Below are 144,179 nucleotides of genomic sequence, written 5' to 3'. Positions count from 1 at the left end.
TCATGAATTTTCCCACAAGGATCTGCATGGAAATATTCACCATGGGGTCGGTGATATATGTGATCGAGTACCCGCGCGGTTTCTTCATGAGTTTGAACTTATCCTTCATCTTTTCAGTGAGGTCATGCTTGCTCGTCTTTCTGCCAAACTCCTTGGCTAGATTCAACCCTAAGTGCGGCAACAATGTGATTCGATGGATCAACATATCAGTAATTGGGATCGACATGCTCAACCATAAGCATCTTTCATGCACTAGGTGTTAGGACTCCAATATGTACCATTTTGTTATATATTTTGATATCATTTTACTCTCAAAACCATAAGCTCCAATGTCTTTTTCATTCACTATATCCTAAGGTATATGGAAACCTTCTCTTTATTATATGGTTAATCTGTCTTACATTTAATTCCATAATACTCTTATATTTTATCAATTATTGAAGTGCATTGTTGCTAACATAAGTTGAAGATCGCAGATAAAGTTATATGCCTTGATGAGAACGAGCGGCTGTAGCTGAAACAGCTGACTGAGTTGCGGGAACAACCGACTACGTTGCTGAAACAGCTGGTCCTGTTGCTGAAACAGCTGGTCCCGTTGCTGAAACAGCTGGTCCCGTTGCTGAAACAGCTGGTCCCGATGCTGAAACAGTTAACTCAGCTGCTGAAACAGCCGACAAAGCACGCAAATTCCGTTATGCGTAATTTGCGATTCTGAAGAACTTTTTGTGGATAATAGCAGCAGGCCGAAGATACGGTTACCTGAATTATTGTAAAGATAGCATGACTGTTGTCTCGGTTGTAACAGTATCTCTTTTTAAAAAAGAACAGAATAGTCTTGTTTTGAACAGAATCGAGATATCCGCTCTTGTGTAAAATTGTAAATGATGTCTCCTCTTTAAAAAGAGGAGACATCATCATTAGAGGGGATCGAACTGTAATTTTGAGAACAGCATTGTGTGAGACAGGAGCTAGTCTCCTTTTTGTATGTACCAGTTTCTTGACAGATGAATAAAGACCTGTTTTGAGCATTCTAGTTTAATTCTTTCTCTTGGGGAATCTTGTGAGAAGGAAAGGGCCCGCCTTCCTCACAAGATCCACCCCTTTATTCCTGTAGTTGTTTATTTCCTATGTATTTGCATTGTATTTAGTTCTGTTGCTGAACACTAGTTACATGGTTTGTGATACTCTGTTTCTTAGCGCTACATGTATTGATTGCACGAGTGGATGATGAGAGCATGTGCTGAAGATCCCTGTACAGAGGGATAGGGTCTTGCTCCATTGATTGCTTTCTTTTACTTGCAGTGTGATTAGAACAGAGAGGCCAAGTGCTGAAGATTCCTGTTCCTGGGAATAGGGTCTTGACCTCTTAAGGTTACTTCTTTTGCAGTGTGATTAGTGCCAGGCAGCAGGTGCTGAAGTTCCCACCAAGGAATAGGGTCCTGTTCCTGTTATAGTTGAATGATTTCTTTTCTTATACATTTATTTCCCTTTTGCTGTAACAGAGAAATCGTGTCTGCTATAAGTTAATTGACTTCAGCTTTAATTAAGTAGACTGTGAATTGATAGATTGCTGAATTTAACAATTGTGTGTGACTTTCTTTTACTACAACATTGAACTGCTTTTGAAATTGAGCATATCCAGTGCGCTATTACCTTTGGAATAAAAAGACCTTCTCGGGTTGACAATTTATGTGGAGCTCGAATTGTGAAAACAATTAGAGCGGCCAACATTTTGGCGCCGTTGCCGGGGAAGGTAATTATAGATTTCAAAAAGCATTTATCTATTTTTTCTAATGTGCAGATTGTATGAGAGGACGAGGAAACCAGAAGAAAAATAATCGCGCAGGTGGCAAGGGCTGGGGAGGACGAAAAACGTTTATTGACGAAATCGTATCAAAGGCTGAATCATCACAAAGACTGAGTTCTCGAAAGTCAAAATTTCAGCGTTCCCCTCAGTCAGATTACAGAACAGAAGAAGTTGTGGGTCCTGAACATACAGAAGAAGTTGTGGGTCCTGAACATACAGAAGAAGTTGTGGGTCCTAAAAATACAGAAGAACCAGCAGTCAGCGCTGAAGAGTCAGAGGAAAGTAGCAGAATAGAAGAACATATCGAGGAGATAGTAGAAAGCGCTGGACGACCGGTAGGAAATATTGAAGAACCAATAGAGGATTCTGACGATCGAGAAAGTGCAGTAGGAGGACCAACAATGGAAGACAACAATGATAATCTCCTCTTTGGAGGAGGACGTACAGGTCCTGAAGAAGAAAGAAGGGATGAAAATTCTCTTTCTACCTTGGGATTTCCCATCAGTGATCTTCCTGCAGGAACAATGAAAAATATCCCATTGTCTGCCCTACCTAACTTTCATGGTTTATCTACTGAGGATCCTGACGAGTTTATTTTTGAATTTGATATTTTATGCAGAAGCTATGATTATGTTACTAATGCTCAAAAGTTGAAACTGTTTCCAGCCACCTTAAAAGGGAATGCCTTGAGATGGTTCATGAGCCTTGGGAGCCAGGTAATCACAACATGGGAGCAAATGAAACAAAAATTTTTGCTTAAATATCAGGACTACTGCCGGACAAGAGAGAAGAAGGATGAATTATTCAATATGGCACAAAAATCGGATGAAAGCTTGGAGGACTACATCGAAAGATTGCAATACAACATACGGAGATCCGATCATCCAGATATAAGTAAGGAAATTCGTAAAACAATATTACTTAGAGGGTTAAGGGATGATTGTTTAAATATGTTAAATATGCTTGCTAAGGGAGATATATCTAAAGAATCATATGATGAGATTTGTGAACTTGCTAAAAGATGTTCTAGGGGAGCTGCAAGAAACAGAATAAGAGATTCCACCTATTCAAGGGTACAGAAATCAGCCAATGGAGGAGCAACAAGAGCAGAGATAGGTAATTTGCTTGAATAATTTAAAACCGAAATGCTAAGTTCTTTTGCTTCGCAGATTGACACTTTGCAGGTTAAGAAGAAGCAGGCTGAGGCAGAAGCAACTCTGGCTGTCTACTGCCCGAAATGTAGAGATAAACATCCACTAAGGGAGTGCCCAAGAGATAAAGTACCAGTTTGCACCCTTTGTGAGAAAGATCATGAGACAGAACAATGTCCATCTCTACCGGGGATAAAAGCAGCGATGCAGCCAACAGAGGAAGAAGCTGAAGCAGTCTACCTGCTAACTCAAAGAAGACAGTGGCAACCTAAAGGGCAAGGTACGAATTCTGGTATGCCATTTAATCGTTGGAACAATTATTCTGCTTTTGGCCAAACAGGCTACCCCCCCTTCAACCAAATGCAATATCCACTTTTCAATCAAATGAGTTTCCCACCCATGCAAATGCAAAACCCTCCCTTTGTTGATCCTTCAATGTGGACTCCTTGGCCTCCACATCAACCACCTCCTTTCAATCCTTGGAACCCAAGTTGGAATAATCAATCACTTCCATACCCAAATCAGATGCCTCAATTCCAACAATCACTCTCTCTGCCATCAAATGCCCCACCAAACAACCAAATGAGACCCCAACTACCCGCGCAACCAAATCCTAACCCCAACAATAAAGCTGTGCAAGTTATTGAAATTCAGAATCAGTCTATATCCCCTACTATGCAATGTAATGATATTCATTTGAGATCTGGAAGAGTAGTAGAGCCTATTATTGATGATATAACTGATTCAGATAAAAATGAAACCGAAAAGCAAAAAGAAGCTCAACCACCTTCTAACAAAAATGCTGAATCAACAGAACCTCCATTCCCCGAGCGTTTGGTTTTAACCAAAACAACTGAAACACCTGCTTTTAATTTTATGGGGGAATTGCAAAATTTGTATATTAAGATTCCACTTTTACAAGCATTAAAAGATGTACCAATTTATGCCAAAACATTAAGGGATATTTGTGTGAAGAAACCTGGTAGGAAAACCAAGGATCCCCTTACAGTACATGTGATGGGAGACTTGTCTGCATTAATGTCCGGAAAAACCTCTCCTGTAAAATATGGTGATCCTGGCCATCCTACTGTTACAGTTCAGATTGGTAAAGCAGTAATCCCCCGGGTTTTGGTAGATTTAGGTGCAACAATTAATATAATGACTCTGGAAACTTCACAATTGTTACAGCTGAATAACACAATCAGAGATACACCCACCATTTTAGAGTTAGCGGACCGTTCCACAATTAAGCCAGAAGGGGTTGTTGAAGACCTGCTCATTTCAGTTGAATCCTGGAAATATCCAGCTGATTTTGTTGTATTGCAAACTAAAACAAAGCTGGGGGGACATCCCTTAATTCTAGGAAGGCCATGGTTGGCCACAGCTGATGCATTTATAAGTTGCAGATCTGGTTCAATGACAATTTCTAATGGTTATGAAACAAAACAGTTAACTCTTTATCCTCACGCCACGCCAGTAGTTAATAATGAAGATTCTATATGGATGGATTATGATGATAATGCTGTTCAGCCGATTCTAACTATAGGACAAGCTTTAACTCTTAAAGACAATACAGAAGATGAAATAATCAATAATTTTATTTGTGAACCTTCTTCTGTTATTGCTGAAACACACAATCAATTGACTGCAATTTTTGAAACTGATATACAAGAAAAGATTGAACCTAAAGATTCATCTCAAACTTTAAACACGATCCCATCTAAGAGCGTAACAGTTGAAATTGAACCCGGTAAGACATTAAACATAAATCCTGATTTAACAGACACTGAAACAGAGCAGCTAATGAAGTTATTACACAAATATAAGGAGGCATTTGCCTGGGATTACACGGACATGAAAGGTATTTCTTCGGAATTATGTACTCATAGAATTTACATTAAAGAAGGATGCCGACCTGTTTGTCAACCCCAAAGACGGATGAATCCTAATTTACGAGAAATTGTTAAAGAAGAACTTCAAAAATTGCTTAATGCAGGGTTTATATACCCCATATCTGACAGTGAATGGGTTTCCCCGTTAGTAATTGTTCCTAAGAAAAACGGGAAATGGAGGGTATGTGTTGACTATAGAGCTTTAAACAAAGCTACCCAAAAGGATCACTTTCCCTTACCGTTCATTGATCAGGTGTTGGACAGTCTTGCAGGGAAGAAATTCTTCTCTTTTCTAGATGGATTCAGTGGTTATAATCAGATAAAAATTGCACCCCAGGATCAAGACAAGACCACTTTCACCAGTCCTTGGGGAACTTTCGCCTATAGAGTTCTCCCATTTGGATTATGCAATGCACCAGCAACCTTTCAAAGAGCTGTTATAGGAATTTTCTCAGATATGCTGAATGACTGTATGGAAATATTTATGGATGATTTTACCCCCTATGGTGTGTCTTTTGAAGAGGGATTACAAAACCTTGAGAAAGTACTAGAAAGATGTATTCAAGCCCACCTTTCCTTAAGTACCGAAAAATGTCACATGATGATGAGTGAGGGAATAGTGCTTGGACATTTTATTTCATCTCTAGGTATTCAGGTAGATCCATCTAAAATATTAGTCATTCAGAATCTTTCTGTTCCTAAAACTCAAACTGATGTGAGAAGTTTTTTAGGACATGCTGGTTATTATAGGAGATTTATTAAAGATTTCTCTAAAATAGCTTCTCCATTGTTTGTATTGCTTATGAAAAATGCTGAATTCAAGTGGACTAGTTCTTGTCAAAAAGCTTTTGAAGAACTGAAGCATCAGCTGTCTACTGCTTCTATTTTGAGGGGGCCTGACTAGAATCTTCCATTTCACATATCCTCTGATGCTTCAGACAGTGCTATTGGAGCAGTCCTGGGACAAGAGGAAAATCATCTTCCTTATGCTATATACTTTATCAGTAAGAACATGACCTCTGCTGAGCTTAACTATACAGTTACCGAGAAAGAGTTCCTTGCAGTAATCTATGCCATTAATAAATTCAGACACTATATTACTGGTTATCCTATGTTTGTGCACACTGATCATTCAACTATTAAATACTTAATGAACAAATCTGTTACAAATGCTAGAGTTACCAGATGGCTATTACTATTGCAGGAATTTGATATTACAATTATAGATCGGCCTGGTAAAGAAAATGTGGTGGCTGATTTTCTTTCACGGTTAAAAACTGATAATGATATTCCAGTGGATGATAGTTTTCCTGACGAATATTTGTTTACAGTCTCTGCTCATTCTCCATGGTATGCAGATATTGCTAACTACTTGGTTGCAGGAAAACTACCAGCACACCTGTCATATAGGGAAAAGAGAAGAATTGTTCAACAAAGTGCCAGGTATAGCTGGATCAGCGGATGTCTCTTCTATACTGGGCTTGATCAGGAGATTCGAAGATGCATTAGAGAAGATGAAGTGTATGACATACTGAAAGCTTGTCATGATGGCCCTTGTGGAGGCCATTTTGCTGATAAAAGAACAACGCATAAAATTCTGAGGATGGGTTACTATTGGCCCTCACTATTCAAGGATGCAAAGAAGTATGTAAGGGCTTGTGATAGCTGCCAGAGAATGGGTCAACCCAATCATAGAGACCAAATGCCACTAAACCCCCAGGTAGTTTCTAAACCATTTGAAAGATGGGCCTTGGACTTCATAGGACCCATTAACCCTCCATCCAATCAAAGAACCTATATATTAGTCTGCACAGACTATATGACTAAGTGGGTGGAAGCCAAAGCACTTATTAGAGCCAATGAAGAGGCTGTTTTGTCCTTCTTGTTTGAAGATATTTTCACTAGATTTGGAATCCCCAGAGAGCTAGTTACTGATGGAGGACCTCCATTCAATTCTCATGGTTTTAAATCTACTCTTCACAAATATCATATTCAACATAGAATGACCACACCATACCACCCCCAGGCCAATGGGCAGGTGGAAAGCACAAACAAAGTTTTAGAAGCCATTCTAACTAAAACAGTGAAGGACAACCGAAAGGATTGGTCCCAAAGGCTCCCTGAGGCATTATGGGCTTACAGGACTACTTGGAGAAACACTACCGGTTTTTCTCCCTATGAATTGGTTTATGGTAAAAATGCTATTTTTCCTGTGGAATTTGAAATTAAAACTTTAAAGACTGCCTTAGCTGTTAATCTTGATTTGAATGATGTGCAGACAGCTAGATTGCAGCAACTTTTGGAGTTGGATGAAAAGAGATTGGATGCCATTCACCAAACAAACATGATTCAGCAACAAAGGATGAAATGGCATGACAAAATTATCAAACACAAGCAGTTCCAAAAAGGTAATTGGGCCTTGCTGTATGATTCTCGGTTTGAAAATTTTCAGGGAAAGCTACGTACACGTTGGCTTGGACCGTATGAAGTAGAAGATGTCTTTCCAAACGGAACGGTAAGACTTGTAACAATTGATGATGCTAAAACACCTCTACTAGTCAATGGCCATAGGCTCCGTTTATACGAGCGCCCTGTTTCTAAAGAAGATTTCAAGACTGCTTGCATGACTGATATTCATTATCTTTTTCCAGGGGAGTCTTCTGCTCCTCACAGCACTTAATTTTCTGCACTATATTTTTAGTAGTAGATTAGATTTAGCACTAATAATCCCTGTCAAGGGTTGGCATGTTACAATTGAATTTTGCAGATTCTGGAAAGGCAATAAGGAGGACAGATTCATCATGAGAAGATCTGAAGCTTTAAATCAAGAAGCTTCCGCCCATCATTTTATCCTCTTCCCTAAAGTAATATCCCTCCATTACTTCTATCATTCCCACCACTCCCGAAATATCTTCCTTCAGTCTGTGTTACCCATCCCTTACTGCTGAAATAAACCCTTATCATTCACAGACCTAAGTCAGTTATCACAATTTTCTGATTTTTCCCGTTGCTGAAACACCCGTTTCAGCAACGTAACACCAATTTTTCCCGTTGCTGAAACACCTGTTTCAGCAACGTAACACCAACTTTTTCCGTTGCTGAAATACCTGTTTCAGCAACATATCATTGATTCTACCCATTGCTGAAACACCTGTTTCAGCAATATATTATCAATTTCCTCCGATTGATGAAACACCTGCTTCAGCAATGTATCGTTCATTTGTCAATTGCTCACACATCAGTCTCAGCAACTTGTTATTATCAAAGCAGCATCTCTCTTTGACAACATATAAGCTTTCTGGTCCTTCACGATCATACTTCAGATCCTTTTGGTGAAAATTATTTGCAATATACCAGAATCAATTACACAGACCCTTCTATGATCATTCAAGGCTATTGCAACCGACACTTCGAATTATTAAAGGTAAAGTATAAGGTATATGGTTTTAATGTAATTCGGTTAAATCATATTAAAAGAGAGGATTTCATTTCATAATGATTGCATATCTCCCCACGTCCAATCATTATTATACCATACGTAGGGGGGGGAATTCCAAAAATGGAATGATTATTTCGCATGCACCAACCTGCCGCCTGTTATCATATCCATTTTTGCCGTCATTTAGACTACGCAGCCATTGTTGCAACAACTAAGTCTGATCAGGGTCTGAGAATACTGAATTGTGCCTCTGCGGAAAAACTCAGAGCTTTAGCCATGGGAAAGGCGGCCATTAGAAATGAGCCCGGCTCCATAAGTCTTCTACAGCTCTTTCCTGAAGCATATCAGATCTTCCAACAAGCAGGGTGGACAGCATATTTTGAAAGGTTGGGAGATTTTAACGCAGAAGAAGTATTAGAATTCGCACAGAACTTTGAAGGCAATTTCTCAGTGGTCCGAGGGGTTCGCATTTCAGTGACAGAGGATGACATAGTTCAGGTATCAGGGTTGCCAGCTGAGGGCATTCGCTGGTTTAGCAGGAAGACGGTCGTTCTTAACGCGCAGCAAGACTTTTTGCGCCCAGACGAGCAAGTGGAACCTAGAGGCCGCGGGGTCAGTCTGCATTCACTTCCTCAACCATGGCCATCAGTGGCAGAATTCGTCAAACACTACCTCACATGCGAAGGGCGTTATCAGGTAGTGTACAACCATGACTTTGTTCTGCTGAATCATTTGAGGAATGGAAGATTGGTTAATATCCCTTATTATCTGCTTGGTTGTATTAAAAACATGTCGTATTATTGTAAGCAAGCCAAATCTCCAATGACATCCCTTACCCATCACCGCTTATGCCAGCTGCTAATACAGAGGGGTTTTGCTCAGCAAAATCCCCCTCTGCAAGCCCCACCAGAAATTCCCCAACTACCTGAAATTCCTTTGCAGGCCCCACCTGAAGTCCCTCTGCAAGCCCCACCAGAAATTCCCCAACCACCTGAAGTCCCTTTGCAAACCCCACCCGAAACTCCTCAGCAAGAGAAAACGTCCCAATTGTCTGAAAATCCTCATAAAGAACAACAGGAGGAAACCCTGAATTCTCCCGTCAACCCAACCCCGAGCTCGCCTCAGTTAGCAGAGCTAACACCCTCTACTATTCCTGTCCCTAGTGACGATTCTCCAACACCCCCTTCTTCACCCATTAAGAAAAAAAGGAAAACCCCAGCAGTCACAAGTTCTAGACCACGGACAAGGTCCACATCCAAAATTCCTACCTCTCCGCAAAACCCTGTCCTGAAGAAAAAGCACTCCCGTTCAAGAAAAAGGAAAGGCAGCGATTTTGCTGCCTTCCTACCAAAAAGAAAAAGGACAAAGACTGTTGAGGCAGAAGCTACCTCCATTTTCCCTAACCCTGCCACTATTGCATTGAAACCCTTATCCCCATCCCGAACTCCCCAGCCGGCCTCGTCCGAAGACACTGTCACACAAAAATCAGTGCCTCGGGATAATACGACATTGGTTATGGATCAAGGAGTGACTGCTCCACAAGAACCAGTCACTCGCCCAGTGACTGTAACACAAGAACCAGTCACTGAGGAAGAAGAATACACCAAGTAGGTCGATAATGGGAAATGCCCAGTGACTGTTCCACAAGAACCAGTCACTGAGGCAGAAGAATTTACAGAGCAAGTTGTTAGTGAAGAATGCCCAGTGACTGTTCCACAAGAACCAGTCACTGAGGCAGAAGAAATTACAGAGCAGGTTGTTAGTGAAAAATGCCTAGTGACTGTCCCACAAGAACCAGTCACTGAGGCAGAAGAATTTACAGAGCAGATCAATACTGAAGAATGCCCAGTGACTGTCCCACAAGAACCAGTCACTGAGGCACAGGAACACAACAAGCAAGATGATAGTGGGAAATGCCCAGAAACTGAAATGCCAGAACTAGAGACTGAAATACCAGAACTGGAGATGGAAATACCAGAACTCGAGATTGAAATATCAGAATTGGAGATTGAAACACAGGAATCCATTCCTAACCCGGTGGATGAAACACAAGAACCACCCACTGTGGTACCAGAACTGGAGACCGAAACACAGGAATCCATCCCTAACCCAGTGGATGAAACACAAGAACCACCCACTGTGGTACCAGCATTAGTCACTGAGAAGCAAGAATTCATGACTGGTCTGATAGAGGAAATACAAGCACCACTCACCGTGGTTTCAGAACTAGTTGCTGAGGAACAAGGATTTATTCCTGATAGAGCACGAGGACTATTTACTGTGGTATCAGAACTAGTTACTGGTGAACAAGAATCCATTCCTGGCACGATGGATGAAACACAAGAGGCACCCATTGTGGTGCAACAACCAGCTACCACTGTGCATCAGCAAAATATTCCAGCAGAAACAACTAGCATACAAGGCCCACATACGATGGCATCTCTACTGCAGGAAAATGAGTTCCTGAAGTCTGAAATAGAAGCTTACAAAGCTGAGTTAGCCATGGCTCGAGAGGCTTTTGAAAAAGAACTCAATCTCCATACATTAGCACAAGTAGCCTCAATGCAAAACAGGGAGACATGCATAGAATATATGTGCAAAGAGTGTGGCATCATTTATCAGAATGCAGGCTATAAAGTAGTTGAAATTTCACTCCCTGAGACAATTATGACAGAGGGAACACAAGAGGAATGCCCCATTGCTCCACAAGAACCAGTAGGACCTCCTATGATGCAAGAAGAAGAAGAAGAAATCGAACAAGAGATATCTCATCCTTTGGGGACTGATGCAGCTATCTCGGCAGAAGAAACACTGCCAGAGCACACCACTATTGATTCAGATATTCCAGCAGAAGAAACATCGCCAGAGCATACTACTATTGATACAGCTGTTTCGGCAGAAGAGACACTGCCTCAGCACACTACTGGTGCAAGTATCCCGACAGAAGAAATAATGCCCCAATGCATTTCCTCTGAGGCAGCCATACAGACAGAGGGAATAGTGCCCAAACCTACTACTTCTGTTAAAAAGACACAAACTCGGCCATGGGACCCATTGGAACAATTCAACAGATGGAAGAAGGAACATGCTGAGAAACAGGATATAGTATTACAACAGCATAAGTTGCAATGGCAAAACTTTGTATACACTAACTGGGAGAACTTGGAGCAATTACTGCAAGAGCACAGGGAATATAAGAAGGAAGCCAGACAGTCTAAGGAACGGATAGCCCTGATGTTTTCATTGGTGCGAAAGTTGATGGTTACACGGAAACCTTCTGTAAACTACGCTCTTTTTCTTGCTGAACGACTAGCTTACTTTCAAATTAAATCAATAGCACATGGTAGACCACATGAAGTACTGACTTCAGAAAAATTTGTTGAGACCTTCAAGGAGGCCCCTGAAAGCGACCAGCATCTGCTGTGCGAACTCTACCTTCATAATGAAGCCATGCCTGAAGAAAGAAGAATTAATCTTATTCCAATTGCAGGTGATATACAAATTAGGGCATTTGCTTCATTTTTGTCTAATCAGCTCACTTGGCAGACTGCGTTCAATACAAGCAGTCATAATGAGGAGAATAAACTCCTGTGGATTAGGCCAGAGCCGGTAAGCCCAGCCATGTTTATAGCACAGTACTATGAATTCTTGCAGAAGCCAGGTATGAGCGAGCACATAGAGCAATTACAGGCTTCAATCCTTTTTAATTGTCAAGAGCATATTCGAATGAAGGGTCCTGCTGCACTGAAGGCCAATGATCTCTTTTGGCAGCAATCAGATAAGGAAAGACAGGATTATCATCCTTTTAACCCTCTCAATTTTCACGCTGCATTGTATAGAGTCCCTAAGTATATTGATTGCATTCAGCATTGTGGAGTCAACTGGATTGGGTATCATTTCCGTTTTCCAATCTTATGGCTGCCTTCAGAAAAATATCAAAATCATTACCTGTTGACTGACGAAGAGGAAGCCTCGGCATGGCAACAGTTGCAGACCAACAGCGGATTCCGAGCTCCTACAGACGCCACTTTCTCCAGCTACTGCCTGAGTAATTTGCATTGCCAGTCCCAGTACTCAGACTCTGATTCAGACGAAGGGGTTGCCTGAGGACATGCAACATTTTTAGCTGGGGGGGATGTTAGGACTCCAATATGTACCATTTTGTTATATATTTTGATATCATTTTACTCTCAAAACCATAAGCTCCAATGTCTTTTTCATTCACTATATCCTAAGGTATATGGAAACCTTCTCTTTATTATATGGTTAATCTGTCTTACATTTAATTCCATAATACTCTTATATTTTATCAATTATTGAAGTGCATTGTTGCTAACATAAGTTGAAGATCGCAGATAAAGTTATATGCCTTGATGAGAACGAGCGGCTGTAGCTGAAACAATGACTGAGTTGCGGGAACAGCCGACTACGTTGCTGAAACAGCTGGTCCTGTTGCTGAAACAGCTGGTCCCGTTGCTGAAACAGCTGGTCCCGTTGCTGAAACAGCTGGTCCCGATGCTGAAACAGTTAACTCAGCTGCTGAAACAGCCGACAAAGCACGCAAATTCCGTTATGCGTAATTTGCGATTCTGAAGAACTTTTTGTGGATAATAGCAGCAGGCCGAAGATACGGTTACCTGAATTATTGTAAAGATAGCATGACTGTTGTCTCGGTTGTAACAGTATCTCTTTTTAAAAAAGAACAGAATAGTCTTGTTTTGAACAGAATCGAGATATCCGCTCTTGTGTAAAATTGTAAATGATGTCTCCTCTTTAAAAAGAGGAGACATCATCATTAGAGGGGATCGAACTGTAATTTTGAGAACAGCATTGTGTGAGACAGGAGCTAGTCTCCTTTTTGTATGTACCAGTTTCTTGACAGATGAATAAAGACCTGTTTTGAGCATTCTAGTTTAATTCTTTCTCTTGGGGAATCTTGTGAGAAGGAAAGGGCCCGCCTTCCTCACAAGATCCACCCCTTTATTCCTGTAGTTGTTTATTTCCTATGTATTTGCATTGTATTTAGTTCTGTTGCTGAACACTAGTTACATGGTTTGTGATACTCTGTTTCTTAGCGCTACATGTATTGATTGCACGAGTGGATGATGAGAGCATGTGCTGAAGATCCCTGTACAGAGGGATAGGGTCTTGCTCCATTGATTGCTTTCTTTTACTTGCAGTGTGATTAGAACAGAGAGGCCAAGTGCTGAAGATTCCTGTTCCTGGGAATAGGGTCTTGACCTCTTAAGGTTACTTCTTTTGCAGTGTGATTAGTGCCAGGCAGCAGGTGCTGAAGTTCCCACCAAGGAATAGGGTCCTGTTCCTGTTATAGTTGAATGATTTCTTTTCTTATACATTTATTTCCCTTTTGCTGTAACAGAGAAATCGTGTCTGCTATAAGTTAATTGACTTCAGCTTTAATTAAGTAGACTGTGAATTGATAGATTGCTGAATTTAACAATTGTGTGTGACTTTCTTTTACTACAACATTGAACTGCTTTTGAAATTGAGCATATCCAGTGCGCTATTACCTTTGGAATAAAAAGACCTTCTCGGGTTGACAATTTATGTGGAGCTCGAATTGTGAAAACAATTAGAGCGGCCAACACTAGGGTCAGCAACTGTTTGATAACTATCAAGTTTATGTTGGAGCAGTGGTAGTGGGGTACCCACAATAGGTTCAACAACACTAACTGATTCACTCCAAAGGCTCCAACGCAGTGACACATGATTCTTTGTGAAAGGCCTTCTTGATATAGTTCTCTATTGCCAAGCAGGGGAACCTCTCGTGGTCTGCCAAAACCCAATCTTCTAGCTTGAGATGGGGAATCCGCGCCAAGCACGGACCTTCAAAAGTGAGGTTCTCCGGTAACAGGGGTGTATTGAGGAGGAATTGTCCTGCATTTGGGTCCTTAGGGACCTTCACGTTTCCCTTGCATGGAGGGATATAATCCAGTAGCTTAGATATAGGATCCACCCCCTTGGTGTCTATGTCCTTCGCGCCCTCTTCCACCTCTAGATCCACCACTTTCCCCTTATCCTTAGCGATCATTTTTTATTTCTTCTGGGCCTGTGTAATAGCATGCTTCCTCGGTGACTTGCGCACTGGCATGGGCTTCTTCTACTTGTCCTTGTTAGGTTTGGGGACTTCTCTCACCAGTGTTGGTTTCGGCCTAGGTGACCTCGGCACCATAGGCACAGGAGCCGGAGCCTCCATGCTCATCACCTTTTGATCAGCTCCCTTAGAGACGACAACTCCCCCTGTAATAGTAGTCTCTCTTGGTACGAACATCGTGCTGAGAATAAATCATTGGGTATCCTCGAGTAACTTATCAAATACATAAGTAGCAGCTAAATCAACGAAAAACTAAGGATTCATAAATAGTCGATAGCTCAACATAGAAATTCTAAGAATGCAAAGTGTTTTTCGCTGGATGGCCACGCATAATTTATAGGCAAATTCGAATTCAAATTCAATCGTTCCCCCCAAAATCCATCCAAAAATGCTAAATTGGCAGCAGATTTCCAAATATTTCACTCTTAAATTCAACCTTAAATGCTGTCACCCTGCTCCTCTTAACCGTCTCCTGGCAGTGAAATCATGAATAATGACTATAACAGTTACTTTTTGGCTATGCGGCGTGGTCTCTCCCTCTATAACGCAACTCCCTTCACACTTCTTCTGGTACTGTGACATCATTCCATTTCACTCAGCCCCTCTTTCACATAGCTCTACATACCGGGCAATTTATTTTATAGTCCCACACCTCCTTGTAGCTTCCTGGAGCGTTAAGACTGTGCTACCATAATGTAGTCATTGGGCTGGATCCCTGGTGTACGGTTTTAATTGGCTTCCATTTACCCTTCTCAAAAATGGGTCTCCATTCAACTTCGCGAGCTGAACTGCTCCACCATATAAATCTCTTTGATAACATATGGCCTCAGCGAGTGCATCTGAAATTTTCCTGGAAACTTATCAAACTTACTGTCATATAATAAAACCAAATCATTTACCTTGAAGGTGCGCATTTTTATGTGCCAATCGTGCCAAGATTTTTCACGTTCCTTTTGGACTTGCTGATGGAATCTAACCAAAAATCTCTTCCTCAAGCTCTGTTAGCTGCGGGAGCCTTTCTTCTAAGGCTTCGTGGTCCGCCATTCCTGTGAAAGCCATGATGCGTAGACTAGGCACGATATATTCCATAGGCATGACAACTTACACACCATAAACCAACCTAAAAGGTATATGACCAATAAGCTTTTTACAAGTAGTTCTGTAAGTCCATAACACTCCTGGTACGCGCACGTCCCAATCATTCTGCTGCACATTACAAACCTTCGTCAGCACATTCTCCAATATCTTATTAAAAGCCTCAACCGTTCCATTGGCATGAGGATGATATGGCGTACTCTTCTGATGGTAAAGCTAGAACTCCTCTGTTAGCGCGCTGATCATTTCATTGAGAAAATGCATACCATGATCACTCATCAAAACCCTTGGGCAACCAAACCTAGTCAACGCATATTCAAACAATAACTTTGTTGCTGTTTCCCCTATACAGTCCCTCACAGGCTGTGCCTCCGCCCTTCTGGTAAAATATTTGTTCACAGTAATGATATATTGCGCACCTGTCTTCTTGCCTGGAGGCTGAATCGGTCCTACAAAATCAATTGCCCATTTCTCAAACGCTTGCAATGACACATGTGGATTCAAAGGCAACTCATCCCTCCATGATGGCCTGCCCGTTCTCTGACATGCATTTCATGCCTTATAATAGGCTTTAGAATCCTTATGCAGCGTAAGCCACCACAACCTAGCATGCAAAATCTTCTGTGTTATTGCTTTCCCTGCATAATTCCTGCCTGCAGCTCCTCCATGAGCTTCAACAAGGATAATGGTTCATTCAAAATCAAGAACATAACATCAAATTATCTGATCCAATCCCATCTTATACAAATGGCCTGCAATCATAGAGAAATTTGTTGCGCGTACTACCGATTCTTTCTTCTGCTGATTGTTGTATCCTTCTGGAGCTGTTCATGTGGTCAAGAAATGGATAATATCCACAAAGTGATTATCCACTATGCACACTGCAAAGAGTTGCATGTCAGAAAACCCTTCATCCAAATTAGTAGGATCCTCTCCTGTTTCAATGCGTGACAGATGGTCCGGGCCTGCATTCAATCTTCCTGGCTTCACAATTACTTCAAAATCATATTCTTGAAACAACAACAACCATCTGCAAATCCCCCCCCCCCCAACACAAGCTTATTAACTAGATATTTTAATGTAGAATGATCTGTGCACATCTTGAAATGTCATCCTAGCAGGTAATGTCTGAACTTATGGAGAGCATACACCATGGTCAAGCCTTTGCGCTCAGTCGTCGAATAATTCTTTTCAGCCTTAGACAACTTCCTGCTCACAAATGTTATAGGATGATCCAGTTCTCCTTCGCCAACCTGTGTTTGCACTTCTCCTAGTGCAATACACGAGGCATCCACATGCACATGAAATTCCTTCTTCCAATTTGGGAAGACTAGGATCGGTGCAGTGACCATTTTTTCCTTCTTTAGTAGCTTTTCCATAGGCGTGGTAATCTGAACGTAACTTTTGATGAACTTCCGATAATACCCAGTATGGCCCAGTGTTGTGCACAACTGCTTAACACTTCTTGGTGCCTCCAAATTAATTATGAGAACAATCTTAGTAGGGTCCACCATAAGTCCTTGCCTGCATACCACATGACCCAACAAGATTTCGAAAGGGACACAAAACAATCATTTCTTCAGGTTTAGCGCAATCCGATACCTTCGCCTTGTATCCAACCTAAAGTGAAAGCTGGCTACATGGTGCTTTACTAGCACAAACACTGTCCAATCATCAAAATATACCTCCAAGAACTTGTGAATGAATTATTTGAACGCTGCGATGACTACGTGCGAGAAGATTGTCAGCGCATTCTTATGTTGAAAAGGCATCACCGTATAATGGAAACATCCTCATTCTGTAGCAAAGGTGGTCTTACTCTTGTCTTCTGGCACGATCTTAATCTGATGGTATCCAGAGAACCCATCAGTGAATGAGTACGCCTACTGCTCTCCAACATTAACCAGTATTTCATCACTCCCAAATCGCCTATGATGCCTTTTAAGTAAGAAACTTTGGTAGGAAATAAGTCTTGATATTCGCGGAGAAACACAGTGACTTTATCTACTATAGCATCATCCAAATAATCTCCAATCTTTGCAAACTTCAGCTCTGCCTCTGTCCAATGTTCACTTGTCTAGTCTTCAATGGTGCAGTGATATCTAGGTTCTCTATCTGTGGTCTCTCAACTTCGTGGTGGCTTTTAGCTTATGGGATGTTAATATTCCTTGGATCCTCATCATCTCCTTCAGTCGTCACGTTATATCACTCCAACGCATGGCGCAGCTGGGTGCTCCAATATGGTTGAATCAATTCTAAAGGATCCTGTGGTATTCTGAAGATTGCTGCCTTAACCTCCTGTAGCACTTCATCGATGCTTTCGAACCCATCCTCAAAGCTGAAGGTCATAAAAAATCCTTCCCTCAAGATGTCCCACTCCATGGTACCATGGCAGAGCTTTGTTTCCAGGTACCAATTCATAGGAATGATGTCCAAAGTGTGACAAAAAATATGCACCCACTCTGGCTACGACTTCGTTCCGTAAACCTTAGTCCATTTTACTAAATGATTGTGCGGATCATTTATCCCATCGAATTTTTTAGTTAGCCAAACTTTTGGGTGACCAAACAGCAATCTCATCATTCTTCTGTAATCACGCCATTCATCCAAATTGTCTTTATGCATACCCCATCACCGTGTAGGCGTAGTGCGCAGTGCCAAATCTAGCGCTTGGAAGCGATACTTCTCAGGCACTTCCCTTTCAAAGGCATCCAGAAATTTATCTACATTAGTTAGACCATCATAATAAGGCAAACTTCTTACCTTGGATGATACACAACGTAATGATTTAGTCATCATATCAGATACTTCATGCAACCTATTTTTCCAATGCTCCAATTCTTCATCTGAATTTGATGTATAGGAACTTTCATATTCCCACGCAATTCGTCCATCACCTGTTGGATTAACCCAATCTTGGTCTCTTGCTGTTATTTTGTAGATCTAGTCCAAATCATCATCACTTTCCTCATAGTCATGGACTGGTTCAATATAACGCGATCCTTCTCTAGGGTCTAATGGTACTACTATGCGGAGCGATTTCCTTTCAAATGACATCGTCTGCTTCTTCAAATTGATTACCTCGTCCATGTCGATAGCCCAATCAATTCCCAGGAGCGCAGGGTATGGATTGCTGTCATCAAAAATATCTATCACTTCGAAATCAGCTAACATGCTCACACCTTCTATATCTATGGTCACTCCATGCAATCTCCCCATAGGGATAATCTTCTGTTTATTTTCCATTCTCAATTGAATCGGAGACCACTGCAGCACAAGTATCCCCATTCTTTCCCATGTCTGCTTAGAAAAAACATTTTCATTTGACCCCATATCTAAAATAAATTGATCCATCTCGTACTCTCCTATTTGCGTAGTAAGCCTCATCTCACTCCCTCTTCTTATCTTGTGTTTTCCTATCTTTCTGATTGCGTGGTGTCCTTCAGGAGCACCTTCCTTACCAACACACATATTTATCAGTTCTTGAAGCCCTTTCACTACCTTGTTGTTGTGCAATAGCTTCATACAAGTCTCCAAGAAAGTGGTAAGCATGGAGGGGTCAACTTCATCAGATAGCTTGTCCTGACTTCCTGAGGTAGAGACCTCAAAAAATATTTTCTTTGCTTCCATGAAAATTTCCTTCACATGCTTTGGATCAAACCCAACCTCCTTTTCTGGAGCCTTGCGAACCCACTCACTTTATTCAGGTTGTTTTCCTTTATCATCACCAGTCATCATTCCGCTTCGCAGCACAATATTCACATTGGGATCCTCTTCGTGGGGCTCGACCTTCATAATCTGTAGATTCTGGGTAGGTTGCTGAGGCTGTGCCTTCTTCTCCTGCATCTTGGCAATTAGTATAGGGCATTCTTCTATTGCGTGGTCGAACTGAGTGCAGTATCGGAATGATGGTCGCATCTGGCTCGTACATTACTATGCGTAGTGTCCTGGAACTCCGCAATTGTAGCAAATAACCTGTCCTCGACCTCTACTAGGTCCTCCTCACCCTCGGCCTCGTCTGTGCCCCTAATATCCTCCGTGTGCTCCCCTAGTGCCTTGATCTGGAGGCCAAGTTTTTGTTTGCATTCAATATGCGGGCATTCTTTCCATCATCAATTCATAGCCACGACAGTTACACTCATCGTGGTCCACCAATTTACTGAAATTACAAAATAATTGTTGCGGTGTCTGTACAAATTTTTGCAGCAAGTGACAATTGTCTGTTACATGTTTTCCAAATACCTGACAGATAGCGCACCACATCACGGGCCCTACACTTGGTCCTGCGGCAGCCTCCTGTCTCACGGGCAATGGCCCTCCCCCTGTAATATAATTCACAAAAACACGGTAGTGATATTTATCATGCCCATGGATTTTACATTTCAGGCACCAAACTTCTTCACGCACCTCCGACCGAGCGACTTTTCCCTTCTTCAAGCTCTGAAATTCCAAGTAGAGGCTTTGCAACTCCGCATGGATCTATTGAACTCCCAGAGCAACGTCCTAGATAGGTGTCTCATGTAATCTCATCGCTGTCTCTAGTGCTTCTGCCCGAGTCCCTATCTTTTGCTGTGATAAAACAACTCTTAGGTGGGGCAGGAGGAGGCTACAAACCATTCGAGGTGCTGACTATCCATGAGATTCATGTTAGCTTTTTGGATTTGGCACTTCAGTATCTGATCTAGCTCTGAAGGCATTTCGCCAGGCCTCATCATGATTTCCTTGAATCCAACGACCAATTGCGACTTAGACTTGGGCCTACCGAATTCTTTATTCAATGCAGTTTGAGTGTCCGCTAACGATGCCAATGGCTTATTGGTGCAGTACTTAATGTACCATGTCAATGCACAATCTTGTAGAGAAGTAACCAACTACACCTTCTTTGTATGATCATCTGTAATATTCTGTGCCGTCCATACAACCTTCGCAACAAACCAAAACTGATCTGGGTCCTCACTTCCCAAGCCCTTGAAAACGGGCAACTTCATGGTATTCGACATATTGAACATTGGCGGAGGTGGTGGTGGTGTGGGTGAAGGTGTATGTTGTGGAGGTAAAGGTGGAGGTGGTGTGGGCGGATGAGGTATTCATGGGAAAACCCTACTTTATCAATTGTACAGTGCTTTGTGGTGAGCCCTGTACCGCTCCCTTGTTGTCATTCGAAGGATGCTCTATCGATGGACTATATTCAGGACCCGTTCTTTCCTAATTTCTAAAGATTCGTCCACTTCGTGTAGATCGAAACATCAAGGTAGTGGCATAACCCACTTTTCACACAAGAGCATTTTAATCCAAGTATTCAAAGATTTAAAATACTTACCTCATGGTCCCTTGTGTTATCACTCAGGTTGTTCCCTGCCTACTGAAGGGAATACAGCCAAGGTAACCACTAACCAATCTTTTAGCTGCAGGTCCTAGCCTACCTGCAACCAGAGAGGGCTCTCTCTTTGTGATTTAGCTTTGTTTTGAAGTATTTTAGGCTAGTTATGATGTGCAAGGTTTTGTTTTAAGTTTTTTGGATGGTGATTTCAAGCAAAGCTGGGATGCAAGTCCAAAACAGTCTATACTATTGGGCAAAGGGGTCAATGATGGTGTACAGCTGAAAGTGTTTCTTGGGGAATGGTAGAACTACAGAGCAAGATAGGCAATTTTGGAACAATTTTCAAATCTGGAATTTGGTGGAATGAAGTCAGGGAATGAAAGGCAGTTAAGAATTTTTCATTATGCTGGCAGAGGGAAAGTGCATGAATATTATTCAGGAGCAACAAAGAATTCCTAAACAGTATTAAAAAATGAAGGAATTAGTGCAAACATGAGCAATTAAGAATTCATATTTATGACTAATTCTGAAGAAAACATATTTGATAGCAGAAATTGAACACAGGGTGCTGTTAAACAAATCCCGGGCTATTCTTTCTTCTCTGTTACCAAGGTTATGAACATATGTGGAATTTGCAAACATAGAAAACATAAAACGAAGTTTATAATAACTTATTGTTCCATTGAATGACACAGGGATTCTGTAGTAAGTCTCAGAACATCATTTGCACATTCAGACAGTGCAGAAACCATGAACTCCAACAGCCATTTATATTAGACTATCTCAGAAATTACAGTGTAGCTTAGAGAGAAAATCACCAACCCCAAATACATATTATGGGGAGGTATTTATACAAAAGGGAGATACAAAATATCATGAAGATAAGTCTTTGAACTCATAACTTTCTTTACCAACTCTCAAGAAGTAGTAAATGAGGGAATAAATGCTGCAATAAATATGAATGTGCTAGCTATCCAATTTGTCAGAGGTATTTTGACTTTCTGGGTTGAGTGAGTCGGCTGGTCACTGCGCATTGATTCTGTGTTTGCTGCCTTGATGCTGCTATGTTGTTTGTCGTTGTCTTGGCCTTTGTCATCGGTGTTTGATTTCTTTGCATTAACGAGCTGTAATCACCATTCCATTTCTGCTTTATGCTGCTTTTTATCTTTTGACAGGTGGACCATGTCTCTGTATTCGCTGACCTGTAGCTGATAAAAAATAATCAAAAACAAAATTTACCTGAGCAATGTCTCCATCATTCCTTTCCACCAATCCTCTGTAGGCAGCTGATGTCTTTGTATCTTTATCAGTGTTTCATCAGCTTCAGTGTATCTGTAAAAGTTGGGCTGGACTTCAAATAGGTGGTTTATCTCATGTTCAATGTAGAACAGATTTTCCAGTTTGTCATAGAGACTCTGTCCAGATGGAGGCCTTGTGTCTTCTGATGTGCTTGAGGACACTGTGATTTGATTGGAGGCATAATTGTTTACCCTGTTGGCATAATGCTCATGTGATAGCAGTCTTCCAGTGCTGGTTACTAAACTGGGTAGCCCTCTGCTCTGTAATGCTGCAAACTTTATTTTGAACTCATTTACCTCTGCTTGCATTTCTTGGAATTTTCTTTCTAGAGTTTGCACAAAATTCCTTAGGGTCAACAACCTTTTTACTAGTAAGATGGTATTAGTCCTGTTCCTGATACCTATTGCTGCCAGCTGCTCCTTGGTATGAGTGTTCAGGAATTGAATCATTCTGTTGGCTTGCTTAGGCATATTTCCTAAAGATGCTCTAACCTTTTGATTTTCAAACTGAGCCAAGCCTATCAATTCCATCTGCTCATGTATAGTTTCAATGGATTGCCATTGGTCTGTAATGGATTGGCCAATCTTGGCCCACAAAATTTTCTTGACCTCAGCTAGAGTCCTATCAATAGTAAGCTCTTTCTCTAGCTCTTTTATTCCTTTTTCCAGGGTTTTCACTTCCCTTGTCTTCTCAGCTACATCCATTTTTGACTTGTCATATCTTTCTTCAATTTTGGCCAGATTTTTCTTTGGCCTCTTTTAATTCTGCCATTTGTACTTCCAGGGCTTTTATTTCTTTCATCATCCCCTCCATACTTAGGCTGGCCTCTTGCTCCGCTGTTGCTGTAGTTGTTGCTGAAACTGGTGCTGAGCTTGAGGTACCTGCTTCTGATGTTGGACCAGTGGGAGGGACTGTTGTGGTGACCGTAGGAGAAGCAGCTATAAGAATCTGAGTTGTTTGAATTGACTGAGAGGCCAACTCTCCCTGTCTTCCTTGCAATGATGCCTCCAAGGCACTCTCTATTTCTATCAACCTTTTGTGCAAGCTCATAAGCAAAGTTACCACATCCTGTTCTTCTTTTTGTTGTGCTACCTCTGTGGTTTGAGGATGTAGTGTAGCTAGCAGCCTGAGTTTTCTTTTAAGGGCTGCTATGTCTTCCTATTTCTTTTTGATAAAGGCCTGAATGCCCTTCGGATCCTGGGGATCATGTCCCAACTCTATGATAATCTCCTCCAAGGATTTCTATTATCTTTAGCCATTGAGGAGGTCTTCTCTAATTCCAGCTGGGCAGAAGTATTATGCAATGAATTTTGTAATCTATGGGCCAACAATGTTTTGTCTGCCAAGGTAGAATATACCATTTCGCTGGTCTGCTTGTGTAATTCAATCTGTTCCATCGGATGGATATCCCTGGAGAGAACTTCCAGATTGGTTCTGATATAGTCAGCAGCTGATTGTGGTTGCTGCGTTGTAGGTATGAAATGACTGAGGGTCATTTTCCCTTCTTGGATGTCATAGGCTGCCATTAGCCTTTGCTGATTGGTGGGAGCCATTCTTAGCAGTTGGTTGTAAAGCTGGAACCTCACTGGCTCATTTCTAGACTTAATATCAGTGAATGCTTTTTTAATATCAGAGCCATGTCTGCTTTGTTTCCTGGTGGATGTGACCTCCACACCTTGTTGTCTTTCTTGCTCTGGCTGGAAGGAGCTGGCTGATGTCTCCATACTTGGGGGAACTTGCTGTTCAGTTGGCCCCTCTGGCATTTCTTCTTCTGAATAAGGATTCAATCTTTGTCTCTTTTCTCCTTGTTGATCTGTAGATGTCCCGGTGGGAGTCTCTTCTTGTCTATCCCTTTTCTTGGCCCTTTCCTCATTAAGAGGAGTCTGTAACACTGGGATTTCAGTTGCCTTTGCTTGAGTAGAAGGGTATTGCCCTTGACTTTGTTCATCTGTAGAAACCGGTCGGTATGCCATTGTCTCTTGCTGCTCAGAATGATGCACTTGCTGTTCTGAATGCTGCACCTCTTTTCCTTTAGCTGTCCCTGCTGGTGGAGCACTTACTTGAGCAGGTTGCTGGGAAGCCGTAGCGGATGAGGTGCCTTCTCCAAGGTGCCGAGGAGCTATGAAAAACACCTGTCCAAAAGATTCCAAGTCAACTGATTTTTCAAGATTCTTGATTGCTTTTTCTGTTATCTCTTCTTCAGTAAGCTCTTCCACTAGTGTGCCCTCTACCCATTCTTGTTGGTTGGCATATTGTTCAATTTCAGGGATTCTGTGGTGGGGATACCCTGTGAGCTTGTTCTTGACCCTTCTAAAGCTTATGAAGTGTTCAGGGTCATATGGTGACCAATAGAAACTCAATTTGAGCTTAAGTTTCTCTCTCAGAATCTCATCGTCATCCTTCCATGCTTCTTCCCTTTTATTAAAGATAAAGGGGCCCAATTGATGCCTTATTTTAAGCTGTGCCTTTTTCTTAGCACCATAGAAGTGCTTTAAGTCTGCACTGTTGAATTTTCGATAGTACTCCAAGGCAAAGAGTCTCATGGGGACATATTTTGGTAGTCTGCATGGGGCTAATTCACAGCCATAGATCCTTATTACAGTGTGGTTTTGGTAGTAGTACCAGTCACCAATGCTGTATCCTTTTGAGAGATGTAGAATTCTCTGCATTTCAGCAGCGAGCCTAGGAGGAGGATCTACTGATAATAGGCAAGTGGCTGGATAGACAAATAGGTCAGTGAACTCACAGTATGTGTATGGGGAGAGATTAACATGATGGAACACGGATGACCAAAATATCACAGAACTTCGCTCCCCCCTAGCATCCAATTTCTTAAGGAAGACCAGAAAACTTTCAGACTGATAGTATAGCAGCAAATGATAGATATATGAGGTGTATTTGAATACCCTTTCCCTCTCTAAGTTCATGATCTGCTCATGAATCTTGTTGGCTATGAAGGTGGCATAGTCATACTTGACAGCAGGGGGCTGTCCTGGAGTAAATATAGACATCAAGGCAAAGACATTATCGTCTACAATTTCACTTGTTCTGAATCCCAGGATGTAGGAGATCATATCTATGAGCAGTTTTCCCTCCTCAGTAAACCAAACATGGTGATAGGGGATTGTGAATCTATAGTAACAGTCTGGTGGCATAAACAGCTTGGCAACCCAGTCAACTTCTGCAGAGGACAACTTTGAGGCTTGATCCAGTAATTGTTTCATGGAAAGGGAGACCAGAGGTTGAGTTGGCTTGAATTGCAACATCTCATTTATGGACTGAGGGGTACTATAAAAGAGGACTTTTCCAGCAGGGTCGATCACTGCCCTTTGAGAAGGCTCATAGTTAGCACAACACTGATGGATGAGGTCAAGGAAGACATTCACTGAGGGCAGGTAGTACATAGGCATGTTGGATTCCCATATTCCCAATAGGTCAGCTTTGTTTCTGAATTTGTTCCTTATTTCGTAGAAAGCCTGAAGGTGAGGCTTGTCTCCTTCCATATCAGCAATTTGATAATCTCTGTCTGCCAGAGGTATCCACTCTAACTCTCTATGGGGTGCATTTAATGGTGCAATATTTAAGGCTACTGGGGCCTCCATGATTTTACTGGGATTATAATTGGATTTGGTGTATACTTCAACAGGAAACAAAGTCCTGACGATGGATTTTTGACAGGGAATTTACAGTTTTAAGTTCTGTGCGAAGATGCCCCTGCTGAGTAGAGCTCAAGGGAAATAAAGAGTATGCAGGGCTCTGCAACAAGGAATCTTAAAAGGAATGAAAATAGCAGAGATTTTGCAGATTTTCTTTAGTGTTTTTACAGGCGAACAGGGGTCAGATTTCGAGTTTTAGGGGCAATTTTGCAGAGGGCTATAGGGTAAACATGTTTTCTTTGGAAGTGGTGATGAGTCATGAGTTGAAACAGGGAGGTTTAGAGGTTTCAATATATTTCAAACACATTTAACTCTTCCGAAGGTGTTTTAACAGAGAAACTTGATAAAACAGGGTTTACGGGTGACAATCGAATAAATACCTGTTTGCTCGTGACCTTGCGTGAAATGGAGTTGCAGGTAGAGCCAAGAAGGTCAGGGTGGTAGGTTGAACATGCGTGGACAGTTGACTAGGACGTAAATGGCGGACTGAATGCATGAACTTTTACAATTGGTCGAGCAAAAACAAATAAAAACATCACTTTCATTGGTTTTTAAAGAAAATTTGTGTTTTTGCGGTCTTTTGGCGCTTTTTCATGCTGAGGTCACATGGTACTGTAGCAAGGTATGGCAGGTAAGGTGGCGAATGACGTGGATGGGTGACGGGGCGACCAGGGCGGACTGTACAGTAGCGAGGGCGCCGACACAGCAGCTGACGTGGGGATGACATGCGTGGCGGGGAGGACGAGCGATAAGAGGTTTGCTATCGGACCGGCTTTGGTATGGGGGCAGTATGTGTCAGCGCGGGCCCGATGCAATCAAAACGGGCCATGCGTCCCCACATATGGCGGCAAAACCACCTTCTATTGGGAGCTAACCCTCGTATAGCGAGGTCGCTCCGATATTGGCGAGGGCCGTCCGATCTGCCGGGCGCTAATCAACGGCTGACGGGATGCATAGATGTGGGAGAAATAAGCACGGGGACCCGCCCGTATATTAAACATTATAAAAATATGGCGGGGGAAATTTTTAGGTTAATGGGTTTTGTGGGTTCGGCGCAGATGATCACGGTTATTCATTTAATCAAATATCAAATGAAACCCAAAATATATGAGCGCGGTGGGTAATGTGGTAAGGTTTATGCGTGAGGGGGGGAATGGTTATTAATTTAACCAAATGTTAAATTAATCCCAAGCATTTTTGATGTGGAAAGGCTAATACAAATCCCAAATGGACATAGTATTTCCCAAGCTAGGGTTATATGGCTATAGTGCCAAGGGGTGGGGATATTTACATTTTTGGGGTTTTTTGTAGAAATTTTGAATAATTTAACACATATTCAATAGAGATTATCCTGATCATGTACTACTGTGGAATACATACACAATACATAAGCTCCTCTACGTTGATCATCAATTTACAGAAGCAGAAACATTCACAGGCGCACATAGAAGCATCAATCAAACTCATTAACACAGTATGTATCCTGGGGAAAGAATCTCTCTAAAAACCCCAACTATCTATATATTATATTGATTGAATCATGTAACAATACATAGTACAATACTCATCCCAAGTACTCAGTACTATCTCCTCATGCTACACATAATACAACTCAGATTTGATCTCCAAATCTCCCCCGCTGCTTGCCTGCCTCCACAGCTCAATAACTGCTCAAGAATTGATGAGAATGGTTTACCAAACTCATATTTCACCTCCAAAGAATCACTCGCACTATGTTAGACGTGAGCAGAGTCTATAATACTGGGCAAATACATGAGCAAACTCATTGGCATACTCAATCCCTTGATTGTGTAAGATCTGATGCACAACTATAGTCACAACTGATAGGAATCTGATTCTCTAACACCTGTCCCTGCTGAACTGAACATGCACTGACATGCAACTGAGTTAACTGATGTATTCTATAGTTGTATTATGAGTTAATAATTAGTTTAAGAACTCATCATTAGTCTATTTGCAGTTAGACTAATTACAACTAGTTTAACCAAGTCAAACTGAACACAACTCCATCAACTCCAGAATCAACTCCACCAAACTCAACTGATTGAGTTCTAACTGAAGTCATGCATGCAGCAACTCAACTGACTCATAAGAAAAGCATACTTCCTTCTGACAGCTGCATGGGCCACATCTGTAGCTCAAACTGAAATGCTCCAAGAGAATAAGATCAAGTTTATAGTCCAAATATTATTATGAGACAATAATATTTGACTTTTCTATTTTCGACAGCCAGTCTAAAAATAGACTTTGATCACTCCTACTGTGATCACTCCTGCTGTGATCATCCCTGCTGGGATCCAAAAATAGAACTTGCGCCATAATTTGCCTGCGGGCCCACTTAGTGAAGGTAACTCTTTTCACTAAGCTCCATCATCTTGTTGCAATCTCAACACTCCCTCGTGACAAGATATGGATTATCAGCAACCCCTATCCTGCCTCGGTGGTAATCGAATTTGCTCCTGGTGAGAGCCTTCGTCAAAATATCAGCATCCTGATCCTCCATTGGAATGTATGAAAGTAACATGATCCTCCGCTACACACAATCTCTGATATGATGGTACCTGATGTCCTTGCTGCCATATACTCAGCCTCTTGAGCTCCCTGCCCAATCTGCATCCTCCTGTCTGTACCAAGATCCATATCTCGATGTGCCTCTCAAGTAGTGCAATACATGCTTGCCCGCCTTCCATAAGAGCTTGGTAGGCTTAACCATAGCTTGTGAAAGCTGATTAACTGCATAGCATATATCAGGTCGTGTATTGACCAAATACATTAGCGACCCCACCAACTATCGATAAACAGTGGCATACACTTCTTCTCCCGAAGTGGCATCCTCCTTCCTCCAACCTCCAGGAAGAGGAGTATCAACAGGCTTGTAGCCATGCATGTTGAACTTCTCGAGTATCTCCCGAGCATACTTGCCCTGAGAAACAAACAATCCACCATTGCGCTGCCATATTTCCAATCCTAGGAAATAGTGAAGGAGGCCTAAGTCCTTCATCTCAAACTCTGTAGCAAGATCCTTCTTGCATGACAGTATCAACAGCTCATCACCCGTTAGAATCAAATCATCAACATACAGTACAATGATAAGCAACTTACCCTCCACCACAATCTGGTATAGGTTAGGATCCGCCTCGCTCTTGGAGAATCCAAGTCCTGTGAAATAGCTGTCTATCCGTGTGTACCAAACACGTGGTGCTTGCTTCAACCCATAGAGCGCTCTCTTGAGCCTGCACACATGCAACTCACTGCTGAAGACCTCAAAGCCTTCGGGTTGCTCAATGTACACCTCCTCCTCAATGAATCCGTTGAGGAGCGCAATCTTCACATCCATCTGATGAATGTGCCATCCCATCTGCACTGAGAGAGAAAGAATCATCCATATGAAAGAATACCTTGCGATACGTGCAAAGGTGTCCTCATAATCAATCCCCTCTATCTGTGAAAAGCCTCGGGCAACAAATCTTGCCTTGTACTTCTCTACACTCCCGTCAGCTGCCTGCTTAACTTTGTAGATCCATCTCGAACCCACCACTGATTTCCTTTCCGGTTTAGGAACAATCTCCCATGCACTGTTTCTGACAATAAAATCATACTCTTCCACCATGGCGTCTACCCATGCGGGATCCTCCATAGCTTCCTCGAAAGAGGATGGCTCAGTCACAACACACTTGCTCATAAGAGCCATGTATCTAGTGTACCGATCAGGTGACTCTCTCTGTCTGTGTTGAGTTGTAGGTGGTCCTACAACTTTCTCTACATCTTGAGCCAGTCGCTCAGCTTCTTTCAAGCTCTTTCGCCCTTTGATGGTTGGCGCTGTATGAGTGGTCTCTTCCACTCCATGAACCTCGTCCTGTGGCTGATCCACGTCCTGAAGCTCATCCTTAGGAACTAATAGCTCCTCATCTACATGCAAGTCTAGCTCCCTCTCAAGCGAACACTTCATGGCTTTCTCCTCCTGAAATTTTATATCCCGTCACACAACAGTTTTACCACTATCTGGCAAATACACACGATAGTTGTGGGGCATATCAGTGTACCCCACAAATATCGCAACCTCTGCGGTCGGCTCCAACTTATTCCTGGCATCCTTCGTCACATGCATGTAAACGTTAGCACCAAAAATCCTCAAATGAGAAAGATTAGGCTTCTTACCAGAATAAGCCTCCTCGGGTGTACTCATGCCAAGTATCCTATGAGGACAACGATTCTGCACATAAACTGCTGTATTGCATGCTTCCGCCCACAAGTGAAGGGGTAGGCCCTGATCATGCAACATTTCCCGCGCAGCACCCACAATCATTCTGTTCTTCCGCTCAGCTACCCCATTCTGCTGTGGGTTATGGGGAGCTATGAGCTCTCTACGAATCCCTTCTGCCTTGCAGAAATCCTTGAACTCGTCCGAGATGTATTCACCACCATTATCGCTCCTATGAACCTTCACCTTCTTCCCCGACTCCTTCTCGACTAGTGCTTTGAATTCACAGAACTCTTAATATGTCTCGCTCTTCTTCTGCATGAAGAAGATCCAACACTTACGAGAGAAATCATCAACAAAAATCACATAATACCTGTGTTTTGCTGTCGAAGCAACTGAGAAAGGTCCACACACGTTTGTGTGAATTCTCTCAAGGATCGTCGTGGCGCGACTATCCTTCTCATGAAAGGTGGCTTTCACAAACTTCCCCAAAGTACACCTCTTGCACTGATCTGACTACGCAAGTGTGCCTTTAGGAAGCCCTGTAGTGATCTGCTGCAGTATCTTCAAGGCTCCATGGTGAAGGTGACCCAATCTCCTGTGCCACAACTTGCCATCATCTCAGCTCACCAATCCTTCTGCCTTGCTTGGTATTGCTGCGCATCCATCTACATGCAACTGATAAAGGTTCCTCACTTGAACCCCTATCTTCCGGGTCTCACCAGTTGTCTTGTTGCACAGGAAAGCCTTTCCCTCACTGAAAACAACATCATACCCCTTGTCTTCTAACATCGCCATTGAGATAAGATTCTTCTTCAATCCTGGAACATGCATGACTTCCTTCAATACGAAGGGTTTACCAGACTCCCTCTCAAAGGAAATGGTACCGATACCGGTCGCACTGTATCTACCATCATCGCCCATCTCGATGTGCACTGCAAGATCTTTGTCCTCCAGATCAGAGAACAAATCTCTATCTCCTGTCATGTGAAAAGACACACCACTGTCCAAGAACCACACCAATCCCATCACACTTGAAACCAAGCATGCGATCAATGAAAAATCAAGCTCAAACTACGAGGCTAGAGCCTCTCCTGCTACCGATCCAACAGCCTGCTTGTTCTTCTTCTTCTGCGGACATTTAGTGGCATAGTGTCCGTGCTAGTGACAGTGAAAACACTTCACCTTGGACATATCCTGCTTCTTGCCTTTTGCACCAGACTGAGAAGCTTTCTTGCTCTTCCCTTTCTTTGCTTTGGCAGCTAAAGCGCAATTCTCTTCATCAGATACATTTGATGAAGATCCATTCTCACCTTTATTGTTTCTGAGTTTATCATTGAGCACCAGGTCACTCTTGCCTTGGAATAACATTTGCAATCCGTTGAAAGACATTTCAACAACACTGCTGCAAATTCGATTTCCACTAGCAACCAAATCAACCACCTCGGATCTAAGATTCGTGAGAACACAATATTTCTCATACAGAGATTGACTGTATGGGCATTCACCGGATATCTCACCTTCCAAAGGAAGGATGAATCCAGAGGTTACCTGGCCCGATTACAGAATCTTCCTGAAGAAATAGAATGTAAACACTTCCTGAATAGTAGATCTGATGATCAACAGCTCTGATACCATGTAGAAACTTTTTCTACAAATCAACTAGCTCCGATACCATGTAGAACTTCTTCTACAAATCAGCTCGCTCTGATACCATGTAGAAATTTTGAATAATTTAACACATATTCAACAGAGATTATCCTGATCATGTACTATTGTGGAATGCATACACAATACATAAGCTCCTCTATGTTGATCATCAATTTACAGAAGCAGAAACATTCACAGGCGCACATAGAAGCATCAATCAAACTCATTAACAAAGTATGTATCCCGGGGAAAGCATCTCGCTAAAAACCCCAACTATCTGTATATTATATTGATTGAATCATGTAACAATACATAGTACAATACTCATCCCAAGTACTCAGTACTATCTCCTCATGCTACACACAATACAGCTCAGATTTGATCTCCAAATCTCCCCCACTGCTTGCCCGCCTCCACAACTCAATACCTGCTCAAGAATTGATGAGAATGGTTTACCAAACTCGTATTTCACCTCCAAAGAATCACTCACACTATTTTAGACGTGAGCAGAGGCTATAATACTGGGCAAATACATAAGCAAACTCATTGGCATACTCAATCCCTTGATTGTGCAAGATCTGATGCACAACTATAGTCACAATTGATAGCAATCTGATTCTCTAACACTTGTCCCTGCTGAACTGAACATGCACTGACATGCAACTGAGTTAACTGATGTATTCTATAGTTGTATTATGAATTAATAATTAGTTTAACAAATCATCATTAGTCTATTTGCAGTTAGACTAATTACAACTAGTTTAACCAAGTCAAACTGAACACAACTCCATCAACTCCACCAAACTCAACTGATTGAGTTCTAACTGAAGTCATGCATGCAACAACTCAACTGACTCATAAGAAAAGCATACTTCCTTCTGACAGCTACATGGGCCACATCTGTAGCTCAAACTGAAGTGCTCCAAGAGAATAAGATCAAGTTTATAGTCCAAATATTATTATGAGACAATAATATTTGACTTTTCTATTTTCGACAGCCAGTCTAAAAATAGACTTTGGTCACTCCTGCTGTGATCACTCCTGCTGTGATCATCCCTGCTGTGGTCACTCCTGCTATGATCATCTCTGCTGGGATCCAAAATAGAACTTGCGCCATAATATGCCTGCGGCCCCACTTAGTGAAGGCGACTCTTTTCACTAAGCTCCATCATCTTGTTGCAATCTCAACATTTTTAATATAGTTTTTTGTATTATAGGGATAGAGAAATGATTAAGGGAGCTATATAATAGAATTAGAGGTTAATATGACCTTATGAAATGAAATTGTATGGGTGAATGCTAAGTTTATAGAATGAAAACTTAGGCATAGGAAGATGAAAGGAGTATGGAATGATCATTTTACACAAGAAATGTGGCTTCTTTCCACTAAGTAAACCGAGAGTTTAACTTAGTATTTCCTATAGAATGGAGTGAAACAGGACTTTTGGGAAGATCCAAATTTCCTTGAGGGGATGTTAGCAAATGATTTCTGGGGAATGAAGGGGAATTAGACATGCTTCCATTGTTATGCAACCAAACAACTGCCATGGTGCCAATGTCATTGATGAGATAAGTGTTTCTTGACAAGACAAAAGTGAGCACCCATCTGATTCTGCAACCTCAAACTACCTACCCGCCCTAATACACCTAACATATTTTCTTCCTTTTGATTGGGTGCACTTGAACTGGCAAACCCTGATCTTCCTCTTTTCTTTTGGCTGCCCTCCTATCTAACTCTACCCTTATCTCTTCCAAGGGCCCAGATTAAGCAGTTGGGCTCCTTAATTTCTCTGCCTATCTACTCATCTGCCAAGCTTAAACTGTTTGGACAGATATTCATTCTCTATTCTACAACAAGCAATTTAAACATGGCATGGTCCAGATTGAACTGTTGGGCCATCCATCAAGTATGATAAACAATAGTATTTGCACATTGTGAATTTGAAAATAAGATGATAGTGGCATTTTGGCTGGCCACTTTCCTGGTCTTTTGGTTTGGGGTTCATTTTCTTTAATTTTGTTGACTAATTTACTCTTTTTTCCCTTTGATTTTTCTTTTAGGGCATACCCTCTTTACATTTTTTAATTTTCCCTTTTGTTTACAAAATATGGAACCATTGCAGCATGCAAGGATGAACATATTTGGCACTTCCCTGGTCAATCATGAAAAATGAAACCTATTGGTATAGGAACCTAACACCTTGAAAAAACGATGCTCTGCTTCACTGTAGCTGACTGAGGTATCGACTACGAATTCTGTCACAAATCCTCCTATGACTCGGTCAAGCCAGTGATTGACATTGCGCACGAATGAAATAATTTGGAATCTTTGCAATTGTTAATGACTATCTCTTTTAAATTCAATCCAAACCACTCTGAAAGAAATAACTCTAAGAGAAATTCATGACACACTTTGCAGTTCTACTTAATCTATTATGAAAGCAAATGAATTTGATTGCAACTAGAACGAATCACACTTGGCAATCTTAACTAGAATTGAAACTAACTCATTTAACATGAATGCGAACTATAACAATTGAACAACAAATGATAAGTGAACATAAAATAACCGTGTAAGCATCTCACGTAAAGCAATCAATTCTATCTTTGAAATCTATGATAACATTACTTAGAATGAACAATGATCTAATGCCAGAATTAACATAACTAATTCAATCAAGAGCATCACACATATCTAATGCACAACTAATTCTGAATCTTGAATAAACAGAAAATGTGAATCAGAATAGCCAATACTCTTGGTAATCAAAATGATATTAACTTAACAATAAAAAACAATAAAGAATAAATAGAAAGGACTATAACACAGGTGAAGCAGTAGATCTTCTCTTGATTGGGCCCAAAATCTCCAGAACTCCCCACTATTAGATACTCAGAAGATGATTATAAATTAAATGTAGTCTTCTTCATTAAAACAAGTAATAGAGTTACAACATCACCAAGATGAAAGTATTATATGTCAAAAAGAATAGTTACAAACTGTGAATTTCTAAACTAGCCATTCAGTTTGTCTTTCAGCCTTATATATAACAATTAGAAAAGTAAATAGATAAAAGCGAATCCTCATGATTAGGGGATCTTGAGGAGTTTTCAATACTCGATCTGATTTCAACATAAAATAGCATCGATCTGCCCGGTCTTCCGCTGCCCTGCTTTGCCTCAGACGCTGTATTTTTTCTTTGCAAGATGCTATTATTTTGTCAATTGAACAACCATCATCCAATCCACATCTTCTACACATAAAGATAGCAAAGGTCAGTTTTCCATACCTGGATTTATCTAATTTGTTATTAAATTCTTTTACCCAACTTTCGCTATTGTTTCCTCTACTTTTATCCATAAAATGAAGATAGACATGTGAAGATGAATTCAAAATAAATCTATTTACAAGGAGACAACATACCTTTTTCTCATACCAACATACTCCCTAGCTTACCTTATTGCATTTCCTCATGCAATCAAATGGTTTATATGGAGCTGAGTTAGGGAATACGAAGGATATACCTCCTCCTTATAAACTTTGAAACCATTTTTCTTTTTAAGAACATCGAAAGCCTGGTTCACTTCTTTATTTGTCAGGTTATAATCACAGTGGTACCTATCTGGGGGATACCATATGACTGAGATTCTATACCGACACCCTATCCACTTAGGCCCCATGGTTAAGACCATGTTACTGTATTTATGGAAGTGAGAGGAGGCAGCTTTAAAATTCTAGTATCCGAATGGTTCTCTGTTCCTAACAGTATTGCTGGAGACTTCCCACCTTTGTTTGGCTGCAGACAAAGCTTCTTCTTTGATCTCCTGGAAGTACTCCTTCCTAGCTTGTATAATGTCTGTGTGGAATGACCCTAATTGGCCCACAACACCAGCTCGCTTCATAAATTGCTTGTGCCTGATAGAGAGATGCAGGGGTTTTGTAGGCTCTCCCCTAACCCATAGGTCGATGCCATATTCTCATTTTCTAAAAGTATTATGGGCCTTGGCCCATTTGATATGGTTAGTAGCAAAGGAAAGAAAGGCTTGGAATTGGATATCCCCTATAAAGGGGCTAGGGTTGCTATCTTTTTCATCTTCTAAAAATAAATTATGCATGTAAAGTTCACACAAGAGGTGCTATACCTGCTCATTCTATTCTCTGAAACACTTGACGAAGTCTGGGGTGGTCTTGATTTGCACAGACTTGCCAGCTTTAACAGCTTTGATCTTCAATAGGAGGTACCTTTATAGGAGGAACAATGCATATTTGGTAGCAGGTGCTTGGCATGACAGGGTATCTGAATAAAAAGAGAAAACTGTCTCCAATTTCTCTTTAGCCTTTTTTAATTTTACCTATGATTTTTCAACCTTTTTCTACTCAACCTTGTACTGAGCAAAGGCCTCATCTTCAGTGGCTGTGAGTGCCTCGAACTTCTTCCTTAACTCTTAATGTACACGTAGGAGCACTACTTCCTCTTTGTGCCAAGTTAATTCATGTTGGACCTTAATTAGTTAATTCTGCAATTTCCTAATGACTGCTTCCCTTACTAGGGGAATTTAAGTAGGTGTCTCCTCTATTTGAGCCTCATCATTCTATGTTTCCATAGCGTCAGGCTGAACAACAACCTCAATTGCTTCTTGAACCATGAAATAATCAACTGGAATGTTTTCTTCAACATCAGTATGAATGACAACATTCACAGTGGGGAAGTCTGTTGGGGTCTCCTATGAGCAAACACAGGGGTCTTTAGTCTGCATTTCACTGTCTTCTAAAAGACATGGCTTTGTTTGAGTTTCCTTTGAATAAACCAAAAGAGTCTCAGTCTGGGTTTCAACATCTTTTCCAGAACAATGTTTTGTCTGTGTCCCTGTGGTCTCCATTTCCACTTTCAATTTCCTAACCTTGACTACTTCCTTCAACCACTATCTTAGCTGCCCAATTGTTCTCTTTTTCTTCCTATACTTTTTAATCTTTTTTCTGAGCCTGTCCTTATAGGTTTTCTTTGTTGTGAGACTTTCGATTGACGGTGGTACAACTGCATTTACCTTAGGTTCATGCTCAGGTGGAATTGTGTCGACATCAGGGAGGGGTTCAATTGGAACCGTATCTCCCAATGGATCTTCACCTTCCAGTTCTCTTTCGTCATGAATTTCTCTCTCAGGAGACCCCAATGTTATAGACATTTTTGGGCACTCCAACCCCAATCATAAATGTCCATAAACTAAGGGCTCCTAAGTCCCTAAAGGTGTTGTTCCAACCCCTGAAAGAACAAGGTCAACTAATTACATCATCTCCTAGAAGTTCTCCATGAAAAACTACTCAGAACTGGTCAAAACTGGATCATTTCACTTGCTCCATGGCCAGGGTGCGATGCATCGCACCTTGTACACATGGGAAGTGCGTTGCATTTCAAAAAGCCCTTCTATGGGGTGCAATGGGCGAGAAGTGAAAAATGGCAGTGTCATTCCGCGAGGTGGAGAGGCATGGAATCTTCCAGAAACTTCTCCTGTGACACTTGCCTCTCTGAATTCGACCAAGGATGAGTAAGAGATCATCAATCTCCAAGTGGAAGCAAGAACTATCAGAGGGAAGACACTAATCAAATCACAAGCTGACTCATCTCCCTTACAGATATCTATATATGGATCCCTCATCCTAGAGATCCAGAGGCTGGAATTTTGCATCTTGTAAGGAATTGCTGTTGGTTTCTTGAGACAACATCATAGTGTTGGGTGATCTAAGCTTTGTATGAGGTGAAGAAGGGCTTACTGGCTGAGATGATGATGCTAGGTCAGAACAACTGGTTGTAACTCCCTTGGCTCTTTCTTGTTTATCAATAAAAGCTATTCAAGTTTTCCTCCATACTCTTGTGTCATTTATGTTTTATGCATTTGTATGGTCAATTTACATCTAATCCTAGATTGTTTATGATTATAGATCTATGTTATTGTATAGTGTTATGCTACTGTGATCTTACAGGTACTTTGTGAAGCTGGGCGTACAAGGGAGAAAGTAGCGAAAGACAATCAAGAGAGAGAGGAATCGAACTAGGAGATTAGCACAAGACAGAGGTTGGTCTTCTTTGTTCTTCTCTCATCTATATTTCATAAAGGAAAAACAAAAGTAGCTTTACTCTGTTTGTTTCTAAGGTAGCTACCACACCTTAGTGGGATAAGCAGTTCTGTGTAGACACTTTTCCCTGTAACAAAATGGCGACTCCACTGGGGATGAATTAGTTTGTTTGTTTATCTTCCTTGTTGTTTATTTTATAAACTTACAGACGAAGCTTGAAGTCAAGCCAGGTAGCTTTCGAACTTCATTTTCTATGCAAATGAAAAGTAGATAAATGTCGCTTCAGTCAATCTCCGGGATTTTTTTATGACTTAAACAACTGATTCACAAACTCTCTAATTGCCCTCGTGATAGCTCTTAGAACCTCCTTAGATCTACCCTTGATTGTTGCATTACTGATTACCATTTTCTCGGCCAAAACCCATGAACTGAACTGCAAACTGTGACCCAGAACCCAAGCAAAGTCTCGTCTCTGGCCCAATGCACTCTCTGTTATGTGAATCTGAAATACAGTGCACTTCCCGAGTGTAGTAGGTGCGCTGCATTTCAAATTCACTGTGTTACAGGTGTGCTGATCAGACTAGGCATTGTTCCTGAATTTTGGTTTCCGTGTTCATTCTTTTCAGTTCTATTCATGAGTTTTGCTGCCTATGGTTAGTACACCTCTGTTTGAAGCCCCTTTCCTTGTTAATATTCCGCCTCCATTGTGCAAAGAACTGTAATTTTTTTTTGTGTATTTGTTGAGTCATTTTCAGTTCTCCTTTACAAAAAGTAACGTAATTGTACTGTCGTTTCTTGATTTGAAAGTGTCGTGAGTGTCGTTTTTAGTCATAAGAGAGAGTTTGGTTTCTCTTGATAGTCGATTACCCTGTTACTATTGTATTTGGTCTGAATTTTTAGTTTTTCTAGCATCGAAAGCAAGTATTCATTTTCGAATCGTAAAGTGTTGTGATTGTCTTCATTTTTGATTTTGAAAAGAAACTTGTTAGTAACTGTCACTTGAAAAGTAATTCAGATTTGTGCATTAGCTTTCTTTTTATCATTCACATACTAAGAAAGCCGAAAACAAATACATGCATGTGCATTTGCATTTAGACTGTTTGATTGGTTTGATTTAGGACAATGCATTTAGTGTGTGCTCTTTGCTCTTTGTGAAAGAATACTGTCTCTCTTTCCTTAGTAGCTAGGATTTTCATTGCACAAAGAAGATAAAAGACTGTTTATCATCTTAGATTGCATTTTAGGAATTGTACATCTACATCTCGCAGTGAACCTGAAAGGCAAATTTCTTAAGCGAGATCAACTATAAAATAAATTTAATGAATCTAACGACGCTTTGGAACCTAACGCGCAACATCTAGAAGTCTAGGCTAGAGACGTATTCCGACGTCGTAAAGCCTGGTAACTGTTGTTCTCACTGATGGTTGGGTGATTCCTCCACTTTGAGACAATAAGTGCCAGTACGGACTTGTGCTCCCACGTACCATTGAGTATATTTTGGGAGACCACAATAGGCTTAATCCTTTATCCATAGGAAGCCATGTCTGCCGCCCTATCGATCGCAATGCACTGAACACAGCATTCGGGAAGATTGACTGCCGTACCGTAAAAAGTATTCTGCAGTTTTGCGATTGGTTTGGTAATCCATCTGCCTAGATTTCCAGAGCAATCCATTTCATTCCTTTTCAGACTCCTTAACGGAAAAGGTCCATCTGAGCGCTTGTCACTTCAGGCTCATTAAAAATTGAAGGCGACTAGAGTCATCTTTTGTTTTTTCTCGACTCTTAAAAATTGAAAAGACAAGTTGTGTCAAAGCGTCTAAAATTTATTTTAATTGGAATAACATCACTGTTCCCTCATTGGTCTTAGAAGTTAGCCTCCCTTCATCGCAAGTTCTTGTAGAATCGCTAGGAAATCTTTTGGATAGACTAGATATGTCTGAACAACCGTCGACATCCAGGACTGTGTCATCTGATGCAGCAACGACAAAGCCTCCTGCTGCTACTCCAACGATGTTCGCTGGTATACCATCTGTCCCGGCCAGTTATCAACAACAAGCCGGAGTCCAATCAGGGACTGTTTCGACGACATGGTCAGTTCCTATTTCTTCATCCGGATTATCATTTGGTATTTCTTATGTTGAAACTCAACAAATTGATCCAATGTGTCTTCAAAGGCCAATCTACCCTTTAAGTACTAGATTGCCACCATATGGAGGGCAGTATGCTTTTCATTTTTCCCTCCCAGAGAACAACCATATGAGAGTTTACAACAAAGTTCAGGTCAAAATGGAATTACATCCAGCGGTTGGGTGCCAATACTGCCTCAGCAACCAAGGGTTGTATATTCAATGCAACCAGTCCACCCTGTGTCGAATATTCCCACTATATCTGCTATGGTGACTGCGTCGCAAGTACGAGCGCTACCTGTTGTATGTCAACCCCAAATTTCTCAGGTTGCAATACAACAGCCTCTTGTCTCGACGACTCAATCACAACCTTAAGTTAGTGCCCCCTTATCTGGAGCGACTCAGGCTCAAACAAGTACTATGACTCCTCATCTTGGTCAATCATCCAGTATTGGGCAACAACAAATGTTCCAACAACCATGGCTGATTCAATCTCAACAACCAACATTCCAGCAATCATATCAAGGACCTGAGCAACAAGTCTTTGTAAGTAATGTGCAACCACATTTCCAAAGCGGTTATCAACAACCATATTATAACGGTTATGCCCATCAACCTTGTCAAAGTTACCAGCATCAAATACATTATGCTGGTATGCAAAGACCCACTGCTCAGGCGATTCCATCTTATCCTGGGTATGCTTCGCCTAACCTGAATCGACAGTTGCCCTTTGTAGCAACTCTAGAATTATCAGATCTAAACCGGTTGACAAATGATCCAATTGGTTATGCCCCTTGGTGGCCGGCGATTCTGCATAAACTTCCGTCAGATATTCCTAAATTTAATGGAAATCCAGGTGAAGACCCGTCGAATCATGTGATGACCTTTCATCTGTGGTGTTCATCTAACACTCTAAACGATGATTCAATTAGGCTTCGCCTTTTTCAGAGGACGTTAATTGGTCCGGCAGCAAAATGGTATATTGAATTATCTAGAGCTTTGTTTGATAACTTCAGTACCCTATCCACAACCTTTTTAACCCATTTTCAGTTACCAATAAGGTACGAAACAGGAACAGAGCTTCTTACCAATTTCCAACAGAAAACGACCACTCACATGTCTGATCATATTCATGAGTGGCGACGTCGTCGTAGAATGGTGAAAACATTTGTTCCTGATCAGCTGTTAACTGAATGGTTTATTAAGTCATTGTTACCTTCTATTACAGAAGATGTGGCAAAGGGAGGAGTCGTCACTGAAGAGCAAGTTATTGCTCGTGCTCAATATCTAGACTTGATCTATACTCAGTTTGGCACGCTCTACGATAAAATACCTGATGCTCCTAGACCGGAATTTTCCGTTCCTCCCCCTCCTAAATCAAACAATGACTCTCATGCCGGCGATGGCGTGATTGGTACTACAAACACGAAATCAACAAAGGCTACATCTAAAAAGGCCTGTAAGATTTCTATTCAAAATGCAAATGAGGAACTTCTTGCCTCGGAAGTAAATGCCGTGTCGACCAACAAGGGCAAACAACTGAAGCAACCAGGGGGCAAGAAGAAAAAGAAAGGGAGGAAAAAGAAGCAGGATGTGTCATCTCCTAAAAAACCTTCTGCAAACCCTTCTAGGCAAAGGAAACCCCCTGCGGGATGTCATATATGCGATGAGGATCATTGGACGAGAGATTGTCCACATAAAGCTGAAGTTAAGAAACTCTTTAAGAGTTCAAAAACCTCAGCAGTATTGACTGATCCGTTTCCAAACCCGGGAACCAAACTGGTTGCTAATCAAAATGCTTCCCGATCCCAAGTGCTTATGTTGTCTATCTCAAAGCAGCAAAATGATGCTTTGACAAGGAATAAAGATTACGGGAATCCACAACTATCGAATAACAAGGCTAATGAACAACCTAGTAGTTCGACAACCACTTTGACCGAAGTTGTGCCACCCATCATTCCTGAACCAATGATAAAGTCACCAAAGGGAGTAGTACACAAATCGACATTTAATCCTCATGCAAAAGTAGCACAGAATTATAATATAGTAGAGGACCTGACCCAATCGCCGTCCGCTATGTCGACAATTCAGGTACCGCAAAATTGCCCCTCCCAAAAGCAAGCTTTATTATCAGCAATAGGTGGGATTGACCCAATGAATTCCAATCTTATGGCCTTTGATCATAAAGGATATGACCCTCAATTACCAGCTCAACTAGCTTTCCTTATTCAAGTGAAAGCCCTCAACAAAACTGTTCATCGAACAATTATTGATGAGGGGGCATCTACATGTATTATGTCGATGAGTTGCTGGAAAAATTTAGGCTCACCACCCTTGTCGCAATCATCAACAATGTTAAAAGCATTTGATGGACGATCATACACTCCATACGGGATTTTAAGTAACTTGCAAGTTGAACTAGAGGGAAAAACAGTAGAAATTGATGTTGAAGTAATCGACGGAAACCTCGATTACAACATCCTACTGGGAAGGCCCTGGATATATGCCATGGCCGCAGTTGTGTTGACCTACTTCAGGAAGATTGCATTTCCCTTTCAAGGAAGAATTACAATCGTCGACCAACAAACATTTCTCCCCAACAGTTCACAAGTTACGGGAAGCATTCCAATGATCCATGGAAGCAATCATTCGCTTCAAAATATTGGAGTAGGCCTCCTAAAAGACCTTGCCTTAATGGGTACTTTTGCCCTACCGCCTCCAAGCAATTTGGCGGAAGTGGCCACAGTGGAAACCTGCAATATGAAATCTTCTATATCTAATGGATTCCGAAGATTCCTAAACATTTTGTCAGCATGGATCATCGCCATTTTAGAAATATTATAGCAATCAAATTTCTTGGCTTGGGGGGCAAACCCAAATCAATGCTCATCTAGTGTTTGGATAGATAGGTCTAAGGAATATGGCACCTCTTCAGATCCTTGGTCACATGTACATTCTACAAATGAAGGAATCATTCAATCAATGATGATAGGAGAGGCACCATGGGAAGATTACCACCATTGCTCCCATCTTCCGGATTACCACAAAGATTATTCAAGCAACCTTAATCATCCATTAGTTTTTGATTTTCTATCAAATACTGTAAATACGGTGGATTTCGAGGATGGTTCTTATCTCGTGTCGACCTCGTTAAAAAATGAAACAAGGAGTCATGAGGATAGTTCTTTTACTGTGTCAACCTCATTAAAAAATGAAACAAATCCCCTTTCCAAATCTCAAAGGTAAACCTTCATTCCAACTGTTAGAGTCGGTTTAGTAGCCCTCCATCAGCGATCAAAACTCTTTGCATTTGCATAAGTAGGTGTCTCATCAATGTCAATTTTTGCATCCCATTAGGCATGCCATAACCCTGATGGAGGAGCTGGTGTCTTTGTCCCCCTCTTGGCATTGCTGGATCAAAGTCATTTCAGTCCTTAATCTCTTTCAGGCTTGCCTTGTCTTGTCTTGAGGTCAAATTCCTAGGTCTAGGGTTTTGGTCAAGTTTGTTTACAAGGTCATGTCTCTGAAGGTCAATAAGTGCTCAGCAAGCCAGAGGGATGATTTTCAAAATGTTTCTTCGCAAATTTCTATCTTGTACAGTTAATTTTCACCTTGGATTTAAAAACCCTGTTTTTAAAGCCAAGGTCATTTTTCAAATTTTTGTAAAAAGTGATGAAATTTCAAAAAGCTTCCAAGAGCAACATGTAACCCTGGCTCCCTTGCCAAGATCCCTCAAATGATATCCCTGCAAAAAGTATCGAGCAAAAGCATTAAATGAGTCAATTTCAGGACAAAGGAAACCAAAATGGTCAATTTTATAAAGTGTCAAAGAAAAACATTATAAAGTGGGTTTGGGCATGAAATTATTTCAAATCAAAGTTATAAAAGCCCAATCTCCCTCCATTTACCCTCATTGTGCATCTAACTAGAGAGATTGGGCGAGGGTTGGAGCGAAATTGTGAGCAGACCAGGCGCGCGACCCGTCAGACCAGGCGCGCGACCCGTCAGAGGCGCGCGACCCGTCAAGCGCCTTCCAGCAGTGTTATTTTCTAACGGGCGCGACCCGTCAGTGGCGCGCGACCCGTTGGGTGAGGCGTGCGACCCGTCAGCGCCCTCCTTACCAAATCACCTGCAAATTCATCCAAGGAGCCAACAAAATTGCTAAATTGCCTAAGCATATAAATCAACATTTTACAAGGTAGAAACAGCAGTACATTTTGGCCACTCTGCTCCTTAAACAATGTCAGAAACCGAAACCTATGAGCAGAGTGATGACCAGGCATCAGCTTCAGAGATTGAGGTATAGAGGAGGCCTCATAAGGGTGGAAAGGGCGGTCATCATAGGCGAGAGGAGCCCACCTCTTTGACAGATTTACAAGCTTGTCCTATGGCAGTCTCATGTTTCCAGTACATGTCTTGCTATGAGTTTTGCGAGAGGATCTCTCGGATTCAGCACCACAGAGAGTTGGTTCGCCTATTTGTTTTACACTTGCATGATGGACATGTCAACCTTGCCGGGGTGGACTTTACATTGACACCCGAGATGATTGCATAGGCCACAGGGATACCTAATGTCGGAGAGGTATGGAATAAGCGCAAGGTGTTGGACAGTGTTCATTTTGAGCCTTTCGTTAGACCAGCACTCATGAGACACTTGACAGGAGTGTTTCCCTTCAGATTTCTCAGGAGTGAGTATGCTCCCATGATGAGGCTCATCATGCTCTATTTTACCTGTGAGGGCAAATTTTCACAGGTATATTCGTACCATATTCGCCTATTGATGCACTTCACACGGGTACGGATGATGAACATCCCTGTTTTCTTCTATCAGAACATTGAGAGGATGGTGTCCATGATGCAGAGGAAGAGCCCGGCACAGCAGTATAGGAGCCTTTACCATTATGGTTTGATTCAGCTTGTGGTGTTACATCAGTTGGCTCAGCAGGGCATCTCATGGGAGGAGTTCATCTCTCGTGAGCTTTTCACAGCACCACCACCGCCACATCCTGAGGTTATTCACGAGGAGGGAGGACCATCACAGTAGCATGACATCCGCGTCACTAGACATGACAGCTCCTCACCTTTGGTTACTTATCAGAGAGGCCAGAGGGCCTTATTTGCAGCAGCTCGGCGAGTACTTTTTCCACAACATGTGGAAGGGGTCTCACCTTCTTCATCAGCTCAGCGAGTGTTATCTCCACAGCAGGTGGAAGGGGCCTCGCTTTCTTCAGCAGCACAGGCAGCACAGAGGGGCAAGCAACCCAAGATTGATGAGGGGCCATCAGGTGTTCCAGCTATCGAGCTTATTGATCTTGATGTCAGTTCTCCTAGCCTAGAGTCGAAGGACATCATTCAACACCTTAGAGCTGAAAATGATGCATTGCAGAGGACATTAGAGGGGGCACAATGGACAATCTCATATCTAGAGCAGTGCAACAAACAGTTGGAGGATGAGCAAGCTCTTGATGAGTTGTGGAGGACCCGTAGTGACCGCAACTTGAATCGAAGAAGACCCGGTGATCCATTGCCCGCTGAGCGAGAGTCCATGCTTATCCAGCTCAATGCTCACTTGGAGAGGTTGTTGTCTAAGGCCAACCAAGATAAAAAATTGTTGAGAAACATGAAGAACCATTATTGGGCGAGAATGCACGTGTGCAAGGCAAAGATGAAGATGTTCCAAAGGCGGTTGGCCAAGGCACAAAAAAGGAGAAAGAGGCCCGATCCCCTCCATATCTTGGCTGAGGCCTCACTGAAGGACCAAGGCACTAAATAGCCTAGCCACAGCACAAATCCCAAGAAATTTTGAGCATTTTTGGTAAATTTTGGTTTTTTCAGGCAATTTACAGGTTTTCTCCATTAACGGGTCTCACCCCCCGCGTGACCCTTCATCCTGGCAACTCCATTTTGCAAAAAATCAGCATTTCCAGATTTGTCATGAGAATTTATATATGCTCATCCATGGCCAAGAGATTTTATGAAGTTTTGGGCCTCTAGAAAGTCAAAAAACAAGCAAAAAATGACTTTCTGCCACATTTTTGAGACACAGAAAGCAGTCTTGGGAGATTGCAATTTTGGAGGGGAAAATGACCACCAAATTCAGAAATTCTAGTTGGGTTGGAAAGTAGACTCACAGACCTTTCCAACAAGCCTACTCTTGCTCAATTGGGACACCTGGAAGTGCCCCAAAAGTGGTCCCAAAGGCGCGCGACCCGTCAGGCCGAGGCGCGCGACCCGTCAGGCAAATTTCTCCAAATTTCAGTGTACAGCTCAGAAAAATGCAGTTTGACCCTGTTTGACTTTTTGGGGTGGATTATTATCCTCTTTGATGTAATTAATGTACTTTTAAGACAGTTTTACACTTATGTACCTCTTCTAGAAGATTCATTCATGAAATAGGTGAAAATTAAATGAATGAATTGGTTTCCTAGCTTATAGAGGCAAGTTGTTTTGACTGCCTAGTTTTCAGTGCTTAGTTTAGAAGTGGTTGAAAAAGCTCCTAGGATAGTGAGCTCGACCCATGGAGGCAGGGAAAGAGGTTAGATGATCTATATTATGTACTTTCTTTCTCATTTTCATGGTTGGACTCTTGAGGGAAAAGCTATCATTGTATTATTCACTGTATCTCTGCAATTTTTGGCTAAGGAAGACCAGGGTTTTGCAGTCCTTTTTGGGATTCTTGTGGTTACATGTATTGATGGTGTGTTTCTCTATGTACTTGTAAGTGTGTTATGTGAATCATTTCCTTACTTTTCCTTCTGCACATTAAACAAATGAAGTGTTAAAGTAGAATTCATGACTGTCATGCTCTGCTTTTAAGTTTGTTTAATTTCAATGTTTTCTGCTGTTTAAGGAGAATTCAAAGTTATTGTTTGCTCTCCTTAGCTCCTCACCTATCTTTCTCATCCATTCACCTCAATCTAAGGCATCACTACTGTATCCTATCTCGCCCCAAAGAACCCCCTGCAGAAACTGTGTCCTATCCCCGCACCCAAAATTGCCACTCCTCAATTTGCCACCAAAAACCCTAAAAATTCCAAATCAACCCTTTTGATCAGTTTACTAGCCTAAAATCAGTGTTACCCTATTGGTTATCTTGCCCATTGAAAGATCTTTATCGAGATAGACTGAAGAGAGCCCTCTCTCGCCCCGTAGGGCTAGCTACGAGGCTAAGTGGTTTGATGTTGCCTTGAGGTTTACCTTTCTCAGCCTGAGGTGAAATTTCAAGCGCTAACACCAACCATCGAGTTGAATGCAATGAAGCTTGGGGGGCATGCACCTCGATTTGCGTTATTATGCTGGGGGCATGCAAACTTTTAACGTGGACTTCATGCTCGTTAAAAAATAAACATAAGCAATGAGCAAATGTTTCCCCCAGCATTTAAGCTCAATAAAAAATCAACCAATTTCTGGTAAATAACCGTCGTGAATGTAGTACTTCAGCCTTTAAAGCCTTGGTCGTGTTCTCATCATCACCTCCACTCTGTATTGGTCGATCATTTACCTCCATTTGATTGTTTACCCCTTTTGAGGAACAGCTGTGAAGAATGATCCTGTTAGCCATCCTTGTAACACTGCCGTGATTGGAAAATTCCAAACCTTACCTGGAATCAACTGCTACCCAATTTTATCACTCGTTCCTCAAAGACGAGTCTCCTTTAAGCTCTTTTCAACTGACTTGTAAAATATGAAAATATTGCCGAGCCATTGGCCTCTCCAGCTTGTTAAAGGGACCGGAAGTGCTATCCCTCCTTTAGATTTTAATCTTTTTGGACCTGAGGGATTATTACAAAAAAATATCGAGCGCTTGTTTTGTTCGGCTCGTTAAAAGTATCGAAAATTCATCCCTTCTGTATTGTTTTATACTTTTTCGGACTTAAGGGATTAGATGATGAAAAAGGAATTTTGGAGTTTCCTTTACGTCCCTTTTTAGACTCTCTAAAATTGAAAAGGACCGAGTTATCTTTGTCGTTAAACTCGTTAAAACATAATAGCGACAAACTTGTCCATAGCAGACAAGAACGAGTTTCACTATCGCTAGGCTCGTTATCCTCCTCAAGCTTGACAAAAATTAAGAGGTACTGGTCAGCAATGACTGGGGAAAAATTTGGAAGAAAACTTGAAGAAACTTTGTTGGTAGCAAGTCGTTCTTGAACATGACACTTTCACTCCGCATCCAAGTCGGGTTGGGTTGTTTCATTCACCGGTCACATCATCGTGGTCCCATCACACCATCAACATTTGGGGTTAATGCTACCAATCCATCACGTCAGTGTCACCGATATGTTCAAGATAAGTCATTCAGAGAATTCACCTGTGTCTCACCCATTGCAATACATTTACGCTCCATTCTTTCATGACCGCCACCCTGAACCTTATATCACCAGATCGTTTTCACCTCCATTAAAATCATTTGCTCCGTTCCGTGTCATTGATGTGGGATTCATTAAGGCCCTCCTATGACGGATCGCTTCTTGTCGACATCAGCTCATTATCCAAGAAGTCGATCTAGGAACACCCTGTTTAGTACTTTGAAGCTTGCATGCCTCAATGGCAAGTTTCTCACTTCCGGCGACAGGTTTACATCAATGGCCTTCGACCGAAATATTTTGCATGGCGTTCGACGCCAAGTCCTTTATTCACACCACGTGAATTATAATGCAGTACCTTGAGGGTCATTATCATTATCGGTGACTCTTCTCGCGCCTGTTAACAGCTTACATCATTGGCTGGTAATCAAGTGATGTCTTTCCATGTTCGACTCCAGAACATCTCTCACATGGATCGACTTGTACCTCGAGTGAAGATCGAACGAGATTGAAGACCCCGGATCTAGTTTCATCCATCCGGGCTGCGATATATATTCAGGGAAATAAAGACATCAAATGTACATCATTGCTGCACAGATAATCATCCAATCAAAGGGATGATGACTCTACCAGAATCATCAGTCTACACTCAGACGATTGTCTGTCCTATGTACATGAGAATGAATTTATAAAGCTGAGCATGGGAATGCCCGCCTCAGCTAGATCATGAAAATATTATGAAGATAATGTATTGTATTGTATCTTATTACAGGTCTCCTTCCAGCTTGAAAGAACTTCGGATCCTCATGATAAAGCATTTCACCTGACATCAAAAAGATTAACGACCTCATGCTTTAGGGGGCAATTGTTATAGACATTTTTGGGCACTCCAACCCCAATCCTAAATGTCCATAAACTAAGGGCTCCTAAGTCCCTAAAGGTGTTGTTCCAACCCCTAAAAGAACAAGGTCAACTAATTACATCATCTCCCAGAAGTTCTCCATGAAAAACTACTCAGAACTGGTCAAAACTGGATCATTTCACTTGCTCCATGGCCAGGGTGCGATGCATCGCACCTTGTACACACAGGAAGTGTGTTGCATTTCAAAAAGCCCTTCTATGGGGTGCGATGGGCGAGAAGTGACAAATGGCAGTGTCATTCCGCGAGGTGGAGAGGCATGGAATCTTCCAGAAACTTCTCCTGTGACACTTGCCTCTCTGAATTCGACCAAGGATGAGTAAGAGATCATCAATCTCCAAGTGGAAGCAAGAACTATCAGAGGGAAGACACTAATCAAATCAGAAGCTGACTCATCTCCCTTACAAATATCTATATATGGATCCCTCATCCCAGAGATCCAGAGGCTGGAATTTTGCATCTTGTAAGGAATTGCTGTTGGTTTCTTGAGACAACATCATAGTGTTGGGTGATCTAGGCTTTGTATGAGGTGAACAAGGGCTTACTGGCTGAGAGGATGATGCTGGGTCAGAACAACTGGTTGTAACTCCCTTGGCTCTTTCTTGTTTATCAATAAAAGCTATTCAAGTTTTCCTCCATACTCTTGTGTCATTTCTGTTTTATGCATTTGTATGGTCAATTTACATCTGATCCTAGATTGTTTATGATTATAGATCCATGTTCTTGTATAGTGTTATGCTACTGTGATCTTACAGGTACTCTGTGAAGCTGGGCGTACAAGGGAGCAAGTAGCGAAAGACTATCAAGAGAGAGAGGAATCGAACTAGGAGATTAGCGCAAGACAGAGGTTGGTCTTCTTTGTTCTTCTCTCATCTATATTTCATAAAGGAAAAATGAAAGTAGCTTTACTCTATTTGTTTCTAAGGTAGCTACCACACCTTAGTGGGATAAGCAGTTCTGTGTAGACACTTTTCCCTGTAACACCCAATGGAATGGTGTCTCTTAAGAAATTATCATTCTCAGGGCTTTCTTCTAGGTGGGCCTCGTCCTTAGGGGAATTCATAAAACTATCATTTCCTGGTTGATTTTCAACTCCAAGGGTTTCATTTGTAGGATTTTATTTAGTTGGACGGTCCAATGGATTGGTCGATGTTTATTGATTTTCATCTCTAATGGTTTCTTCTTCATGCACTTATACTTCCAGGGGTTTTTCCACAGAAGGGACTGGTTCCCTTTGTTCTTCCAAAGTATCATTAAATGAAAAGGTTTGATCATAACTAGGGATACTAGTAGAGACAGACTGGTTGGGGGCATAATTCTATCCTTCAACATTCTTAGATTGTTCCCTTCCCTCACCAAATATCCCCATGTTTTCCTGTACCATGGCCGCCTCTTCCTCATAGTCTTGCAAGGAGTCATTTTGCAGACTTGGAGGTGGTGTGTGAGATGGCCTGACCTCATTTGTTTGAATTGGGGTCTGTCATTGTGACTTCACCCACATAAAGCGCCTTCGTTTTGCTGGGTTCAAGGCCACAGAGGAATTCTTCCTTTTCAGTGTCCTTTTCGGACCTGGGGTTCTTGGCCCTTGCTATTCTGTTGTTGGGTTTTCTATAGGTGGGACCATAGTAGGATTTACAATATTGTCCCAAGTTAGCTACTGCTGGGCCACTCCATGCATGATAATCATACCATGATGACTGATGAATGTATGTGGGTCCTTTGCATTTCTAACTCGACGAGCAACATCATGCAATAGGGAATTTAAATAAAACGACAAGTTAACTGAAATTTTTTGTTTTAAAATGGCTAACAGTTTGAGTTGGTGGGGATTTACCACATCCTGTCAACCATCGCATGTGATGTACCTTTGCACAATGACTGCCAATTCCTGCCATGGCTGTCTTAACACTGAAGGGTGAATCCCTTTCCCTATTCACACCAATTGCTCACCTAGGCCCTGAAATACTGTGACTGCATTGTACAAAAGGACGTGTTTGTCTGTCCATTTTGTCCCCTCTGCTAGAAGTCCAATGACTTTGGCTATGACTTCTTTAGAGACCATTATGTTCCTTGCATTCTGCAAATTCTGCAAAAACTCGAGTGTCATCTCTTCGTGAAATCCTTGCAATTTATTCAAATATTGCAGCCAGCCAGCACGCTTGAGAATTGCACGAGCTTGGTCCGATACCATGAGAACTGTGGGTTCATTTTAGATGGCTCTTCCTCCCATGGCTGTTGTTTTCCTGTGACTGGTTCACTTGCATGCACTTCTCTCAGACTCTCACAATTTAGAACAACAACAGAGAACGTTAAAGCAATTAATAGGGAAATGACATTGTTTTTGGAATTAATATCATATACAGTCAAGTCATTTGTCTCGTCAGAAATATTTGATGCAGGATCATAATCAATCCGCATGTGATCCATAATGGTTGCCATCCTTCCTCCAATCAGAAATACTTTGATAATAATTACACATACACAATCATCATGTCATCCTTAAACTGGAAATCAGTTTAATAATTATCACACAATTATCTGTAAATTTTCACACATGTTGTTCATATGTAGACCATCTCCCCTCCAATGAGAAAAGGGTGTCCACGTCCACCAAGCATGATAAAAACAGGAGAAAGCATTGGTAATACATAAATGCAGGCAACCAATTAATAAAAAGCGGTGCAATATACGACAAGGCAATTAAAGCAATACACGTCATTGGATTTGAAATGGCCATAAATTAAAACAAAGATTTAAATCATTATGTCAAAAGATTTTTACCTTAAGTGGTATTAGTAACAAACGCATGATCGATGGTAAGTATTAATGACTATCATTAAAGTGATTGGACAAATATGATATAATGAATATAAAATATAAGTTACCATGCATGTTGGCTTTTTAGGAATGTTGTTCAAATGGGAAATTTCCTTTAGAAACAAATCCATAGGTGGTAATAGAATAGAGAGAATTTGGCAGTGTCACATAGTACTCCAATACCACAAGCAGAGCCACTGCTGCTAGCAGGCGTTCATAGCCTCGACAGAGTTGCTTTTTAACTCCACAAATGAGCCATAGTCCTCTTTTTAGTATGTAGATGATTCTTTCTTTTCTTACCATAAAGAGACCACTATGCTGGCGTGGTGACCAGATAATCATAGTGCCATTCACCAGGATATAACAAGGTGATCAAGCTAGATCATGATGAGACCCCCTATCCTTTTGATAATTTTAATTATCAGGAAGGTCATTACCTTGGTTTGGTGGCCAAAATGGAATGTCACCCGTTACATCCTTATGATAGTGGTAGGCTGGATCATGATGAGACCCCCTATCCTCTTTAAGACAATGTTCACTACATTTTCATATTTCTTTATTTTCATATTTTGATGCTTTTATTGTAAAAATAGGGAGGCTCATTTATTCCTTAAGAATTAGGGATGGTGTAAGAAGTAAAAAAAATTGCCAATGAGATTATATACTTTTACCCCCATATCATCATATCAAAGGGATTTATCCATTTGAAAGTGTGAAAGATAAACCAACATGGTATTAAAATAATAAATCATTTTATGATGTGTCCACAGAAAAGATATTCAACCAGTCATTATAAAGATGCACCATGTGAGCTTTCGAATAAAGATGACCATCAAAACGTTTTATAGGTCATAATGATATTAACTTTACTTTTTTTCTTTATCTTAGGCACAAATCCAACGAGATGGTTTTTATTTGAGACATAAAAGAGAAAGAAAAATGACAAAAAGAGTGGCCGGTGATGAAACAACAAAGAGAAATCATAGTTGTTCATTCTACCGATTACACACAAAAATAAAAATCAGGGCTATTCAATTGATTGAACAACATTCACTCAAAAAAAGTGTTGTTAAATTGATTGAATAACAAAATCGTAGAAGTGCTAAAATGTTGTTCAATTCATTGAACAACAATCATTCAATTGTTTGAACACTAAAATCGAAAATAAAAAGACACAAAAGCGCTATTCAATTGATTGAACAACAAAATTGAAAGGAAAAGAATACAAAAGTGTTGTTTAGTTGATTTAACAACAACCGTTCAATCGATTGAACAACAAAATAGAAAAATAAAAAAAACACAAAAGCGTTGTTCAATTGATTGAACAAAAAAATCAAAAAAGAAAAAATGTAAAAGCGCTCTTCAATTGATTGAACATCAAAATCGAAAAATCACAAAATGTGTTGTTCAATTGATTGAATAGCAATTGTTCAATCGATTGAACAATAAAATCATAAAATGAAAAAAGTGTTGTTCAATTGATTGAACACCAATCATTCAATCAATTGAACAGCCAAATCAAAAAACACAGAAGTGTTGTTCAATTGATTGAACAACAAAATCGAAAAATGCAAAAAGTGTTGTTCAGTTGATTGAACAACAATCATTCAATCGATTGAATTGCCAAATCAAAAAATGCAGAAGTGCTATGCAATTGATTGAACAACAATCGTTTAATTGATTGAACAGAAAAATAGTAAAATGCAAAAAGTTTTGTTCAATTTGATTGAACAACAATCATTCAATCGATTGAACAACAAAATCGAAAAATGCAAAAGTGTTGTTCAATTGATTGAACAACAATCGTTCAATCAATTGAACAACAAAACACACAAAGTGTTGTCCAATTGATTGAACATCAACTCACACAAAAAAATAATTGTTGTTCAATTGATTGAATAACAATCGTTCAATCAATTGAACAACAACACTCATGCAAAAATAAGTGCCATTCAATTGATTGAACAATGATCGTTCAATAAATTGAACAACAACACAAACACAAAAATAAGTGTTGTTCAATTGATTGAACAACAATCGTTCAGTCGATTGAACAACAAAACAAACACAAAAATAAGTGTTGTTCAATTGATTGAACAAAAATCGTTCAATCGATTGAACAAAAATGGTTCAATCGATTGAACAACAACACAAACACCTAAAATAAGTGTTGTTTAATTGATTGAACAATAATTGTTCAATCAATTGAACAACAACACAAACACCTAAAGACAAGAAAAAATCTCATATTTACATGGTGATGCCTAACTAAATTGCAATCAATCGGGAAAAAAAAGTATATACATTATTAACAGTTAAAGAAAGACACAATTTTACGAGAGAAAAGTTGCCGGTTCATCACTCCCTACAACTAAAATTTTCATGGTGGGGTCCTCACGTACTTGTTTGCAGAAAGACTCCTTGGTGAGTGGTTTGTGATAAATATGCACCTGATGCCCATTCACTTTGAAATAATGGCCAGACTCGTCAATGGTAGTCAAAGTAAGAGTACCATTGTTATGTACTTCTTGGATTTCATAAGGGCCAAGCCACCTTGTTTGTAACTTTCTTAGAAAGTCTTGGAATTTGGAGTCGTAGAGGAGTGCCTAATATCCTTTTTGAAATGTCTTCTTTTGAATAAGGCCATCGTGCCACTTTTCCCTTTGTTGCTGAACAATTGTAGTCCGTTGCAGAGAAAGTAATCGAGCCTCGTCTAGTTCGTTTATTTGTTGAAGTCACTTGGTTTGGGCTTCTATTAGATCCAATCCTACTTCCTGAGCCATTCTTAGAGTATTTATTTCAAATTCAATAGGAAAAATTGGTTCTTTTCCAAACACAAGTTGGTACGAAGAATAGCCAGTAGTATCCCTCCAAGTTGTGTGATAGGCCCACAAGGCTTGTGGCAGTCTAGCAGCCCAGTCTCGCTAGTGTGTTAACATTGTCTTGGGAAGAATTTCTTCAGTGACCTTATTGGTGATTTCAACCTGCCTGTTCGCCTGCGGGTGATACGGGGAAGTGATCCTGTGTGTAATGTGATGGTTTTTGAGAGTGGCTGTAATCTTGTGTCCTACAAATTTCCCTCCCCCATCTGTTATCACTTCCCGCGGTAAACCATACTGCACAAATAAACCAAAAAGGAAGTCAATCACAACTTCCTTTGTAGCTCTTGGAAAATCTACTGTTTCTACCCATTTTGTCACATAATCTGTCGCAACTAGTATTTTTGATTTGATGGCAGATGGAATGGGCCAACAAAGTCCAATGCCCATCATTCAAATGGTTCTATGACCAGTTGGGGTTGCAGCGAAATTTCATCAGATTAGCCAAGCCGTCCCATCCTTTTGCAGTTATCACAAGCATGGGCATATTTCTTAGCATCTTTAAAAATAGTGGGCCAATAATAGCCCATTTGTAGTACCTTATGCCCTGTCCTTCGATCTACGAAGTGTCCCCGTAGGGCTCTTTATGGCAAGCATTCAGGATGTCATAAATCTCATCCTTGCAAATGCATCTACGTATACACATATCAGACCTTGTGTGAAAAATATAGCTGCCAATCCAAGAGAATCGGGCACTGCGCTGGACAATCTATTTCCTTTCCCCTACTGTCAAATGCGTTCGCAGCTTCCCCACTGCCAAATAGTTTTCTACATATGCATACCATGGTGTCTTGACTGCTATGCTCATTTGGAAATTGGTCATCCACTGCCAGTGGATCATTTATCTTTGGGACTCGAGACAAAAAATCAACAACTAGGTTTTCCTTCCCCAGACGATATTTTATAGTAATATCAAACTCTTGCAAAAGAAATAGCCAACAAGTCACTTGACCATTCGTTATAGGTTTTTTAGCTAAATACCTAATGGCAGAGTGATCAGTATACATAAAAACTTGATAGCCAGTTATATAATGTCTAAATTTATTTATGGCATAAATGACAACTAAGAATTCTTTTTCTATTACTGTATAATTAAGTTCAACAGCAGTAAGATTTTTGCTGATATAATATATAGCATAAGGTTTTCTGTCCTCCTCCTGGCCGAGGACAGTGCCTATTGCTGCATCTGATGCATCCATGGATATGTGAAGACACAACTTCTAGTTTGGTCCACATAATACTGGTGCCATCGAGACTAGTTCTTTTAAACCTATAAAAGTTGTGTAACATTTGACAGAACATGTAAAATCAACATTTCTAGTTAAAGCATATAGAGGCATAGCGATTTGTGAAAATATTTTTATAAACCTGCGATAATAGCCTGCATATCCCAGGAAGCTACGTACCTCTGTTTGAGTACATGGTGTAGGAAGTAAAATAATTACTTGTATTTTTGCTGGATCTACCTATATCTCTACTGCAGAAATGTAATGTCCCAAGATTACACCTTCGGTCATCATCATGTGATATCCATGGCTTAAACACAACCTAGTAGCAATGCATTATTCTAAACATTTTCTAATGTTTGTAGTACTTGATCAAAATCATCCCCATGTGGAGTAAAGTCATCCATGTAAAATTCAAGTCCTTCATTTATCAGATCAACAAAAATGTTGAGTATAGCTCTTCGAAATGTGGCTGGGGCATTACATAAGCCAAATGGTAACACTTTGTAAGTGAATGTACCACAGGGGCAGGTGAAGGTTGCTTTGTCTTCAGGGGAAATTTGAATCTGATTGTAGCCGCTAAAGCCGTCTAGAAAGGAAAAGAACTACTTCCCTGCCAAAGTATCAAGGACTTCATCAATAAATGGAAGAGGGAAGAGATCTTTTTGTGTTGCCTTGTTCAATTCCCGATAATCCACACAGATATGCCACTTCCCATTTTTCTTGGGTAAAACCACCAATGGAGAGACCCATTTTCTATCTGAAATAGGATAAATGAAATTCACGTCTAACAACTTCTGTAACTCTTCTTTTACAATGTCCTTGAGATGCGGATTCAATCTCTGCTGAGGCTGCCAGATAGAACGAGCATCCTTTTTGGTGTAGATGTGATGTGTACACAACTGTGGGTGACTTCATGTTAAGGTAATCCCAAGAAAAATCCCCTTTATATTTTTGCAGGATCTGAATAAGCTTTTGTTGTTGATCACTCTCCAGGCTATCATTAATGTTTAAAACTTTTCCTGGTTCAATTTCCACAGGCTTTTTGTTATGCACAACAGTTGTTTGGATATGCTGGTCATCAGTATCCTTCAAAGGATATTCCAAGGCTTCATTATCAAGAATTTATTTTAACATTTGACATTTTACATTGCTCACATTAGCTGGCTGGTTGATAATTTGTTGATAACATCATCTTCAGTCTAATCCTTGAATTCAAGTGCCTCTGCTACTGTGAATGGTGAAAGAATGTTTTCTTCTAGGTATGCGGGTGGTTGTTTACATATTTTTACAATGGGAAGACTTGGTTTGGCAGGAGGATATAAAACAAGATTTTTTACAACATCCCCCTTATCAATGGTCATGTTGCCTTCTCAGCGACCTATATAAGCATTAGTTTTTTCCAGCGAAGGTTGGCCCAAAATCAGAGGGTGCCCATCCAAGTGACTCTTTAGATTTATAACAAGATAATCTACTGGATACTCCCATGAATCAATAGAAACCGTAATATCTTGTAAAGTCCCCTCTGGCCTTACCACTGAACGATCAGCAAGTTCTAGTAGGGTGGTGGTTGGTTCCAGAGCTGTAATACCAAGTGTTTGACAATTTTTGTTGTTAATATGTTAATGGCCGCACCCAGATCAACTAGTGTATTGGGAAAGGAGCAACCATATATTTGAACTGTAACTATGGGATTCCCAGGATCTTCATACTTTACCGGAGTTTCTCCTCCCAAGAGTAAATCAGATAAGGTCCCTACAACATGAATGGTGGGTGAAGTTTTTGCTTTCCTCACAGGCTTCTTTACACATAGCTCTTTAATTGTTTTAGCGTAAATGGGAATATCTTGGATGGCCTGGAGGAGAGGAATTTTAATACAAATATTTTTTAGTTCCCCTACAAGATCAAAATCTGGATAAACAATTGGTTTAGGTATCGTTAACCTTTTGGGGAATGGGGGAGAATTGACTATGCTGATTTTTCTCTTCTCCTTGTTTTGTTTTTGTATCAATTACAGTCGGTGATATATGTATAGGTGGGGTTTCGATCTCAATTGATGGCTGGTCCCTATTTTCCTCAGGGGCGATGAAACATCTTGACCTTAATCTAAGTTCATTACATTCTTTTTGTTCAATCTCATAGTTTGAGATTCAACAATTTGCACCAGTTGAACTGGTCTGTTATTGGGATTCAGATTCGGTTGAGCTGGAAAGTGAGGGTGCAAAAGAGGCTGATAATTTTTCTGTAATGGATATGGAGCTGATAATGCAGGTTAAGGTTGAGGACCTATCCCCATAGGAGTATTGGATTTTTAGAAGTGGAGGCAGGCCACTGGGATGGATAGGGATTACCTTTCCAAACAGGAGTAAAAGGAGAATTTGGCTAGCCATTACCCGAAAAGGATTGAGTTGGCTAAGGTTTCATAGGGAATGGCTAGGATTGACAATTTGAGTAAGATGATTAGCCTTGCCATGCTACCCTAGGGTTCTGTTACTGATTAAATGGTGAAGAAGGGAAGAACTGGGTTGTTTCTTGTGACATACTTGTAGGTTTGGCCTGCCACTATCGATGCTAGTTTATTAAATATACCAACTCAGTCTCTTCTTCTACTTCCTTGAAAATTCCTTTTAGCCTTGGAAGTGATGGACATTATTCAGTGGTGTGATCCTCAGTGCAGATAGTACATGTCTGAACCATGTCCAATGGACATTCTCATTGGCTTTGCTTCTTCCAGCAGCGTGGGTAGAAAACAACCAGGTTATGTTCTGCTAAGTCTTGTTTCTGTTTAGCCCATAGGAAATCCAACTACGTTGTGAGAGTGCCTAGGATGTTCATCTTGAAATCTTCTAGGAGGTTACCGATTTCCATTCGTGTTATGCCTCCAATGTGTGGTTTGCTTCCCCTAGTCATAGGATCTTAGATTCTTGCTCCTATGTGTGTGCTTCCTTGTGAGCATCTGATACACAAGCGAATGATTTCATCATAATATTCTTGAGAAATATCTCCTTTCCCCATTAAATTTAGAGTTTCTATCCATTCTTCTTACAATTCCTTTAATTAACATAGCTCTTAGGAATTATTTTGGTAAGGTGGTCTGTGGAGATCTCTGCAAATTATAATGAAACCGTTCGACATATTCTTCTAGAGCTTCATTATCCTTTGCAGCCATCTTAAAGATTTCATCTTTTAGTTCCCTAGTCTTGCAAAAGTCCTGATATCTTGTGAGGAAGGAAGTTTTCATGTCATCACAAGAATTAATAGTACGTCCACCTAGACCCATGAACCATCTCAAGGCTTCTCCCTTTAGAGTAGAAGGGAATAGTTTTATCTTTTGAGGGTCAGTGGTATAGTCATACCCTCTACAGAAGACATTAAACTCGAACAGGAAAGCATTAGTATCCTCCGTGATCATCCCATAGAAAGTTAGGATGCTCTGCAAAGGAATAGGCTTCATAGGGGCATTGGCCACTTGTTTGACTATGGGGTATTCCAATGTCGAGGCTTGACCTTGAGGTCGTTGATTTTCCATTTGGTCAAAGATGTGCCAATATCCTTAAGGAATTTTAGGTGGTGCTATTTGAGTAAGCGGAGGATTAGAAATCTGAGTTGGTTTTGCAGCACTGCCTAGATCTAGGATCACAGGAGATCCTTGTTTAGATAGCTGAGGTCCTACCTTAGTAGTTCCATTGGTTTCTCCCTCTCCTTCTCTTAAGTTACACAATGTTCCCTCTTATAGAGGATCAAAATGTAATTTTTCTGTACCCTGAAGACTCTATTCAGATCCTCCAATTTGGCTTTGAATCTCAACGTAGGCTACAGATGGTGAGCCTGCTTCCTGAGGGATTACAATAGAGATTTTCCCAGATATAGTCCAGAATCCTACTGATGCTTGAGACTCTACTTTTCTTACGATTTCATCTATAAAAATTGTTGTCCTAAGGTTCACCAATCCCTTGGGTTTTGTGGATTTAGGTGGGGGTTCTTGATCTTTTTCTATCTTTCTATTCCAGGTAGTCATTCATAAAATCCTATCCCTATTTAACCTCTATGCTTTTGCTAAAACGCAGGTTGGAGAGCAAGCACTTTACTTACTAGTTACGTAGGTTCTTACCTCCCATTTTTAAAACCCAATTCTTTTACAACAAGATAAAAGGAAATCACTTTGAAACACTCTCCCTGGCAACGGTGCCAAAATGTTGGTGCACTAAGATGTCTTTTTACAGGCAATCTTAATTCCTACATTAATAATCAACCCAGGGCAAGTCTTTTTATTTCAAGAGTGTCAGCACTATATATGTAGTGAATTCAGAGGTTAACTGATAATGAAAGAAATTGGAATCGTTGCAATTGCTAATGACTATCTCTTTTAAATTCAATCCAAACCACTCTGAAAGAAATAACTCTAAGAGAAATTCATAACACACTTTGCAATTCTACTTAATCTATTCTGAAAGAAAATGAATCTGATTGCAACTAGAAAGAATCACACTTGGCAATCTTAACTGGAATTGAAACTAACTCATTTAACATGAAAGAGAACTATAACAATTGAACAACAAATAGTAATTGAACAACAAATGATAATTGAACAACAAATAACCATGTAAGCATCTCATAGAAGGCAATCAATTCTATCTTTGAAATCTATGATAACATTACTTAGAATGAACATCGATCTAATGCTAGAACTAACATAACCAATTCAATCAAGAGCATCACACATATCTAACGCACAACTAAATCTAAATCTTGAATAAACAACAAATGTGAATCAGAATAGTCAATCCTCTTGGTAATCAAAATGATATTAACTTAACAATAACAAACAGTAAAGAATAAACAGAAAGGATTATAACACAGGTGAAGCAATAGATCTTCTCTTGACTGGGCCCAAAGTCTCCAGAAGTCCCCGCTATTAGATACTTAGAAGATGATTATAAATTAAACGCAGTCTTCTTCATTAAAACAAGTAACAGAGTTACAACATCACCAAGATGAAAGTATTATATGTCAAAAAGAATAGTTACAAACTGTGAATTTCTGAACTAGCTATTTAGTTTTCCTTTCAGCCTTATATATAACATTTAGAAAAGTAAATAGATAAAAGCAAATCCTTAGGATCAGGGGATCCTGAGGATTTCGCAATACTCGATCTGATTCCATCATAAAGTAGCCTCGGTCTGCCCGGTCTTTCACTATCCTGCTTTGCCTCAAACGATGTCTTTTTCCTTTATGGGCTATTACTGTTTTGTCAATTCAACATCCATAGTCCAATCCATGTCTTTTTCACATAAAGATAGCAAAGGTCATTTTTCCATGCCTGGATTTATCTAATTTGTTACTACTTTATTTTACCCAACTTTAGCGGTTGTTTCCTCTACTTTTATCCATAAAATGAAGATAGACATGTCAAAATGAATGCTAAATAAATCTATTTACAAGGAGAAAACGTAAATTTTTCTCATCCCAACAAGTGGGTCCTGACCTAGGTTTAAAGTTAGTTGCGCCAAATAAATCACTACAATACTGGCCCTTTTGACATCAATCCGTGGAGCGCGGACTGAAGTCTCACCCGAAGCAGTGTGGGGGGATGCTGGAACCAAGTTTCCATACCCAAAGATCAGTGTGATGTCATTTTATGCCCTAAATCTACCTTCGTACAGATCGATAAGCCTGTATGGCTTATCGATATAATCCCTTTTATCAACCTCTAGACCTCCACGAAGGTCTACGTCTATCTTTCGCGGACCTTGAATAGACTAATCATCTACTTATGTGCATCAAAGATTACTCTTAATCCAGCAATTACTCAGATCAACTTAAGTGTTTGATAACTTCGACATACAACAAGATAATCTTCGCTTAAATAGTTAACATCAATTGCATTCATATAACAGTATAGATCATGTACAGTCGCACATCAATAGATCATTATTTTATAAACCCATCAATCATCACAATACAAAGTGCATTCATATAAAACAAAAGTAAAGTGATAAACATGGGTTTTTATGCAACAATCTTCTTTATTAATATGCAGTTCAGCTTAAAGATTCAAGACTTCCCTATGCTCTCATCTACAGGGGTCCGTGCACTCAGTTGTGGACTCTACTTTAGGCTTCTGCGCACACAGCTATAGAGCCTTTCTTCCTACTCTTCTACGCTAACTCTCTAGAGTTCTCCCATAGACCAAATTTCATTACTTCCTTACTTGCCTTAGAAATCCTAAGGCACACCTATTTATACAATCCCATGGTTTGTGGATCATGGGTAGATCCTCAAAAAGCCGACTTGACTTACATAAAGAAGGGTCAAACCCTTTATGACTCTTTAACTATCTACGTGCTCCGCGACCACAATTTATGGAGACTTTACATCTTTATACAACAAAACTTGGGCTTTTACCCCAAAATTGACCCTAGGGGACCCCATCCCAAATATTGTGCAGGAGATGTTTTCGCTATAGTTGCACCCATTAACAACATAGAAAATTGTTGAATTGAGGCTTCTGTGATCCATATCAAGTTTATGAGAAATTTTTCGGCATAAATCACATGATATTTCATTTGTCGACGCTTTTCGAACCAACCAGTGTGGTTCATCGTCAGGACAAGTTGAAGAATTAGATCTAGGTTGCATGTTAAATAATCATCCAATGGCTATATTTGACCAGGCAACGGCTATATTGAATAGGTAGGCTAGACCAACTAATGGCTATATTTGACTAGGAAATGGCTAGTTGGATTGGACCAAGGGATAGGAGAGCATAACTATATTTAATTAAAAATTAAAATTAAATATAAAACTAAATAAAAATAAGTTAAAGTTACAGATTTAAATAATTATTAAATCAATAGTAAGTTAGTTATACTATTATTAAATTAAAAGGGGTTTAAATTAAATAGTTAATGGGACATATGAATTTACATTAAATATACATAAAAGGTATATAATTAACTATTTCATATTTATTTTAATTTTTATTATATATATATATATATATATATATATATATATATATATATATATATATATTTATTTATTTATTTTAAATTGTACGTTAGTTTTACATTTAATTACAGAGGTTACTAAAAATTAAAATCCTATTTGTTAGAATTTTTATATTTGTTAGATCGATCTTATTAATAAAGCTATTAAAATAAATTAATTTAAGTCTTATATAATAAGAATAATTCTTTTATATTTTAAATTTATTTATTTGTTTTTTTAATATAAATTAATAAGTCAAAAAACATATTATCATTTTAATTTAAGCCTAAATGTAGATTGAATTTCAATATCAAAATAATTATTTTTCTTTTTTATAATTAAGTTAAAATTTTGTATATAACTAATTGCTTAAACTAAATTTAAATAAAAATTGCTATTTAAATATCTTATACTATATAAACTAACCCACCAAAGAGGATCAAAGAACCATGGCAAAAGAGAGTAGGTTAAAGGATAACAAGGGGAAACTAACTTACAGGAAAACTAGAACAAGCTATAAAAAGAGGGAGGGGAGGAAGGGAAGAACACGACTAGGAGGTGAGGGCTGGGACCCAACAACTACTGATCTTCCAGCCGTCCTCTCTATTGAGATTGCTCGACCTTTTTTCAATCTCAAGGGCTTCCCTAAATTTTCGGTGATGGAACTGCGAAACTCTAGCAATAACATTGGCCTCCTCGATACAAACATGATGTTTGGTTTTCTCCACATGCTCTGCTAGTGCGGAAGACTTGGTTCTCCTATGTTTAAGGTCAGCTACGTGCTCACTAATCCTCTGATTAATGGAGTGTCAAGTCTCACCAATATAGGGGGTCCCATAGGAACAAGGAATAATATAGACACCCTTCATGTCCTTAGGGTTGTTAGGATCCTTCACTGATTGGAGGGACCTATGAATGGTGGTAAGGGGTCTAAAGGTCGAGGGAACATTATGTTTCTTAAGAATCCTCACAATCGTATCAGTGGTCCCTTGCACAAATGGTAGATGGACCCCTGGGACCCATTCTTTAGGTTCTCTTTTAGTTAACAAATTTTTGGCAGCTTTGAGGAAAGCCTTCTGACCAGGTATCTACTATAACCATTTTCAACAAAGACATTAAGGAGATGGAATTTCTCTTTCTCAAAGCTCTTTTCATCAGAGATCCTTAGGGCACAAGTAGCGAGGGTGTTGAGAATGCCCAACTTATAAGCCAAGAAATGGTGGGAATTGGCATGAAGATAGTGCTCCGTATGTGTTTTCTTTCGAAACACTTGGTGGGAGAGGGAACCGTCACTATTATTTGAAATAAGAATATCAAGAAAAGGGAGGCAACCATAGAATTCCTATTCCCTTGTGAACTTAATGGTTGAGGATTGACTGTTGAGCTAATCGAAGAAGAGATCTAACTCCTCTTGGCCATGAGACCAGATGACATTAGTGTCATCTACAAATATTTTCCAAAGTTTAGGTAGGAGGCGGGCTGAGTTTAGAGCCTTGGATTCAAAATCTTTCATAAAAAGATTAGCAACGAGAGGGGATAGGGGTGAGCCCATGGCAACACCACAGGTTGGCTCAAAGAACTCCCCTTCAAAACTGAAAAAGGTGGAAGTGAGACAGATCTCAACTAACCAAGCGGTATCGAAGTCCATTAGGTGGTTGATCACCTCCATGGCCTCCTTTATAGGGATGCAAGTGTAAAGAAAAACTACATCAAAACTAACAAGAATGTCCCCAGGGTCAAGCCTAATGGGTCAGAAGGCTTTCCTCAAAGCTGCCAAAAATTCGTTAACTAAAAGAGAACCTAAAGAACGGGTCCTAGGGGTCCATCTACCATTTGTACAAGGGACCACTAATAATATTGTGAGGATTCTTAAGAAATATAATGTTCCCTCGACCTTTAGACCCCTTAACACCATTCGTAGGTCCATCCGATCAGTGAAGGATCTTATCGACCCTAAGGACATGAAGGGTGTCGATTCCTTGTTCCTGCGGGACCCCCTATATTGGTGGGATTTGACGCTCCATTAATCAGAGGATTAATGAGCACGCAACTGACCTTAAACATAGGAGAACCAAGTCTTCCGCACTAGCAGAGCATTCGGAGAAAACCAAACATCATGTTTGTATCGAGGAGGCCAATGTTATTGCTAGAGTTTTGCAGTTCCATAACCGAAAATTTAGGGAAGCCCTTGAGATTGAAAAAAGGCTGAGCAATCTCAATAGAGAGGACAACTGGAAGATCAGTAGTTGTTGGGTCCCAACGCTCGCCTCCTAGTCATGTTCTTCCCTTCCTCCCCTCCCTCTTTTTATAGCTTGTTCTAGTTTTCTTATAAGTTAGTTTCCCCCTTGTTATCCTTTAACATTCTCTCTTTTTCCATGGTTCTTTGATCCTCTTTGGTGGGTTAGCTTATATAGTATAAGATATTTAAATAGAAATTTTTATTTAAATTTAATTTAAGCAATTAGTTATATACTAAATTTTAATGTAATTATAAAGAAGAAAAATAATTATTTTGATATTGAAATTAAATCTACATTTAGGCTTAAATTAAAATGATAATATGTTTTTTTGACTTATTAATTTATATTAAAAAAACAAAAACAAATAAATAAATAAACAAATAAATAAATTTAAAATATAAAATAATTATTCTTATTATATAAGACTTAAATTAATTTATTTTAATAGCTTTATTAATAAGATTGATCTAACAAATATAACGATTCTAACAAATAGGATTTTAATCTTTATTAACCTCTGTAATTAAATATAAAACTAACGTACAATTAAAAAAATAAAAATAAAAATAAAAATAAAAATAAAAATAAAAATAAAAATAAAAATATATATATATATATATATATATAAATTAAAATAAATATGAAATAGTTAATTATATATCTTTTATGTATATTTAATGTAAATTCATATGTCCCATTAACTATTTAATTTAAACCCATTTTAATTTAATAATAGTATAACTAACTTACTATTGATTTAATAATTATTTAAATCTATAACTTTAACTTATTTTTATTTAGTTTTATATTTAATTTTAATTTTTAGTTAAATATAGTTATGCTCTCCTATCCCTTAGTCCAGTCCAACTAGTCGTTTCCTAGTCAAATATAGCCGTTAGTTGGTCTCGCCTACCTGTTCAATATAGCCGTTGGATGTTCTGCTTTGACTATTTAACATGCACCCTAGATCTGATTCTTCAGCTTGTCCCGACGATGAACCAAACTGGTTGGTTTGAAATGCGTCGACAAATGAAATATCATGTGATTTACGCCAGAAAATTTCTCATAAACATAGAAAATGTCAAGTATTATTTGATGGGGTGCACTAAATGAAAGATGAAGTTATTGGAAGACTATGATGATAATGGTTTTATATATGAAAGAGGGTCTATTATACTGAAATGTTACTTTTTCCAAGAAACTCATCAAACTAAGAGTAATGTTTACTTTCAAGACTATTGATGCAGGAGCATCTGACCACCCTTAATAAAAAGTCAAAGTCAAATCTATGGAGGAGGAGACATGGACAATAATGTGAACCGGGAGAAAAATTCTGTTAAAACAGATCTAATTTGATGGAATTGATAAGTCTTGAGAAGACTTAATTTAATGTAATTATCTGCCATGTATGCGAATAGAGAGATTTAGGCAATTTGTGAGAGAAAATCATGGATTTGAGATGATCCATGCTTATGTAATTTCCTATATAAAGAGAGTCTGTATTATGAGATAGAAGAGAGCATAGACAGAGAGTGAGAATACGATGTAATCAATAGAGAAATTGTGACTAAGGCTGAAATGCCTTAGACCGTAATCTAGTTCTATTAATATAAATATGTGTGTTATGTGGATTTTTGTATGTCTGTGTACAATTTACATATATATGCTTTACTGTGAGTTAAATTCCATGTTATGAGATTGTTGATTGACCATCGATCACTATAAGGATCGATGGCGATCCAGTGTTAATATGATATATGTGTGTGAGGGATTAAACAAAGAGTGGCAGAGTTAATTTGTGTTATAACACAAATTCCATCTTAAGCGAACGAGTGCAGAGGGAGTCATTAGATCGTTTAGATCGATGAATATTAATGGCGGAAGAAGAATTGCAGAGGAATAGATCTGGATTCTCAGATCCACAGATCTGTTAGATCGACGGTGATCAACAACTGTGGGGGTAGGAGAGTATGAATTTTCTTTATCGTGGCTGAAGTCCCGCACTCACTCCTAGCCGTCGATCTCATATTCAACCTCTTAGATCACAGTCAACTGTGGGGGTTAAGCCCATTTAAATCCTTGTTCTAATTGAAGTCCCACAAACCATAGATTTGATGGCCTCTTATATCCAACAGATATCAGGTCATAAAGTGATCGAACTTTAATTTCAAAATCGGACCCGAACATTTATAGATAAAGGATTTATATTCCTTATCGGCTCTGTAAGGGCGGTTAAAAATTGCATAGGTAGCTTGTCTGATATCGCTATTGACCGTTGGATCAAGTGCCTTGATCAAATGGTGGAGGATTTGTTTTCTGGAAAAGTGTCTATTCAGAACGACCCTATCCCACTGGGTTGTGATAGAGACCTCAGAAATAAACAGGGAAAACTACTCTTGTATTCTCCTTTATGAACTATAAACGAAGATGAATAGGATGAACTAACCTGTGTCTTGCGCTAGTCCTTTGATCCAATCTCTCTTCTCTTTGACAGCTTCCAGCTACCTGCTCCCTTACTTGCCCAGCGTCACCAAGTTCCTGCAAGTTCACAGAAGAAAGAAACTACACAAAGACATGGATTTATGTTCATAAAAATCTTAGGTTCAGATTTAAGCTAAACATACAAATATAACAAACATCAGTGATATACAAGCATGTAGGAGAAACTCAAGTAGTTTTATTGATAAAACAAGAAGATCCAGGAGGAGTTACAACCGATGATTCCTGATCCAGCATCAACCTCCCAGCATAGAATCCCTTCTTCACCTCTAACAAAGCATAAATCACCCAATACTCTGATATCTATCACAAAACCAACAGCAATTCTCTGCAATGTACAAAATTCCAGCCTCTGGATCTCTTGGTGAGGGATCCATATATAGATGTATGCAAAGAGGATGAGTCAGCTCATGAATTGATTAGTGGCTTCTCTCTGTCAGTTCTTGCTTCCACTTGGAGACTGAGAGCCTCTTACTCATCACTGGTCGAATTCAGTGAGGCAAGTGTCATTGGACAAGATTCTGGAAGCTTCCATTGTCTCTCCACCTCGTGGAATGACTCTGCCACTTGTCATTTCCCGCTCAACGCACCCTGGTAGTGCATTCAAGTGTGTTGCAACGCACCTAGACAGTGTATTTGGGTGCTTTGCAACGCAGCTAGCTAGTGGAGCATCTGAAATGATCCTGATTTGACTAGTTTTGAGCAGTTTCTGGTGGAGAACTTATGGGAGAAGCTGTAATTTGTTGACCTTGTTTCTTTAGGAGCTGGAACAACACTTTTAGGGACTTAGGATCCCTTGGTTTATGGACATTTCATGCTTATAGCTGTAAGGCACAAAAATGTCTATAACAGTTGCCCCCTAAAGTATGAGGCCGTTTATCGGGTGAAATGCTTTATTAGGAGGATCCGAAGTTCTTCTAATGTTGGGGAGGAGACTTGTAATAAGATACAATACAATACATTATCTTCATACTGTTTTCATGATCTAGCTGAGGCGGGCATTCCCATGCTCAGCTTTATAAATTCATTTTCATGTACATAGGACAGACAATCGTCTGATGGTAGACTGATGATTCTGATGAAGTCATCATCCTTTTGGTAGGATGATTATCTGTGCTGCAATGCTGTACATTTCAATGTCTTTATTTTTCCTGAATATATATCGCAGCCCGAATGGATGAAACTAGATCTGGGGTCTTCAATCTCGTCCGATCTTCACTCTAAGTACAAGTCGATCCATGTGAGAAATGTTTTGAAGTCGAACATGGAAAGACATCGCTTGATTACCAGTCAATGATGTAAACTGTTAACAAGCGCGAGAGGAATCACCGATAATGATAATGACCCTCAAGGTACTGCAGTACAATTCACGTGGTGTGAATAAAGGACTTGGCGTCGAACACCACGCAAAATCTTTCGGTCGAAGGTCATTGATGTATACCTGTTGCCGGAAGTGAGAAACTTGCCATTGAGGCATGCAAGCTTCAAAGTACTGAATGGGGTGTTCCTAGATCAACTTCTTGGATAATGAGCTGATGTCGACAAGAAGCGATCCGTCAAAGGAGGGCCTTAATGAATCCCACATCAATGACACGGAACGGAGCAAATGATTTTGATGGAGGTGAAAACGATCTGGTGATATATGGTTCAGGGTGGCGGTCATGAAAGAATGAAGTATAGTGTATGGTAGTGGATGGGACACGGGTGACTTCTCTGGATGACTTCTCTTGAACATGTTGGCGACACTTATGTGATGGATCGGTAGCATTTACCCCAAATGTGGATGGTATGGCGTGACCATGGTGATGTGACCGGTGAATGAAAACAACCCAACCCGACTCTGGCACGGAGTGGAAGTGTCATGTTCAAGAGCGACTTGCTACCAATAAAGTTTCTTTGAGTTTTCTTCCCAATTTTTCCCCAGTCATTGCTGACCAGTACCTCTTTATTTTTTTCAAGCTTGAGGAGGATAACATATGCTTGTTCTATAATTTTCCCTTCGGGAAAAATCATCGCTATGTTTTAACGAGCCTAACGATAGTGAAACTCGTTCTCACCTAAAGACAAGTTTGTCGCTATTAATCTTTTTAACGAGTCTAACGACAAAGATAACTCGGTCCTTTTCATTTTTAGAGAGTATGAAAAGGTACGTAAAGGTAACTTCGGAATTCCTTTTTCGTCATCTAATCCCTTAAGTCCGAAAAAGTATAAAAAAATACAGAAGGGATGAGTTTTCGATAGTTTTAACGAGCCGAACAAAACAAGCGCTCGATCTTTTTGTGCAATAATCCCTCAGGTCCAAAAAGATTAAAATCTAGAGGAGGGATAGCACTTCCTGTCGCTTTAACGAGCTGGAAGGCCAAAACTCGGCAATCTTTTCATATTTTACGAGTTAGATGAAAAGAGCTTAAAGAAGACTCGTCTTTTGAGGAACGAGTGATAAAATGGGTAGCAGCTGATTCCAGGTAAGGTTTGGAATTTTCCAATCACGGCAGCGTCACAAGGATGGCTAGTGAAATCACTCTTCGCAGCTGTTCCTCAAAATGGGTAAACAATCAAATGAAGGTGAATGATCGGCCAATGGAAAAGTGGAGGTGATGGTGCAAACACGACCAAGGCTTTAATGGCTGAAAATGCTTCATTCACGGTGGTTATTTACCAGGGGATAGTTCATTTTTTAACGAGCTTAAACGCGGGTGGAAACATTTGCTCGGTCTTATGTTTAGTTTTTAACGAGCTTGAACTATGTGCTAAAACTGCTCGATTAATCCAGTCATATGATAAGAATGTCTCATATAAAAATGACAATTTTTAGATTTTTGCCCCACATCCTTTCTTTATGTAAGTTAGGAAACGACTAATCCAAAAAATAGATAAATAATCGCTATTTGTTTGCACTCCAAAAGGTTTGCATGCCCCCATGTATAAAATATGGTTTCAAGGTTACCCCTCAATTTGCAGACAAAACATTTGTTCTATTAGGAAAGGTCTACCTCTTACAGGTTACCCAAAGATTGTTCTATTCGCGGTGCAAACAAAACACTTCTTCGGCGATGTCTACCGAGATAAACAAAGCTGAGTGACGACGTTCGCCAGTCACATAACTTTGACAAGAGAATCTTATTCTAGAATAACCCCTCTTCCACCGACGGACGGGGTACAGACTAGTCATATTCTCCCGCGGAAACCTACCCTATACCCGAAGTTTTCTTGCCGAAGCAGACCAGGACGCATGCTCGCTGGGTTTCAGTCATATCCCTCCGAATTACTCGCACTCATCGAGAGGACGGACTGCGGATTAAGACATTTCTTGCGTGAAAAGACCATTTAGGGACGGTATATGACTATTTGCTATTCGTGATCCGGGAAATGAAAGCTGGTCCACGAGCTTGACCACTCTTCCTTCGTGTGGAAAACACATTACTCTAAAGAGTGAGGAGATGATGGCTCCCATGCAATAAATATAGTCTTGCCCAAGGAGTAGGTTATAATCCAAGGGTCCTTGAACTACCATGACGTTCATTCGAACTGTCTTCCATCTCAATGTTATGGGCACATCGGGAAGGATCCCTAAAGGTCGACTGGTTCCTTTATCAAAACCTGTCAGATTTCTCATCTCAGGCAACAACGATAGCGAACCAAGCGCTTTCCAAGCAATAGAGGAAAGGATACTCACAGAAGCCCCCTCATCAATGATGGTACCAGCCATGACCATTCTATATATTTGAACAATAATTCGGAATGGTATGTTTGCTGGTAAACAGGGTCTGCCTAGTTGATTCCAATCGAAGGAGACAACTAGGTTGCTTGGAGGTGGGACCGAGTGGACGGCCGGGTATGGCTCTGATGAACTTCCCTCCTGCGGTAAGGGAATGGGTAGATTGCCCCCATGTTCGTCGGAGTCTGTGTTGATGAAAAGAATTTAGACGGTGTCATCTTTGTTCTCTTTAGTGACTGTATCATCCGAAGATAAAACCTCTGAAGGCAAGACCGGGTCAACTGCCGCCTAGACCTTTTGACTTTCGTCTGGTATGGATTCAGATGGTTTATCTTCGATGATAGGTGCTTCAGCCGACCACCTGAGCGGGCCAGCTGGGTTCTCAACTAGTGACGGACTCGGCAAGAGTTTTTTATATCCAGGAGGAAGTCGTAACGGTGAAACCGGACGATCATCCAAAACTCTTTTAGCTTCGTCTAAGAAGGGACAATGGTGGAGGGCATGGTCGCCTTCGCACAGTTTACAAGGAAATCTAGCTTTCCCTTTTTGTCCTGGGGCTTCACTTTCACTAGTTGATGGTGTGCTCTCAACATGATCTCCAAAGGTTGATGACACTGGATTGTGCAAACGAGGAGACCAGTCCCTTAGTATCCGGGGGATGCAAGGACATTCTCTGTGAATGTGGTCTCCTTTGCAAATGACACATGGCGATTTAGGCCTGGTCGGTGCTGTGTGTGGATTTTCATTAGACGACACTCGTTTTCCCCCATTCGCCTTTGGCTCCTTCTTCTTTTTCTCTTTCTTCTTCTTTTCCTTCTTCTCCTTAAGAACTTGGCTTTTAGCTTTACCAGTCCCGTCAAGCGAAGAGGAAGGAGGGGAGGAAGAATTAGAGGAAGTAGAAGGCTGGTGGGTAACACTGGACTCGTCTAATTGTTGATTCGACTATTCAGGAATAGTGGTGTTCTGAACGACATTGGTTGAGAAGAGCCATACTGGCAAGCCAATTGTCAGTCCTGGAAGCGACAATGTGGCCATATGGGGCGCACCAACATCTCCCAAGAGGAGAAGGGACTAGGATTTCCACCAAGGGGAATTCCTTGGTTGGTAGGCTCCATTTTCTCAACCTAAAGATCAACGCAGGAAAAGGGTATGAATATTCCCTTTAAAATAAATTTTAACACGCTTTGACACAACTTGTTTTTTCAGTTTTAAAGAGTCGAGAAAAAACAAAAGATGACTCTAGTCTCCTTCAATTTTTAATGAGCCTGAAGTGACAAGTGCTCAGATGGACCTTTTCCGTTAAGGAGTCTGAAAAGGAACGAAAGGGACTGCTTTGGAGGTCTAGGTAGAGGGAGTACTAAACTAATCGCAAAACTGCAGAATACTTTTTAGGGTACGGCAGTCAATCTTCCCGAATGCTGTGTTCAGTGCATTGCGATCAGTAGGGCGGCCGACACGGCTTCCTATGGATAAAGGTTTTATGCCTATAGGGGTCTCCCAATATATACTCGACGGTACGTGGGAGCACAAGTCCGTACTGGCACTTATCGTCTCAAAGTGGAGGAATCACCCAACCATCAGTGAGGACAACAGTTACCAAGCTTTACGACACCGGAATACGTCTCTAGCCTAGACCTCTAAATGTTGTGCGTTAAGTTACAAAGCATTGTTAAGTTCATTGAATTTATTTTAGGTTGATCTTTCTTATGAAGTTTGCCTTTTGGGTTCACCACGAGATGTAGATGTAATTCCTAAAATGCAATCTAAAGATGATAAGCAAGCTTTTATCTCTTTTCAGCAATGAAAATCCTAGCTACAAAGGGAAAAGAAAGACACAATCTTTTCTCAAAGAGCAAAGAGCACACTGTAAATGCACTTTTCCTAAATCAAGCCAAACAGACTATCAATATGCAAATGCACATGTGCATGTATTTGTTTTTCACTTTCTTAATATTGATGCCTAAAAAGAAAGTTGTTGTACAAATTTGAATTCGCTTTCAAGTGAAAAACACACACAAGCTTCTTTTCGAAATCAAAAGGTAGAGACGATTACGACACTTTATGATTTTGAAGTAAACACTTGTTTCGACACTAGAAATTCACAAATTCAAGCCAAAGGCAAAAGTAAAAGCGTAATCGACTGTCAACAGCAAATAAACTTTCTCCTAAGATCAAAATCGACACTTATGACAAATCTAAATCCAAGGACGACAGTATGACTAGTTTACTTTTGCAATGGGAAACTGTAAATGACGTAACAAACACACAAAAACACAAACAGTTTCTTTTATACAACTGAGGTGGAATTAAGGAAAAGAAAAGGGGCTTTTAAACAGACACACAGACTGATCACAGGCTGCAAAAAATCAAAGGCAAAACTGGAAAAAGTGAGCAAAGAACCTCAGCTAGACAGGGCTAAGCTGATCAACGCACCTGCTACACAGAGAAACTGAATTGCAACGCAGGTAGCTCTCTCGGGAACTGCGCTCAAATGTAGAGTCTCTTCATAGAGCCCGCGCTGGAGAAGAAACGAGAATTCTCTCCGGGTTCTGGGTCACGTTTTGCAATTTAATCTATGGTTTTTGGCCGGGTAAAAGCAATCAGTAATGCACAATCAGAGGGTTAATTTACAAGAGGTTTAAGAGCTATCACAAAGGGTAATCAGATCATTTGTGAATCAGCTGTTCAGATCATAAACAGATCCAGTGAATGGACTAGAGTAGCAGATGTCTACTTTGCATTTGTAAATGGAAAATGCAGTTCGATTCGCTACTCCTAAGTTTATGAGATGAACAACAATAGAAACACAAACAAACTAACTAGACACGATCCCCAGTGGAGTCGCCATTTTGTTTTCGGGAAAAGTGTCTATCAGAACGACCCTATCCCACTGGGTTGTGATAGAGACCTCAGAAACAAACAGGGAAAACTACTCTTGTATTCTCCTTTATGAACTATAAACGAAGATGAATAGGATGAACTAACCTGTGTCTTGCGCTAGTCCTTTGATCCAATCTCTCTTCTCTTTGACAGCTTCCAGCTACCTGCTCCCTTACTTGCCCAGCGTCACCAAGTTCCTGCAAGTTCACAGAAGAAAGAAACTACACAAAGACATGGATTTATGTTCATAAAAAGCTTAGGGTCAGATTTAAGCTAAACATACAAATATAAAAAACATCAGTGATATACAAGCATGTAGGAGAAACTCAAGTAGTTTTATTGATAAAACAAGAAGATCCAGGAGGAGTTACAACCGATGATTCCTGATCCAACATCAACCTCCCAGCATAGAATCCCTTCTTCACCTCTAACAAAGCATAAATCACCCAATACTCTGATATCTATCACAAAACCAACAACAATTCTCTGCAATGTACAAAATTCCAGCCTCTGGATCTCTTGGTGAGGGATCCATATATAGATGTATGCAAAGAGGATGAGTCAGCTCATGAATTGATTAGTGGCTTCTCTCTGTCAGTTCTTGCTTCCACTTGGAGACTGAGAGCCTCTTACTCATCACTGGTCGAATTCAGTGAGGCAAGTGTCATTGGAGAAGATTCTGGAAGCTTCCTTTGTCTCTCCACCTCGTGGAATGACTCTTCCACTTGTCATTTCCCGCTCAACGCACCCTGGTAGTGCATTCAAGTGTGTTGCAACGTAGCTAGCTAGTGGAGCATCTGAAATGATCCTGATTTGACTAGTTTTGAGCAGTTTCTGGTGGAGAACTTTTGGGAGAAGCTGTAATTTGTTGACCTTGTTTCTTTAGGAGCTGGAACAACACTTTTAGGGACTTAGGATCCCTTGGTTTATGGACATTTCATGCTTATAGCTGTAAGGCACAAAAATGTCTATAACAGGATTGATGATTAGTTTCATTGATTGGGTGTATCATCAACCGTTGGATGAAGGGTGAGATCAACAGAAGAGATTGAAGCCGATAAAGCTTGGTCTTGAGTGAACCCGAGAAGTTTATGGACGCATGTTTATTTTATTGGGGTCTGGTGTTGTGCGTTCGGACTAGGACGAACAATCGATGGCGGATTATGTGTTATTCCATTGCTTGGGTTTTTGTTAAAATCCACCAATGTAAACACTTCCAATTTGTATAGGTGGGTCCATAACCCACAGGTTCACGTAAGATTTTATGAAATGAAAGGGAAATTTCCTTTAGGTAGTTTGTCCTTTCATCAACTATCAACCTGATGTCACAAGTTGTCAATGTAGTCACTTGGAGTGTGTAATGCGCATAAAGTTGATAGAAGTTCAATACAAAATAAATTGAAAGTTAAAAAATGGAGAATGTCAAAATTTGACCATGAATGGATCTTTGAGGATGGCATTCCATTAGATTTTTTTTAATTGAACTGCCCAACAATTTCTTCTCCTTGGATTCATCTTTGAGAACTTAGAGTTCAAGTACATTGTTAGCCTTTATTTTTGTGCACTCTTAAGTTGTACATTGTTAAGTATGTGATTATGTGAAAGAGATGCTTATTGGGTCTTGTCTGGAGTTACAAAGTTATATGTATACTCCCTGTTATGTAGGTGTATTCAGGATTGGATGCTACTAATATTATATTTGCATGCACAACAAGTAATTTATATGTATACATTCTTTGGTCTTAAATGATTTCATACATGAATGCAAAATGTATTAGCATTTCGATACATGAATTCAATTTAATGTACACACCATATTTTACAATGCAATTTTAAGTTATGATTGTTTTAGAAATCTACAACAAGTTATAAGATTCATTCAAATGCAAAATGTACCATGTTTTGTAATTTGCAATTTTACTAGATTCATTTTAAATAAATTAACAAAACAAATTTAAACAAAACCTAAGAATCATCCACTGACATTATAAGAATGATTGAATGAAAAATGTACCAATTAAATGCAAATTTACTTTCATTGCTACATATTCATGAACTTAAATATGTAAAACCTTTAAAAGCATCAAGCCATGCATCATGCAAATTGTGGGCCATGTTTTATAATGCAATTTTATTTAGTATTTTTGTGCATTCAAACAACTTTATATTAAAAGTTAACTATCAAATGACATCCATAGTAGCATTTCTATACATTAATGCAAAATGTACATACCATATTTTATAATGCAATTTTAATTTATGATTGTTTTAGACATCTACAAAAAATTATAAGATTCATTCAAATACAAAATGTACCATGTTTTATAACTTTCAATTTTACTAGATTCATTTTAAATAAATTGGCAAAACAACTTTAAACAAAACCTAAGAATCATCTACTAACATTATAAGAATGATCATGCAAAATGTACCAACTAAATTCAAATTTACTTTCATTGCTACATATTCATGAACTTAAATATGTAAAACCTTTAAGCATCAAACCATGCATCAAGAATATTGTACCATGCTTTATAATGCAATATTATAGTATATTTGTGCATAACCATAAACCGACATCCACAAAATCTTTTCTATACATGAATGCAAAATATACATACCATATTTTATAATTCAATTTTTATGATTGATTTAGACATCTACACCGAATTAAAAGATTCATTCAAATGCAAAATGTACCATGTTTTGTAATTTGCAATTTTAATAGATTCATTTTAAATAACTTGACAAAACAACTTTAAACAAAACCTAATAATCATATACTAACATTATAAGAATGATTGAATGCAAAATGTACCAACTAAAAGAAAATTTACTTTCATTGCTACATATTCATGAACTTAAATATGTAAAACCTTTAAGCATCAAACCATGCATCATGCAAATTGTACCATGTTTTATAATGCAATTTTATAGTATGTTTGTGCATTCAAACAAATTTATATTAAAAGTTAACTATCAACTGACATCCATATTAGCCTTTCTATACATGAATGAAAAATGTACATGTACCATATTTTATAATGCAATTTTAAGTTATGATTGTTTTAGACATCTACACCAAATTATAAGATTTATTCAAATGCAAAATGTACCATGTTTTGTAATTTGCAATTTTACTAGATTCATTTTAAATAAATTTACAAAACAACTTAAAACAAAACCTAATAATCATCTACTAAGATTATAATAATGATCATGCAAAATGTACCAACCAAATCCAAATTTACTTTCATTGCTACAAATTTATGAACTTAAATATGTAAAAACTTTAAGCATCAAACTATGCATCATTCAAAATTTACCATGTTTTATAATGCAATATTATAGTATGTTTGTGCACGAACAACTTTATATTAAAAGTTAACTATCAACCGACATCCATAGTATCCTTTCTATACACGAATGCAAAATGTACATACCAAATTTTATAATACAATTTTTATGATTATTTTAGACATCTACACCTAGTTATACGGTTAATTCAAATGCAAAATGTACCATGTTCTGTAATTTGCAATTTTAATAGATTCATTTTAAATAACAAGTGATAAAACAACTTTAAACAAAACCAAAAATCATCTAGTAACATTATAACAATGATTATGTAAAATGTACCAATTAAATGCAAATTTACTTTCATGAACTTAAATATGTAAAACCTTTAAGCATCAAATCATGCATCATGAAAAGTGTACCATGTTTTATAATGCAATAATATAGTATGTTTGTGCATGAAAAACTTTATATTAAAAGTTGACTATCAACTGACATCCATAGTAGCCTTTCTATACATGAATGCAAAATGTACATACCATATTTTGTAATAAAATTTTTATGATTATTTTAGACATCTACACACAATTATAAGATTCATTCAAATGAAAAATGTACCATGTTTTGAAATTTGCAATTTTAATAGATTCATTTTAAATAACAAGTGAGAAAAAAACTTTAAACAAAACCTAAGAATCATCTACTAACATTATAACAATGATTATGCAAAATGTACCGACTAAATGCAAATTTACTTTCATTGTAAAACTAAGTTTTAAGCATCAAGCCATGCATCATGCAAATTGTACCATGCAAAATGTACATAAACTCCAAAATTAGCATGTATTAATTCATAATAAAGAGTTTTAGATTTAAAATATGTCCAAAATTTCTATTATTATAAAAGTAAATATATAATAAAAATCTGTCAAATAAAAATATGCATCAATTCATAATAACGAGTTTTACTTTAAATATGTCCAAAATTTATATCATGATAAAAGTAAATATAACATTAAAAGATTGTAAAATAAACAGTTGCATTAATTTAGAGAATATTGCTGAAATATATGATCTATCAATCTCCTCATGCTCTCATATGAATCATGGGTGCCCTGTGCAACATGTGTAATTGGATATATACATAAGATTATGTACTTTAAAATTAACTTTTAATGTTTTAAAATTAAATGAGAATGCAATCATAAAAACAAAATTATTAAATGTTTCAAATTCCATGCAATACCTCATGTTGTTCCCCTTCCGTTGTTCTCTTGTAGTGTTTGCCATGCATTGCGCCCTCATGGATAAAATGTACAATACATGTGCACATGTATATATATTAAAATTTTAAAATTGCACATGAAAATGCATAAACTAGATCAATATTAAAAAAAATCATTGTATCAACTTTTTCAAATTGTCTAGACGATTCAATCCCCGTAACCGACTAAAGTTTCAAATTCCATGCAATACCTCTTGGTGTTCCCCCTGCATTTCTCCCACTTGGATGTCCTGTACAGTACATGTACATGTATATATTAAAAATTTAAAATTGCACATGAAAATGCATAAAATCTCATTATTAAAAAAATGTTACACAACTTTTCCAAATTGTTTAGATGATCCTACCCCCATTGTTGACTCCATTGCTAAAGTCCATGGAGAATGGAAATCGTCTCCACAAACCTAAAATTTGAAAATTTGAAAATTGTAAGATATTTCTATCTCATTTTTTAATGAAACTTGCACTTCAATTTATAACAAAACATAAGTGAAATATTCAATACTTGTGACAATCGATTATTTGACACTTCTCCTAGTAGGGAGGAAGAGGATGGCGCTATGTGGAAAACATCGGACAAAATCAGAATTTGTTAACATATATATATATATATATATATATATATATATATATATATATATATATATATATATATATATATATATATATATATATATATATATATATATATATATATATATATATATATCTTATAAAATATGTCCTCAAAATACCAATATAATAAAAGTAGAATAATAATTGTATAAAAAAGAACTCTTAAAAAAAACTAACATCTCTCAAAATATCTTGATTGGAACCTAAACCTAGGACCGTGATATTATCAAAATTTTCATTCAATAACGAGTTAACTGCAAATTGTGAACATATGATACATTTGTGTTAGATTATATATCTTAAAAAATTAACAAAATGTATGTGAATTGACATTAACACATATATTACAAATGACATTAAAATATCCTCCCTAACCATTGACACATACTGATCCCACACCCTCTTCCTCATGAACAATTAGGTCTTGCCAAACATTACGACAACCCTTTGTATATTCTTTAAGCTCCTCAATATTCATATTATATATCTCCTCATCTTTTTTTTGTACAAAATTAGCAAGTGCATTAGCTCATTCTCTTTGCCTAGACCGATATCAATTCTAGTCAATGCACTTTGGATGTTGTCTATAATGGCATCCATTCCTTCTTGACCAATTTGAGAAGTGACATCCATCTATGACTACAAAGTTACTAGACGAGGAGGTTGGCATACCAAAGGTGGCGTGTTGGGTTGTGTTATATTCTTTCCATGACTAGCCCACATAGTTAACCAGGGGGTAGAGCCCCCGTTTTGTTGTGCCGATTGCGTAGCGGGGGGGTCACAGGGCGTTTGAGGGGTGCAAGTGGACCCTATATTAGGTTGGACGAACCTACCTATGGTTTTGTGCATGATTTTTCGCACATGGTTTTGGACGCGATGTTTTTCGGTCCATGGTTTTGGACGCGATGGTTTTTGATCCATCATATTAGATGCTTCAGAATGTATAGATATGTATTGTAACATTAAAAGGAACATAATGAAAAATCAAGTTGGTAGTCCCTGTTTTGGGATCCAGGGGAAAATATTTGTGTATATGTGTTTTATGTGTTATGCTCTTGCATTGTTTATTTTATGTGTTTTAGAATTCGTATGCAGGTAATTTCTGTATGGGGTTAAAACCTACATTTGGTATTAGAGCTATTTTGGCTTCAAGGGGACGTGTTTGTTGCTGAGGCGTTTCACTCGGGCCTATGGTAGACCCTGTCCAGTGGGAGATCTATGAGATCGATTCTGGTGGTGAAAGAAGATGGTGAGCAGTGGAAAGATAGAGATCGAGAAATTTAATGGTGAGAGTTTTGAGTTATGGAAAATCAAGATGGAGGATCTGTTGGTGAATAAAGATCAGTAGATCGTGGTAGATCTGAGTACTAAACCAACAGGAGTGTCCGATGAAGAATGAAAGAAGTTGGATCGAAAGGCTAAGAGCACAATACGGTTTTGTATCTCGGATTTAGTATTGCTGAATGTATCAGGGGAAGCTACGACGAAGGCTTTGTGGGACAAGTTAGGGACTTTGTACCAATCTAAGTCTTTGGTGAAAAACCTATTCCTACGGAAAAAGCTGTATAACCTGAGGATGAAAGATGGAGACTCGGTGACAGAACATCTGAATGCATTTAATACTGTGGTAAGTCAGTTATTATCTGTTGATATTAAAATTTCAGATGAAGATAAGTGCATCAGTTTGTTGTGTTCTCTACCAGATTCATGGGATAGTTTGGTTATTGCAATAGGTAGCAATGCAACTACCTTGCAGTTTGATGAAATAGTCTCATCCTTGCTGACAGAGGAGATGAGACAGGAAAATATGGAGAGCCAGAATGGTGATGCCTTGTCTATATGAGGAAGGTCCCAGAATAGAAACAAAAATAAGTCATCGAGTGGGAGATCTAAATCTAGAGGTAGATCTAAATCTCCAGGAAAACCTATAAAAGTGGTGTGCTGGAAATGTGGAAAGGAAGGGCACAACAAAAGGGATTGTAAATCTAAAGCTCCTGATAAAGGAAAGGGATTTGATGATGCTTCTTCTGTAGAGGCGAAAACGACCTCAGATGAAGGTGGGGATGTGTACTTGGCTTCTTCAAGTACACATGTAGATCATGAATCATGGTTGATTGACTCAGGTGCATCCTTTCACTTCACTCCCCATAGAGAGTGGTTCTACGAGTATGAGAAATATGATGGTAGTGATGTCTTCTTAGGGGATGACAGGAAGGCTAGAATCATTGGTCATGGAAAAGTAAAGTTGAAGTTGTAAGGTGGAAGAGTTAGAACACTTCCGGGAGTTCTGCATATTCATGCATTAGCCAAAAATCTGATTTCTGTAAGAAAGGTAGATGATGTAGGCGTAAAAATAGTGTTTGAGAAGGATACCTGCAAGATGGTTCGGGGGGCACTGGTATTGATGCGGGGAGTTCGAATTGGAAGGCTTTACAAGCTGCAAGGTAGCACTGTTGTTGATGGGTCCAACAGTTCCGTGGTTCCTGAAAGTGGAGTAGAAAATCTAGTGGTCTCTGGAGAGAAGACCATGCTGTGGCATCCAAGGCTTGGATGTATTGGAGAGAAGGGCATTCGAATACTTCATGGTAAAGGTATGGTAGAAGGTATGAGTAATAGCTCTCTGCATTTTGATTTCTGTGAAAATTGTGTATATGGGAAGCAGAATCGGGTGAGTTTCCCCTTTGGTGGTAAGAGGAAGAAACAGATATTAGAGCTTGTGCACAGTGACGTGTTTGGACCTGTAAAGGTTCCATCACTGATTAAGTCTGTGTACTATGTATCATTTATAGATGACTTCTCAAGGAATACATGGATATATTTCCTTAAGAAGAAATATGAAGTCTTTGACAGGTTTAAAGAATTTAAGGCTCTGGTGGAAAACCAGACGGAGAAGAAGATAAAGGTGTTGAGGATAGATAATGGTGGAGATTTTTGCCGTAAGGAATTTGAAGAATTCTATAAGTGTAGTATAGAACAGAATAAGACTACTCCATATACACCTCAGCAAAATGGAGTTGTAGAAAGAATGAACAAGACGTTGATGGAAAGGGCAAGAAGCATGCTCAGTGGTGTCGGGTTAGGATAGGAATTCTAGGCAGAGGCGGTGGAAACAACATGTTAACTAGTCAATAGATCACCTTCATCAGCGTTAGAGGATAAGACTCCACAAGAGGTATGGATTGGTAAGAAACCATCTTTTTCACATCTGAGGGTATTTGGATGTGATGCATATGTACATGTTCCAAAGGAGAAATGAACCAAGTTGGATAGTAAATCTGAAAAGTGCATCTTTATTGGGTATAAGGGTTATAAGATTTGGAACCCAGTAATAAGGAAGGTTGTGTATAGCTGAGATGTGGTGTTCAGAGAGGTGAAAGATGGTATTAAACATGAAGTCCAACCAAAGGAACCTGAGAAGATAGAGTTTGAGCTAAAGGAGGAAGAATCAGACTCTACAACAGAGGAGGAATCAGAAGATGAAGAGCCACAAACTCCGGGTGTGAGAAGATCAGCTTGAGAAAGAAGGCAGCCAGAAAGGTATAGTCCATCTACTTTTTGTTCAAATTTTGCTTTATCTATTACTGATGATGATCCCTGAACTATGAGGGAAGCAGTAGATTCAAAATATGGAAAACTCTGGAAAGAGGCCATGGTTGATGAAATGGCATCTTTGCACAAAAATGAGGCTCGGGACCTGGTGGAGTTGTCGGCTAGAAGGAAACCCATTAGAAGCAAATGGGTGTTCAAGAAGAAGGAAAATGTAGAAGGAAAGGTGGATAAATACAAAGCTCGGTTGGTAGCAAAAGTTTATTCCTAGGTGTTGGGAATTGATTTTGGTGATATTTTTTCTCCTGTTGCCAAGGTAGCTTCTATTAGATTACTTCTATCTATTGCTGATGCTTTTGATTTTGAGGTAGAATAGATGAATGTGAAGAAAACATTTCTTCATAGGGATCTAGAAGAGGAGATCTACGTGAAGCAACCTGAAGGCTTTGTGGTGAAGGGTAAGAAAGAAATGGCATGCAAGTTAAAGAAGTCTCTATATGAGTTAAAAAAATCACCAAGGATGTGGTATCATAAATTTGATACATTTATACGGGGACTTGGCTTCACCAGAAGCAAAGCATATAACTGTGTGTATTTTAAATTAATTAGTGACCATGTTATTTATCTGGTCTTGTATGTGGATGATATGTTGTTGGTTGGAAAAGACAAAGAAATTATCCTGGATTTGAAGACCCAATTGTCCTCCAAATTCGACATGAAAGATCTTGGTGCTGCAAACTATATTTTGGGCATGGAAATTAAAAGAGATTGGACAAAGAGGAAGCTCTGGTTAAACCAGAGGAAGTATGTTGAGACAATGTTGCAGAGGTTTAATATACAGGACAGTAAACCGGTGGAGCTTCCTATTCCTGTAGGTGTGAGGTTATCTGCTAAACAGTGTCTCAAGACACAAGAAGAGGAAGAGGACATGTCCCATGTTCCATATGAAAGTGCAGTCGGTAGCGTGATGTATGCAATGGTTTGTACTAGACCATACATTGCACATGCAGTGCGAGTATTGAGCAGGTTTATGTCAAAACCAGGGAAGGAACACTGGACATCAATGAATCGGGTTTTTAGGTATTTGTATGGCACTAGTGATTATGGTTTGTGCTACCAAGGAAGACCAGGATTGGACAGAGTGTTGGATATTCATGGCTTTGTTGATGCAGACTGGGCTGGAGATCTGGATTAGAGAAGATCTACAAGTGGGTATGTGTTTAACCTATTTGGAGGTGCAGTCAGTTGGATGAGTAAGAAACAATCTATAGTGGCACTATAAACTAAAAAGGCAGAATACATGGTAGCCACTCATGCAAGCAAGGAAGCATTTTGGTTGCAGGGATTATGTTCAAGTATGGGGTTAGTATAGGGATTTATAAGGATAGAATGTGATAGCCAAAGTGCAATTTCTTGGCAAAGAACCCTGCATATCATTCAAAGAAAAAGCACATTGATATTCAGTATCACTTTGTGAGAGATATGATAAAAGACAAAAAGGTGTTGCTGGTAAAGGTGGACACTTTGAAGAATACTGCATATGCATTGACAAAATCTGTGAGCTCTGAGAAGTTCTCTTGGTGTAGAGAAACAATGGGCATTGCAGGGCTGGATAAATGACTAAGCTCTATTGTGGCCCCCTGTGGAAAGGAAACAATAAGTGGGAGAATGTTGGGTTGTGCTATATTCTTTCCATGACTAGCCGAAGTAGTTAACCGGATGTTTGGGGGGGGGGGGGGGGGGGGCAAAGGCCCCCCTTTGTTGCGTCGATTGCGTAGTGGGGGGTCACAGGGGTTTTGAGGGGTGCAGGTAACCCCACTCTATGGGGTCCAGGGCAGCACCCTGGACAATTTTATTTTTGGACCCTCTATTAGGTTGGGCGGACCTACATATGGTTTTGTGCATGATTTTTTGCACATGGTTTTGGACGCGATGGTTTTCGGTCCATGTTTTTGGACGCGATGGTTTTCAGTCCATGGTATTGGATGCTTCGGCCTGTATAAATATGTATTGTAAAATTGAAAGGAGCATAATGAAACATCAAGCTGGTAGTCCCAGTTTTGGGATCCAGGGGAAATCTCTGTGTATATGTGTTTTATGTGTTATGCTCTCGCATTTTTTATTTTTTGTGTTTTAGAATTCGTATGCAGGTAATTTCTGTACGGGGTTAAAACCTATAATGGATGTTGTCTATAATGCCATCCATTCCTTCTTGACCAATTTGAGAAGTGACATCCATCTATGACTGCAAAGTTACCAGATGAGGAGGTTGGCATACCAAATGTGGTGGAGGGCAAGGTAATTCAGTATCACGTAATGTGCCCTTACGGTCACATAACTGACCTTTATTTAGACCGATATCAATTCTAGTCAATGCACTCTGGATGTTATCTATAATGGCATCCATTCCTTCTTGATCAATTTGAGAAATGACATCCATCTATGACTGCAAAGTTACCAGACAAGGAGGTTGTTGGGTTTTGTTATATTCTTTCCACGACTAGCCTACGTAGTTAACCGGGAGGTTAGAGTGGGGGTAGAGCCCCCATTCATTGTGCCGATTGTGTGTGGGGGGGGGGGGGGGGGTCACAGGGGGTTGAGGCGTACCCGTAACCCCACTTTATGGGGTCCCTATGTTAGGATGGGTGGACCCACCTATGGTTTTGTGCATGATTTTCGCACATGTTTTTGGACGCAATGGTTTTCGGTCCATGTTATTGGATGCTATGGCATGTATAAATATGAATTATAACATGGAAAGGAACATAATCAAAAATCAAGCTGGTAGTCCCGGTTTTGGGATCCAGGGGAAAATCTTTGTGTATATGTGTTTTATGTGTTATGCTCTCGCATTGTTTATTTTCTGTGTTTTAGAATTCGTATGCAGGTAATTTCTGTACGGGTTTAAAACCTACATTTGGTGTCGGAGCAGTTTTGGCTTCAAGGGGATGCCTTTGTGGTTGAGGGGTTTCGCTCGGGCCTGTGGTAGACCCTGGTCAGTGGGAGATCTGTGAGATCAATTCTAGTGGTGAAAGAAGATGGCAAGCAGTGGAAAGATAGAGATCTAGAAATTTAATGGTCAGAGTTTTGAGTTTTGGAAACTCAAGATGGAGGATTTGTTGGTGGATAAAGATCAGTGGATTGTGGTAGATCCGGGTACTAAACCAACGGGAGTGTTCGATGAAGAATGGAAGAAGTTGGATCACAAAGAAAAGAGCACAATACGATTGTGTGTCTCAGATTTAGTATTGCTGAATGTATTAGGGGAAGCTACAATGATGGCTTTGTGGGACAAGTTAGGGACTTTGTACCAATCTAAGTCTCTGGTGAATATACTGTTCCTGCGGAAAAAGATGTATAACCTGAGGATGAAAGATGGAGACTCGGTGACAGAGCATCTGAATGCATTTAATACTTTGGTAAGTCAGTTAGCATCTCTTGATATTAAAATTTCAGATGAAGATAAGTGCATCAGTTTGTTGTGTTCTCTACCAGATTCATGGGATAGTCTGGTTATTGCAATAGGTAGCAATGAAACTGCCTTGCAGTTTGATGAAATAGTCTCATATTTGCTGACGGAGGAGATGAGACAGAAAAATATGGAGAGCCAGAATGGTGATGCCTTGTCTGTACGAGGATGGTCCCAAAACAGAAACAAAAATAAGTCATTGAGTGGGAGATCTGAATCTATAGGTAGATCTAAATCTCCAAGAAAAACTGTAAAGGTGGTGTGCTGGAAATGTGGAAAGGAAGGGCACTACAAAAGGGACTATAAATCTAAAGCTCCAGATAAAGGAAAGGGATCTGATGATGCTCCTTCTGTAGAGGTGAAAACCACCTCAGACGAGGGTGGGGATGTGTACTTGGCTTCTTAAAGTACACATGTAGATCATGAGGCATGATTGATTGACTCAAGTGCATCCTTTCACTTTACTCCCCATAGAGAGTGGTTCCACGAGTATGAGAAATATGATGGTGGTGATGTCTTCTTAGGGGATGATAGGAAGGCTAGAATCATTGGTTGCAGAAAAGTAAAGTTGAAGTTGCAAGGTGGAAGGGTTAGAACACTTCCAGGTGTTCTGCATATTCCTGCATTGGCCAGAAATCTGGTTTCTGTAAGCAAGCTGGATGATGTAGGTGTAAAAACAGTGTTCAAGAAGGATACCAACAAAATGGTTTGGAGAGCACTGGTATTGATGTGGGGAGTTCGAATTGGAACTCTGTACAAGCTGCAAGGTAGCACTGTTATTGATGGGTGCAATAGTTCTGTGGTTCCTGAAAGTGGAGTAGAGAAGACCATGTTGTGGCATCAAAGGCTTGGACATATTGGAGAGAAGGGCCTTCGAATACTTCATGGTAAAGGTACGGTAGAAGGTATGAGTAATAGCTCTCTGCATTTTGATTTCTACGAAAATTGTGTATATGGGAAACAGAATCGGGTGAGTTTCCCCTCTGGTAGTAAGAGAGTGAAACAAATATTAGAACTTGTGCAAATGATGTGTTTGGACCTGTATAGGTTCCATCACTGGGTAAGTCTGTGTACTATGTATCATTTATAGATGACTTCTCAAGGAATACATGGATATATTTCCTTAAGAAGAAATCTGAAGCCTTTGACAGGTTTAAAGAATTTAAGGCTCTCGTGGAAAATTAGATAGAGAAGAAGATAAAGGTGTTGAGGACAGATAATGGTGGAGAGTTTTGCATCAAAGAATTTGAAGAATTCTGTAAGAAGTGTGGTATAGCACAACAAAAGACTACTCCATATACACCTCAACAAAATGGAGTTGCAGAAAGAATGAATAAGATGTTGAAGGAATGGGCAAGAAGCATGCTCAGTGGTGTTGGGTTAGGACAAGAATTCTGGGCAGAGGCAGTGGATACTGCATGTTACCTGGTCAACAAGTGACCTTCATTAGCGTTGGAGGATAAGACTCCACAAGAGGTATGGATTGGTAAGAAACCCTCTCTTTCACATTTGAGGGTATTTGGATGTGATGCATATGTACATGTTCCAAAGGAGAAACGGACCAAGTTGGATAGTAAATCTGAAAAGTGCATCTTTATTGGGTATAGGATGGTTTAAAGGGTTATAAGCTTTGGAACCTAGTCACATGGAAGGTTGTGTACAGCCGAGCTGTGGTGTTCAGAGAGGTAAAAGATGTTATTAAACATGAATTCCAACCAAAGGAACCTGAGAAGATAGATTTTGAGCTTAAAGAGGAAGAATCAGACTCTACAGCATAGGAGGAATCAGAAGATGAAGAGCCACAAACTCTGGGTGTGAGAAGATCAATTTGAGAAAGAAGGTAGCTAGAAAGGTATAGTCCATCTGCTTTCTGTTCAAATTTTGCTTTAACTATTACTGACGATGATCCCAAAACTATGAAGGAAGCAGTAGATTTAGAGGATGGCAAACTCTAGAAAGAGGCCATGGTTGATGAAATGGCATCTTTGCACAAAAATGAGGCTTGGGATCTGGTGGAGTTGCCGCCTGGAAGGAAAACCATTGGCAGAAAATGGGTGTTTAAGAAGAAGACAAATGTAGAAGGAAAGGTGGAGAAATACAAAGCTCGGTTGGTAGCAAAAGGCTATTCCCAGGTGCCAGGAATTGATTTTGGTGATATTTTTTCCCCTGTTGCCAAGGTAATTTCTATTAGATTACTTTAATTTGTTGCTGCTGCTTTTGATTTTGAGGTAGAACAGATGGATGTGAAGACAACATTTCTTCACGGGGATCTGGAAGAGGAAATATACATGAAGCAACCTGAAGGCTTTGTGGTGAAGGGTAAGAAAGAACTAGTATGCAAGTTAAATATGTCTTTGTATGGGTTAAAATAGTTACTAAGGATGTGGTATCAGAAATTTGATACATTTATATGGGGACTTGGCTTCACCATAAGCAAAGCAGATCACTGTGTGTATTTTAAATTAATTGGTGACCGTGTTATTTATTTGGTCTTGTATGTGGATGATATGTTGTTGGTTGGAAATGACAAAGAAATTATCCAGGATTTGAAGACCCAATTATCCTCCAAATTCAACATGAAAGATCTTGGTGCTGCAAACTATATTTTGGGCATGGAAATTAGAAGAGATCGGGAAAAGAGGAAGCTCTAGTTAAACCAGAGGAAGTATGTCGAGACAATACAACATAGGTTTAATATGCATGATAGTAAACCAGTGAAGGTTCCTATTCCTGTAGGTGTGAGGTTATCTGTTGAAAAATGTGCCAAGACACAAGAAGAGGAAGAGGACATGTCCCGTGTTCCATATGCAAGTGCAGTCGGTAGCCTGATGTATGCAATGGTTTGTACTACACTAGACATTGCACATGTAGTGGGAGTATTGAGCAGGTTTATGTCAAAACCAGGGAAGGAGCACTGGACAGTAGTGAAGCGAGTTTTCATATATTTTCATGGCCCTAGTGATTATGGTTTGTGCTACCAAGGAAGATCAGGATTGGACAGAATGTTGGATATTCGTGGCTTTGTTGATGCAGACTGGCCTGGAGATCTGGATCAGAGAAGATCTACAAGTGGGTATGTGTTTAACCTATTTGGAGGTGCAGTCAGTTGGATGAGTAAGAAACAATCTATAGTGGCACTATCAACTACAGAGGCAGAATACATGGCAGCCACTCATGCAAGGAAGGGAGCAATTTGGTTGCAGAGGTTGTGTTCAAGTATGGGGTTAGTATAGGGAGCTATAAGGATAGACTGTGACAGCCAAAGTGCAATTTTCTTGGCAAAGAACCCCGCATATCATTCAAAGACAAAACACATTGATGTTCAGTATCACTTTGTGAGGGATACGATAGAAGACAAAAAGGTGTTGCTGGTAAAGGTGGACACTTTGAAGAATACTATAGATGCATTAACAAAATCTATGAGCTCTAAGAAGTTCTCTTGGTATAGAGAGAAAATGGGCATTTCAGGGCTAGAAAAGTGACTAAGCTCTCTTGTGGCCCCCTATGGAAAGAAAACAACAAGTGGGAGAATGTTTGGTTGTGTTATATTCTTTCCATGACTAGCCCATGTAGTTAATCGGGGGGTTAGAGGGGGGCCGAATCCCCCCTTCGTTGCACTGACTGTGTAGCGGAGGGGGGGGGGGGGGGGGGGGTCACAGGGGGTTTGAGGCGTACCCATAACCCCACTTTATGGGGTTCGGGGCAGTGCCTCGGAAAATTTTGGTTTTGGACCCTATGTTAGGATGGGCGGACCCACCTATGGTTTTGTGCATGATTTTGCTCATGTTTTTGGACGCGATGGTTTTCGGTCCATGGTATTGGAGGCGATGGTTTTCATTCCATGGTATTGGATGCTTTGGCATGTATAAATATGTATTATAACATTGAAAGGAACATAATGAAAAATCAAGCTGGTAGTCCCAGTTTTGGGATCAAGGGGAAAATATCTATGTATATGTGTTTTATGTGTTATGCTCTTGCATTGTTTATTTTCTGTGTTTTAGAATTCATATGCAGGTAATTTCTATATGGGTTTAAAACCTACAGAGGTTAGCATACCAAAGGTGGCAGAGGGCGAGGTAATTCGGTATCACATAATGTTCCCTTACGGTCACATAACCGACCTTTCCCAATACCATAGTATTTAGATGGGAGGTCATTATAATCGGGTTTCATACCCAAAAATAATTTTGCATAAAATAAATTTTCAAAATAAATTGGAACCTTTTCATTCCATGGAAACTTTCCATACACTGCAAGGAACCTATCATATAAATGGCTGGCTATATCAGGGTGCTTGAAATATTGCACCTTGAACATCTTTTTTTTTAAGCCCTTCTTTGAAATTAAACATAGATTTTGCATTTTCTTTTGTAATCCTTTTACTAACCTCGACCCATTTATCGGGACCCATTACTTCTTCCTTTCTATGCCTCATCATATCTATAAATAAATCTGTGGTTGGCCCGAGCTTCTCGTAAACATCAATAAATGAGCTTAGAGAGTGCAAAACTATTTCTAAGCTTTCTCGACTCTCTACATGGAGCTCCAAACTCCCAACATCTTTTCTCAATTTTGAATAATGACTTTTGCACCTTTGTAATGTACATTGTTGGAGGTTTGTTTCCCAAGGAAGCTCATTAGGAATATCAGATGGATAAGTGGTAGTTGGTGTATGGTGTTTTTCTTAAATTGCCTGGCTTCTCGTACGCCTACTTGGAGCAACGTTTTCACCCTGTGCATTGTTATCACTCCGTGAATTCTAAAAGGCTAAGGGTAGATTCCCAAAGGTAACCACAAACCTCTTTGGGTTTAGAGACTGGTCTTCTCCAACCGGAGGGGGTTCGTCACTTGAAAAACTTAAAGATTATTATTTTTTTTAAACATAATTTTTTGTAGAGATCAGACCTGAAAAGAATTTTAATTTTTTATTTATTAGAAGGTGAATTACTGAAGAGGATGAAAATCTATGATCGATTTGATTTACTATCCCACTATACTTATGCATGTAAAATCCAATAACATTCACAAAGGCTTATCAAGCATGTACTTTGGATAAAGGAAATGAGTTGTAGTATAGAGGAAAAATAAATAACATAAATTCCTTCTTTACACATAACAATACTGCATATACATGAGAAGGAAATTAAGAAGAAGTAATAACATATGCATGTATAAGATATTTCATTTGCAACTGAAATACTGAAACAACTGGTTTAGACAAGTTTAAAGCTGAATTCTAACTCAACTGAAGTCATTATACCCATAAAATATGAAAATTATAGAGAAGGAATCAACAGAATAACTGATACACAGAGAATAACAGCTCCAAAATATCATACCATAAGTATCCTTGCAAACAATAACTGGAAAACCCTCAATCCATAAGCATTTTACTCATACAATATCGATCACAGTCACATTAACTCTGAAAACTAGTTCACAATCTTCTCCAACCAACAACAACTTATTCCATCTATTTTTCCGATTTAAATAACATACAACAACGAGTAAAAATGTGTCTAGATGCAATGCATCTTTGATCCATACAGTGGATTGAATTAAACCAAAAGGAGGAAATATTCTTCTGTTTCAAGTCTTTTTCCTCAAATGATAAAAAAAAATTGAACTTTTTATCACTTTATCATAATAAACCAAAAAACTAAATCTAAAAAGGATGCCTATCTTCGAACCATATCCTCTTGGATCAATAAAAACAGAGAAATGATGAACAACTGGCTATTAACTGCGCAATGAATGGGTAACAACACATTTTTCTCCCCAGTGTGGCTTATGGCTAGTGACAGGTGATTTGAGCTAGCTCCCACCTCTGCTAAACATTCAACCCTTCAACCTCTGACAACTGGCATCTTTCTAACACTTGTCAAAACCTATAGGCAGGGGCTACACAACAATTGCATAGCAACTCCGTAGTGAATGCATAGCTGAAGTTTGAATACTTCCTCCTTTACACCATCAAGATTTATCAAAACAAAACTATCGTACTGTAGGCCCCTCCACATGTCCAAAACCATCTTAACATACTGATAAAAAAGCCAACTGCAACTTGAAAACAAAACTTTCAGTTATGGACAAAATTGCAAAACTTCAAACAAGGAACTATTACCTCCTTTTTCTCTTGCTTGTTGCTCTACTGGTGGAAGCTTGAACCTTAGGAGGTTTAGGTGTAGGATCCTTGTGTTTAGTAGGCATTAGTTGAGAAGGATTTCTTTCACACTGAGCTTTAGGTCTTGATCTTGGCACTCTTCTAGGTGGATGTATCTTCATTGCCTCTTTGTATTTCCTGACTAGTCTCCATGCCTTGGCTAATATTTTCTTCATACTCCTCAACCTTGTCTTTAGTAGCAGGTTTCTGACATAAAGGTTCTTGCATTTCCTTCTTGCAGGAAGTGACCATTTGACAAAGTGTTTGCCTCTATCCAGGGCTTTGGAGGCCTCACACACTTCTTTGTCACAATTTTCAAGCAAATGTTGAACAAATTTCTTATAATCTTGATTATCTTGTGTTATTGTTATCACGTGTATCTAACACTCAAGTTATTCTAAACATCTTTGGTATTCCTTCCATTGGTCAAAGTCTGGCCTATCAGGTGATTGGGCCACTTTCTTCATTTGCTGCACCCAACCTTGTTTCAACTTTGCTGCTTTGGTCTTTGACACACTGGACTCTATTTTAGGCTCTTTGGAATGTTTAGTAAATGCAACTCGTTTACCTTTATCTTTTATAATATGTTTGGGAGGTGTCCTTGCCATTTCCTTTTGTTTATATGATTGTTTGTCCTTTGAAATCTCAACAACTGCTTGAGGAACTGATTCCTCCATATTCTTCTTGACTCTTGACCTAGTTCTAGGCCTTATCACAAACTATTCATCTTTGACTATCTCCTCTCCTGCCACTTGAATCTTGGTGGTCTAGGATGGTGCCACCCGAAATTTTGTTTCCTAGGATTTTTATTTACCCTTTGCAATCTGTTTCTTACCCAATTGCTTTCTAGGTTTTCCTTTGAGTTTCTTGCTGCGCTGACCATTTTTTTCCTCAACTACCTTGTTTCTTTCACTGTCTGAGTAACTTTCTTTTCATGTGTTTCATGTGCCTCTTGCTTCTCTTCACAATTTTTCACTGGTGAAGACTTTGTTTGGGGTAATAAATCAAGACTAGATAAAAATCAGACCAATAGAATTTTTTCTTGTCCACTACAAACTTAACCAAAATTTTAATAAGGGAGAAACGAAATACACTAGACATGTGGTTGTCCTTCTAAATTTGAACCGTTACTTCCATTCTTTCTAGACTCTTGAGCAAGAAGAAAGGTAAATTCATGGGCTTTTTATCTGTGAAATGAAATAGGAGTCTCAAGTGGTATTGGTAAGCCCTGCTAAATCTACCTACACATGTAAAAATACCTTTTGATAACCTTCAACAACTCTCTGTAATGAACTTGAAGATACATAGTGGGGAAGGTTGTGGTAAATTTGTTTCTAAAATCAAGTTTAAGAAACTCCTTAAAGTCTGAAATATCCAAATCGTCACCCTTGAACCACTTCTCGCATGCTGTAGGGAGGCTTGTGGCAACTGCAATAAGATTCTCTGTGACAACAATTTCCAAATTTCCTAATTTGACTCTGTCATTTTTGAAATTCAAGGCAAAAAGACTAACAAGCCTTGTGTGATGGCCTACTTTCTGAATCTTTTGGAAAATGGAATATATCCAACATTCTCAAAGGAAACTCTAATAGCTGGGGAAGAGTTCACTAAGTTTAAATTCATGGGATCAGTACGCATGACATCCCCTCCCTTTTTTCTTGTGGTAGGAGCCATTTAACCCTAAAAACACCTGGAAAATTTACTTTGACTCTGTGGCAGACTACGTGTACAGAAAGGAGAGTGGGAGACTTCACATTCATGACAATAAAAACCTTTATTACACAAAAGCACTAAGCAGTGATGACAGAGCAGACTTACAACATTGGAAATGAGTGGGAAATATTTCTGTTCTAAACCATATTTCACCCTAACCACTCAGCATTCCACATTGACCATGATTCATACTAAAAAGACATGACTTTAAGTTTTTAGAATTGACTGTGTGTGTGGCAGACAGGGTGTGCACAAAATGATTTTTGAAGGAAAGGTAATATGAGTATTTTAGTGCTTAATTTAAACATTAAACACAAATTTTAGGGGATAAGAAAAAAACCCCCACCTCCCACAGACTGGAATTAGCCTGTGCAGTTACTAGTAGCCTCAAGGAATCACCACACAACATCTATGTAGCGCACTATGTAGCACACATTCTGAGTTCCTATGCAATTTGCTCTCCAAACTATGACCAACCTTCAAAACTTCTACACGACAATCCAAAATATCTATTTGTGATCAGAACCAATGGAAATGGTGGTCTCCTCGAGCAATTTGAAATTGGTGCTTATTCCTTAATGACATGATCAGATGTGATGTTTGGCCAACGCACCACTTGAAGGGTAATAATATTAGAGCATGGGAGCGTAGGAGTATTTGGGTAATATATTTGAGTATGATGAGGTGGGCTTGTGTATGGGGTACATGGGTGATGCTCACTCATCATTTGCAATGATGGTTTATACAAGGGGATTAGGCCTAGGGTAAAATAAGGGATATCATAGTTGGGTATATTAGAAATGGGAAATAATTTGAAAATAAATAATGGGATAGGGAGATAGGATAGGTAGGGTTAAGGAACATAATAAGAGGATAAGGGGAAAAAAGAAGGCAAGGGTGAAAGTCTTGAAGGGAATAAGGGATATTAGAAGTGGGAAAGAAGTGTAGTATTTAAAAACCAGGCTGCCTTTAAAAACATCCCCTTGATTTTAAATGAGTGTTTAGGTGAACCTCTTAATAGGCCCTCATTTTGACATGGACCTCTTGACCAAAAAATTGTGAAGAAAATTGTAAAAAATGTGAACATCACTTCACATTACTGACCAAAAACTCTTATGACCATATTCATGGCGACTTCCCAAACAGTGCTTAGTTGAACTCATGACGGTAAAAAGGTTTATGACTTCAACTTATTTCATGATTGCAAATTTACAGATTCGAAGACATTCGATGACTGACAAACTAGCTGACCCTAACATCGGTTCTAATGGGGATGACAACTTCCATGTGAGGTGAAAAGAACAACATTGCAGATTAGTATCCTATCCATTGGGCAATGGAGCCAATGTAGAAAACTGAAAATATAAATGATAGATGATTTACTACCTGAAATGAATTTCGACTGACAATACCTTATTTAATCGACTGACTTATTTATGGTAGCAAAAAGTTGGGACCTTCTGGCCTTCACCTCGGGCTTTAAATACCTAACCCAAACTACCCATACTTGCAATATTCAAAAGTAAAGAAGTATATACAAAGAAATGATATTTCAGTTGTAAAATCAGGTGAGAAAGTTCTTCAATAGTCTACCATTCACAGACCCTACTCCAACTAGTTCATCAGACACAGCCTCATGCAGATGAGCTTTTTTTCCCCTGTATGCTACAATACTAAATGGTCCCTTCCAGAGATTTTTGAACTTCCCATGTTTACCCTTTTCTTCGTTCTACGCATCCCACTTTAATAACAAATCTCCAATTTGAAAATCATCTGCTTTTGTTCTTCTGTCATAAATTCTTTTTATTCTGTCTTGTATCAGTTGCGTATTTTTGAACACCTCTTCTCTGGACTGCTGAAGTTGAATCATCTGGCCAATCCTTTGCTGCATGTCATTTGGTTCTGCCTCAGCCTCTTGCAATAGTTTCATGACTAGAACTCCCAATGAGGAAGGAAAGAGTCCATCTATCCCATAGACCTGCTGAAATGGAGACATGCCTATCAACTCTTTGGTACTTACATGATCTTACCATAGCGCATGTAACATCTTTTTATGCCAACTCTTCTTATTCTCCTGAAAAAATTTCTTGATAATATTGACGAGACTTTTATTATATGACTCAGCCAGGCCATTACCCTAAGGGTAATAAGCTATTGAGTGGCCTAGAACAATGTTGTATATATAGTAGAATTATATCATTTTCTTCGACTTAAAGGCAACAACATTATCTGTAATAATTTTCTGTGGATAACTGAAATGAGACAAAATGTTAGATTCTAGAAACTGAATGATCATCGTGTTTGTTGCTATTCTGGTTGGAACTGCCTCAATCCACTTGGTGAAATAATCTATTACTGTTAATATCCACTTGTGCTTTCCAAATGAAGTGGGATGAATTTCACCAATTAAACTGAGTCCCCATTGTTGAAATGGTGACTCAACTCCTATAGGCTTCAGGGGTAGCAGGAGCAACTTCTTTCTTCCCTAAAAAATATGGCATTCATGAAAACTAGCCACTTTCCTGTACATATCAACAAACAAGGAAGGGCAAAAAAATCTAGCTCTTAGGATTTTTCTCGCTGTGGTCTTCCAATACCAGTGCACACCACAATCTCCTTTGTGAAACTCCTCCATTGTTACTTGAGCCTTGTCTTCTAACAAACAATTGAGGAGCATTCCATCGGGATCCTTCCAATACAAAAAAATGATCAATGATACAAAATTTTATTGCTTTCAACTTTAGAAAGCAAGCTTCAGTTTTACACCAATCTAGAGGTGTTTGTAAATGTTGCAACACATATAAAATATCAGCATATCAAGGTGAGGTAGAAATCCTTTTCGGAACCTATTGGGTAGTACTTGAGAGATCCTCTCCTGTCATGGAAACTAAGAAATTGATTTGAAGCTACTATAGATTGGATTTAGCCATCATTAGAGTCAAGCCTTGCCCTTTAATCAGTTTTGTTGGCTTGATGTCGATGTCATATTCAAGTAAGGAAGCGATCCATTTTCCCCTTCTCCCATTTGGATCACATTGAGTCAAAAATTCTTTGACTACAACACTAGGTTCATAAGCCACAACATGAGAATGCAACATATACGCTCGAAAATCCTTCAAAGCCTTAACAAGAGAAAATGCTTGTTTCTCCATTATGTCATATTTAAGAGAAGCATGTTTGAGCACTCTTTTGAAAAATGAAATGTGTTGTTCTATTCCCTGCTGATTTTTCTGCAATAAGACAACAACAATATTGTGCTTAGAAGCAAAAGAAAATACTATGAATTCTCATGTATAATCTGGAATGGTCAATGTGGAAGCATGGGAAAATGATGCTTTCACTTCATTGAAATATTTCTTGCAGTCTTTACCCCATTTCACCTCACTGTCCTGCTTTAACATGTCTGTAATTTTTCTTAAAATTTTGACCAGATTTGGAATGAACCTCCTGAAAAAATTAATTCTGCCCAAAAAGGACTGAATCTCCTTTTTACTCCTAGGAATGTCCATTTTATGAATTGATGAAAATCTATTAGGGTCTATTTTGATGCCATCTTTCGAAATAATATGATGCAAAAGCTTGCCTTCCTCCAGCCCAAACAATGATTTATTGGGGTTAAATGAAATGCCATATTTCCTACACTTCTCAAAGACAACTCTTAAGTGCTGGAAATGATCATCATTAAACTGTGAGTAAACAATAATATCATCAAGGTATATAACAAGAAAGTTATCTTTCTCCTCTACGAAAGTTATGTCCATAGCTTGTTGAAAATTTTCCCCTACATTCATCAGACCGAACAAAATCTTGGCATATTTGAAAGTTCCCCAAGGTGTGGTGAAGGCAGTTTTATCTTAATCTTCCAGGTGAACCAAAATCTAGTTATACTTGTTGGGTTGTGTTATATTCTTTCCATGACTATCCCATGTAGTTAACTGGGGGGGTTACATTGTGCTGATTGCATAGTGGGGGGGGGGGGGGGGGTCACAGGGGGTTTGAGGGGTGAAGGTAACCCCACTCTATGGGTTTCGGGGTGAAGGTAACCCCACTCTATGGGTTTCGGGGCAGCGCCCCAGAAAATTTTGGTTTTGGAACCTATGTTAGGTTGGGTGGACCCACCTATGTTTTTGTGCATGATTTTTGCACATGTTTTTGGACACGATGGTTTTCAGTCCATGGTTTTGGACACGATGGTTTTCAGTCCATGGTATTGGATGCTTTGGCATGTATAAATATATATTATAACATTGAAAGGAACATAATGAAAAATCAAGCCAGTGGTCTCGGTTTTGGGATCCAGGGGAAAATATCTGTGTATATGTGTTTTATGTGTTATGCTCTCTCATTTTTTATTTTCTATGTTTTAGAATTCGTATGCAGTTAATTTTTGTACGGGGTTAAAACCTACATTTGGTATCAGAGTTGTTTTGGCTTCAAGGGGATGCCTTTGTTGCTGAGGGGTTTTGCTTGGGCTTGTGGTAGACCCTATTCAGTGATCGATCTGCGAGATCGATTCTAGTGGTGAAAGAAGATGGCGAGCAGTGGAAAGATAGAAATCGAGAAATTTAATGGTGAGAGTTTTGAGTTGTGGAAACTCAAGATGGAGGATATTTTGGTGGATAAAGATCAGTGGATCGTGGTAGATCTGGGTACTAAACCAATGGGAGTGTTTGATGAAGAATGGAAGAAGTTGGATAGGAAGGCAAAGAGCACAATACGACTGTGTGCCTCAAATTCAGTATTGCTGAATGTATCAGGGGAAGCTATGATGAAGGCTTTGTGGAACAAGTTAGGGACTTTGTACCAATCTAAGTATCTGGTAAATAAACTGTTCCTGTGGAAAAAGCTGTATAACCTGAGGATGAAAGATGGAGACTCAATGATAGAGCATTTGAATGCATTTAATACTATGGTAAGTCAATTAGCATTTGTTGATATTAATATTTCAGATGAAGATAAGTGCATTAGTTTTTGTGTTCTCTATCAGATTCATGGGATAGTCTAGTTATTTCAATAGGTATCAATGCAACTGCCTTGAAATTTGATGAAATAGTCTCATCCTTGCTAACGGAGGAGATGAGATGGAAAAATATGGAGAGCCAAAATGGTGATGTCTTGTCTGTACGAGGACAATCCCATAACAGAAACAAAAATAAGTCATCGAGTGGGAGACCTAAATCTAGAGGGAGATCTAAATCTCTAGGAAAACCTATAAAGGTGGTGTGCTAGAAATTCGGAAAGGAAGAGCACTACAAAAGGGATTGTAAATATAAAGCTCCTGGTAAAGGAAAGGGATCTGATGATGCTCCTTTTTGCAGAGGCGAAAACCACCTTAGATGAAGGTGGGGATGTGTACTTGGCTTCTTCAAGTACACATGTAGATCATGAGGCATGGTTGATTGACTCAGGTGCATCCTTTCACTTCACTCCCCATAGAGTGGTTCTGCGAGTATGAGAAATATGATGGTGGTGATGTCTCCTTAGGGGATGATAAGAAGGCTAGAATCGTTGGTCATGGAATAGTAAATTTGAAGTTGCAAGGTGGAAGGTTTAGAACACTTCTAGGTGTTCTGCATATTCTTGCATTGGCCAGAAATCTGATTTCTGTAAGCAAGTTGGATGATGCAGTTGTAAAAACAATGTTCGAGAAGGATACCTGCAATATGGTTCGGGAAGCACTGGTATTGATGTGGGGAGATCATATTGGAACTCTGTACAAGATGCAAGGTAGCATGGTTGTTGATGGGTGCAACAGTTCTGTGGTTCTTGAAAGTGGAGCAAAAAATCTAGTGGTCCCTGGAGAGAAGACTATGTTGTGGCGTCAAAGGCTTGGACATATTGGAGAGAAGGGCCTTCAAATACTTCATGGTAAAGGTATGGTAGAATGTATGAGTAATAGCTCTCTGGATTTTTATTTCTGTGAAAATTGTGTATATGGGAAGCAGAATCGAGTGAGTTTCCCCTCTGGTGGTAAGAGGGTGAAAAATATATTAGAGCTTGTGCATAGTGATGTGTTTGGACCTGTGAAGGTTCCATCACTAGGTAAGTCTGTGTACTATGTATCATTTGTAGATGACTTCTCAAGGAATACATGGATATATTTCCTTAAGAAGAAATCTAAAGTCTTTGAAAGGTTTAAAGAATTCAAGGCTCTGGTGGAAAACGATATAGAGAAGAAGATGAAAGTGCTGAGGACAGATAACGGTGGAGAGTTTTGCAGTAAGAAATTTGAACAATTCTATAAGAAGTGTGGTATAGCATGGCAAAAGACTACTCCATATACACCTCAGAAAAATGGAGTTGCAGAAAGAATGAACAAGACGTTGATGGAAAGGGAAAGAAGCATGCTCAGTGGTGCCAGGTGAGGACAGGAATTCTGGGCAAAGGCGGTGGAGACAACATGTTACCTGGTCAATAGATCACCTTCATCAATGTTGGAGGATAAAAATCCACAAGAGGTATGGACTGGTAAGAAACCCTCTCTTTCACATCTAAGGGTATTTGGATGTGATGCATATGTACATGTTCCAAAGGAGAAATGAACCAAGTTGGATAGAAAATCTAAAAAGTGCATCTTTATTGGGTATAAGGATGGTTTAAAGGGTTATAAGCTTTAGAACCCAGTAACAAGGAAGGTTTTATACAACTGAGATGTGGTGTTCAGAGAGGTGAAAGATGTTATTCAACATGAAGTCCAACCAAAGGAACCTGAGAAGATAGAGTTTGAGCTAAAGGAGGAAGAATCAGACTCTACAACAGAGGAGGCTTCAGAAGATGAAGAACCACAAACTATGGGTGTGAGAAGATCAGTTCGAGAAAGAAGGCAGCCAGAAAGGTATAGTCCATCTGCTTTCTGTTCAAATTTTGCTTTATATATTACTGATGATGATCCTAGAATTGTGAAGGAAGCAGTGGATTAAGAGGATGGAAAACTCTGGAAAGAGGCCATTGTTGATGAAATGGTATCTTTGCACAAAAATGAAGCTTGGGATCTGGTGGAGTTGCCCACTGGAAGGAAACCCATTGGCAGCAAATGGGTGTTCAAGAAGAAGACAAATGCAGAAGGGAAGGTGGAGAAATACAAAGCTCGGTTGGTAGCAAAAGGTTATTCCCAGGTGATGGGAATTGATTTTGGTGATATTTTTTCTCTTTTTGCCAAGGTAACTTCTATTAGATTACTTTTATTTGTTGCTGCTACTTTTGATTTTGAGGTAGAACATATGGATGTGAAGACAACATTTCTTCACGAGGATCTGGAAGAGGAAATCTACATGAAGCAACCTGAAGGCTTTGCCGTGAAGGGTAAGAAAGAACTGGGATGCAAGTTAAAGAAGTCTCTGTATGGGTTAAAACAGTCACCAAGGATGTGGTATTAGAAACATCATACATTTATATGGGGACTTGGCTTCACCAGAAGCAAAGTAGATCACTGTGTGTATTTTAAATTTATGGTGACCGTGTTATTTATCTTAGTGTAGAAAAACTGTTATGAAACCAGCTCAAGAAAAGATAGAATTCAGCCTCTTCGAGGGGGAAACCTCCTTTACATTACATAAATGAACAATTCTTGGATTATACAAATGAAAAGACCTCCTTTCTATATATAGGAGTCTAAGGAGTCACAATATAACCTAGCCGACCTAACAATAATAATACAAAGCCACAATAATAACAATAGTGGGCTTCTATGGGGCACAATAGTAACAATATGGGCACTACATGGGTACATCAATATAATAAGTGGGCTATACTAATACAATAAGGGGTTACACTAGTAGTATAGGGGCCTAACATGCCCCTCTCCTTCAAAAAGCGTTGTCCTCAACGCTTGAGTAGTTCTTGATGCTTCTGTATAAAATTCTTGTCCTCCCATGTGGAATATTCAGCGGGTAAGTTCTTCCACTTGATGAGATACTCTGAAATTGATCGATTTCGTAGCTGTCTGGTTCTTGTTTCTATGACTGCTCCAGGTTCCAATATGATTTTTCCTTCCTCTTCAATTTCTGGCAATATTACTTGAATTGGGATCTTTTGCAACTTTTGAATAAGTGGCCATACTTCTTCATCCTTCTTCCATTCATCCCTTGCTTCATTTATCCAATCTAGTTGGATAATATAAATAGCACGAAACAATGCTTCCACATCCTCATCTTTGAAGAGTCTTCCCATTCGGTAAGGTCGCCATTTTGTAAGTGCATGTAGTATTGCCAACATTTCCTTCTCTTGCTTGAGATGTAGCAGTAAAAATACCCAATCACCTACATCAAAACATTTTTCACTATGATGTTGATCTACCTGTAGTTTCGTTTGATTTTTCATCGAAGTGGCGTTATCCTTTAAAAGTTGGAGAACTTATTGTTGATGCTCGATGTGATCTTTCACTACTTGAACCTTTTTCTTCTTGATATGTCCTTCTATCGCTAGAGTTTGAGGAATGGTAATTTCTTCCAATCCTTTACAAGACATGGTCAGATTCATTTCTTGATGCTCAATGTGATCTTTCACTTCTTGAACATTTTTCTTCTTGATATGTCCTTCTATCTTGATAGTTTGAGGAGTGGTAATTTCGAACAATGAATTACAAGATATGGTTGGATTCATTTCTTCTTTCTCGATGTGATCTTTCACTTCTTGCACCTTTTTCTTCTTATAATGTCCATCTATCTTGAGAGTTTGAGGAGTGGTAATTCTTGCCACTGCTTTACAAGATATGGTCTGATTCATTTCTTCTTTCTCGATGTGATCTTTCACTTCTTGCACATTTTTCTTCTTGATATGTCCTTCTATCTTGAGAGTTTGAGGAGTGGTAATTCTTGCCAATGCTTTACACGATATGGTCTGATTCATTTCTTCTTTCTCTGGGGTGGGGTCCTGGTGTATATCTTCTTCTTTTGATGTTTCTTGTTCCTTTTCTTCCTCCTCTTCATATTCTATGTAAAATAATTTCTTCTCAGCACACTTATGAGCTTTAGTGCATTTTCTATCATAATTGTAACAAAGCCCTTTTTCTCTTTTTTCTTCCAATTGTTGTGGTGTAACCCTTGTAGGTTGTGTAAGGCTAGGAGAAACAACACTTCCATCTTTATAGTTGTGAGGTGTACACTTCCTGGTTTGCATAATTTTTGTTTCCACTATGTCACAAAGCCCTTTTACTCTTTCCAATTGTTGTGGTGTTGCTCTAAAGAAGGTGTTGCTCTTTGTATCCTCATAATGTGCTATCATTTCCTCCGTGAAAATTGACCACGTAACAAGTTGTTTACGAGAAAAAAGTCCTTTATACCATAAAAATTGATCTGGTTCTAAATATGAAGATGCAATACATACCTTTTGTAACAGTTGTACACCATGTAGATCAAAATATTGCTCCATCTGAAGTATCCAATTTACTGGATCCTTGCCATCAAACTTCCTCATCTTGCTTTTTCTTGATTTTAGGAGATCAACCTTGAAACGACTATAACTCTGTACTTTCAGATCTTTAAGTTCTAAAATTGCAACCTATAATAGCCCTCTGTGTCCTCTTTCCAATGCCACTAGTCTGATCCAAATTGGATTCTCCAAGAAAGAGTTATGCACAATCTCCCAAGATGACCTGATTATAGACTAGTTCAGTATAGCGAACTTGTATTGAGTGTTACGTGTCACTGTTTCAACCTTTGACTCTGAAAATATATAAAAGCAAACTAGAGTCCATCCTCTTTCTGTACCTTCTTACGTAATTTCAATCCGATGCTCAGAAAGAAAGTTATGACAATTTTCCCCAGGTCACCTGTTTTGAATGTAATTCAGGAGTCTGCAAAAAGGCAAACTTCCTCAGATCATATCTCCGAAACTATCGTGCAAAAAGCTCTAAAATTCGGACCCAAGGTTCAGCGCCAATTCTTCTAAAATGGGTTTTTTTTTCGACTTCTGAAACGTCACATAAAAAACGTTATAGCGAAAATGCCACGATGACTTGTTTGGAGCAGCGAAACCCTAGAATCCAAAGCTCTGATACCAAATGTTATGAAACCAGCTCAAGAAAAGATAGAATTCAGCCTCTTCGAGGGGGAAACCTCCTTTACATTACATAAATGAACAATTCTTGGATTATACGAATGAAAAGACCTCCTTTCTATATATAGGAGTCTAAGGAGTCACAATATAACCTAGCCGACCTAACAATAATAATACAAAGCCACAATAATAACAATAGTGGGCTTCTATGGGGCACAATAGTAACAATATGGGCACTACATGGGTACATCAATATAATAAGTGGGCTATACTAATACAATAAGGGGTTACACTAGTAGTATAGGGGCCTAACAAAAACAATGGGCATTATAGGGCTGGATAAATGACTAAGCTCTCTTGTGGCCTGCTATGGAAAGAAAACAACAAGTGGGAGAATGTTGGGTTGTGTTATATTATTTCCACGACTAACCCACGTAGCTAACTGGGGGGGTTAGAGGGGGGGAAGGAGCCCCCCCTTCATTGCACCGATTGCGTAGCAGTGGGGTCATAGGGGGTTTGAGGGGTTTTGGAACCTATTTTAGGTTGGGTAGACCCACCTATGGTTTTATGCATGATTTTCCCACATTTTTTTGGACGCGATGGTTTTTGGTCCATGGTTTTGGACGCGATGGTTTTCGGTCCATGGTATTGGATGCTTCGGCATGTATAAATATGTATTATAACATTGAAAGGAACATAATGAAAAATCAAGTGGTAGTCCCGGTTTTGGGATCCGGGGGAAAATCTCTATGTATATATGTTTTATGTGTTATGCTCTCGCATTGTTTATCTTCTGTGTTTTATAATTCGTATGCGGGTAATTTCTGTACAGGGTTAAAACCTACAATACCCGAAAAAACCATCCAGCAATGAAATTCATTTTGTGATAACTACCTTTTGAAGTATATGGTCCATTTCCAGCTACGGGTAATTATCCTTTAAGGACACCCTATTCAAGTTCCTGAAATCTACACATAATTTTTTTCTCCTGTCTTTTTCGTGACTCGTACCAAGTTATAAGAAAATTGAAGATGTACTATTATGTCAGCATCAAATAATTTTCTCACCTCCTTCTCAATCAAGGGTAGCAACACCTGATTTGTCCTTCGTAGGTTTTGCTTGAATGGTTTCTGATCTTCTTTCACTAGTATTGTGTGTTGAATAATGTCCTTGTTATAGAATTTCAAGTCTTCATATGTCTAGGCAAACACATCAAAAAATTCAGTCAACAATTCAAATTATTTTTTCTTATTTTTGGACTAAAAGTCTTGGACAACTTTATCATTTTTGGGTTTTCTGCCGTACCTATATTGAATTCTTCAACCCCCTATCCAGTAGGTGCCAATTTTGGCCTCTTGGCCACATCATTTTGGTCAAAGAGTTATTCCAAAGGTACGAGCCCTCTTGGAAGAACATTGTCTTTGAGCTGCAACACTTTCAAATCTGCTCCTTGCTTGTGCAATTCCTCTTTCAACTTATTAACGAAACTTTCCTTGTCTAGATCTTCCCATCCAAAGTCCCTTTCCAATTTCATTTTGGTGAACTCCTCCTTCGTTAACAAAAAATATTCTATCTGCTTGTCATTTTCAAAGACCTACCAATGTTTCAAATTATCTGGGACAACATGCCTATGTTTGAATTCTACCTTGTATTTTCATTTAACACTATTGGAAACTTCAAAATCAGAGGCCGAAGTGGCCAATGCATCTGCAAGAACATTATCTTTCCTTGAGACAACAAGAAAACTATACTCAAAATTGTTTTTCAATTAATTTAGGACAGTGTTGCGATAAGCACGCATCTGGGGATGTTTTGTCTGATATTCACCTTTGAATTGTTTGATAAATAACTTAGAATTCCCATACACAACTATCCTTCTAGCTTTTGATTTCTTCAGAGTGTGAAAACACAAAGGGAGTGCTTCATACTCTGCTACATTATTAGTACAATAAAAAATGAACTTATATGCACATAGTTTTGTCTTATCGACTTCTAGGCTGATTATCCAAACACCTGCACCGATGCCTTCTCTTCTTGCTGCACCATCAAAATGCATCATCTATACATGTTGATTTTCTTCTCTTCTTCACTTATGAGAACCTTCAAACTTGCAGATTTATTATGGACACTTTGGCTGTCTTATTCCTCCTTTTTTTTGTTGTCTTGTCCTTCCATTTTATGATTTTTCGTTTTTAGATTTTTCCTTGCTATCTACTTCTTTTACGATGCCTAGAACATCTCACTTCACTCTATTATCTCTCTCCTCCCTTGTGCCTAAAACAACTGATTTTATTTCACTGTCCTCTTTTGATTTTTTGTCCAAAATCTCTAATTTCTGATCGTTGTTCCTTTCTTCTTCTATATCTGAAACAATTTCTTCATCATTGGGGCAACCATAATTTAATAACACAAATGAGTCCAAATCACAATGAACAACGTACATTGGATTATTCATGGGTTTATCCTTACTGTTGATCATCTATTGCATGAGCGGTTCCCTGTATAACCTTCTAGAGTGACCTCCAAAAACTTAAGCTGTGATATAGGACATGTCTGTTTGCATTGCTCCATGCAATTTTTCCATCCAAGATCTAGACAAAATCATACCAAACTTGGGACGTATATCCACCACTATGGTGTACATCACCATATATTTTGAAGGAATTTGAGTGAAGGACACTGCAAAATCTTTAATTAATCCCCGACAGTTTACTTTGTTGGAATCAAATGAATAAAGGTCCTTGTATGGTCTTGTAATATCTAGGCCCAACCTCTCCATGATCTCTTTCGGCATTAGATTATGTGAGACCTCAGAGTCCAGCATAGCATTATGCAATATTTGCTCATGCACATTTAAATTGACATAGAAAGGAGGAACCTCCCTATCCTATCCTTTGTCATCAATTTTTGGCCCAAAGATAATAGCTGGATGATCATCAACTTTGTTAAGTGTATTAGAAGATTTGTCAACTCTAAGTGCCTTTAGAATCTATGATCTATATTGGTCATTATTTACCAATTCACCAAGGGGAATGGAGATTTTTAATTTATCAATTTAAGCTTCAACGTTAAAGGGATTTTATACCTTTTCAACATCTTTATGGGCAACATCCTTCTTTTCTGCAACATCTTTGGATGTGTCTTCTTTCCACAGAGAGATAGTGATAGGAGACTCCTTATTTTGAGTACTTGTACTAGGGACATCCTTCTTCACATTGCTGGCTGCCACCTCTTTCTTTGCTGTGTTGCTGATTCCTTTTTCACTACATTATTTCCCACTGTTCTGTTCCTCAAATTATATTGTCACTGAAATTGCATTATGGAATTTTCATATCCCTTCCTATACTCCTTAGATTTAGTCATCAATACGTCATTTTGAGACTAAGCAAGAAACAACTCTTCATCCTCTGCCACAAAATTTCAAGTTTCTCATGCTCTTGATCTTCTTTTTATCAAATACACATTTTCCTTCCCATCACCAAAAATTATAATTTGATCCTCCGGCAATTTCTCATCCTCCTCATCTTGATCTTGAGCATAATTCTACTAGAAATATGGTCTTACTTGCTACTATGACTGCTATGGACCCTTCTGCTCTCTTGGTTTGTTTGGCACCTATGGTTGCCTCCGAAAATTTGGGTTTCTAATTTGTGGACCAATTTGAGTTTCTATAATTGTTTCTTAGTTAGTTATAGAGATTTTTTCCATGATATTATCCATGGTTTTGATAAATATATCAAATTTAGGAACATAAGAAGTGGTAGGCTCTTCCTTTATTGTGAATCTTTTCTTTGCCTTCATCTTGGATTTCATTGCTAACAGATTAGCCTCCACACTGACCGCATTGTTTTTCATGTCTTCTAGTGTTGTTGGATTTATTTCCCTAAGATGAAAGGCCATCTCAGGGTCAAAAGCATCAGGATAATGAAGTAAAGCCAGCCCAAGAGGAGGCTTTATTTCTATAGGAATAGAATTGTACACTTTATTGAACCTTATAGAAAAGCCTTGGACAGTTTCTCTAGGCTTTCTTTTTAGATTATTGTGCTTGGAAAGAATTTGCAAGGGATTCTTCTTCTCACCCCATCTTGCAAGAAAATAATCTTCCAACTCTTGATAATTTGCAAAAGCTCTCAGGTGAGAACTCCTGAACCACTTCTTGACATCGCCATAAAAGCTTTGAGAAAATAATCTGACTTTAACATCCTTATGGTCCACTTCTTCTAAATATACAAAATCACCGACCTTATCACATGCTTCTTAGCTACAAATTCCCTTGTACCATCATATTGGGTAAGTATTTGACCATATTTAAGTGGCAAATCATGGAGCTGAGTGGGAAAAACCAGAGGGGCATATCTCGCTGCCATAACTACTACTTGAGTAGTTGAGTGACTAGCGGATGGTGTAACTGAAAAAATAGATGATGGAATAACTTGACGGATAGATGGTGAAATAGATGATGGAGGGACAAGATATGATGTGAAGACAAAACTAAAATTTAGACTGATTTGTGAAGGGACTGTTTTTTGAGAAAAGACCGTTTCATTAGTTTTTTGAACTTTATTAGCTAAACTTTTAAGTTTACTAAAGTTTTGAAGAATATTTCGACTGAACTCTTTTTCTGGAAGTGGGATATAAGAACTAGCAACAAATGAATCTACTAGAACTTTGGGAATATAGGAGCAAGATCTAGTTCTGGACAAAGGAACTTCAAAATAAATGTTTGGCAAAGAAACATATCTCTTAAGAGGGATATTACTTGATTGAATCTCCACCACAATCCTCTCCTTCCTAAGTAGTCTTTTAAGATCATAGACAACCATAGGGGAGTTTGGATTAGGATTCTGCCTGGTATACCTTCTAGAAGCCAGATCTTCTCATTCAAATTTTCATGTAGCCAATTTCACTATCAGTCAAAGCAAATATGGAAATTTCAACCTATGATGTAACTCTCAAAATGAGACAACTTTCGAGGAAAACTTAGACCTTTCAATTCCCCGGAAATGCTGATACTATTTTAGCACTCCGTGAATTCTATTAGGCTTAGGGTAGATTAAAAAAGGTAACCACATACCGCTTTGGGTTGAGAGACTGGTCTTCTCCAACCAGAGGGGGATTCCTCACTTGAAAAACTTAAATATTATAGACTTTGAAACATATTTTTTTTTGCAGAGACCAGATCTGGAAAGGATTTTTTTTTTATTTATTGGAATGTGAATGGATGAAGAGGATGAAAATTTGTGATCAATCTGATAAACTATCCCACTATACTTATGCATGTAAAATCCAATAACATTCACAAAGGCTTATCAAGCATGAACTTTGGATAAAGGAAATGAGTTGTAGTATAGAGGAAAAATAAATAACATAAATTCCTTCTTTACATATAACAATACTGCATATACATGAGAAGGAAATTAAGAATAAGTAATAACATATGCAGGTATAAGGTATTTCATTTTCCACTGAAATAATAACACAACTGATTTAGAGCTGTTTAAAACTGAATTATAACTCAACTGAAGTCATTATAACCGTAAAATATGAAAACTATAAAGAAGAATCAACAGAATAACTGATACACAGATAATAACAACTCCAAAATATCATACCATAAGTATCCTTGTGAACAATAACTGGAAAACCCTCAAGCCATAAGCATTTTACTAATAAAACATCGATCACAATCACATTAACTCTGAAAACCAGTTCAAAATAGTCTCCAACCAACAACAACCTATTCCATCTATTTTTCCAATTTAAATAACATACAACAACAAGTAAAAATGTGTCTAGATTCAATGCATCTTTGATCTATACAGTGGATCAAATTAAACCAAAAGGAGGAAATATTTTACCGTTTCAAGTCTTTTTCCTCAAATGATAAAAAAAAACATTGAGTTGTTTATCACTTTATCATAATACACAAAAAACTAAATCTAAAAAGCACGCCTATCTTCGAACCATATCCTCTTAGATCAATAAAAACATAAAAATCATGAACAAATGGTTGTTAATTACGCAATGACTGAGTAGTAGCACATTTTTCTTCCAAGGGTGGCACTTGGCTGGTTATTGGTGATATGAGTTGGCTCCCACCTCTTCTACACATTCATCCCTTCAACCTCAGACAATTGGCATCTTCCTAACACTTATAAAAACCTGTAGGCAAGGGCTACAGAAAAGCTGCATAGCAACTGTGTAGCTGAACTTTCAATATTGCCTGCTTACACCATTAAGATTTATTAAAACGAAACTACCATACTGTAGGCCCCTCCACATGTCTAAACCATATCAAAATACAGATAAAAGCACCAGCTGCAACTTGAAAACAAAACTTTCAGTTATGGACAGAACTACAAAACTTCAAGCATGGCATTGTTACCCCCTTTTACTCTTGTTGGATGCTCTAATGGTGGAAGCTTTAATCTTAGGAGATTTAGGTGTAGGATCATTGTGTTTAGTAGGAACTAGTTGAGAAGGATTTGTTTCAGATTGATATTTGGATCTTGGTCTTGGCACACTTCCAGGTGGAGGTATCTTGGCTACCTCTTTGTATTTCCTGACTAGTCTCCATGCCTCGACTAATTTTTTTCATACTCCTCAACCTTGTCTTTAGTACCAGGTTTCTGATATAAAGGTTCTTTCGTTGACTCTTTGCAAGAAGTGACCATTTGACAAAGTGTTTATCTCTATCCAAGGCTTTGGAGGCCTCACGCACTTCTTCGTCACAATTTTCAAGCAAATGTTGAACATATGTCTTATAATATTGATTATCTTGCATTATTCTCATCACCTGCATCTAAAACTTGTCAAGTTATCCTAAACATATTTGGTATTCCTTCCATTGGTCAAAGTCTGGCCTATCAGGTGATTGGGCCACTTTCTTCGTTTGCTACACCCAACCTTGTTTCAACTTTGCTGCTCTAGTTGTAGGCCCACTGGACTCTATTTTAGGCCATTTGGAACATTTAGTAAATGCAACTTGTTTACCTTTATCTTTTATAATAGGTCTAAGAGGTGTATTTTCCCTTTCCTTTTTTTTGTCTGCTTGTTTGTCCTCTGAAATCTCAACAATTGCTTGAGGAACTCATTCCTCCATATTGTTCTTAACTCTCGACCTAGTTCTAGGCCTTATCACAAAATGTTCATCTTTGACTGTATCCTTTGTTGCCACTTGAATCTTGGTGGTCTGGGATGGTGCCACCTGAAATTTTGTTTCCTAGGCTTTCTCTTTACCATTTGCAATTTGTTTCTTACCTAACTTCTTGCCAGGTTTGCCTTTGGGTTTCCTGTTGGGTTGATCATCCTTTTCCTCAACTTCCTTTGTTTCTTGCACAATTTGAGTAACTTTCTTTTCATGTGTTTCATGTGCCTCTTGCTTCTCTTCACAAGTTTTCACTGGTGAAGACTCTGTTTGGGGTAATAAATCAAGACTAGATAAAAAATCAGACCAATAAACATTTTTCTTGTCCATTGCAAACTTAACCAGAATTTTAATAAGGGAGAAATGAAATAAACTAGACATGTGGCTGTCCTTCTGAAGTTGAACCATTTCTTCCATTCTTTCTAGACTCTTGAGCAAGAAGAAAGGTAAATTCATGGGATTTTTATCTGTGAAATGCAACAATCCGGGTGGTATTGGTAAGCCCTGCTAAATCTACCTTCACATGTAAAATACCTTTGGATAGCCTTCAACATCTCTCTATAATGATCTTGAAGATGCATAGTGGGGAAGGTTGTGGGATTTTTTTTGCTAAACTCAGGTTTAAAAAACTCCTTAAAGGCTGAAATATCCGACTCATCACCCTTGAACCACTTCTCTCTTGCTATATGGAGGCTCGTGGCATCTACAATAAGCTTCTATGTGAATTTTTTTTTCCAAATTTCCCAATCTGACTGTCATTTTTGAATTTCCAGGAAAACAAACTAGCAAACCTTGTGTGACGACCTCCTTTCTGGATCTTTTGGAAAAATGGAATACATCCAGCATTATCAAAGTCAACTCTAATATCTGGGGAAGAGTTCACAAAGTTTAAAGTCATGGGTTCAATTACACACAACATCCCCTCCTGTTTTTCTTGTGGTAGGAGTCGTTTAACCCTAAAAACACCTAGAAAATCTACTTTGACTCTATGGTAGACTACGTGTACAGAAAAGAGAGTGGGAGACTTCACATTCATGACAAAGCAAAACTTAATTACACAAAAGCGCTACACAGTGATGATAGAGAAGACTTACATCATTGGAAATGAGAGGGAAACTTTTTTGTTCAGAACCATATTTCACCCTAACCACTCAACATTCCATATTGACCATGATTCGTACTAAAAATACATGACTTTAAGTTTTTAGAATTGACTGTGTGGATGGCATATAGGGTGTGCGCAACAATATTTTCAAAGGGAAGGTAATATGAGTATTACAGTCCTTAATTGAAACATTAAACAAAAAATTTATGGGATAAGCAACAAAACCCTACCTCCCATAGATTGGAATTAACCTGTGTAGTCACTAATAGCGCCAGGGAATCATTGCACAACATTTGTGTAGCACTCTACATAGCAATGAAGTAGCACGAATTCTAAGTTCCTCTGCAATTTTCTCTCCAAACTGTGACCAACCTTCAAAAATCCTCCATGACAAACCAAAATATATGTATGTGATTAGAACCAATGGAAATGATGCTCGCTCATAATGCACAATGATGGTTTATTAAGGGGGATTAGTCCTAGGGTAAAATAAGGGATATCATAGTTAGGTATATGAAAAATGGGAAATAATTTGAAGATAAATAATGGGATAGGAAGAAAGGATAGGTAAGGTTAAGGAACAAAATAAGAGGATAAGGGGAAAAAATAACAGGTAATGAGGAAAGTATTGAAGGGAATAAGGGATATTAAAAGTCTGAAAGAAGTGCAGTATTTAAAAACTATGCTGCCTTTAACAACATCCCCTTGAATATAAATGAGCGTTTAGGTGAACCTTCTAATAGACCCTCATTTTGACACAAACCTCTTGACTCAAATATTATGACGAAAACCCTCAAAAGCTTGAACACCACATCATAGTGCTGACCAAAAACTTTGACGACCATATTCATGGTGACTTCCCAGACTATGCTCAATTGATGACGGTAAAAGGTTTATGAGTTTGAATTATTTCATGACTACAAATTTACAAATTTGAAGATATTCGATGACTGAGAAACTAGATTACCCTAACATTGGCTCCATTGGGGATGGTAGCCTCCTGTGAGGTGCCAAGAACAACATTGTAGACTAGTAGCCTATCAGTTGGGCAACATAGTCAATGTAGAAAACTGAAAATATAACTGAGATATGATTTACTAATTGAAATGACTTTTGACTGACAATACCTTATTAAATCGACTGAATTATTTATGGTAGAACAAAGCTAGGACCTTACGGCCTTCACCTCGGGCTTTAAATTCTAACCCAACTACCCACACTTACAATATTCAAAAGTAAATAAGTATATATAATGAAATGATATTTCAACTGTGAAATTAGGTGAGAAAGTTCTTCAGTAGCCTCCCATTCACAGGCCCTGCTCCAACTAGATCATCAGAAAAATCCTCAAGCAGATAAGAATTTTTTCCCCTGTATGCAATAATCTTAAATGGTCCCTTCCACAGATTTTAGAACTTCCCATGTTTACCCTTTTATTCGTTCCAAGCATCCCACTTTAATACCATATCTCTAATTTTAAAATCACCTGCTTTTTTTCTTCTATCATAAATTATTCTTATTATGTCTTGTATCAGTTGCATATTTGTGAACACATCTTCTTTGGATTACTGAAGTTGAATCATTTGGCCAATCCTTTGCTGCATCTCATTTGGTTCTGCGTCAACGTGCTGTAATAGTTTCATGACTGGAAATCCCAGGATGGAAAGAGAGAATTTGTCCCACAGACTAGCTGAAATGGAGACATGCCTATCGACTTCTTGGTACTTACACGATCTGCCCACAATGCATGTACTAGCTTTTTATACCAACTCTTCTTATTCTCCTGCAACAATTTCTTGATAAGATTTAGCAAAATTTTATTAGATGACTCAGCTAGGCCATTATGTTAAGGGTAATAAGCTATGGAGTGTCCAAGAACAATGTTGTATTTATGGAGGAATTCTATCATTTTCTTCGACTTGAAGGAAGAAGCATTATCTATAACAATTTTCTGTGGACAATTGAAACAAGACAAAATGTTACCTTCTAGAAACTCAATGATCACTGTGTCTATAGCTTGTTTGGTTGGAACTACCTTGATCCACTTGGGTAACTAATCTGTTGTAGTTAATATCCACTTGTTCTGTCCAGATGAAGTGGGATGAATTTAACCAATAAAATTGAATCCCCATTATTGAAATGTTGACTCAACTACTTTAGGCTTCTGGGGTAGTGGGTGCAACCTCTTTCTTCCTTAACAAATGTGGCATTCACGACAACTAGACACTTTTTTTACCACATCAACAAATAGGGAAGGCCAATAAACTCCAGCTCTGAGGATTTTTTTCGCCGTGGTCTTCCAATACAAGTGCCCACCAAAATCTCCTTTGTGAAACTCCTCCATTGTTTCTTGAGCCTCATCTTCTAATATATAATTGAGAAACATTCTGCTAGGATCCTTCTAATACAAAAACCGATCAATGATACAAAATTTTACTGCTTTCAACTTTAGAAAGAGAGCTTTAGTTTTAGGCCAATTTGGAGGTGCTTGTAAATGATGAAACACATATAAAATATCAACATACCATGCTGAGGTAGAAAAACTTTCCAGAACCTAGTAGGCAGTACTTGAGAGATCCTCTTCTGTCAGGACAACTAAGAAATTGATTAGAAGCGACTGTAGATTTGATTTAGCCATCATTCGAGACAAGCCTTTCCCTTTAATAAATTTTGCTAGCTTGATCTTGATGTCATATTCAAGTATGTAAGTGATCCTTTTTTCCCTTCTCCCATCTGGATCACTCTAAGTCAAAATGTCTTTTACTGCAACACTAGATACATAAGCCAAAACATGAGAATGAAAAATATACACCCTAAAATCCTTCAAAGCCTTAACAAGAGAAAATGTCTGTTTCTCCATTATTTCATATTTAAGACCAACATATCTGAGCACTCTGCTAAAAAATGACATGGGTTGTTCTACTTGTTGAGAACCGAATCGGGCTATCTTTCTGTCCATTTTTATCATCCTTTTTGACCTTTTTGTACTTATTTACCCATGTTGCTATGCTAAACTTACAAGGTAAATACCCCTGACTTTTCCGATTGGAATATTTTAATTAATGAAGTAAAGTCACGGAGTCTTATCTATTCACAACAATAAAATTGAATGTTTGACTGCAACATGGAGAATGGGAACCCTTGCTTCAGCATTTTGCAATAGATCTGGTAACGACCAGCCCTAAGGAGGCTGCGTAGCTGGAGTCACGATCCCCTAAAACTATTCTTGGGCCTTTTTGCTATCTCGGTTATCTGGTGTTGGTGCCATTCCAACTGATGTATATTTCTAAATATGTGGTTAACATGTTTCAGGGAGACATGTTATTCTCCCGTGTTGTGTATAAAAGAGAGATTATTCCTGTTAATGGGGATTCCCCCATCGATATTGTAATCACCTGTTATAGGTTAATAAAATATCACCTGTTTTGCTGTTCTAATATTTTTTGTGGCTAACACAACCCTGATGAGAGAGTTGTGCCTGCTCTTTTGATCAGGTGTTGCATCTTTTTGTGTGTGTTATTTATTATTTTATGTTCACTGTTACAGTTCTTTACTTCTTGTAATTGTTTCTGGAGTTCTGTAGTTAATTTAATCTTACATAAATGTTTTGAATCTTAGCTGCGAACCCTTGGTCAGAACAGATTGTGCCTTTGCCCCTGCATATACCTTGCACGTTTCCTTGAAAGGACACACACCCGGATTGGTAAATTAATGTCAAAATAGGGTGAATAAATTGTTCATACCTGGATACCAACACTACTCCATGCTGATTTTTCTGCAATAGGACAACAACAATACTTTGCTCGGAAGCAAAAGAAAATACTATGAATTCTTGTGTATAATCAGGACCAGCCAATATGGGAGCACGTGACAATGCTCCTTTAACTTCACTGAAATATTTCTTACTGTCTTCACACCATTTCACGTCGCTGTCCCACTTTAACATGTCTGTAATTTTTCTCAAAATTTCGGCCATATTTGGAATGAACGTCCTCAAAAATTTAATTCTGTCCAAAAATGACTAAATCTCCTTTTTACTCCTAGGAATGTCCATTTTGTGAATTGATGAAACTATGTTAGGGTCTATTTTGATGCCATATTTCGAAATAATATGACCCAAAATCTTGCCTTTCTCCTTCCCAAACAATGATTTCTTGGGCTTTAATGAAATGTCGTATTTCCTAAACTTCTCAAATACTGCTCTTAAGTGCTGCAAATGATCATCATCCGACTGTGAGTAAACAATAACATCATCAAGGTATATAACAAGAAACTTATCTTTCTCCTCTGTGAAATCTATATCCATAGCTCACTAAAAATTTACCCCTGCATTCATTAGACGGAACAACATCTTGGCATATTTGAAAGTCCCCCAAGGTGTTGTGAATGTATTTTTATCTTGGTCTTCCGAGTGAACCAAAATTTGGTTATGCCCGTAAACACCATCTAGCAATGACATTCTTTTTGTGCCAACTACCTTCTCAAGTATATGGTCCAATTTTGGTTGCGGGTAGTTATCCTTTAAAGAAACCCTATTCAAGTTACTGAAATCTACACATAATCTGATTTTTCCTTTCTTTTTCCTGACTAGTACCAAGTTGGATAGCCAATTAGAAAATCGAAGAGGTACTATTATGTCAACATCAAACAATTTTCTCATCTCCTTCTTGATCAAGGGAAACAACACCGGATTTGTCCTTCACAACTTTTTCTTGAATGGTTTCTGATTTGCTTTGACTAGTATTGTGTGCTGAATAATGTCTTTGTTATACACTTTCAAGTCTTCATATCCCCAAGCAAACACATCAGAAAATTCAGTCAACATTTCCAAGTATTTTTTCTTCGTTTATGGACTATAAATCTTGGACAATTCTATCATTTTTGGTTTTTCTTTTGTACCTATATTTCATTCTACAACTCCCTCTCTAGTAGGTGCCAATTTTGGCCTCTTGGCCACATCATTCTAGTCAAAGAGTTATTCCAAAGTTACGAGCCCTCTTGGAAGAAAATTTTCTTTGAGTTGCAACACTTTCAACTATGCTCCTTGCTTGTTCAATTCCTCTTTCAACTTATTAATGAAACTTTCCTTGTCCACATCTTCCCATCCATAGTCCCTTTCCAATTTCATTTTGACAAACTCCTCCTTCATTAACAAGAAATCTTCTATCTTCTTGTCATTTTCAAAGACCTGCCAATATTTAAAATTATCTGGGACAACAGGGCTATGTCTAACTTCAACCTTATATTTCCCTTTAACATTGTTAAAAACTTCAAAATTAGAGGCTAAAGTGGCCATTGCATCTACAACAAAATTATATTTCCTTCGGACAACAAAAAAACTATACTCAATTTTTTTTGCAAGTAATTTATGAAAATGTTGCGATAAGCACACATCCAGGGATGTTTTGTTTGATATTCCCATACACAACTATTCTTCTAGCTCCTGATTTCTTGAGAGTGCGAAGACCCAAAAGGAGTGCTTCATACTCCGCTACATTATTAGTATAATAAAAAAATAACTTGTATGAACATAGCTTTGTCTTACCGAATTTTGGGCTGATTATCCAAACACCTACACCAACGCCTTCTCTGCTTTCTACCCCATCAAAATGCATCATCCATACACGCTGTTTTTTTTGCTCTTTTTCACTTATTACAGCCTTCAAACTTGGAGATTTATTATGGACACTTTGGCTGCCATTAGGGGAATTTTGAGGTCTAAAATGGGCCTCCTAAGAAAAATGTACAACTAAAATAAACTTGATAAGAACCAATAGGATTCAAGATGATGATGTCAACCATGGGGGATGATTCACCATTTTTAGGGTAAAAAGGTGTAAAGATAAAAAGATAATAAAAAAATAAAACTACTTTTTAAACTTATCTCCCTAAGGTTTTACTCAAATTTTGAGTGGGAGTGCTCATTGTATGAAAAATTTAAATTCCTCATCCAAGGAGTACCCATGTTGCATACTTTCGATGGACCATGCTACACGAAAAATGAGAAATACATGAAAAAGCGTGATTGCAATAATGTTTTTCATGTTTTTCTCATTTTTCGTGTAGTAGGGTCCATCGAAAGTATGCAACATGGGTATTCCTTGGGCAATAAATCAAATTTTGCATCCAACGAGTGTTCCCACTCGAAATTTGAATAAACCCATAGGGAGATAAGTTGAAAAAGTAGTTTTTTATTTTTTCCCTCTAAAATTTGATGATGTAATCTAATCTTATTTTATTATTTCCACTATTATTTTGTAATTTCCTTTGAAGGACCATTTTAGACCTCAAAATTCCCCTAATGCATATTCCTCATTTTTACTACTATCATGTCCTTCCATTTTATGACCTTTTTTTAATAGATTTTTCCTTGATACCTACTTTTTTTCCAATGCTTGGAACATTTGAATTCACTCTGCTTTCTCTCTGCTCTCTTGTGTTTGAAACAGCTAATTTTATTTCACTTTCCTGTTCTGATTTTTTGTCCCAAATCTCTAATTTCTGATTATCGTCCCTTTCTTCTTCTATATTTGAAACAATTTCTTCATCATTAGGGCTTCCAAAATTGAATAAAACAAATGAGTCCAAATCAGAATGAACAACGTACACTGGATGAGTCATGGGCTTATCCTTACTACTGATCATGTATTGCATGAGCAGTTCCCTATATAACCTTCTAGACTGACCTTCTATTGTAGCAGCTACAAACACCCTCCAAAATTTTTCGTTAGCTTCGTTTTGGAGCCTCCCTACCAACCATCCTTAGCAGCATGTCTTGCACCATCAAGCATATAGGCTTCAGTTGTTTCTCAGTGTCTTGTCAGCTTGTGCATCTCAGTTTGCTTCACTCTCCTCATAGGCTGTATTTCCATACTTACACCATGTGTTGGCCAATCAGCTCCCCCAGAAAATTGCGCAATTCTAGAGGGAACCAACCTTCCCTCCAAAAATTGCGCAAATCAGCTAGCCAGCCTACTGAGCTCAAGAATTGCAAAAATCATTCTATCAGGGTTCCCTCAGAAAATTGTGCTATTCTGGAAAGGAACCAGCGTTCACTCAAGAAATTGCGCAAATCAGCCTGGAAGCCTGTTGGGCTCCAAAATTGCGCAGAGAAGTCAGGCAGTCTTCCTCCAGAAAACTACGCAATCTGACCCATCACTGCTGCCCAACCTATAAATTATGCAATTCTGGGAGACAGTCACCTATTGACCCTAGTAATTGTGCAATCCCTTTCGGACAACTAGCCCATATCAACACAGGAACTGCGTAAATTTTCTTTCGAGGCTCGCAGACCAATGCTTGTGCCTTTAGTTTGATCGGTTCCCTTCAGAACCGAGCAAAATGGATTTGCATGCATGGACTATTTTTCCCAAGGCAACATGCAAAAGCATCCCTAGATTTATGGATCTATTTTTAGCAGCTGGAGGTTACATGCAATGCTCATTTTAGAAACCTCCTGCCAAGTGTTGCTTTTCCTAGATTTGTGGCATGCACATCATAACCTCGATTTTATCAAAGCTTATGAATGGGACACTGTAGAGCTCATTCCTCACATCAATCTTGCATCTCTGACATCCCACATCACATCTAGGAGTCGTCGGCACATTCAACTCAGTTGTTTCAGGATAAGCCCGCTTTGCATGTCTTGCGGTATGTTTCTATCACTTTTTGTGTTTCGGCTTGTGTGAGTAGTGTCTTCTTGACTTCAGTGAGCACTTACAGTCGTTTCAATGTATGTTAGATTGCAGAAGCACTGTTTCAGTTTTCGTTTGCATCTCGCTACTGTCATATGAATGATACTGTTTTTGCACTGACGGTCGCCGTTGCGGCGAATCGCTTCACACACATGCATGCTTTCCCATTTCTGAATCCTGCACTTACTATTTGCATGCATGATCATTCACTCTTGTTTACACTCAATTTCACTATGAATTCAGACTTCTCATGCTTTCAGTCACCCGTCGGCGGGTTTGGGCTACCTTGGCCCGAACCTTGCCTTGCCCGACTAGCATTGCACATCTATGGAAGTGAAGGATCTGCCATCCCACTAGAATTTGCACAATTCTAGCCAAGAATTGACCTCCAGGTTTACATTGCACAATTCTGGAAGGCAGTGCCTTGTTGGCCCCAGAAATTGCACAATGCAGTTTTTTGGTTTGCATGTCAATGCTGACTGAAATTGCGCATTGCAGAGTTTCAGTCCTTAGTAGGCCCTGCTGGACTGTGCATTGTGTAGTTCCAACAATCATTTAGCCTCGCGATAGCCCAGACTGTACCTTGTGCATTTTTGGCAGTCAATCTCCCAGCCTCCCGGGGAACATTGTATAATCTTCACAGATAGTCACACAGGTATGTTGCATGTCTGTCCTTCAGCTTGTTTTGGTTTTTGACTGATAGATTGCTTGGCATGAGTGTTGCCATGTCTCTAGGTATCACAGGTGTTCTTTTGCTTCTAAGTAGCACAGGTATAATGGCTTCTAGGAGAGCAGAGTGGAAGGCACCATTCAGAGCACAACTGGGGATGTAGTTGATCAAGTGTCTATGAACTTGCCTATCTATGAAGATATCAAGTTGTTCATGGACAAGGATATCAAGATTAAATAGCGATAGCATCACAATGAGTAGCACCATTAGCAGTAGTAGATGGTAGCACACCTGCATGCGACAAACGCAAGAGGAGGGTTGTTGACAACATAGAGGCGGAACAAAGTTGCAAGCTCAAGCAGATCCACCTGTGATGAAAGAAGATTTGGAGATCAAGGCTATGAGGCGACTGCGTGACAAGAGGATCGTGTGAAGGCAGAAAGAGAAATAGAGAAGGAGTTCCAGGTGCTAAAGCAACAACTCAAGGAAGAATAGGAGATGCACAGATGAGAGAAGGAGTTGCAGTAAGAATAGGTACAAAAGGAGGCGCAACATCCATAGATGGATGAAACTGTGCCCATACAGGCTGTAGATCCATTCAACAGCTGGTATAGAGCAGACACGGTGAGCATTATTGTTGATTGCATGCAAGGGTATTTAGGAGCATGGATGTCATTATGCGTATGCATGCGATCCCACCCATTTGGCACACTCACTGAGGTGAAGATAAGAAGCAAGCCCGACTAGAGCTGAACATGTATTTTGACAAGCTGATGCGCATGGTCACCAACACACACTTGAAGATCAGCACATACACTATGCATCAGTATGCTGCTGGTCTAGCTGCACTCAAGGTGATGATGCGCATGTTATCAGACGAGTTGTATAGAGGATCCATATGAGTGTACTCGGATGCAATGGAGGCAAGAGATCGCTTCACCAGGATGTCACCATTGAGTGCGCGAACACCATCATGGATGACCAAGCTTGGCATTAGTTCACCACTGTCGATCATCATGAGGATGTCAAAGAGTTGGTCTTACCACAACTGTTGAGTGTTAGTGATAGCTTGCATGGATTGTTGAAGCCTGTTTTGTCTCACATCGGTACATGTGCAGATTGTATGTAACGTCTTGTCAAGTGGAAGTTCAAGTGTCAATAGTTGAATGTAATGGTCATAGAGTAGTTGAAGAGTCATGAGTGTAAGTGACAATCACAAAGGGGAATGTCAAGGGTCACCCCACCCTTTGCTATATATAGTACCTCATAACTCATTGTAGAGGCTTTTGGTTAGCCAAGCTTCTGATAGGAGTATCTTAGAGAAAGCTTGGAGAGTATTGTAATGAGCCTTGGCTTCTCCACTATGTAGAGCTAGTATATCTCTTTGGAGGAGCAGGCGACAGTGACTGTAATGTTCCGCTGTCAGAACTAGTGGTTGGTCATGGTTGTATTGTATGAATGGAACTTTCACTTCTTAATATAACAGAGCCAACACGTTTCATGCATATGTCATATTGTATTTCAGCTATCTTGTTTACTCTAAATGATATATGTATCTGTTTTCTTATGCATGTGTGTATAGACTTTTTCTGTATATGTATGTATGAATCTTATTGAAATGTGTTGTGGGTTTAACCATCGCATTGGATTTCTAGATTACTTTCCTTCCAGTTTGTGATGCATCTTTGCTCATGTGTTCCCTTCTTACCTCCATGCTTTCACAGGTTTCCAAGGGGTGCACTCACCTCACCCTCTGTGTGTTAGAACCATTCATGCACCTTCCTTGAATTTTTGCATATGTCACACCCTTGCTACCAATATGGACATCTTACTTGGCTTTGCGTGCAACCACAGTCAAGGCGATACCATATGACCCACTACTGGGAATCGTACACCAAATGGTCTGAGGTCTAGTTGGGACTTCTTACCTGGGATATCCCCTGACATGTTGGCGGGTCCAACACCGTCAACATTTTGGTGCTAGAAGGAGGGAAATTGACAAGATATGTCCTCTCATCCTATTTTGAACCTTTTCACATCTATCATGGATTCTATCACACTCTCCCTCCATGACGTCTTTTGCATGCTAAACCTCTCAACATCACAAGCGAGTTTTTTGATCTCTTCTCTGAATTCACATATGATGGTGAAGGTGAAGTAGCCTGGCCTGAGTACTTAGAAGAATTCTATGTATTCCTTGAGAATCTAGATGAGTTCTATGCAGAAGAGGTTAGTTTTATTCTATGGTACACACTTCACGAATCCCCACAACAGTGGTGCTGCAGTCTGCCTCCTAGCATCATGCACTCACTTGACCAATTCTGTGATCTCATTGAATCTACTTTCCATCATTTTGATCCATAACTTCTTGACAAAAAATTGTTACAAAAACGAAAGGCCCCACATGAATTGCCTATGGATTTTTGGCAGCACTTCTGTGATTTGCAGTTTGAAGCTCTAAAAAGCCAGATGAAATTTCCATATCTTTGGGACAGATTCGAATAATGTCTTAACAAATCAGTGAATCCCACGAAGAATTTCAAGGTCAAGCCCCACTCAGCATACTTCGGTGATGGAGCTGCACAATCACATACGGACATGAGCACTTTCACAAGTGACTGTCTGTCGTCCCCTCATCAAATAGCTCCACCATTGCAGAATGATGCAGGAGATCATAAACACACATCTGTTCAACTATCACATCCTACCGACATCGATCCTTGCGATTTTCACGCAAGATTGGTTGTCAATCCATTGGGTTATCACATGCATTTTTTACCTCAACCTCCGTCTTCATACTCAGATGATCCTCCGGATGAGACTGTCTTGTGTTCTTCCATTCCAGACTCTACACTTGTTGTGAATGAGGATCAAGCCATCGACGGAGTTGGTGTTGCACAACCAACATGCGATGTCATTCATGGAGAGTATGATTGGGATCTTGAACATCCCCCAGTAGCAGAGGTGTTATAGACATTTTTGTGCCTTACAGCATTGAGCATGAAATGTCCATAATCCAAGGGATCCAAAGTCCCTAAACATGTTGTTCCTACCCCTAGAGGACCAAGGCTAACAAACCACAGCAATTCACAGAAGTTCTCCACCAGAAACTGATCAAAAACAAGTCAATTCAGGATCAATTCAGAGGCTCCACTAGCTGTCTGCGCTGAAATGCAGAGATTACACTGGCTAGGTGCACTGCAACGCAGGTAGAAGCACTACCAGGGTGCGCTGAGCGGGAAATGACAAATGGCAAGTTCATTCAACGAGGTGGAAAGACCCTGGAAGCTTCCAGAATCTTCTCCACTGACACTTGCCTCAATGATTTCGACTAGTGATGAGTAAGAGGCTCTTAGTCTCCAAGTGGAAGCAAGAACTGACAGAGGGAGAGGACACTAGTCAGATCTCAAGCTGACTCATCCTCTCTCCAAACATCTATATATGGATCTCTCCTCCATGAGATCCAGGAGGCTAGAATTTTGTTATTGCAAAGAATTGCTGTTGGTTTGAGATTGGAATCATTGGGTGCTTAATGCTTTGAAGGAAGGTGAAGATAGGAATTTCATTTGCTGGGAAGGAGATGCTGGATTGGAACTCTCTTAGTTGTATCTCCTCTTGAACCTTGTTATTCATCAATAAAGCTATCTTGGTTTCTCCTATATACTGATGTATCTTTGATGTATGATTGCATTAGTATGTTTAGTTTATTTCTAATCCTGAACTAGTTATGAATATGAATCTATGTCTTTGTGTAGTGTTCTCTTCTTGTGATCTTGCAGGAACCTGTTGAAGCTGGGCGAGCGAGAAGGAAAGTAGCTGGGAACTCTCAAAGAGAAGAGAAACCGGATCGAGGGACAAACGGAAGACACCGGTTAGTCCATCCATCTCTCTTCATTCTTAATTCATAAAGGAAGAATACTAGAATAGCTGTGTCTGTTTGTTGCTAAGGCACTGTCACACCTTAGGTAGATAGGATCGTCCTGCATAGGCATTTTTCCCCACAACAAATTGGCGACTCCGCTGGGGAAATCTGTTTAGTCATTTTATTTGTGTCTCTATCGTTGTTTGTTTCATAGACTCAAGAGCAGCAATCGAACTGCATCTGCTATTTTCAGATGCAAAGTAGACAGCTGCTGCTTTGATCCAATCACTGGATTTGTCTATGATCTGAACAATGGACTCACAAATGATTTGATGATCCTTTGTGATAGATCTTAGCCCTCCCTCAAATCATCCCTTTGATTGTACCTTGCTTGTTGCTTTTATTTGGCCTGAAACCGTAGATTAATCAGCAAACTGTGACCCAGAACCCAGAGAAGAACTCTCGTTTCTGCTTCAGCGCAGACTCTGTGAAGAGGTTCTGCATTTCAACGCAAGTCCCGTGAAGGCTACCTGCGCTGAATGTCAAAACCTCTGTGTTGGGAGTGCGCTGATCCAGTTTAGGCCTTGTGCAGCTGGGGTTCTTTGCTCTGTTTTGCCTTGTTTTGATCTCTGATTTCTACAGCCTGTAACCAGCATAGGTACCTGTCTGATAACTCCTTTTCTCTGCTTAAATTCCGCCTCCTTTTGTACAAAAAGACTGTGAGTGTTTTTATGTGTTTGTGGCGTCATTTACAGTTTTCCTTTGCAAGAGTGAAATAGTCATCCTGTAGCCCTTGATTCAGATCTGTTGATTGTGATCTTAGGAGAGAGTTCATTGGCTATTTACAGTTGATTATACATTTACTTTTGCTTTTGGTTTTAGTTTGTCTCTTTTAAGTGTCGAAACAAGTGTTCATTTCGAAAGTCGTAAAGTGTTGTATTCTCTTCTACCCTTTCTGATTTCGAAAAATTAAACTTGTTTGTATTTGTCATTTAAAAGCAAATTCAAAGTTGTACAAAAAGCTTTCTTTTTAGGCATCAATATTAAGAGAGCAGAAAACAAACCCCTGCATTGTGCATTTGCATCTTGATAGTTTGCATGTTTGATTTAGGAAAAGTGCATTTAGAGTGTGCTGATTACTCTTTGAGAAAACATGGTGTCTTTCTTTTCCCTTTGTAGCTAGGATTTTCATTGTTGAAAAGATATAAAAGCTTCCTTATCATCTTTAGACTACATTTAGGAATTGTATCATACATCTCGTGGTGACCTCAAAAGGAAAACTTCTAAGAAAGATCAACCTAAAATAAATTGAATGAACTTAACAACGCTTTGTAACTTAACGCACAACATAGAGGTCTAGGCTAGAGACATGTTCCGGCGTCGTAAAGCATGGTGACTGTCGATTTCGCTGATGGTGGGTGATTCCTCCTGAGGGACGATAGTGCCAGTATGGATTGTGCTCCCACGTACCGTCGAGTATATATTGGGAGACCCCTATAGGCATAAAACCTTTATCCTTAGGAAGCCGTGTCGGCCGCCCTACTGATCGCAATGCACTGAACAAAGCATTCAGGAAGATTGACCGCCCGTACCTTAAAAAGTATTCTGCGGTTTTGCGAAAAGTTTGGCACACCCTCTACCTAGAATTCCAGAGCAGTTCCTTTTGGCCTTTTTCAGACTCTATAACAGAAAAAGTCCATCCGAGCATTTGTCACTTCGGGCTCGTTAAAACATCGAAGGAGACTAGAGTCATCTTTAGCTTTTTCTCGACTCTTTAAAATTGAAAAAGCAAGTTGTGTCTAAAGCATCGTTAAAATTTATTTTAAACGGAACAATCACCCCTTTTTCCTGCGTTGATCTTTAGGTTCAGAAAATGGAGCACACCAACCAAGGAATTCCCCTTGGTGGAAATCCTAGTCCCTTCTCCTCTTGGGGAGATGTTGGTGCGCCCCATATGGCCACATTGTCGCTTCCAGGACTGACAATTGGTTTGCCGGTCTGGCTCTTCTCAACCAATGTCGTTCAGAACACCACTATTCCTGAACAGTCAAATCAACAGTTAGACCAGACCAGAGTTACCCACCAGCCTTCTACTTCATCTAATTCTTCCTCTCCTCCTTCCTCTTCACTTGACGGAACTGGTAAAACAAAAAACCAAGTTCCTAAGGAGAAGAAGGAAAAGAAGAAGAAAGAGAAGAAGAAGAAGGAGCCAAAAGCGACTGGGGGCAAACAAGTGTCGTCTGACAAAAATCCACACACAGCACTGACTAGGCCTAAATCGCCATGTGTCATATGCAAGGGAGACCACTTCCATAGAGATTGTCCCTGCATTCCTTGGATACTAAGGGAATGGTCTCCCCTTTTGCACAATTCGGTGGCGTCAACCTCTGATAGCCATGTTGACAGCACACCGTCAACTAGTGAAAGTGAAGCCACAGGACAGAGAGGGAAAGCTAGATTTCCCTGCAAACTGTGTGAAGGCGACCATGCCATCCATCGTTGTCCCTTCTTAGACGAGGCTAAAAGAGTTTTGGAAGATCGCCTGGTTTTACCAGCGCGACTTCCTCCTGGATATCAAAAACTCCTGCCAAGTCCTTCACCAGTTGAGAACCCGGCTGGCCCGCTCAGGTGGTCAGCCGAAGCACCTATCATTGAGGATGAACCGTCTGAATCCATACCTGACGAAAGTCAAAAGGTCGAGGTGGCAGTTGACCCGGTCTTGCCTTCAGAGGTTCTATCTTCGAATGATACCATCACAGAAGAGAATAAAGATGACACCGTCCAAATTCTCTTCATCAACACAGACTCCAACGAACAAGGGGGCAATTTGCCCATTCCTTTATCACAGGAAGGAACTTCGTCAGAGTCATACCCGGCCATATATTCGGTCCCACCACCAAGCAACCTAGTTGTCTCCTTCGACGGGAACCAACTAGGCAGACCCCGTTTGCCAGCAAGCATACCATTCAGAATTATCTTCCAAATATACAGAATGGTCATCATTGATGAGGGGGCATCTGTGAGTATCCTTTCCTTTATTGCTTGGAAAGCGCTTGGTTCGCCAGCGCTTTTGCCTGAAATGAGAAATCTAACAGGCTTTGATAAAGGAACAAGTCGACCTTTAGGGATCCTCCCCAATGTGCCTATCACATTGAAAGGGAAGACCGTTCAAATGAACGTGATGGTCGTTCAAGGACCCTTGGATTATAACCTACTCCTTGGACGAGACTATATATATTGCATGGGAGCCATCGTCTCCTCACTCTTTAGAGTAATGTGTTTTCCACATGAAGGAAGAGTGGTCAAGCTCGTGGACCAGCTTTCATTTCCCGGATCACGCATCGCAAATAGTAATATACCTTCCCTAAATGGTCTATTCACGCAAGAAATGTCTCAACCTACGGTCCGTCCTCCCGATGAGCACGAGTGATTCGGAAAGATATGACTGGAACCCAGGGGGCATGCGTCTTGGTCTGCTTCGGCAGGAAAACTTTGGGTATAGGGTAGGTTTCCGCAGGAGAATATAACTAGTCTATACCCCGCCCATGCTGGAAGAGGGTTATTCTAGAATAAGATTCTTTTGTCAAAGTTATGTGAGTTGACAGACGGAGTCTCTCACCTTTGTCTATTTCGGTAGACATTGCCGAAGAAGTGTTTTGTTCGCTGCATTGATGAAACAATCTTTGGGTAACCTGAAAGAGGTAGGCCTTTCCTGGTAAAACAAATGTTTTATCTGCAAATTGAGGGGTAACCTTGAAATCGTACTTTATACCTGGGGGCATGCAAACCTTTTGGAGTGCAAGCAAGGGGCGACTATTTATTTTTTAAATTTTTAGGTCCTCCCTTTAAACCTGTAGGTCTAACCCTTTAAACTCGTAGGATTAGTCGTTTCCGAACTTGCATAACGAAAGGATGCGGGGCATAGCTTTGGTAAGGCGCAAGCTCCATAAAAAATGGCATCTTACATGAGACATTCTTATCATATGATTGGATTATCGAGCAGTTTTAGCACACAGTTCATGCTCGTTAAAAAATAAATGCAAGATCGAGTAGTTTTAACACACAGTTCATGCTCGTTAAAAAATAAACACAAGATCCGAGCAGTTTTAGCACATAGTTCATGCTCGTTAAAAAATAAACATAATATTGAGCAGTGTTTTTCCGCGTTTAAGCTCGTTAAAAAATGAACTATCTTCCGGTAAATAACCACCGTGAATGTAACCTTATCAGCCATTAAAGCTTTGGTCGTGTTTGCACCGTCACCTCCACTTTTCCATTGGCCGATCGTTCACCTCCATATGATTGTTTACCCATTTTGAGGAACAGTTGCGAAGAGTGATTTCACTAGCCATCCTTGTGACACTGCCGTGATTGGAAAATTCCAACCCGTACCTGGAATCAGCTGCTAACCCGTTTTATCACTCGCTCCTCAGAAGATGAGTCTTCTTTAAGCTCTTTTCATCTGACTCGTGAAATATGAAAAGATTGCCGAGTTTCGGCCTTCCAGCTTGTTAAAGTGACCGGAAGAGCTATCCCTCCTCTAGATTTTAATCTTTTTGGACCTGAGGGATTATTGCACAAAAAGATCGAGCGCTTGTTTTGTTCGGCTCGTTAAAACTATCGAAAACTCATCCCTTCTGTATTGTGTTATACTTTTTCAGACTTAAGGGATTAGATGACGAAAAAGGACTTTTGGATTTGACTTTACGTACCTTTTCAGACTCTCTAAAAATGAAAAGGACCGAGTTATCTTTGTCATTAGACTCGTTAAAAGCATTAAATAGCGACAAACTTGTCTTTAGACGAGAACAAGTTTCACTATCGCTAGGCTCGTTAAAACATAGCGATGGGCTTGCCCGAAGGGCAAGTTATAGAACAAGCATATGTTATCCTCCTCAAGCTTGACAAAAATAAAGAGGTACTGGTCAGCAATGACTGGGGAAAAATTGGGAGAAACTCAAGAAAACTTTGATGGTAGCAACTCGCTCTTGAACATGACACTTTTCCTCCGTACCACAATCGGGTTGGGTTGTTTCATTCACCGGTCACATCACCATGGTCTCGCCATACCATCCATATTTGGGGTAATGCTACCGATCCATCGCATAAGTGTCGCCATATGTTCAAGAGAAGTCGTTCAGAGAAGTCACCTGTGTCCCATCCACTACCATACATTATACTCTTTCATGACCGCCACCCTGAATCATATGTCATCAGATCGTTTTCACCTCCATCAAAATCATTAGCTCCGTTCCGTGTCATTGATGTGGGATTCATTAAGGCCCTCCTTTGACAGATCACTTCTTGTAGACATCAGCTCATTATCTAAGAAGTTGATCTAGGAACACCCCCTTCAGTACTTTGAAGCTTGCATGCCTCAATGGCAAGTTTCTCACTTCCGGCGACAGGTATACATCAATGACCTTCGACCGAAAGATTTTGCATGGTGTTCGACGCCAAGTCCTTTATTCACACCACGTGAATTGTACTGTAGTACCTTGAGGGTCATTATCATTATCGGTGATTCCTCTCGCGCTTGTTAACAGTTTACCTCATTGACCGGTAATCAAGCGATGTCTTTCCATGTTCGACTTCAGAACATTTCTCACATGGATCGACTTGTACTTAGAGTGAAGATCGGACGAGATTGAAGACCCCGGATCTAGTTTCATCCATCCGGGCTGCGATATATATTCAGGAAAAATAAAGACATAGAAATGTACAGCTTTACAGCACAGATAATCATCCTACCAAAACGATGATGGCTCTATCAGAATCATCAGTCTATCATCAGATGATTGTCTGTTATATGTACATGAAAATGAATTTATAAAGCTGAGCATGGGAATGCCCGCCTCAGCTAGATCGTGAAAAAAGTATGAAAATAATGTATTGTATTGTATTGTATTACAGGTCTCCTCCCAGCATTGAAAGAACTTCGGATCCTCCTAATAAAGCATTTCACCCGATAAATGGCCTCACACTTTAGGGGGCAACTGTTATAGACATTTTTGTGCCTTACAGCATTGAGCATGAAATGTCCATAATCCAAGGGATCCAAAGTCCCTAAACATGTTTTTCCTACCCCTAGAGGACCAAGGCTAACAAACCACAACAATTCACAGAAGTTCTCCACCAGAAACTGCTAAAAAACAAGTCAATTCAGGATCAATTCAGAGGCTCCACTAGCTGTCTGCGCTGAAATGCAGAGATTACACTAGCTAGGTGCACTGCAACATAGGTAGAAGCACTACCAGGGTGCGTTGAGCAGGAAATGACAAATGGCAAGTTCATTCAACGAGGTGGAAAGACCCTGGAAGCTTCCAGAATCTTCTCCAATGACACTTGCCTCAATGAATTCGACTAGTGATGAGTAAGAGGCTCTTAGTCTCCAAGTGGAAGCAAGAACTGACAGAGGGAGAGGACACTAGTCAGATCTCAAGCTGACTCATCCTCTCTCCAAACATCTATATATGGATCTCTCCTCCATGAGATCCAGGAGGCTGGAATTTTGTTATTGCAAAGAATTGCTATTGGTTTGAGATTGGAATCATTGGGTGCTTAATGCTTTGAAGGAAGGTGAAGATAGGAATTTCATTTGCTGGGAAGGAGATGCTGGATTGGAACTCTCTTAGTTGTATCTCCTCCTGAACCTTGTTATTCATCAATAAAGCTATCTTGGTTTCTCCTATATACTGATGTATCTTTGATGTATGATTGCATTAGTATGTTTAGTTTATTTCTAATCCTGAACTAGTTATGAATATGAATCTATGTCTTTGTGTAGTGTTCTCTTCTTGTGATCTTGCAGGAACCTGTTGAAGCTGGGCGAGCGAGAAGGCAAGTAGTTGGGAACTATCAAAGAGAAGAGAAACCGGATCGAGGGACAAGCGGAAGACACCGGTTAGTCCATCCATCTCTCTTCATTCTTAATTCATAAAGGAAGAATACTAGAATAGCTGTGTCTGTTTGTTGCTAAGGCACTGTCACACCTTAGGTGGATAGGATCGTCCTGCATAGGCATTTTTCCCCACAACAAGAGGACCATCCCTGTTTGTCTGTACCTCTGCCGTTTTTTCTTGACATCCTTGATGATCCTGCCATCGGTGATTTTTCATGTGTATCTCCATCCATGGATACACCTATTGTTGATCATTCACACGATGCACTATATGTTATCCCATCATCCAACAATGGAGAGGACCAACCATTCATTGAAAATCCACTTGATCTTTCATCTTATTTTTCTGGAAACAAAGAGGGGGAACATTCTTCTTTCTCATCTACCCCTTTGTGTGAATCATCAAATCCTGAGGATACTGACAAACATCCTGAGTTTTCTAATCTTGGTTGTCGTGATCTCTCTACTTATTCATTTGATCATGATATTGATTCAACTATTGTTAATCTGTCTAAGACACTGGTCTACGTTGATCTATCTACCAGTGAAGTCGAAACCCCACAAATTGTCGAGGCACTTTAGTCTAAGTTGATGGTTATGTCAGGCCATTGCTGTCCTGAGGTTTGTTTCACTTTTGATCATGTAATTTTTTAAACACCTGAGGCTCCTCTTCACTCATCTGTATGCATTTAAGATCAATATCACACACAGATTATGCTTCCTCCACTCGAACTACATGACCCCTTCGCTCTTGCATTGGAGGAATCTTACACAACAAGCACACTTGCACAACGTAAGTGGTCTACCTTTCTCAAGTTTGCTTGCATGTCACAGTCAAGAGAATGCATACACTTAACATCTGCACACATTGTAGCATAACACCATGGCAAGTCCATAAAGTGCATTTCATGTGATTTCACTCACTTATGTTCTGTGGATACTTTTAAACTTGGGGTGTGCTTGTATTCATTGTTATATCTTTCTTGTTTGCTAGTTCACACAACTGTCTTGTTCGCGAACCATGCCTTCACCAACATGGGTCGACCAATGTGCTGGTGGCTGTTATGGGAATAAGTACCCTAGGGCTTTGGGTTAGAACCCCAACAGAGCAGAAGAAGACTACAACAAGAAACACTCATACAACTCAGGCAAAATGCTTATATAAACAAACTATGTAAGAGTGACCATACCCAGATTTCCTTCGTTCGAGTAGGTCCCACAGGGTTCAGACCCTCTACAACTCCCGATGTTCTTCAGACCTAAAAATCATTCAATTCAAACAAACATAGCAATATAGAAGTAAAGCATATTCATGAAATTTGACTTTATATCATATAAGAGAATGATCAGTTATACATCAAAACAACATTCATACATGAATTACAACATAATTTGATACATAAAAAAAAGTTAATTTTAGAAACAAGACAACATTTCTTTTATTGCAGTAAGATATAAATAACATGGAGAGAATTCACCCGAGTCTTCTTCTTTGAGCTCCACGTGGAACCGTCCTTCGGATTCGTCTTATCCCAACCTTCAACAATCTTCTTCCATAACCAACACCATGATATCTCAAGCAAGAGGGAAAATATCTATAATCAAGGAAACAAGGGTTTCCTGAAACTTGGGGAAGTGCATGAGGTACAATGATTCATTAGACTCAGTCAGGGATAATCTCAGTATAATAACTCTATCTCTTCTCCTCCTTTAGGTCTTCCCATAGAAGTCTATTTATACTTCTCCCAATTAGTTTTTTAGTTGGGAAACAGTTGGACCACGGGCAATAGGAGGTAATCAACAGGTAATACCTATGAACTTCCCCCATAATTAAGGAAATTTAATTTTTTTAAGTGTTTTAACACATATACGTGGCTTGGGTATTGACTAACCCATGTGTAAACGCTTTTATCTCAGGGCAAAGTAGCGTATAGGGAATAAAACACTGTTTTTAATATATTTGGACCAAGTCTGGAAGGAAGGTTTGCCCTAGGCCATAAACCAAGCATCACAAATACCAAGGGTGATAAATGGTGCTATAATAGATGCCCCTTAATATATGAGGTCAGAAGGGGTACATGATGGCCAAAATGTATTAAGTTTATGAAAAGAAACTTGTCGAAACTGAGAAGGACTTCACCAGAATTCAGCTTACCACGCCATCAAAAAGAGACCAGAAAGAAAATGTTATCTGAGGTGGGCATACCCATGCTCAGAGAAAGTAAAGCATGTTCGCATATCAAGTTCAAGCAGATCCAATATGTATACAAGCAAAAAGAAATGAAAGTACATAATGGATCATCTAATCATGATAGAAAAGGTACATGTCTGAATATCACATATAAGAAGACGATAAATGATGTTGAAGGATGAAGTCGATCACTGATGTCAAAAACTAATCCCAATAGTACCAAATGAACATGATGGAATAAAATGATACTACATCACAACTCAGATGCCAAAATATAAGATGTTGTTGTGAAGAATTGCAACACATACGGTGGATGGTGTCAACTAGCAGCAACAGGAGCAACTGACAAGTGAACCAAAACATGTTGATGCAACCTGAGGTCTTCACCAACCGCTATGGTACACTTCTACACAATGGGAATAAATGATATGAGATCTACCACATGAGAAACCGTTTGATTACCTGTCATTGATGTATACCGTTAATAAACACGAGGCTACTCACCGATAATGAAAATGAGAGTCAAGGTACCCAGTACAATCTAACAAGTGTGAATAAATGAGCTGAAGTCGAACACTTGGAAGAATCTATCAATCAGGGGACAATGATGATTTCCCACTGTCGATAGCAAAGGTATCTTCCACTGATGACTGCAAACCCCAAGGTACTGCCAAATGGACTCTAGATCTTTGTCCCAGAGCAAATGAGTTGTAGTTGATAGGAAAAGATCTGCTAGAAGGAAGGCATTAAGGCATCCTTCATCAATATAGTGTGAGTATAACCCATAGGCCAATAATGTAGAAGGAATCAGATGAAAAAGATGTAGTAACCCAACCGAAACACGTTTCCGGCGTACACAAGATGTAGCTAGCGCATGATAGAAACCCTCAGAACCAAACAATAATGAAAGCTGACACAAAGGCAAGGAATCCATCAATAGGGTCAAATGGAAAGCAAGGCACTGCATGAATCCCAATGTGTGATAATGAAAGCTAATGTCGAACACAAGGGAAACCACTCAGTCAAAGACCCATGATACTGATCGATGCTGAGCACAAGGTGGCCTATCAATAATGACAATAGGGCCAGGGTGCGGCTCTAGGCCTTCCCTTAGAGCAATATGTCATCGTCGATAAGGACAAGACCCACCATCAAGAAGTCAATGGAGACCTTCTCAAATTGACACGAGCAAAGGACCAATATAATTGATGTGATGAAAAACATGACACTGATAACTAGGGATGGCCGACTGAAAAATAGGTCAGGAGACACCGCAGAGAGGCCGACTCAGGCTTACTTCCCTTGAAAAAAAGCATGACTCAATGATGACTATATGGCAGCATATAATAACTCTGTATAAGTTCGTCATGCAGGAGGCATGAGAAAAATCTCCATATGATTGGAAGAGGTAACCAATCAAAGGAGTACTGACTCAATAACAAGGTTAAGGTGTACCTATGTCAAAATAAATCCCACCCAAAATGGAGGAGAGACTTTCTTTTGAGTGCTTTGTTCAAGGGTGACATGATTGACTCTAGCCGCCAACAAAATATGGAAATGTTGTCCTGTTCCCGCTCTTTTTGGAATATATAATTTTTTTTGTCTTTTTCTTTAAGCTGGAAAAAGAATAAAAGAATACTATAGTACAATGGAAAGAACGAGTGTCAGAGAAACAGATGTCCTAGTTCTTGGGATGGGAACATTCCTATGCTCAATGCAGGGAGGTGAAACTGGTCAAGGACACTCAAAGGGATGTTCTTTCCATGGGTCAAAGGATGCGTCAAGTTGCAGAAGCTAAGTGATTGCATGGTTAATTTTGCAGAAGACATGGTCAAATATGTGGCTTAAACACGAGTCCAAGTGAAGCTGGCTCAAGGCCAAAAGGTGCAAATAGTCAAAATGCAATGCAGTAGTAAAACTCAAGACAAAGGAGCCTCTAGTGTATAAGGCCAGAAATCAACGCAAAAGAAAGGAGAATGTGTCTTCAATGCACAAGTCATGGCAGAACTAAAGAGGACTCCCGAGCCTACTCAGTATAGCAGCATGGGAAATCAATCTTAGCGAGGTTATAACTAAGATGCCCATGTAAAGGATGGCTCTACCATCGCATCATGATTTAAAAATCGGCGAGTGAAAATGGTTTGCTAACCAAGATACAATGGGGTCGACCCTATGGCTAATGTATCGCTGAATGGACGCCAATATGCAAGATGTAATGGAAAAAATGGTTTTCCCTAACCTATATTCTAGTGAGTGAATGATACTTGCCATGATGGGTCAGCGGTCATGGGACCGAAATAAAATCTCGAAGAAGTCTCCAAAATATCCTGGAAAAACAATCCATTCTCAACAATCCAAGCCCATAGGTCAAAAAATCCATGAGACAAAAATCAATTTTTGAAAAAATATTTTGCAATTTCAAAGTTATATAATGACTTTTGGACTCATAGTTTTTTCATTTCTGTTTGGAGCAAAGAGTTTTTAATAAAAAAGGAGCAAGCTTTCCTCTGAACAATTGGACCGTTCAAATCGCACCAAAGTTATCAGGTAACCCTCAAATCATGCTTATAATGTTTTGTGATAGTTTCTATAAGTTTTCTTAAGTTTTAACCATGGGAATTTATGCCCAAAAATCCAACTCTGCATACACGCTATTTGGATGTGATCAACCCACGTATAATCCGACCCTACACGCGACTATGTGTAAAGGGAACCCACGTGTACGCGAGTTAAAATTTAAACACAAAAACTAACGGTTGAAACTCAAATTTTTTGCAGGATGACCATCATATGGAGAGAAAGGGAGCATACCACAATTGACAATGAGGTAATGAATGACCAAAATTCACTAGACAAATTGAGAGGTTGTGGCTTATTGAAATTCTTCAAAATGCCAAACATGAAAGCCAACACATGCCTACTTGAACTACTGATTCAATACTAGAGTGCAGAGGATGATGCCGTCATGATAGACCAGACAACTCTATGGATTAAGGTTGAAGACATCTATTATATTACAGGTCTCTCCTGAAGAGGGGAAGTCATGCATTCTACTAACAAGACAAGAAATAGTCTTTCAGTAGAAGACTATGTACATATATACTGTCTGGACACCCAAAGAAGATTGGAAGTCAGATTCCAATCAAACACGTGGAAATTTTATCTCTTAGGATTCTGTTATTTACCATTGCAAGGGTAAATGGATCAGCTTCACTGCATTAGGCATCACGAGTGTCCATGAACCTAGCAATGGAATGCCTTACCACGGTTTTCGACTAGTGCACGCCTTTTCTGACTAACATGAAGAGCCAATTGACCTCTATTCGTAAGGGTCAGATTTTTTTTTTTTTGATATGGGACTATCTCATGCTCATTCTTCTTCGAGAAGGTACCTGGGCTATGTCCCAAAGTATCTGTCTCCATCAACAGCCATCAAGATCCTCAGATGGGCAGATGGGTTGACTTGATGAAACACCTTGGAGGCGGGGACGAGCCTAGGAAGACCTTTGATGATGAGTTTTTCACTTGGTGGGACCAACAAATCATCGCAGTCAATGACTACCCATATGCTAGTATGGATTTCCGAGGAGATCCAGACTTGGTGTTGCCACCAAATGCAGCATGGGGAGACATAGGTAACAATTTTTTAAGTTTTTTTAAATTTTTAAGATTTTTAAGATTTTTAATATGAAATGAACTTAGAAATATTTTTTATGAGAAAAAATACTGACAAAATGACTATGTTCCAGATGTGGGTCCAGTGAGACCAAATGGATTTCCGAGGCATAGGCATCGGGGAAGAGATGCCGAAGAGGCAGCAGCTGAGACAGAGAGAGTCCTATATGCTATTCAGAGAAACTTGGTGAGACTGACTCACCAGGTCCCTATGATAGCCACAAAGGATATTCCTGAGGAGATGCAGTGCCACGTGGTAGGGGTACCATGGGACTGGGTCCGCATACTTTGGTGTGTAGCCAATGCAGTAGTTAACTTTTTAGCCGCTCATCCTGAGCCAGGTCGATAGATAGACCGATGTATGACTGGACACGAATATTGGCATGAACCAAAATTTTGAGGGCATTTCATCCCAATTTTGTATATTAATTTTTGAACACCTTATCTATATAGAGGCGATTTTATGATATATATACAGATTCAATTTTTTTGATGTTTGTTTAATTTGATGAATGATTAATATGCCAATCTAATGCTTGATTAGCAATAGAGTCTGCTAATGAATTCTCAGATTGTGGAATGTGAACATATGTAATATAAATAAATGATAATTGCAACATTCTCACTCTAAAAAATTGGCGATATAAATAAGGATCACGAACCCGATAAATGTTATTTAACTGTGACACTACCAGCTGTGAGTCTAGATAAACTACCAAAGAATGAATCCCATAAGAAACTGCTTTGGATAGTAAATTAATAATGGCAGTATATTCAACAATGTTATTTGAATCAAGGCCAATACATACTCTCCTCGACACCATCAACTGGCCAGATGGATAATAAATCACCCAAGCTGCGGAGCCAAGATTCCGAGTGTGCCAACTAGCACCATCAACAAATCTGAAATATACCAAATCATCCATCAACACCTGCCAAAGTAGATCAAAAAATGTCGATATCACAAAATTCTAGACAAATATGTACAAAAATACAGTATATACAACAAGAAATTGCTTGGCTGGAACCTAAGCAAAATATTTCTTAAGGTAGAGCCCATTTCGGGGCCCCGCTAGCTTGTTCCCTTCAAAATCAATTAATTCATAGGCTCCTTTCCCCAAAAATCACTTTACTAGAAAGGGACCATACCACATAGACTTGAATTTGCCTACCCCCAGGGCGCCTTTGTCTTGGTCATAGACTAAGACAAGGTCGCCTTCAGAAAAAACCCGAGGATAGACAGCTTTATCATACTTAGTTTTAACCCTCTTCTTATGGGCTTTGTTTATTATGGCGGCATCTCGATGTTGCTCATTGAGATGTTTCAAATGAACGAGGTGTTCTTCGAGACTATACGTCTCTGGAAGAAGTTCTACAACTAGCTTAAGGGATGGAATTTCACATTCGATAGGAAAAATAGATTCCAGCTTGTAAACTAATTGAAAAGGAGTAAAACTGGTGGCAATCTTCATCAAGGTTCAGTATGCCCAGAGTTCCAGGTATAACATGATGTACCAATTGGATCGATTTTTGTCAATTTCCCTTTGCAGGATAGTCTTAAGGGACTTATTCATGGCTTCAACTTGCCCATTGGCCTGAGGATAATATGGAGATGAATGCTCTTGCCAAAAGCCCAACTTGAGAGCCAATTCGGTCATCAGTTGATTCTGGAAGTGACTGCCATGGTCAGTGACAATCTCTCTTGGGATACCAAATTGTGAAATAACCTAGTTGAAGAGAAACAAGGCTACTGTTTCACTATCATTTTTGTAAGTAGGCATGGCCTCAGCCCACTTCGTAAAGTAGTCTATGGCCACAATGATGTACTTGTGATTCGCTGCCAAAGGTGGATTACAAGTAGTGAAGTCAATGCCCCACTTCGTAAATGGACCGACAGTGATAATAGGAAAAAGTGGAGCTAGATGCGTGCGCATTTTCTAAGTATAAATTTGACAAGGGTGGCAATGTTTGACCGCTTCAATACAATCTTTAAAAATTGAAGGCCAAAAGTAGCCTGCATGAAAAATTTTCTTAGCTGTTGCAAGCCCTGATAAATGACCGCCACAAGCTCCATTGTGGCAATCATTAAGTACAGACTTTGCTTCTTCCAAAGTTAAGCAATGCCGAAGGATTGAGTCAACCCCTCGGTGATATAATGTATCACCAATGATACCATAGTTTTGGCAAGGTGACATAACTTTTGACGATCATCTTTGGAGGAAGCAGGTGGGAACTTCGAAGTCTTGAGATATATAATGATATCTCCGTACCAGGGATCTTGTGAAGAAATGAGGAATAAATGTTTGTCGGGGAAATTTTCCTCATAAGAAATGGCTTCCTCACAAGGCAACTCTGAAATTAATTCCACAAAAACCAATGACTTCCTAGATTTGGCTGACAAGAACTCGAGATCAAATTCTAGCAAAATAACAATCCATCGATTATACTTGCCCCCAATCACTTGCCTACTGAGGACAAACTGAAAAGTATTGACAGCCGCTAAGACGAACGTTTTGCGTAGCAGAATGTAATGACGAAGCCGCTGGACAGCATGGACAGCTGCCAAGGCCAACTTGTTGATAGGAGAATAGCATAGCTCAGGTCTTACTAAGCCTTGACTCAAGTAGTAGATTACATGCTCACTAAGAGCATCATCCTCCTGAACTAGAACCATACTAAGGGTTCATTCTGCTGCAACGAGATACAAAAGGAAATATCTACCATAATCTAGTGGACTCAACAATGGAGCAGAGATTAATGCTTGTTTCAAAGAATCAAAAGATCGTTGCGCGAAGTCATCCCATAAAAATCGAACTCCTTTCTTAAGCAAATGCATAAATCCTTTGGTAATCTCGGCGTCATTTGCTATAAATCTTCTCAAGAAATTTTCCTTTCCTTGGAGACTTTTTAGTTGACGAATGGAAGATGGGGGAGACAGCTGAATTATTGCCTCAACCTTGAAAGGATCAACTCAAATCCCTTCAGTCGATACGATGAATCATAACAGCCGACCAAATGTGATCACAAAAACACACTTATTCGGATTCAAACAGATTTTATCAAAATGACATCTCTCAAAAACTAATCAAAGGTGGCTGGGATGATTAATTCTCTTTCGAGAACGAGTAGCTAAGTCATCCAAGTATGATTTGATAACATGTTTGATGTCATGGAAAGCATAGGACATGGCCCATTGAAAAGTAGCTCCAGAATTTTTAAGAACAAAAGGCATCTTCTTGTATGCAAACGTGCCCCAGGGACAAATAAAGACTGTCCTGTGCTGGTCCTCTGGATGGATAGTAATTTGATTGTAACTAGAGAATCCATCCATGAACGAAAAAATTTCGTTACTCACACATTCATCAACAATTTGATAAATAAAATGCGTGGGGTGATTGTCTTTTGGACAAGCTTTATTCAAATCCCTAAAGTCAATACATACTCGGATCATTCCTTGCTTTTTATCTACTGGGACTGGATTGGAAACCCACTCTGCTAGAGGAATGGGGTATATGAAACCCGCCTTAAGCAACTTTTCAACTTCAGCTTTAATAGCTGCTGCTTTCTGAGGATTGACCGGTCAAAGCTTTTGATGAATAGGTTTGGCATTTTCGTACGCCTTGATCTCATGCTAGACTATAGATGGATCAATTCGAGGCATTTCCTCATAAGACCAAGTGAACACATCTCGAAACTCTTTAAAGAGGTCAGTGTAAATTTGAATTTATTCAGGGGAACAATCGACTCCAATGAAGAAATTTTCTATAACGTTAGGATTCCTAGATATGTTTATAGGTACAATTCTTGAGATAACTGAAATATTACCTTCGGCCGATAATTGTGTTGGAGCCAAAGGGTTTGAAACTATACAAACATTGCTAGTAAGGAGATTGGAGAAACTAGATTCAAATTCATGCAATGGAGGAAGAAAATATGAATGATGATGTAAATCTTCCCATGGTCGATCCACACCATTTATTGCCTCCAAAATTGCTTCTTCAGATGGTAAAACTGTATCCAAGGAATCTAGAGTTGAATTAGAGTCAAGGGTCCAAGCTGGAGCCACATCGCCATCTAACTCCTCCTATGAAAAAGGAGTGGGATGGTTGTCTGTAGAGTTAATGATAGATTGATAGCTAAGTTCTACTGCAGACATGGGAAATGCCATTCCACCAACCTGCCCTCCATCTAATGTGGTGGTAGATGAAGGTAAGGTCCAAGGGTCTGAAAAATAATGAGTTTGAAAGAACTCTTTCCGTGAAGGCCCCCTGGAGGATAAAATTGCATTGATTCTAGCTGTAGGAGCAGGAAGGTCAAATATACCCATTAACAAAGAGTACATCCCAACTTCTAAATTCTCAATAGTTTGAAGAGGATTATCCACCAATGAAATGGTAGAATCTGAAGTTGTGTGGGAGTCACCTGGATAATAATCTAACTGATTAATTTTAACAATTCTCCCCTCATGAGGAAAATAGAGGATGTGGAATAAAGACAAAACTATGGCATCCATCTTGTAAATCCAATTCCTTCCTAAGAGGAGGTTATAATCCAGGTTTGCATCAACAATTTCCACCTCAATGTTTACGACCTTTCCCCCAACACATATGGAAAGGCCTCCCCTCATGAGGAAAATAGAGGATGTGGAATAAAGACGAAACTATGGCATCCATCTTGTAAATCCAATTCCTTCCTAAGAGGAGGTTATAATCCAGGTTGGCATCAACAATTTCCACCTCAATGTTTACGACCTTTCCCCCAACACATATGGAAAGGCTGGGATAATTCTGTGTGGCCTATGAGAATGTCCATGAAATGCTATCAAGAGAGTCGGTGAAGGAACAAACGAAGGTGATCTAATGGCCTTCCAACATGTCATAGACATTACGCATGTGGATGCTCCCTCATTTGTAACTATCCGAAAAATATTGGTTTTTTCGATAAGTGGACTTTATCTAGAAAGCCATATGGTGAGGAAGTCTTTTTTGACATTCAGCATATCAAAAGGGAGCACTAAATAATTCTTTGGATCTATGGCACCGATTTCCAAAAGCAAAGCACTTCGCCAAGTAGGACATGACTGGAGTACCTCCAAAGCAGACATAGCACAAGGACTTTGAGCCATATCTTCTACAATCAAGTAGTTCTGAGATGCCCTCGCATTAGGGTTAATAGTCGAGTGCTTTGCGAAACCTTTCGGTATCCGAGGTATAGACTCATCAGAGGGTCACTCAATATGAAGTGGGTCTGTGGTTTTGGGAACAGATTTAGCCTTAGATATTTGCGTTCCACCATAATCGCATGCTCACATAGCAACATCGAAATGAGAGTTCATCATAGAAATATTTGAGGAATTTTTCCCTTCCTGGTTTCCCCCTGCAGAGGTACCAGCATTCGAATTCATGCCAGCAAGTAATTGCTACCCTTGGGGAAAAGGGTTAGTCAGAACAACTTGGGAGCTAGAGGACCCTTGCTGCACTAATAAGCATTGAGCATCTTGTATCTTAGGGTAGAGGTGAGTCAAATGATCTCCATTGCATAACTTGCATGGAAACTTAACCTTTTTCTTGGACTCTTTTCTACCCTCATCAGCACCGTTGCCAGGTTTGTTTGCATTGCCTTTCCCTTCCTGGTTCTTCTTCTTACCTCGTCCCTTCCTCTTCCCATCGAATTGTTGATTTCCTTTGGGGTTAGAGACCTGGACGGAATTTATAGAGGTAGGTTGGGAAGGTGTAGGTGTAGACGGTGCTGCCTAGTTAGAAGAAGCATTTTTTAGAGACAACTGCTGTAATTGATTCAAAAGGTTCACCATATTCGTGTCAATTGATCCAACTATACCATCGCCGTGAGGGCTTGGTTTCGGTTTGGCTAAATCGACCTTAGATCTAGGAGCATCAGGTAGGATTTTCTGAAGAGTCCTAGACTGAGAATATATTAGTTCTAATTGCTGGGCTCGAAAAATAGCTTGCTCTTCCAAATAAACACCGGAGAGAGAAACATCCTTTGAGATCTCAGGTTGTAATGATTTGAGAAACCATTTGAGAAGGAACTCTGGTGGAATTTTTTTCCTTCTCCATTCTTGGATGTGATCCAAAATGTGAGTTGCGACGTCTTGCTGAAAGTTAGCCAAAATTTCGGTTCCGGCTTCATAGCGGACAGGAAACTGAAAATGGTTCAAAAAGATATTAGCCAAATCAACGATAGAAATATAGGTGACCCCTGGAAACTCTATATACCATTTGGATGCATTTATGGTTAGGGTGTGTTGAAATAAACTCAACCTGATCGAATCATCTATTAGGGACCGAAGGCCAAGTCGGATTGTAACTAATTAGATCATTTGTCAATTTAGTTAAGTTTGTAAAATTAAGCGTGGCCAAAAAAGGAAGTTGTGGGGGACCTTGGGAATTCCATCCAGAGCGGGCGGGGTTCCCAAAGGTCTGAAAAGAATGACCTAGATTTTGAAAGGCACCAGGTTGCTCAAAGTAACTTGTAGAGCCCACTGAACCAAAAGGTTATCCTTGTG

This window comes from Pinus tabuliformis, chromosome 9 (genome assembly GCF_031772625.1).
Source record: "Pinus tabuliformis cultivar Carrire ecotype Pingquan chromosome 9, CPIR1, whole genome shotgun sequence".
Taxonomy (NCBI): Eukaryota; Viridiplantae; Streptophyta; class Pinopsida; order Pinales; family Pinaceae; genus Pinus; species Pinus tabuliformis.
Note: the sequence above shows the minus strand (reverse complement) of the source record.